A 141,800-nucleotide genomic window follows, 5' to 3' on the forward strand; every position below is an offset into this window, starting at 1 on the left:
CGAACTCAGAGATCCACCTGGCTCTGCCTCTTGAGTGCTGGGATTAAAGTCTTAAAGCCTCACGCCACCACCACCTGGCCCTAAATAGTATTATAATAAAAACCCAGAGTCAAATATTGGGGTAAATGCTGAAAGGTCTGAGGAAACGAGCCATAGCTACTTCTCACCTTGCCAACTCCTCAACTGATCCCGTTGCCATGAATCCTGAGACTGAAAACCTCTGAGTCCTCAGTCTACTTCCTGTTTCCTCATGCCTTATATGCCTTTCGCTGCACAGCCATTTCACTTCCTTCCTAGTGATGGAATTAATGACTTGTCTGTTTCCCCAATACTGGTAGCAAAAGCATGAGATCTCAAGTGCTGGGATTAAAGGTGTGTGCCACCACTACCTGGCTCTGTTGCTCTCCTAGACTGAGTCTAATGTAGTCCATGGTGGCTTTGAACTCATAGAGATCCAGATGGGTCTCTGCCTCCCGAATGCTAGGATTAAAGGTGTGTGCCACAACTGCCTGGCCTCTATGTTTAAACAAGTGGCTGTCCTTTGATTCTCAGGCAATCTTTGATACACAATATATCATGACACTCAGCTCCTCCTGCATCATGGCAGTAATGTACTAAACTCTGAACAATGAAGTGTTTTATAAGAGTTGCTGCGGGAGGCTGGAGAGATGGCTCACAGGTCAAGAGCACAGGCTGTTCTTCCAGAGGTGCTGAGTTCAATTCCCAGTAATCACTTGGTGGCTCACAACCATCTGTAATGAGATCTAGTACCCTCTTCTGGCATGCAGATAACACTGTAAACATAATAAATGATTTTTAAAAAAATTGTTATGCTCTTGGTGTCTCTTCACCCCAATAAAACTCTAAGACAACCACCATGCCCAGTTTTATGCATTGTTAAAGATTGAGCTCAGGCCTCGTGCATGCTCGCCAAGCATTCTACCACTTAATTATATCTCCAGCCCTTTGTATTCTTTTTATGTTTGTTTCAAACCACAAGCATGTTGTAGCCATCTTGACAGGAATGAACATATTCTAAAGAGACATTTGTGCCCACTCTGGGGGGGACGACCCTGGAAATGGCTGAAAGGCTAGAGAAGGCATTGTTCCTGAGTACACAGGGAAGAATTTTTACATGGCCAATGGTGTGCCTAGGCTAAGTTGACTGCCCAGAAGGAACTTGCTTAATTTAAGTGGGACTTGGCAAGTAGGTTTGATTCAAGAGAGGATGAGATTGAGGTGCTAGTTTGCCGTTTCCTATGGCTGTCATGGTGGGATACCAGAAGGAAAGGATCAAAATCAGCCCCTTATGCTATCAAGATCCTCACAGGGAACCCAGGATGCAGCATGGGGCGATCCATTTCTTTCCTGTTGGACACCAAGCCACTTCATCAGTCCTGAGGGAATTTTGGGGTCCCACCAGTCCTCATTTTCCTATTGTTGGGATAGGGGAACAGCCTTACCCACCTCACCAGACTTGATTGTACTTTCAGGGTTAATTAATGGGAAGAGATTTTCCAGCTAAGGTAGGAGCTTTCATTTCATTTACTCGATCCATGTGCCTCACTCCAGACTGGTCAGCAGTGCTTCTCCTCCTCATGCACAGTGACACAGACAGGGCCCTGCTCTCTCTCAAGTTCCAGAGGACATCAGGATCCACTACCTTGTCACCAATTCCAGAAGAATGAGGTCTCACCCCACAAGCTTTTCTCTTCAAGGTTCCCTCTTCTAATTAACTACTCAGCTAATTGTTACAGGATCACCATAGAGCTGGAGTCCAAGGATCATCAGATATACCCAGGTGGTAAGGAACAGTAACAGTTAAAAGGTATTTACGCCCCCAGACCAAAAAGGGTCTGGGCTCTGCAAAAAAACAACAAAAAACCCCAGACTTTAATATAACCATCTATTATTGTTAAATGCTCTTAACAATTGATCACCCGTGTCTCCTGGATGCTAAACTAATAAAGGAAACAGGTGCCTTAAAATAATCTGTATCTGATAGGGCTTATCTCAGGTAAAAAATAAAGACATGTTCCAATCTCTCTCTCTCTCTCTCTCTCTCTCTCATTAACACTAACCAATATAAGCAGAGTACCAAACACTACAATGGTCAGCAGCCCAAGCCTTTAATTTTTCTCATGGCTGCTTCTTAATATGTTCAAATTTTTTTTTCTAAGCTCCAGAAACCAGCTTAAATCCATCTGGACAGGTTGGATCTACTTCAGATAAGTGCCAAACCCGAATTTTCCTGGTCTTGGGACCCCCTCTATCACCCCCCAGAGGAAAAACTAAAAATAATAATTTTTTTCTAAGCTTTTCTCAGTCTCACCAGCATCCTGTCAGACACAAGCAGCCAGAGTGCCTAGCCGAGAAAGATGAACAGCTCCGAGGCAGCAGACGACAGCCCATCACCCCAGGATGCCTGTCAGAAGCCTCCTTCCTACCCCCGCCCCCAAGAGTCAGCTGACGCCCACCAAGTCAGCTGGAAGCAGTTTTTCCAGGAGAAACCATGCCCCTGTTCCTGTTCACCCACTTTTTTATAATAAGCCAAAAGTCTGGAATGGTAGGATACTGCTGCTCCTCCAGCTGCATGGACACGTGTGCAGTTTAGCAGCTAAGCAAGGGGTCTTACATCATCAATGCGCTCTGCGCGCTGCATGATTATGTGCTCATGGCGTGCTCACGCAATCAGCGCATGCATGGCGTAGCTCTGTAAGCCCACCTGTGCACATGCATGGGAATCCTTAAAAAAGCCAGACACAGACTCCTCCTCTCTGTTCTCTGTCCTCTCCTCCCCTACTGTCTCTTCTCTGTTCTCTCTCTCTCTCTGCTCTCTGGGCTTCTTCCCCAGGCCTGCTTCTTTTGTGTCCTCTCCCTCCCCCCCCCACTGCCGCCACTAATAAAGCTCTGATACTGGGCTTTGTCATGGCTTGTGACCTTTCTGCATGGTAACCGACACCATTTGTTATTTTTAAAACAGCACCTAGCCCAAATGACAAACAAAATCACCACCACCACCAAAACAGTAGCATCTGCAATTAAGGATTAAATGGGTTACTATAAAATTAACTAGGTGAAACACCTAGTAGCGGGTGGTACATTGTAAGCTCTCAAAAAAAAAAACCTACCTTATTATCAGGTGGGGGATTTATATTTCTGTTGTCATAGGTTGAGGAATCAGTTTTTAGTGCTGGAATTGAACCCCAAGGCCTCCTTCAGCTAGGCATTAATTACTCAGGCCCATCCTCTTGGAGATCCTGGAAGAGAGACCCAGGAGAGAACCCGTCCTGGCTTTGAAGTCTGGGCAATAAAGAGGCCTGTGGCTACAGTGGTGGTTGTGACAGGGAGGCTGTCCAGGCTACAGGAACAGCAGCAGCACATTCAAGGATGATACCAGTGACTGGAACAGAGGCACAACTCCACACTGTTCTCCCCAGTGACTTAGGCCAACCCAAGATTTGAAGCTTCAACACAGAAAAGAATTCTAGAACAGGCCAGCATGAAACAGAGTTGGGGTGTTTATTAAAAATAGAAAAATGCTCAGGAAAAAATATAAAATTGTGCCAGAAACCATAAATGTCAATTTCTCAATAAAGAATCACAGGGCTGAAAAAATGGCTGGGGGGGGGGGAGGGGGGGAGGCACTTGGCTCCACAGAGATCCACATGGTAGAAGCCAAGAACTTACTCCAGCCAGATGGCATTTGCCCTCCTCGTGAATACTGTGGTATAAGTGTATACATACACATATAACATGCACACACACACACACACACACACACACACACACACACACACACACACCCCTTAGTCACTGTCCTATTGCTGTGAAGAGACACCATGACCAAGGCAACTCTTATATAAGAAAGCATTTAATTGAGGGCTGGCTTGCAGTTTCAGAGGGTTAGTCCATTATCATCATGGTGGGGAGCAGAAAGATGTGGCGCTAGAGCAGTAGCTGAGAGCTTCACATCCTGATCTGCAGGCAACAGGCAGAGAGCAAGAGAGAGGCTGGGCCTGACCTGGACTTTTGAAACCTCAAAGGCCAACCCCACTTTGGCACACTTCCACCAACAAGGCCTCACCTCCTAATCTTTCTAATCCTTTCAAACAATTCCACTCCCTGGTGACTTGCATTCAATTATATGAACCTATGGGGGCCATTCCTGTTCAAACCACCACAATATATACAAATTTAAAAAGAGAACTACTTATTAAAAAACGTTTAAATGTAGATTTAAGCAAGACATCTAGAGGAAGAAACTCAGGCTAAGGTAAGACACCCAGGTGTGGTGTGGTCTTCAAAGGGAGAGCAGTCATTACATGTCTTAGCATCAGCCATATATACCATTTTTGTGGCTGTCAAGTTAATTTCAAAAGGTTGCTAAGACACCATTTTTTTTCTTCTCTTTCTGAAAAATGGGATTATAAAATGGCTCCAGAGTGACTGGGATGGAATTCTTTTTTTTTTTTTTCTTTTAAGGAAAAACATTTAGTTGAGGTGGCTTACATTTTCAGAGGTTTAGTTCATTGAGTAACATGGTGGTGTGCAGGCAGACATGGTGCTGGAGAAGGAGCTGAGAGTCCTACATGTTGACCCACAGGCAACAGGAAGTGGTCTCAGAATTGTAATCTGATAAAAAGCTCAGGAGCTGTTAGGATTGTTCAAGCGGCTAGGATGTATCTTTTCCCCGTAAGTGGGTTTTCTGGTGAGATTCTTAGCAGATTGTAGTTTTATAGCTGGGGACAGAGAAAGGCCTTAAACAAATGTTAATTGTGTTGGAATTCTAGATGTTCAGTTGGCCAGTGACTTCACCTGGACTCTTGGGTGAGGGGCTCCCTTCTCTTTCAGTGTTTCCATAATGTTCCCTGCCTTTTTTTTTTTTTTTTATCCTGAGTCATAGGAATTGGACTTGTTGGGCCTGTTGGTAGAATGTGGATAGCGGATAGGAACTGTTTTAGGCAGATTTTAGTCATGGCCACAGAACCTGCATATTAGAGGCTGCAAGGCAGTGACAATAGCTAATAAAATAGAGAATTTCACAAAGCAGGCTGTCACTACGCAGCCCAGGCTAGCCCAACTCAGAAACTATCTCTCAAACTTGGAGAAAAATAATTTATATTTGTTTGTTTGTTTGTTTTTTGAGACAGGGTCACACTATGTAGCCCTGGCTCACCTGGAACTTTCTATGCACATCAGACTGGCCTTGAACTTACTGTGACCTGCCTGCTTCTGCCTCCTGAGTGCTGGGAACAAAAGCATGTGCCACCACGCCCAGCTAAGAATTTTTGTTTTTTTTTTTTTTTGGTTTTTCGAGACAGGGTTTCTCTGTGTAGCTTTGCGCCTTTCCTGGGACTCACTTGGTAGCCCAGGCTGGCCTCGAACTCACAGAGATCCACCTGGCTCTGCCTCCCGAGTGCTGGGATTAAAGGCGTGCGCCACCACCGCCCGGCAAGAATTTTTTTTTAATGAAACAGGCTCATATGTATAATCTCACCACTGTGGAAGCTGAAGCAGGAGGATTGCTGTGTGTTCAAAGCCAGCCTGATCATGTGAGACCCTGTCTCAAAAAGCCAAAACAACAAAAGAGTTTCTGATATGACTCTGAGTTGTGCTTTGTGAAGGAGGCACAGTCCCCTGTACCGTTCATCCCCGGGCACCCAGGTAATGGGCAGTAATGACAGGGCTCATTTCCAGGCCCTGGCTGTGGGTCCAGGCAGGAGTTTTGTGGGATACTGATGTGCTTTTGGGAAGGTATGCTGCCCACCCGTCAGACACTGGCTTCCTAGGCACTGCTCATGCCCTAGGGGAAGGTCTGAGGTAGTTAATCATTGTCAGCTCTGGGCAGCAGGTCTGCTTGGAATCATGTAGGAAGAGGGCACACTCCTGTCTGGCTTCTGGTGACCCAGTTAGGGCCCTTCTGAGGGACTGAAGTCCAAGGCTGTGTGAGAACCCACCACCGACCCTGCATGAGGTCATGCATGTCCTTGCTTTAGGCCTCCGACTCCACCCCAGCTCCTGACTGCATGCCTCCCCCTCACGGTGTGCCTTGAGGGAGTGAATCCTCAAGCATCCCACTAGGGTTCAGCCTCCCACTCACGGCAGGCCACTCAGATTACTTAGTGACACTGATGTGGTCTGGGGGGAAATGCCCCTTCTGAACACAGTCCAGCAGCTTTCCTGAAAGTCTGCCTCTCTGGCCTCAGGAACTGGCCACAGTCAGCTAGTTTGTTCTACCAAGTCATGGTGCCTTGCTGATGGGACTGGATCAGACACTTCCCTAGTCTGTGGGGAGCCAAGAGAGTCCTTGTGTTGAGAAACAAGGCCCAGCACTGTGGGCCATGTTGGGCAGAGGAGTCTTCTGTTTGTCTGTGTAAGAACAACAGATCTTTAATGTGCGGATTAATCAGCCAGGGTCTTAGTCAGGGTGACTATTGCCGCGATGAAACACCATGACCAAAAGCAAGTTGGGGAGAAAAGGGTGTATTTGGCTTACACTTCCACATTCAAAGTCCATTGCTGAAAGAAGTCAGGACAGGAACTCAAACAGCGCAGAATCTGGAGGCAGGAGCTGATGCAGAGGCCACAGAGGATTGCTGCTTATTAGCTTGCTCCCCATGCCTTGCTCAGCCTGCTTTCTTATAGAACCCAGGACCACCAACCCAGGGAGGACACCACCCACAATGGGCTGGGCCTTCCACCGTCAATCGCTAAGAGAATGCCCACAGGTTTGCCTGCGGCCTGACGCACGATTCGCCTTTCCCCATACTCTCTCCCTGTGTCCCTCCCTCCCCAACCTGATCCTCCGGTTCGCACCTCCACCTGCCAGGAGTCCACTCACAAAATCTATTCTATTTCCTCTTCCCAGGGAGATCCATGCATTCCTCCTACAGCCCTCCTTGTTACCTAGCATCTCTGGGTCTATGGATTGTCCAGGGCTGTGCTACATAGCGCCCCCTGGTGGATGCGAAGCTTACAGCATCCCCAGGCAGCTAAAGTGCTTCGAGAAGGTTCTCTGAGGATAGCCTTTTTCTGGTGAGTGTGTGGATGGGACAGAAGCAAGGAGAAAACTGGAGCTAGATAGCAGCTACTCAGTAGTAAACTTTCTCTAGGCAAAGTTCAGAGTGACCACCTTGGGCCTCATGAAGTGAAAAGATGGTACTTTGGAACCTTTTCCTGCTCAGGCCTGGGCAACCTACTGCCCACGGAGACTGGTAGCTCTGAGTGCAATCCAACACAGAATTGTAAACTTACTTAAAACATTGAGTCTCTTTTTCTGTGATGGTGATTGGTAACTTGTTTGAGCAGTTCTTGTAGACAGTGGTTCTCAACCTTCCTAACGCTGCGACCCTTTACTGCAGTTCCTCATGTTGTGGTGACCCCCCAACCAGAAAATTATTTTCGTTGCTACTTCAGAATTGTAATTTTGCTACTGTTATGCATCGTAATAAATGTCCGTGTTTTCCGATGGTCTTAGACGCACCCTGTGAAAGGGTTCTTTGACACACAAGGGGTTTACGAATCACCGGTTGAGAAACACTGTTGTAGATCATTATACTGGGTTTTTTTTGTTTTTCGTTTTTTTTTTTTATAATACTCTTTTGACTTGGCTTAATTTTTGCAAACTCAACATGGATTTTAAAAGCAAAGGCAAGGCAGGAAAGATGGCTCAGGTGTGTAATTGGAGCTTTTGGGAGGTTCAGTTCGGAGGCCCGCAGTGTGTTTAATGTGAGTTCCCGGAAGCCTAAGCTATGGGCGTAGACCCTGCCTCAAACAGAGACTTTTAGGTCTCATTTCCTGAGTGTTAGCCTTGTCTATACCCAATCCTGGGCCAACTTTTCAGATAGTTTTATTTAACTTTTGAGTGAAAGACAGGCTTTCCTGAGTGGTCCAGACTGTCTTCAGCAGCAGAAACTGGAGCCTCCACCTCCTAAGTGACAAATGTGTACATCAATGGGTTGCTTGTGTGGTTTGTTTTGTTGTGGTGGCTAACTCTAACATTTTTCTTTTTTTAAAAGATTTATTTATTAATTATGTGTACAGTGTTCTGCCTGCATGTATCCCTGCAGGCCAGAAGAGGGCACCAGATCTCATGATAGATGGTTGTGAGCCACCATGTGGTTGCTGGGAATTGAACTCAGGACCTTTGGAAGAACAGCCAGTGCTCTTAACCTCTGAGCCATCTCCCCAGCCCAACTCCAACATTTTTTTTTTTTTTTTTTTTTTTGAGACAGGGTTCCTCTGTGTAGTTTTGGTGCCTGTCCTGGATCTCGCTCTGTAGACCAAGCTGGCCTCGAACTCACAGAGATCCACCGGGCTCTGCCTCCTGAGTGCTGGGATTAAAGGCGTGCACCACCACTGCCTGGCCTAACATTTTTTTTTTTTTAATGATTTGTTCTTTATCTTATGTGCATTGGTATTTTGCCTGCATGTATGTCTGTGTGGGGGATGTTGGGTCCCTTGGAACTGGAGTTACAGACAGTTGTGACCTGCCATGTGGGTGCTGGGGATTGAACCCAGGTCCTCTGGAAGAGCAGCCAGTGCTCTTAACCACTGAGCCATCTCTCCAGCTCCTGTTATAGTCTTCTGACCTAACATTTTTTTTTAAATGCTAAGAACTGAATCTATTGTCTTGCCATGCACATGTTGTAAGACTTAGCTACACCTAACATTTGCATGTCTTTTTTTTTTTTTTTTGCTTTGAGACAAACCCTGAGTGTTACCATCGCATATGAGGGTCCAGTTGCCCTTGGTGTTGAATCCTTGAGCGCTGCTTACCTGGTATATCTTTTTTCTATTTCTCCAAAATAGGATTGCAGCCCTCCAGATAAAGGGGCAGTTTCGTGTGTGTGTGTGTGTGTGTGTGTGTGTGTGTGTGTGTGTGTGTGTGTGCCCAATCGGTGCCCACAATGTTGTGTGAGCCAGGGCAGAGGTCACACAAGCCTAGGGACCCATCAGTGAGGACCTGACTCACTGTCCCAGCTGGCTTACTAGAGAGACAGCAATGGGAAGACCAAGTCCTGGAGGTGGAGTGGGGCCACAACAGGTCAGGCTGTCACTCCCCATGACTGCCACAGCCCTTTGCCACCGCCTTCCCTGTATCCTTCCTTCCCTTCAGAACTTGGGGTTCACCCCCAGCTGATGAGGGAGGGAATGAGTGACAGGCCAACTGACCAATGGGCCCCAGAGGATGGGCTGGGGTGGGGCTTCTGCTGCCATGGAGAGGAGAGAAGGCTGTCTGAGAGGAGGGTCAGAGGGAAGGAGACCTGGAGACAGAGCAAACAAAGGGGTCATGAGGAAAAGAGTGCACTGGCTTCTTGAGGCTCTGCAGAAGCTGAGCAGGGAGAAAGGGCCAGGGACAGATGGGAACCTAGGGTGTCTGGGGCAAGCATGCCTTGAATGATGTTGTTTGAAGAGTTGTCATACAGCAGTTAACGTCTCAGACCCCAGCTCTGAGTGCTGGCATCTGAGCCTTCTGGGCTACTGGGTACATGGAACCAAACCCCGAGCCTCTGAGTTTGATGAGGGACCTGGGATAGGGTTCAGGAGCCCAATGTTACCTGTCTCCTTCCTTCCTATCCATTCTGGCCTTCTCCCACAGACAGCAATGGAGGGAGAGGGTAGATACCTCAAGGATGAAGAGGGTGTCAGTGGATGTGAGGACTGTGTCATCATCAATGGGACCAGCAGTGACCAGTCCTCAGACACTAACAATGTTCCCTTGACCCACGTCTTGGAGGCAGTCTGCCCGGTGGAGAGCAGAGGTAGGTGGGCTGGGAGGAGCTGGGGTGGGATTATATTCTGACACAACAATACAGCTGCACACCTTGGCTGGGACAAAAGCTCCTCCCTGGCTCGTGAAGAAGCTATGGGGATTCTGAGCACCCTCACATGGCTCCTTAAATGGGGACTGGTCTACTCACAGGACACAGGCAACATCAAAGCTCTGTCTTGTCTCTGCCCACAGCCTCCTGCCTCTTTCTTCTCCTTGGGACTCTGAGCAAGAGCACCCAAGATGGCGGTTCCCTTACTTTGCCATTCCTGGTAGGGCTGGTCTCAGCGTGGACTGGATCGTGGGTCCTCTGGCTGTGCTAACTTTGGCATCATCATGGATGAGAGGTGCTTCCTACTGCCCCTTCCTCTGAGCACCTCCCAGAACACCTGGAATTCAGCCCCCACTGTGTGAAGCCTTTTGTGTTGTCCATTCCTGTCCTTGAGACCTGTGGTGCCATCAGAACTTTCTGTAAGGGCAAAAGTGGCCACTTTCCTTGTTCACCCCTGTAGCCACTTGACCACATAGAAATACTTGAAATGCATCCCCTGTCAGAAACTGTCCTGGTAGTTTCTTCTTTCCTTTCTTTCTTCTTTTTTATTTTTTATTTTTTCCCAGACAGGGTTTCTCTGTGTTGCTTTGGTGCCTTTCCTGGAACTCACTATGTAGCCCAGGCTGGGGGACTCACAGAGATCCGCCTGCCTCTGCCTCCTGAGTGCTGGGATTAAAGGCATGCGCCACCACCGCCCAGCTTCTTCCTTCCTTCCTTCCTTCCTTCCTTCCTTCCTTCCTTCCTTCCTTCCTTCCTTCCTTCCTTCCTTCCTTCTGTCATTCCTTCCTTTCTTTCTTTTTGTTTGCTTGATTTTTTTTTTTTTTGTGTGTGTGTTTGTTTGTTTTCGAGACAGGATTTCTTTGTGTAGTTTTGGTGCCTGTACTGAATCTTGCTCTGTAACTCACAGAGATCCACCTGGCTCTGCCTCCCGAGTTCTGGGATTAATGGCATGCACCACCACCACTGCCTGGCAGTGACTTTCTTGAAGGAACTGGATGCCTCCCTTCCATACTAGGACCCCAAATGTTACTACTTAGCTTGTAGGGAGGAAGGCATGAGCCCGTGCCCTGTCGCTTTATGGGTACACAGAGGAGACAGGGACACGGCATGGTCTCTGGTTTAGGGGAGAGACTAGAGGAGGCCTGTCAGCAAGGAGCCTGCCGCCCCTTCCTCTGAATGTGTACTTTGCTTCTGTCCTCCATAGACTGCAGAGCAAGCTCACGACCATCCAAGAGGAAGGTCTCCAGCACGATTGCAGACATTCAGGTACCGTCTCCTCCTTTCCGGGGTTCTGGGCATTTCTTTTCACTTTCAATATATGGGTATCCTGAGGCTCAAAAAATGTGAAATCTGGAGGTTAAATTAAAATCTTCACTCATTATTAAGCTAGAAAGTTTTGAGTTATTGGGTCCTTCTTGTGTGTTCTGAAATTAGTTCTTAATTTATCAATATTGTTGATAAGTTAATACAGCAAACTTCACTTATTCTAACATGGTCATACCATCTTTGGACTTTTCGTTTTGTCTTGTTTTGTTTCATGTTGAGACAGGATCTGTCTGGGTAACCCTGCTGGGCCTGGAGACCTCTGAGCAGACCAGGACTACAGTCATGTCGCCACACCTGACTTTTTGTTTCCTAGCTGAGAATCAAGTCACAGCCTCACACATGGTTTAACCTGGGACTATATCCCAGTCCTTAAATTTTGGTTTTTAAAGCCCTCTATTCTTATCTCAAAAAACAAGATACATCATAAACAAACAAAAGACCCAAACCAAAGAAACCCCCAAACATAAAATACTTAGGAATGAACCTAACCAAGAAAATGAAAGACTTCTATAATGAAAACTTAAAGACATTGAAAAAAGAAATTAAGGATGAAACTAGATGATAAAAAGACCTTCCACGGTCTTGGATTAATAGAATTAATATTATGAAAATGGCTCTACATACACAAATAATTTACAGATTTGATACCATCCTCGTCAAAGTTCTGTAACGAGTCTTTCTTTGTCCCATCAACTCCCCCAAAATGACACAGAGACTTATTAACTATGAAAGCTTGCCCTTGGCTTAGGCTTGTCCTACCAGCTCTTATAACTTAAATTAACCCATTTATTTTAATCTATGTTCTGCCTCGTGGCTCATTACCTCATCTCTGTACTGCTCATGGCACTTCCTCGAGTATGGCTGGTGACTCCGCCTTCTTCCTCCCTGAGTTCTCTCTCTCCCCGGAAGTCCCACCTAAGCTCTTCCTCACTAGCTATTGGCCATTCAGCTCTTTATTAAACTAGTCACAGTGACACATCTTCACACAGTGTAAAGGAATATTCCGCAACAAAGTTCCAATGACATTTTCCAGATAACTAGAAAAAAGCAATTAAAAACTCATATGGAAATACAAAGGATGACAAAAAACTGAATAGATCCTGAGCAGAAAGAACACTGTTGGAGGTATCACAATGCTCCACTTCAGATTAGGTCACTGAGTTATGCATGGCAGATACTGTATGAATGGACCTGGAGCTCATTAGAGCTAAATAGAGGGCCCAGAGGTAAACTCACACAGGTATGACCACCTAATTTTTTTTTTTTTGCTTTTTCGAGACAGGGTTTCTCTGTGTAGCTTTGCGCCTTTCCTGGAACTCGCTTTGGAGACCAGGCTGGCCTCGAACTCACAGAGATCCGCCTGGCTCTGCCTCCCGAGTGCTGGGATTAAAGGCGTGCGCCACCACCGCCCGGCATATGACCACCTAATTTTTAACAGATGTCAAAAACATACCCTCACAAAAGGATAACCTATTTGACAAATGGTGCTGGCAAAACTGGGTATCCAACTTATAGTCATCTGAATAAGAGTGGCCTTCATAGGGCCGGGCGGTGGCTCACGCCTTTAACCCCAGCACTCGAGAGGCAGAGCCAGGTGGATCTCTGTGAGTTTGAGGCCAGCCTGGTCTACAGAGCGAGATTCAATACAGGCACCAAAACTATTTGGAAAAGGAGAAAGCTAAGCTTAATTAGCACATCCGCCAGGCCTTCTCAAACAGATAGTGTAGCTTGAGTTTTCCTGCCTGGCCCACAGTCTGGACAAATCTCTCTCACCTGCCAGTCCCACAGCCTCTCAGACCCAACCAAGCAAACACGGAGACTTATATTGCTTACAAACTGTATGGCCGTGGCAGGCTTCTTGCTAACTGTTCTTACAACTTAAATTAATACATTTCCATTAATCTATACCTTGCCACATGGCTCGTGGCTTACCAGCATCTTCACATGCTGTTTGTCATCGTGGCAGCTGGCAGCGTCTCTCTGACTCAGCCTTCCACTTCCCAGCTTTATTCTCCTCCTTGTCCCGCCTATACTTCCTGCCTAGCCACTGGCCAATCAGTGTTTTATTTATTGACCAATCAGTAATACATTTGCCATACAGAACATCCCACAGCAAGGTAGTCTGGATGCTTAAGTCTGTTCTTAGAGAATCTGTGAGGTATCTCAGATAAGATACTTTTGTATCTTGTATACTTTATCCAGGGGATGGGCCTGGCTGGATGCTGCTGCTGCTGATAATTACAAAAAGGTCTGAAATTAGGGATCCTGGCTGCATTACTGCACAGAAGGTTATCTAAATATTCTTTAGTAGAGGGGAAATTGTGTCCAATGAATGATAGAAAAGCTACAATAGCACATGAGAAATTCATAGCAGGAAGTGGCTAATAATCAAAAGCCAATATCACCAAGACTCCTCGAGCCTTGGTCTCATCCTCTGGAAGTGTTCTTAACTCCTCCAGGTATAGCTTTGTCATAATCAGCTGAATTCCTACTTCACATATTTTTTGTGGCTTGCAGTACATATGTTTGAATACTTGGTCCCCAGATAATGGAACTGCTTGGGAAGGATTAGGAGGTGTGGCCTTATTGGAAGAAGTGTGTCACTGGGAGTGGGTTTTGAGGTTTCCAAAGCTCTTGCCACTCCCAGTGTGCTCTCTCTAGCTCCAATTTGTGGATCAAGATGTGAGCTTTCTGCTGTTCCTGCCATTATGTCTTTTTTCTGCCATCAAGGACTCTAACCCTCTGGAACCATGAGTCCAATGACATGCTTTCTTTTATAAGCTGCCCTGGTCATGGTGTCTTGTCACAGCAATAAAAAGTCTAAGACATACCTGTGGAGGAGTAAAATGAGATTCATATTTCTTACCCTGTAAAAAAATCAATTCAAAGTGGATCAAAGACCTTAATTTAAAACCTGAAATGCAGCCGGGCGGTGGTGGCGCACGCCTTTAATCCCAGCACTCGGGAGGCAGAGCCAGGCGGATCTCTGTGAGTTCGAGGCCAGCCTGGTCTCCAAAGCGAGTTCCAGGATAAGGCGCAAAGCTACACAGAGAAACCCTGTCTCGAAAAACCAAAAAAAAAAAAAAAAAAAAAAAAAACCTGAAATGCTCAAAGTGCTAGTGGGAAACATACAGAATATAGTTCAACACAGAGGTATTGGACGGGGACTTTCTGAACAGGCTTCCAGTAGCATCAGAAATAGTCCCAAGAATAAAGAGACACAGTCACATGAAGTCAAAAATTTCTGCACGGCAAGGCTGGAGAGATTGCTCAATGGTTAAGAGCACTGACTACTCTTTTAGAGAACCCAGGTTCAATTCCCAGCACCCACATGGCAGGTCACAACTGTGTGTAACTCCAGTTCCAGGGGATCCGACACCCTCACATAGACATACATGCAAGCAAAACACCAGTGCACATGAAGTAAAAATAAATGAATATAAAAAAACCTTTCAAGCACAGCAAAGGAAACAGACAGCCTACAGAATGGGAGAAAACCATTGCCACCAGATTTTAGGCAGGAGTTTGGTAACCTGAGTACATAAAGAGCTGCAAAAATTAAACCCCAAGCTAGTTATATCTAGTTTTTATTTAGAAGCTCAGCTTTGTTACTGGTAAAAAAAATTTTTTTCACATGTTTTTTTTGCACTTTTTTTTTGAGACAAGATTTCTCTGTGTAGTCTTGGCTGTCCTGAAACTCACTTTGTAGACCAGGCTGGTCTCGAACTCAGAGATCCACCAGCCTCTGCCTCCCAAGTGTTGAGATTAAAGGTACGTGCTGAGTTATAGTTCCATCATGACTTTCCCTCCTCGTTTTATCATTCTCTTGTTAGTTTTCCCCCAATTGTCAGGCATCAGGGACAGTCCAGACAAACCACAGCCATAAACATGCATCTCCACTCGGCTTCTGTTCCCCTGGAGGATGGTGGGAAGCCCCTTGAGGGGACCTAGGGGATGTCCAGGAACAATGAAAAATTAAGGCAGGTGGCACACACCTGTTACCCCAGCATTCCGGGGGCAGCCTGGACTTCGTTGTGAGACTGTCTCAAAAATAAAAGGGACACCTGAAGAGGTGGCCTGCAGGGTCAGAGGGCCGGGATTGCTATTGTTTTTCTGTGGCTAGTTAGCAGTAATAGCACTTAAATCTGAGCCTGGCACTGAAATAAATGTGCCTACACTGATCTGGTGAAAGGACTGGTCATCTAATTTGAAAGGAACGCACCAGCAAGGACACACAGTTGCCAAACGAAAAGTTAGGTTCTTAATGCCTTGACCAGGCCTCTGGGTTTTCCACTGTTCGGTGTCTGCGTTCTGTGTATGCCGGGTTTAGCCTAAGGCCAAGGACAGAGTTGCTTCTTCTTCTTTTTTTTTTTTTTTTTTTTTTTTTTTTGAGACAGGATTTCTCTGTGTAGCTTTGCATTTTTCCTGGAACTTACTTGGTAGCCCAGGCTGGCCTCGAACTCACAGAGATCCGCCTGGCTCTGCCTCCCGAGTGCTGGGATTAAAGGCGTGCGCTGCCGCCGCCGCCGCTGCCGCCGCCGCCGCCGCTGCCGCCGCCGCCGCCGCCGCCGCCACCACCACCACCACCCAGCCAGAGTTGCTCCTTGGTCCTTTTATTAACAGGTATCTGATTTGGTCAGTTGGCCTGTGTCCTTCTCACACATGTGAATGGCAAAAATCGCCAGGACCCCCTGCTAGGCAGCATTGTGTGTTTGTCCAATTCCTGCCACTTGCTGATCGCCTGGGTTTTGCCCTTCAGTCCCATTGGGGATTTGTGGGCCTGTGGTTACCGCTCATAAAATCTTTTTAGTGTTTATGCACTGAGGTAATTTATTGCCAATATTTCACAGGGACAGATTGTTTGTTTGTATTGTAATCTTGTGATTACTGTAATCACAAAATCATAATTTCTATACAGGGATGTGTAAGTGGACATTAATCAGTGCATTTGCAATTCACTTCATAAAAAGGGTAAGTGATACCTTCCTGGGAGGGGAGATGCCACAGTCATGGAGAGGTTTTTCCCAGGATGATGCTTATTCATTGTACGCTGGATGTACTGACCCCTGCGATTTCGTCAAATGGGGGAAACTCGACTATATAATTTCTGTTTGTGTGTTTGGGTTCTCCCTTAAAAAAATAAAGAGGACAATCTTACTACAGGACATAATATACGGAAAAAAGATTGTAAAATTTCCTGGTCTTGTAATACCCCCCGCATTTCCAGACAGAATCTCACTATGTAGCTCCTCTGGCTGTTCTGGAACTCACTCTATAGACTCAGCTGGCCTCTTACTCACAAAGATCCGCCTGCCTCTGCCTCCTAAGTTCTGAGATTAAAGATGTGCTCCACTATGCCCGGCTGCAGTACACTTTTTATTTTATTTATCTTATTTTATTTTTTCAGAACAGAATTTCTCTGTTATTATATATATATATATATATATTATATCTATGGGTGTTTTGCCTGCATTGTATGTCTGTGTGTCACATGCATGCAGCATCACGTGCATGCAGTACCCTCAGAGGCCAGAATAGGGCATCGGATCCTCTAGAACTGGGGTTACAGATCTTTAGGAGCCTGTAACCCTTGTGGGTGCTGGGAATTGAGTCCTCTGGAAGGGCAGTCAGTGTTCTTAACTGCTGAGTTATCTCTACATCCCACACTGTGCACTTTTTAGTGCAAGTATTTAGCACATAGTCAGGTTCAAGTCAGCAAGATACTGTAGAATGTGATGCCCCAGTCCACTAAGTTCAAAGAGGGTAAGGACATATAGCTTGTAATAATCACCACCACCACAACAATAATAAACATATCCATGTAATTCATAAAATGCAGAGTGGTTTGTTTAGATAGTTTTAAATTATTTTACCATGAATAAAGGGTTAACTATAACAAATATCTTAACAGGAATAGTTTTGTTTTTTTGTTTTTTATTTTTTTTAAACAGGGCCTCACTGCGTAGCCCTGGCTAGTGTAGAGTTTTGTGTAGACCAGGCTGGCCTTGAATGGGTAGAGAACCTCTGGTCTCTGCTTCCTGAACACTGGGATTAAAGGTGTGTGCCAGGAGAGACAGGGATATTCTCATTGGTAGACCATGGCTCTGCCTCCCAGAGCTTTGTAAGTTTTTGCCGTTGCCCCGGGTGACAGCGCTGTTGAACTCTTTCGGCTGCTCTTTCTCAGATCGTGACACTTCCTTTTGAACTGTTCTGGAGGTCTGCTCAGTGTCCTCTCTGTTCACTAAGGTTTGGCTTTCTTTCACGTGCCCTTCGTTGTTGTTTTTTTTAAGCATTTCAACGTCGTTCGCCTCTTCCTTAGCTGTGTTGCTTGTGTGACTTGGCTACACTGGAAAGCTGTCTCCCTTTCACAGGACCTGACAGGAGACGGAGATGAAGGTAGAGACGGTGAGGTGGAGGTCAGCAGCGGCTCTGGCACTCCAGTGATGCCCAAACTCTTCTGGGAGGCGGCCAGGACACCCTCTAAGTCCCCAGCAGTAAGTTCCCTCTTGCCGAGCCCAGGCACTTCCCACCACTCATAGACCGGCATAGAAAACGAGGCGTAGGTGGTTCAGCAAGTCTTTGCCCATGCCTGTGTTTAAATCTATATTAAACCAACCGGACCGTGTTGGCGCACACCTTTAATCCCAGCACTCGGGAGGCAGAGGCAGGCAGATCCCTGTGAATTTTGAGGCCAGTCTGGTCTTCAGAGTGAGTTCCAGGACAGCCAGGGCTACACAGAGTAACCCTGTCTTGAAAAACCAAAAAGAAGAAAAAAAAACTGTATTAAATCTTTAAAAAGTGTGTGCCTGTGCTCAGAGGCCAGAAGAGGGCGTGGGGTCTCCTGGAGATGGAGTTGCAGGCAGTGTAAGCCACATGAGGAGGGTGCCTGGAACTGAACTCAAGTCCCCTGAAAGAGCAGTAAAGACTTCAACTTTGGAGCTTTCATTCCAGCCCCTAAATCTTTCTGTTAACTAGCTCCAGCTCTGTTTCGTTAAAAACAACAAACAAACAAATATAACTACAGGACAAGGTCTGCCTCTTTCTCCTGGGTGTTAGGCAAGCTCCTAAGCCTGTGACTTTACTCTTTGCCTGGCCTTGTTGGAATTACATTGAATTCCCATGGCCCAGTTCTGCCCCCCCCACCCCGCCCCTTGCAGCTGAGCTGAAAGCCACTGGCGTCTACTCTGCATGTCTCTTGTGTCTTTTCCTGCTGTCTTGAGGCAACTCCAGCAGGTCCAGAACATCCTCCTTCTGTTTCCTGATGCACAGGAGCCAGTTCCCCAGAGACCCTGCCCTCTCTGAGCTCAGCTTCAGAGCCTCTGGTCATTACCTGCCCTTGCACTCACATCCTTATTCTGTTTCTGCCTTGGAGTCAATGGCAGCCAGCTCTCGTTCTTATAAAACAAAAGGGTCCTGGTTTGTTTCTTCACTCTTGCTTGCATGGGATTTAATGGAGGGAGGCTGTTCATATGCACCCCCAGATGCTTTGGTTTGCTGGGACTCAACCTTTTCTTTCTGTCTACAGTCCCTGAGTTGGCAAGCTACCACTTCAGCAAGCATGTCATGGCTGTCGCCTGTCAGTCCTTACCCCACCATTGACCTCACAGAGGAAGAAGTGATACCCCAGAGCATCAGTACCCCATTGGTTGACTTGAGTCAGGACAGCTATCAGGAGGGCATGGATACCACACAGGTGGATGTGGAAAGCAGAGATGGAGATAACACCACGTATCAGGTACCACTGAGAAGGGATTCTGCCTGTCTTAGCTAGGGTTTCTATTGCTGTGAATAGATGCCATGGCAACGCTTATAAAGGAAACCATTTAATTGGGGTGGCTTACAGTTTTAGAGGTTTAATCTGTTATTATCATGGCGGGACATGGCATGCAGGCAGACATGATGCTGGAAAAGGAGCTGAGAGTTCTACATCTTGATCCATAGGCAACAGGACGTGAACTGTGACACGGGGTATAGCTTGAGCCCACCCGCACAGCGACACACTTCCTCCAACAGGGCCACACCCACTCCAACAAAGTCACACCTCCTAATAGTGCACTGCCTATGAGCTTATGGGGGTCAATTACATTCAAACTGCTATATTCCACTACAATATCATAATACAAAACGCATTAGTCTAACTTCAAAAGTCCCCATAGTTTATAACAGTCTCAAACTTATTTTAAAGTCTAAAGTTCAGTGTCTCTCCTGAGATTCATGAAATCTCTTAACTGTAATCCCCTGTAAAATCAAAATCAAAAAGCAGATCACGTACTTTTAACATATAATGGCACAGGATATACATTGCCGTTCCAAAACATAGGGAAGGGAGCACAGTGAGGAAACACTGGACCAAAGCAAGACCGAAAACCAGCTGGGCAATCTCCAGACTCTGCATCTCCATGTCTGATGTGAAAATGCTCTTCAGATCTCCAGCTCCTTTCAGCTTTGTTGACTGCAGCACACTTCCCTCTCATGGACTGGTTCCACTCTCTGTTAGCAGCTTTCCTTGACAGGCTTCCCACGACTCTGGAATCTCCAGCCACTTGGGGTCTCCAAGTCAATCCAGGCTTCAATTTCACAACTTCACACAATGGCCTCTCTAGGCCTCCCTTCAGGAACACCCCTGACACCTGTCTGGGCTCAGTGACTTTCTTTAGTCACAGAGGAAGATTCCATAATCCCTTCCTTTTTTTTAATTATTAAGAAATTTTCTATTCATTTTACATATCAACCACAGATCCCCCTCTCCTCCCTCCTCCAGCCCCCCAGCCTTTTCCCCCAACCCACCTCCCATTCCCATCTCCTCCAAGGCAAGGTCTCCCATGGAGAGTCAGCAGAGCCTGGTACATTCAGTTGAGGAAGGTCCAAGCCCCTCCTCCCTGTACCAAGGCTGTGCAAGGTGTCCCACCATAGGCACTGGGCTCCAAAAAGTCCCTTCATGCACTAGGGATGGATCCCAATCCCACTGCCTAGGGGCCCCCTAAACAGTTCAAGCTAAACAACTGTCTCATCTATCCAGAGGACCTAGTCCAGTACCATGGGAGCTCCACAGCTATTGGTCCACAGTTCATGTGTTTCCACTACCATAACCCATTTATTGTATCCTTGACTCTAAAGCCAGAACCACGTGACTGAAGCTGCCAAGTTCTGCTGCTTGCTGGGTCTGGAACATGTCATTCAAGTACATCTTCTTACCAGTTTCCTGTTTTCAGTGGTTTCCTTCACTACCTAAACTTGGTTGTTATGAAATGCTAAGTTTAAAAGTGTGCACTACTACACCCAGATCTCAACTTTTCTTTAATTCATTTTCTTTTTTTTTTTTCCTTTCTGGTTTTTGAGACAGGGTTTCTCTGTGTAGTTTTGGTGCCTGTCCTGGATCTTGCTCAGTAGACCAGGTTGGCCTCAGACTTACAGACATCTGCCTGGCTCTGCTTTCTGAGTGCTGGGATTAAAGGCGTGTGCCACTGCCACCCAGCCTTTAATTCCTTTTCACAAGTTGGGAACTTAGCTGGGTAGGATCTTGCCCTGAGGTCACCACTCCCTTTGTTCCATTTCTTTTTTTTTTTTTAAAGATTTATTTATTTATTATGTATACAGCATGTATGACTGCAGGCCAGAAGAGGGCACCAGATCTCATCACAAGTGGTTGTGAGCCACCATGTGGTTGCTGGGAATTGAACTCAGGACCTCTGGAAGAGCAGTCAGTGCTCTTAACCTCTGAGCCATCTCTCCAGCCCCCTTGTTCCATTTCTTAATCTGTTTGTCTCCTTGAACACAGGACATGGCTCCATTCCACTTCCTGGTTCTCCTTTCCTCCTCAAATCATACATTTTGTATTTTTCCTAGCTCAGTTTTTTTCCTTTTCATTATATACCTTCATTAGAGTTAATGCTAATAACCATATGACAGAGTCTATATTATGCTGTTTTGAGATTTCCTCTGCCAATAGAATTAATCCAAATATCTTCACTTTAGCCTCAGACAGATTCTTCAGACAAGGACAAAAAGCAACCACATTCTTCACCCAAATATCTCAAGAATGATCTCTAGGCAACATACTAAAATTCTTCCCCTCTGAAACCTCTTGAGCTAGCCTCCCATAGTTCAAATCTTCCATGCTCCTATCAGTATGGCCCATTAAGCAGTGCTTAAAGCATTCCACCATGTTCCTAACCCAAAGTACCAAAGTCCAAATTCCTCTAAACAAAAACATGGTCAGGCCTTTCACAGCAATACCCCAGTCCCTGGTACCAACTTCTGTCTTAGAGTTTCTATTGCTGTGAAGAGACACCATGACCATTATCATCATGGTGGGACATGGCATACAGGCAGACATGATGCTGGAAAAAGAGCTGAGAGTTTTACGTCATGATTCACAGGTAACAGGAAGTGAACTGTGACACTGGAGTAGCCTGAGCATAGGAGATCTCAAAGCCCACACCCACAGTGACACACTTCCTCCAATAAGGCCACACACACTCCAACAAAGTCACACCTCCTAATAGTGCCACTGCCTGTGAGCTTATGGGGGCCAATTACATTCAAACTACCACACTGCTTTAAGCCTCTGAATATAGGGAAGAGATAACAATTGTATAGTGATCAACCATTATGATTGTTGTCATTTTTTTTTTTTTGAGACAGGATTTCTTTGTGTAACAGCCCTGGTTGTCCTGGAACTCTTTATAGACCAGGCTGGCCTCAAACTCACAGAGATCCACCTGCTTTTGCCTCCTAAGTACTGGGATTAAGGGCGTGCAACATCATGCCCAGCGATTGTTGTCATTTTTATCGTACATTACAATTCTGAGTATTTTCCAAATGCAACATGGCCCTTCCTTTGCCCGTTCTGTTCCTGGACATCAACATGAACAGTGTCTCTCCCGCCCACCCCCCCCATGTGTATGTGCATAGTGTGTGCATGTGCAGGTCGAAGCCAGAGGTCGACATCAGATGTTTTCCTCATCACGTCTCCACCTGTTATTGTTGTGTTTGTGTGAATGCGAGAGCGCAGGTTGTGTATACCACAGTGCGTGTAGAAGGCAGAGGACAGTCTCCGGTCCTTGGCTCCCACTGTGCTTTGAGACATGGTCTCTTGCTGTTTACCACTTTATGAGACAGGCATTAGCCCCCAGGCTTCAAAGGATTCTCCTGTCTCCACCTCTCTCATGTTCTAGGCATGCTAGATAACAGAAATGCATTATTGCATGCAACTTTAAATGGGTTCTGAATTCTGGTGCTCACACTTGCATGGCAAGTGCTTCATCCAATGAGCCCTCTACCTTACTTTATTTTATTTTTATTGCATGCAGAGTTTAATGCAATTTAAATTTCCTTTTATGTATGTGGATGTTTTGCCTGCATGTATGTGTGTGTACCGTGTACATGCCAGGTGTCCTTAGAAGTCAAAAGAGGGTGTTAGATCCCTTAGAACTGGAGTTACAGACAGTTATGAGTCACTGTGTGGGTGCTCGGAATTGACCCTGGGTCTTCTGGAAGAACAGCCTGTGCTCTTAACCACTGAGAAATCTCTCCAGCCTTCTCCACCTTATTTTTGAGACAATGTCTCTCACTGGCTCAGGGCTCACCAATTGGGCTATATTGGTTGGCCAGGAAGCTCCAGGGATCCTTCAGTCTCCTCTTTCCCAGTGCTGGGATTGCACCCACGTGCCAACACGACCAGCTTTTGATGTGGGTGCTGGGGATCCATGGTAAGTACTTCACTAATGGAACTATTGCCTCGGCCTCATGGACACTATTTTCTGAATGTTGTTTTCTTTTTCGCATATAGAATAAAGTACATTCTGTTCCTGTGCCGACATGTATCCTGGCTTTTGCCACCTAAGCACTAGGGTGGGTTCACTTTCAAGCATCCATCATGCATCCAGGGTCTGGAGCATCATTGAATTAACCAATTGAGCTTGTATGTATGCATCGCTGCGTGGTACCTTCCTGCACACGGGTATCTCCTGGTGGAAGTCTTTTCTATGTGTGCCACTTCACACTCCTTTGTACTGCAGCTTTGTGATTTTGTTGGCTTTTGTTTTGTTTTGAGACAGGGTCTCACTATATAGGTATCCTCCCTAACTGACCTGGAACTCACTATGTAAACCAGGCTGGCCTCGAACTCACAGAGGTCCACCAGTCTCTGCCTCCTGAGTGTTGGAATTAAAAGCCCAGTTTTGGTTTGTTTGAATGAAGTAGTGTGGGAATTAGCAAAAGATGTAACATAGATTTAGGCAGACTTTTGTGGAATGGGAGACTTAGGACAAGGACCTTACACCCTCAAGAATGGGCACGGACTTCTTGAGAGTCACTCTAGCTGTGCTTTCACAATTTTTTAAAAAGATTTTATTTATTAATTATGTATACAGTGTTCTGTCTGCACGTGTCCTTGCAGGCCTGAAGAAGGCACCAGATCTCATTGCAGGTGGTTGTGAGCCACCATGTGGTTGCTGGGAATTGAACTCAGGACCTCTGAAAGAGCAGTCGGTGCTCTTAACCTCTGAGCCATCTCTCCAGCCCCGCTTTCACAGTTTTTAACATAATGTTATTATTTGAGAATTTCAAGGTACATGTAATGTATTTTGATCATATTCACCCTCTACTCCTCCCCTTCTTCCAGATCATCCTACCCTCACCACCTGCTCCCAACCTTTTTTTTTTTTTTTTTTTTTTTTTTTTTTTTTAACTAATCCACTTAATCCAACTTCTGCTGCCCATATACTCCTGGATGTGGGCCCATCCACAGGAGTGTGGTGGTTTGGGTTTGGTTTTGGTTTTTTTGAGACAGGGTTTCTCTGTGTAACAGTCCTGGCTGCCCTGGAACTCACTTTGTAGACCAGGCTGGCCTTGAACTCACACTCCTACAGAAAGCTGACTCTTCCTCCCCAAGAAACTGTCAACTGTCAGTGGTTCTCAGGTAGGGGTGGTGGCTCGAGAGCCTCTCCTTCCTCCATTTGCGAAGGTTGACTGCTTGCTCTTGTGCAGTCTTGTGGAGACAGAGCTGCTGTGAGTTCATGAGTGCAGTGAGACTCTCATGTCCCGAAGACACTGTTTCGCTGCAGTCCTTCCCAGAGTGTTACCATCTTTCCTCCCCCTCTTCCATATGTGGGAAAAGAGAGATGGCTTCTCCTGGTGGCCTGCCATGGTGGTGTCCTGGAAACCACCTCCCAGCACCAGGCCATGCTAGGCATGCAATGGGGATGGTGGTTTAGTGATGGCAAGTTTTCTGAGGTGAGCTCGGGGTAAGGCAGATTTGGGGGTTCACAGACCTGAGGGCTGGCTTCCCTACTGGGGTTGCTCTGAAGACAGTTTTCTGCCAATGGATGCAGTGAACTTTGATGCTGAGTCTGGACAAAGACTTCCGGAGTTACTTCCCTTAAACTGACTCTTGGTGGCATGTGGGATCAGAGACAAGTCTACTCTTGAGAAGGGTAAAGGGTTAGAAAGTTCTGGATTCAGAGCCCCATGGATTTAAATTCATTTTTTTGGCAATTGCTTCTTTGGGGTCAGAGTCACCATTACAGGCCCTGATAGCACAGGAACAGCCAGGCACACACCCATGCATTTAGAAAGAAGCCTGGGAGAGACAAGAGGGATAGGTCCTGTCCCTTAGTGTCGTTTAGTCCTCATGGAGGGCAGGAGGCCATGGCTGGGTAGGAGTGAGGCAGACTCTATCAGCAAGCCACTCCACCAGACCCCAGTTTGGATCTTATAGCTGTTGCACAAATGGTCTGAGAGCTACACAGATTTTGAATTGAAGGATGTAGATAGAATGGTTTTCCTATAATGGTCTCCTGGGAATGTTACTCAGTGCTGGATCAACTCACAACATAAGAGACAGGGACACAGGGAATGGGGCAGGATGAAAGCACATGGGAAACTATTAAAAACATTCCTGGGGGGGGGTGTCTGGGGGGTGGAGAGATGGCTCAGAGGTTAAGCGCATTGGCTGCTCTTCCAGAGGTCCTGAGTTCAATTCCCAGCAACCACATGGTGGCTCACAACCATCTATCATGAGATCTGGTGCCCTCTTCTGGTCTACAGGTGTACATGCAGGCAGAACACTGTGTAATAATAAAATAAATCCTAAAAAAAAAAAAGAAAAAAGAAAAAAGAAAAAAAGAACATTGCTGGGAGGGGGTGGGGGGAGGCTGGAGAGATGATTCAGCTGTCAGTTAAGAGCACTTGATGCTCTTCCAGAGGTTTAGTCCAGAACCCACATTGGGCAGCTCAAAAACCTCCTGCAACTCTAGTTCCAGTTTATCTGGTAACACCCTCTTCTACCTTTCTTTTTTCTTTTCGGTTTTTCGAGACAGGGTTTCTCTGTGCAGCTTTGCGCCTTTCCTGGATCTTGCTCTGTAGCCCAGGCTGGCCTCGAACTCACAGAGATCCACCTGGCTCTGCCTCCCGAGTGCTGGGATTAAAGGCATGCACCACCACCGCCCGGCCCTCTTCTGGCTTTTGAATACACTAGCACACATGTGACACACGTTCATGTGGACAAATACACATAAACAGTTATAAGCCCTTTTAAAAAGAACATTGCTAGGGTTCAGCCTCCATTTGAGGTTCTGATTTTCTATGAGTTACTTTCCCTTGGGATCATTTCCACGCATAAAATTTCCCAAGAGAGGGAAAAAAAAAGGTTAACAAATCTATGAGAAACTTCATGCAGTTGTGCCGTGTGACCAGCAGAGGGCGGAAAAGGATAAGTGTCCTGGGCCTATGCTGGCCACGGAAGCATCACACTCTGGGATATGTGCACAATGACTTGTTTGGCATAGACGAGGGATGCTTGCTGTATCCAGTGAGATGTAACATGCTCATTTCTAGACAGGGTCAGATGGCAATAAAGTGCAGTATGGTGAGAGGGAACTATGGAATAGGATTACAGTGTGCTGTGGTCCAGAGCCTACCTGGTATCCACTGTGTTCTGCTCATGTCAGCTAGAGTACCTGGCACTTCCTTGTCACCGATGGTGGCCACACCACAGAGTTGAGGCTCTGAGCATAACATGGGGCTGAGTGTGAAAGCAAGCATTGCATTCTGGGACATCCCATATATCCGACAGCTGTGATAAACAGCCCGAAACACCTGCTTTATCTTCCCCTCACCAGGAATGCCACCCCACAATTCTTTCTGCATTGTCTGGGGACTTGGCACATGCAACTGGCCATTCATGATCAAGACTTACAATCATTGTGAACCGTAAGAGCTCATTCTGTGCCAAGCATGTTCTCTGAACCTCTGTTCATGATGGGAACTCACTGAATGAGAATCTGGAGACTCAATAACTGTCCTCACACCCAGGAAGGGCAAAGAGCCTGCACAAAATACATTTAAGCCAATTTCAGGACTGAGTCTTGTGTCTGTACCAGTGACACTGACTGTGCATACATGTGTGCACACATACACCATGTGAACATGGATGTATCTTATGTGTGCATTCTGAGCTTCATTCTTTCTCCCATTTGGAGCATCATGTGTTCTTGTCTCAGGTTCCATGATATGTGCTATCTACTGCCCTTCCCTTTTGGTATTGGTATCTGTGAATCATCCCAGGAACAGGCTCTGGGTGAATATATACACCCAGCGTGTCCACTTGCTCACTGTGGTGCGGGTAGATATTGGTGATGTCTTTCTCTCCCAGGTCTCTGCTGACAAACTGGTGGCCCTTGGCCCTGGGTTGTTTAGCCAGCATTTTAACCTGGCCACCTTCAATTAGCTGCTTTTTGTTTTATATTTTAATTTTAGTTTTAATTTTTTTAGTTTTTTGAGACAGGGTTTCTCTGTGTAGCCCTGGCTGTCCTAAAACTCGCTCTGTAGACCAGGCTGGCCTTGAACTCAGAGAGATCCACCTGCCTCTGCCTCCCGAGTGCTGGGATTAAAGGCGTGTGCCACCACCGCCTGGCTATAAACTGGTTCCTTATAGGAAGGCCATATACCACACTCTGGAGGTAACACAGGTATAGGAATGAGATCTTGACCTTAAGGGCTGGGAGGAAGGGAGAGCCACTAAATGTTAGCTCATGCCGTTGTGTGGCCAAGGTTGGCTTGGAGAAGACAGGGATACCATGGAGATGGTGAATGCCAAAGACAGAGGGCCTGATTGAGAAAGGAGTTTGAGATGTTCTAAGGTCACTGGAGAGTTTCTGGTACTGCCAGCTGGACTGGGAATGGTGACGGCTGTCTGGTGGGTGTTTCATGTGGAGAATGATCTGGATAGCTGTGCTTTTGGTTTCAAATAAACGAGTTTATTAAGTGAGTAGCAAGCAAAAGTAAAAGAACAAATAGCAAGCAGCAGCTAGACACAGCAGCTAGACAGAAAAACGCCAACCTATCAGGGGCTCATACTCTCCAGCTGGAGTAGCCCAACTGGGAGAGCAAGCAGAAGAAATGTCATCAAATCACCAAAGAAATGCCTCCGGAATTCCTGCTGACAGCATCAAGAAGCCAGACTTCTTGATCAAGAGAAACTCTCATCTTTATGGACGAGCTTCTGCCCCGTCATCCCACCGGCAGCCATCTTTACTGCACAGGATAAACCATGTAACCTCTGTGGGAAACAGTTTTACTTCTAGCCGCTCTCAAGGTGTGAGGTTTTTAATGCCTCGGCTGTTTGCTGTTCTCCTTTGTCCCTGTCACAGTGTTAGGGGCCCAGCTTGCCCAGGGCAGGGAGTTTGGGAAGACACTTGAAATCAATATGTTTGAGTCTGAGACAAGGGAGGGCCTTTCACTTCCGGAGCCAGCTCTCAGTGAGCTTAAGCAGCACGTGACCATGGACCAGTGTAACGTATGTCACAGGGGAAATAGTGATACTTCGGAATAGGCTGCCCCAGAGACGGGTGAGCTTTCTTTCTTCAAGCAGGGTCCTTCAAGGCCTAGAGGAGGCAGCCTGTTTGCCTCCTCTCCTGGTTTGTAGACACTGTATCTCCTCTCAGTCATTAGGCTCCCTACCACTTCCCTCCAACCCCTACCAGCCTGCCCTACTTGGCCAAGTGCCTAATTAGGCATGTAAATTGGCATTGGCCTTAAAGTGAAGAATGTGTGACTACATCCAGATCTTCTTAGGGAAGACACAGCAAGAAGTCTGCTGTCTTAGACAAGCTACAGGAGGGTAAGGTAAAACTGCCAGAAGCTCCTGTGTATTAAGTAACAAAGCTGAGTTGAAACCCTCCTTTGGGAGAGAGCTGACCACTCCCTGATTCTACAGGGGACAGCTCGTATGTGGTGCCTGCCCCTATAGTCTATTGTTTCCTTACCAGTCTCTCAAAAGCAGGCCCCTGTCACATAACAAAGCCAAGGACAGCTGTCCAGCTCTGAAAGACACCAGTGTTTGGGGAATACAGGCCCCAGCAGGAGGAATCCCTGGGTTCACCCTGGCACATACCTCATTCGCCTGCTCCCATTCATGGACAGACTTTGCCTTTATTTGTGTCTTGGCAGAGAGCCAGGGTGCGAGCTGGCAAGACCTTCCCCAGCAGCCCGGGAGACTCACTGGAGGACCAGCTGAAGCCCGTGCTGGAATGGGCCCATGGCGTCGAGGGCCTCAAACCAAACAACAAGCAACCAGGTGGGATGGATGGTACAGACAGCAGGAACTTAGAACCCAGGAGACACGGTATTCCCTTACCATCTTTGAAGGTTCTGTTTTCTTTGCTCTGTCTTGCGATTTCTTGGCATCTACGGTGCTCACTGGAGAAGAATCAAGTCTCCTAAGCTGAGCTGAGTCACTGACCCTCACATATGACCCCCAGGCTAACCATGGGTGCACATCCGGCCTCCTATAATCTTAGGACTCCCGCCTCCCCTTTTATGTCTTAATATTAATGGCATATATGTGCATCAGCAAATGTCACTTTGCCATCACAGGCTCCTTGCGTTTCTGTTTTCTGAGACAACAGTCTCACTACGTAGTCCTGTCTGGTCTCAGGCTAGGATTGGAATCATGTGTTACCTCATCTGGCTTCTTGTGTCTTTTGATGGGGATCTAATTTTCTTTCTTTGTATGTGTGAATGGGGAAGAGTCAGATTCAACCATGTCCACTGTGATTCAATAGATCAAATAAAACTAAAAAGAAATATTATTGAATGGGAGCCACAGAATGTAATTTACTCATTTTCTAGTAGTTTTATGCTAATATTTTAAAAAACTTAGCATTTCAACATTTAATCTATATAAAAGATTGAGATATTTCACTTTTCTCTAGTACTGTCCTAAGAAAATGATGTCTTTAGGTAAAAGTTAAACTGAAATTGATTAATGAACACATACTAATGTCCTAAATTGACTAAGTAGATTCCAGGGTACAATTCAGTCCAAATTAACCAAATCAGTAGCATCACTGGACAATTTGGACTTGACCCTCAGTGTGAAATCTTGTCCCTCCTGACATTTCAAATACTTAGTAGAGGCGGTGATGGTGGACACCTTTAATCCTAGCACTCAGAAGGCAGAGGCAGGTGGATCTCTCTGAGTTCAAGGCCAGCCTGGTCTACAGAGTAAGTTCCAGGACAGCCAGGGCTACACAGAGAAACCCTGTCTTGAAAAAACAAAACAAAACAAAACAAAACAAAACAAAACAAAACAAAACAAAACAACAACAAAATACTCAGTAGCTCTATGCTCCCACTGGGCATTGTCCTGGGTATCACTGTAGGAACCTCAGAGTTGCAGCCATGGTCCAGCATGTGCTCTGGGCAGGCTCTAGGAGGATGGATTCTCTTACACATTCAGATGTGTAAACCCCATGAACACGAGTCTGTCCTGCTTCCCGGGTGAGAGGAGCTTTGAATTGGCTTCTGCTCTGGTTCCCCTCTGGGGTTGTCTACACCCATCACTGTCCTCTGCTCTAGATGCAGCTGGATCCCAGACAAAGCATGGTCTTGTCCTAGGCCTGCCTTGTCTCTTAGACCTTCAGTCACATCCGTCTGCTTCCCCTCCAGAGAACAAAGGTCGAAGACGCACAACCAATGACTCTGCCGCTTCTGAGTACTGTCCCACACCCAAGCGCCTCAAGACAAACAGCTATGGAGGGAAAGACCGAGGGGAGGATGACGAGAGCCGAGGTGATTTGGGTGCTGGAAGGTCTGGCCATGCATGGTGCAGGACCAGGAGCAGCAGGTCCTCTGTGGGGTACAGAGGTGCACGGCTGCGTGGGAAAGGAGAGACTTCCCACCTCCTCTCACACCTGTCCCTCTCTCCTCAACAGAATGGATGGCTTCTGACATCACCAACAACAAGGGCAATCTGGAAGGTACTGTCGTCTCCTGGCCCTCCCTTCGGGGGTGCCCCAGGCCTGCCTTAGCCTGGCTTTGACCATCTGCATGGGTTTAATCCAGAGCCCTGTGTATTGACCTAGATCAGGACCATTTCTGTTTCTTCTGTATTCGTTGCTACATTTTTTTTGATCAAGTGGTGTGATTTGCTTTCATTCTTAACTGGATCAGATGCAGCCACTGACCAGGGTGACTGGAGTGGGGGAGGAATGGAAGCTGTGGCACTTTAGCCAATACCTGAAAACTCCAGATCAATGGAACCTTGAACTTTCCATTCAGTAAGCACAGCTAACTTTTAGGTTAAAATAAGACACATTTTGTTATTGGCTCCTCTTTGAGCTAACTCTAGTATCCTTTCCCCAACTGGGTATTGCACTGGGATTCACAAATCTTCCAAGAACAGACCTAATGGAGTTTGAATATGTGATGGACTCTTCATTCAAATTCTTGGTCTAATGTGCCTTAATTTTCAAATATTTATCAAGTAGTTACTCATTATTGGGTTAGAAAACAGCCCTGGATCCGTGGTACCCTGGAAAATCTGCATTTTTTTTTTTTTTTTTTTTTTTGTGTGTGTGTGTGTGTGTGTGTGGTTTTTCAAGATAGGGTTTCACTGTGTAGCCCTGGCTATCCTGGAACTCACTTTGTAGACCAGGCTGGCTTTGAACTCATGAAGATCTGCCTACCTCTACCTCCTGAGTGCTGGTATTAAGGGCATGCACGACCACCACCCATCTAATTTTACAAACATTTGGCCCATGGTCCTCCGTGCATCCCAAGAGTCATCCACCATTTGACCCTTTCCACCAGTGGAACAGTATTGGCCATTTAAAGGTTTTGTCCTCTTGCATAGTGAATCAATTAAGAGCCAAGGCAGAGTGGCCTCCTGGTTAAAAAAACAGAAAACCAAAAACCAAGGTCTGGAATGGCAATCTGTGCTGTGTTTACAGGACATGGTTGCAGGCAGGTTCTGTATCTGCCACCAAGCCAGTCAGAATCACTACCAGTGCCTCAATGTCTGAGATTTAATGTTTATCAAAGATGGAGATGCCAAACCCAGAACAACATTCAGTCTCTTGTCTTTCTGCCTGGCCAGTCCTTGGCTTCCCTTGTGCTTCCTCTTGTTAGTTTGAACTTGTCTTTCCGGGACTATGAAGTGGGGATGGCACTTTAAACGTTGTTGGGTCTGTGGCCAACCACCTCGAACACACCATATCTCATCTGAAATGCGGCTGAAATGACTTAAGCAGTGGATGTGGTACAGAGTCCTCACACAGTGCTGGCTTAGGCAGGGGTTCAGAACTGTCCTGCATAACATCCTTCATCAGCAGATGTTAGGCCCTTGATTTCCCTAACTCTGACACCTGTCTTTCTCTTAGACCGCTGTTTGTCCTGCGGTAGGAAGAACCCTGTGTCCTTCCACCCCCTCTTTGAGGGTGGGCTCTGTCAGAGTTGCCGGGTGAGTCTTCCTGCCCTTTCCTCCTGTCACATCCTTGCCCGTCCAGGCCCCCAGCCCTGTTCCTGCTCCAGGCATGAGTGAACAGCTTCCCAGGGCACATCCCCCCACTTCCTGTTTGGGGGACAGGTGCTGCAGCAGAGAAGGCCCTCCAATCACATGTACTGTCACTGAAGAGCATGCCAGGTCACCAGCTAGGGCCCCAGCCAGCTTGCTAGCCAGGCCTGGCTGAGGTCAGGTCTGTGGTCTCACGTGCTTCTCTCTGGTGGTCAGGATCGCTTCCTGGAGCTCTTCTACATGTATGACGAGGATGGCTATCAGTCCTACTGCACCGTGTGCTGCGAGGGCCGTGAGCTGCTTCTGTGTAGCAACACGAGCTGCTGTAGGTGAGTGTCGTTCTGGGGGGGCCGGACAAGAGGACCTCAGATCCCTGGTGTACCTCACAGTTCCTGCAGTCTGTAGGCAGCTACAATCAAACAGAAAATGAGCACCCAGTGGATAGTCTCTGGAATCTGGTGCTCACGGGCATGAACATGAACTGCATTGACGCATAGTGCTGGACTCGGGTCAGTGTGCCTGTGAGGTCAACCCTGTGAGGTTTCTGTTGAAAGGCTCTAGATCTGAAGGGAGTGTGAAGGATCCATATTCAAGAAGGGGTTTGTTAGCCAGGTGGTGATGGCGCAAGCCTTTAATCCCAGCACTCGGGAGTCAGAGCAAGATGGATCTCTGTGAGTTCAAGGCCAACTTGGTCTACAGAGGGAGCTCCAGGACAGGCAACAAAACTACACAGAGAAACCTTGTCTTGAAAAACCAAAGAAAAAGGAGGGGAGGCTTGTTATCCTATATCTCAAAACACATGGAGGCAGGAGGCTGAGCATCAGGCAGGAGATCTAACTGGGCCTGCATGACAAATGTCTGGTAACCTTGATGCCCATTCTCTCTGGATACTCTGGTACAGGTGCTTCTGTGTGGAGTGTCTGGAGGTGCTGGTGGGTACAGGGACAGCTGAGGATGCCAAGCTGAAGGAACCCTGGAGCTGCTATATGTGCCTCCCACAGCGCTGCCATGGGGTCCTCAGGCGCAGGAAGGATTGGAACATGCGCCTGCAAGACTTCTTCACTACTGATCCTGACCTCGAAGAATTTGTAAGCCATGGCCGACAGTTCTCTCTTCCAGTGCCTTCTGAGGAGGGAACAAGACGGAATGTTCGGAGCCTGTGGGTGACAAGAGCAGCTGCTCCCACATTGTAGGAGTTGATCTTCTGTTCTTAGAGGCCTTGGCAGTTACTGGTCAAGCTCCTTATCTGGCTCTGTGTGTCTGTAGGAGGCGGCTGTCCCTCCTATCTAAGGACAGGATGGCCAGCCTGTGGCAAATGCTTTCTTCCCGGTTCCCATCAAAGCATCTGGGCACAGGAGGATGGATGGACACGCTGAGGCATCACTCTCTTTGCTTATCTGGCAGGAGCCGCCCAAGTTGTACCCAGCAATTCCTGCAGCCAGGAGGAGGCCCATTAGAGTCCTGTCCCTGTTTGATGGAATTGCGACAGGTGAGTCTGAGGCAATGAAAGAAGCTTCTAGGCGGGCTGAAGGTGTCTGTCCTGTGACAGTTGAGGACAGTCGTAGCCCGGATGTCATGTGTACCCATTCTTGCTGCACTCCATGGCCTTTGTGCCTTCTCACACCACTCTTCATATGTGACTGTAAGCATGCATTTGCCCCGCAGACACTTGTGGAGATCAGCGAACAACGTCTCTCCCATGTGGGTTACCCAGATACCAGGCTTGGTGGCAAGTCCCTCTCCCTGGCCCCACTGGCCCTTTGTAAAGGGACATGTATCTCATTTTACTTGTTTTCCCTCTGTTCAAGCATCTGGAAGTTTCCTGGCCGCCCATGCGAATGTTATGATAATGAGGCAAAGCCCCTCAGTCTGGGCTCCTTTCTAGTTTTTCCTGTTTGTATGCACGCAGGAATCAGTCAGCATGCGCAGCACTCTCAGGTCTGCTGTGGCTCATGCAGGGTGCTTGCTCCCCTTTTAAAAGGACATACTTCTTAGCTCTTTGCATTTTAACTTTGATTCTTAAACTTTTCCTTCTGTGTACATAAATATATTCGTGATCAGTTAGGTAACAACTACCTTCCTCAATCCTGGTTCCTTTCCATTTTGTGAGATGTCCCATACATGGAAGGAGTGAGCATAGCCACTTTGGGCGATGCTGTGAGGTCCTCTGGAGTCAACACAGCTACTCTGAAGTGACAGTGATGGAGTGAGGGGATGGATCTTCATTCCCCTTGTCCTCACATTTCTATTTGATCCCTCACAGGGTACTTGGTGCTCAAAGAGCTGGGTATCAAAGTGGAAAAGTACGTCGCCTCCGAAGTTTGTTCAGAGTCCATCGCTGTGGGAACTGTTAAGCATGAAGGCCAAATCAAATACGTGGATGACATCAGGAACATCACAAAGGGAGACGTGAGGGTGGCTTTTTTTCCTTGTTCTTCTGTGTCCTGGACCTTGGTCTCATGGTGTTCTATCTCTTTCCCTCAGGCCTAGGGTTGTGGGTAGAAGAGAACTAGAGACATTTCAGAAAAAGTGACAGAATAGGAATATTTCAGGACTTCTAGTGGAACGTGAGCATTGATGGAGGCTCCATGGTCTGGAACTGGAGTTGCTGACCGAGCAAGTTTCTAGGACTGACTTTTCTTAGCAACTTCTCTAATAATCTAAGCTTTCTTTATTTTTAAATTAAAAACAATTTATCATCATCACCACCACCACCCCCACCACCACCATCATAATCATCATCATCATCAGTGTGTGCGTGCATGTACATGGATGAAGGTGACAGTACCGTGGCACATATATGGAGATGAGAGGACAACTTTGTGGAGTCAGTCCTCTCCTTCCACATTTACATAGGTTTTTGGGATCACACTCAGGTTGCCAGGCTCACATGGCAGGTACCTATACACCTCCAAGCCATCTCGCCTGCCCCAGAATCAAGGATTCCCTCCTCCCTCCGGCTCATCCCAGCATTTTGTGTTTTCTCTTAGGTTGATGAGTGGGGCCCATTCGACTTGGTGATTGGTGGAAGCCCTTGCAATGACCTCTCCTGTGTGAATCCTGTCAGGAAAGGCCTGTTTGGTGAGCAGCCATTTGTTTTGGCTCACAGAGATCCTACCATATCTGAGTGCTGGTCCACGTGGGGTGGCCGGGGAAGAAGCTGTTGGCTTCTGTTCATTCTTGTTTAGCACTGGTCCTTAAGTACTGCCTTTGCAAATCCTCAGCCCCCAGAGAAAGGTGTTAGTGAATGGTGTCCTGCTGCTCCCTGTGTCCTTGCCTGGTCATTCCGGGGGACTAACGGGGTTGGCATGTGAGGGCACTGGCTTCATTGATGGGGCTTATCAAGATTCCCTTGGTCTCAGGGAATGTGGGGGCTTGCATTGAAGCTTTTGATCAAACCCTGTTCTCGGATGTTCTTTATGGATATAGAGGGCACCGGCCGACTCTTCTTCGAGTTTTACCGGTTGCTGAATTACTCACGTCCTGGGGAGTGTGACAACCGTCCGTTCTTCTGGATGTTTGAGAATGTGGTGGCCATGGAGGTTGGTGACAAGAGGGACATCTCACGATTCCTGGAGGTGAGTGGCCTGAGTGTCAAGACAACTTGGGTCAGGGAGACCACGTTGGCATTAAGGCTACTGAGTGTTGACAGGTGGGAATGATTCCCCAGTTTGTGGCTAAATCTGGGGAGGAAAGACACTGCCCACTTTTGAGTGGAGACATTTATCCCTGACGTGACCCTGCCTGTGCAAGGCACTGGCGATGACACCAGCTCCACTTCCACTTTAGTCAGTTCCTGCTTCCGTTTTCTTCTGGAAATGGTAGCTTCAGGAGTTACAGAGAAGTTAAATATCCACCACTTGCGTTACAGCAAACACTGTATGTAGCAAGCTGCTTTCCTTAGCTGAGGAGGAAGATTCCACAACCCTTCTCTTGTATTTTTGACTCTAAAACCAGAACCGTGTGAACCAAGTTCAGCTGCTGGGTAGGGCTGGAATTTGGGCCCTTTTCAATTAACATCCGCATCAGTTTTCTGTTGTCGAGGGTCTCCTTCACTGTTTAAGCTTTTCTTTAATTCCTCTTCACAAGCTGAAAACAAAGTTGGGCGGGGTCTTGCCTTTCCCTGAGGTCACCACTCCTTTTACTCCATTTAGCATTAGACTTTTAAAAAAACTTTTTATCTCCGTGAACACTGGACTTAGCTCCATTACGCTTCCTGGTGCTTCCTTTCTCCTCAAAGTGTACACTTTGTATTTCTCTTTATCCAGCTTGGTCCTTTTCATTATAGATCTGCATAAGAGTGATTACTGATAACCATACTACACAGTTATCCTGAAACTCTTCAATTTAGCCTCAGGCAGCTTTTTAGGATAAAAGCAGAAAGCAGCCACCCTCTCTGCCAAAGTATCACCAGAATGGTCTCTAGGCCACTTACTAATATTCTTCTCCTCTGAAACTTCTTGAGCTGGGTCCACATTGCTCTCAGCATTACTATCCATGTTCCTACTAGTATGCCCCACTTTTTTTTTTTTTTTTTTTTTGGTTTTTCGAGACAGGGTTTCTCTGTGTAGCTTTGCACCTTTCCTGGGACTCACTTGGTAGCCCAGGCTGGCCTTGAACTCACAGAGATCCGCCTGGCTCTGCCTCCCCAGTGCTGGGATTAAAGGCATGCGCCACCACTGCCCGGCTGTATGCCCCACTTTTAAGCTTCAGTGATCAACTGCTTTTCTGCTCAAAGTCCCAAAGTTCACATTCTGCCAATAGACAGCATGGTCAGGTCTCTCACAGCACTAACCCAACTCCCGGTACCAACTTTTGTCCTGGCCACTGTTCTTTTGCTGTGAACATCCATCGGCTCTGCTCCAGCCAGCCTCTGGGTGGGAACTGGTCTGTCTCCTTTCCTCTTGTTGTGTAGCTAGGAAAGCCTTGTCACCCGACAGGTCAGACCTGGGCTGACTGACAGCTGAGTCTTGAGGTGTCCCCAGCAGCTCCCCTTCTCTTGCTGCAGTGCAACCCAGTGATGATCGATGCCATCAAGGTTTCTGCCGCTCACAGGGCCCGATACTTCTGGGGCAACCTCCCTGGGATGAACAGGTAAGAACCCTGAGCGGGACGGGTAACAGACAGCCAAGTTATATACAAGTCTGACTGGCATCCTAACCTTCTAGAAAGTTTTAGAGCTTTAGGATGCTCTGGATGAGTGGAGCACTGGGCAGGACTCCTGGGGCAGCTGCCTTGCGCTAGCTGCAGGGCTGGTGGGCGTTTCTCAAGGTCCCCATGAGGACTGAGAACCGGGAAGCCTCCCTGTTCTTCCTGCTGTGCTGTCTTCCACTGCAAATGTTGAGTGTCAGAGACGCCATTCCTTCTGCCCCTGAGATGAAGTGGGCCTTGGCCTAGGTGACTGGTGACCAACCAGGGGGGAGAGCTGAGTGTCAAACAGTAGCACAGATGCTGGCTCCTTCTGGTTCCCTCAGTCAGGGACATTTCCACCCTTAAAAGAAACTGCTTTTGAGATTATAATTTAATTGTAACATTCCTCCCCCCAAGTCCTTCCTTATACTCCTCCCTGCTCCTTCAAATTCATGGCCTTTCACTTTATGAATTGTTATTGCATGCAAATATGTACTTGTATATACATATATATTCCTAAATATAACCTGTTACGTCCATATAATGTTATTTGCATGTACGTTTTCAGGGCTGACTATTTGGCACTAGACCATCATTTGGTGTGATCTTCCCTGGGGAAGGCCACCTTTCCCGTTCCCAGCTTTCCTCAGTTGCTATAGCTCTCTGTGTAGGGCTGAGGCCTCGTAGGGCTTTTCTTCGTCCACTTTGGCATGCTCGTTGGTGTCGTCCTTACTCATCTCACATTTGTGTAGCCGTACCCAGTGTTTGGTCTCAGGATTAGACACAAAGCAAGCAGTTTTGCAGACGCCTCCTTATATCATCCTTTGTGATTTCAAGAACAGCTTGCTAACTAAGATGCGCAATGTGACCGCAGTGACCATCCCGTATATGCAAATGAGTTAAGCTGTGAAACACTTTCAGAAAGGTGTGTTAGAAGCATAAACTTTGGGAGTCTGGCAGAGTGTGGACAGAAGTCAGAGGGTCCTGGAACAGTTTGGAGATTTCTCTTAGATATTGTGACATTTTTTAATTCAAATTTTTAATATTGTTTTTACCCCTTGGATATTCAATATTTATTCAGCTAACCATCTAATCAGAAGGTACCATGTTTTTGTTTGGAATCACATGGGCTGATTTATTCAACATTCAAGCTCTCCCTGCCAAGCACTGTATTGCTACCAATTCAATGGGGGGCACAGCGATGTCAGTGGCTCTTGTCGAGTAAACAGATTAGTGGGAGGGGTAGAGAACACAGTGAGTAACTGTATGTTCATGGTTGGGGAGACGGCATTGGAAAGTAGGGTAGGGAAAGAGAGAGGCCTCATCCATCAGAACTAAAGGAATGGAGCCAATCCAGGCAGAAAGGAGGGCTCTGGGATAGAAGGTGGGCAGGTACCCCCAGACCAGCTTGTAGATCAGTATTCTTAGGTCAAGAGTGACTGGAAAAGAGAGATGCAAGTATCTCTGACTGGATCCTGCAGGCCTGGTACATGGTGCCACTTAGTTGTACATGGGCATAGGGTATTACAAGAGATTAATTGTAGTGAATTTAAGCGATTAAGGGGTACTGTGTCTAGTAGAAGGAAAAGAGAAAGAGCAGAGACGAGGACACTGGTGAGGTGGTACATTGCAGAAGGAGTTGAGATGGCCAACTGTTACGCTGTGTCCCAGAAGGTGCCATCCGGTGAGAAAGGAAATGAGGTTGGTGGCAGTGACCTCTGGAGTTTATAGGATGATGGGCTGTTGTAACTGAGCACTGATGGGTGACAGAGTGGGTGCATGAGGCGTCAGATGGGCTGAGGCCTGAATCATCTGGTTTGTGAAGATCTTTTCACGATATAGCCCTGGCTGGCCTGGGACTCCTTATGTAGACCATGGCTGGCCTTGACCTCACAAAGATCCTTCTGCCTCTGCCTCCTTAGGGCTGGGATTAAAGGTGTGCGCCACCATGCTCAGTGTTTGTATGAATCTTAATCTTTGAATCTATATAATGCCGAGCTTTCCATGTCCCTTTTCTCCTGGCCCCTCACCTTACTTAGGTCCATGGAGGATATAAAAGGAGAAAGGGAGCCAGTGAGATGGCTCAGTGGATAAAGGAGCTTGCTGTACAAGCCTGATGGCTTGATCCCCGGAACTCCTGTAAAGGTGGAAGGAGAGAACTGACTTGACCAAGTTGTCCTCTGACCTCCAAACATGCACTGTGGCATGAATGTCCACATACATCAAACACACATGTACACATTAGTAATAGATTTTTAAAAGAAGAATTAGGGCTGGCTTTGGACAGCCGAAAGGTGTGGTCAAGGGAAATTCTTGGCGTGATTCCTCAGCCCCTCTGCGGCACTCTCTCTTTCTTTCCTTCTGAGGTCCCTAACTGGGGCCATGACAGTGTTGATGGCTCCCGCATGCAGATGGTTCGAGGACACCTGCTTCCAGCTCTTGCCTTCTCAGCTTGCTTGTCTCTGTATTTTGCAAAACAGGTTGCCAGAGAGAAAGTAAAAAGTTTGAGTGTCCTTCCTTGCGAGGATGGCACCCACTTAAAGCCTCTTGAGCTTCATTTTTAAAGTGTGGGATACTCATATGAAGGTGACTCACCAACATCTAGACCAGTGGTTCTCAACCTTCCTAATGCTGTGACCCTTTAAGTTCCTCATGTTGTGGTGACCCCCAACCATAGTTATTTTTGTTGCTACTTCATAACTGTAACTTTGCTACTGCTACGAATTGTAATGTAAATATCTGTGTTTTCCGATGGTCTTAGGTGACCCCCGTGAAAGGGCTGTCCACCCCTAGAGGGATCAAGATCTACAGGTTGAGAACTGCTGATCTAGACCAAGTTCCTCTATCACATTTTCCTGGTCTGCACAGATCCCACTGTAGTGCTCCTGTCCCTCTGTGGGAGCCTCACTTTGCCCAATACTAACATCTAAAGTTCAGAGAAACACTACCTCTGGGCCCTGGGCTGTACTCTTCAGGGACTAGTGGACTCTTGGTCTTACCACACAGAATTGTCAGTTTTCATCCTGTGGCTGAACATGGTCACTGCCAGAGTACACTTGGGCAAAGCAGATTCTCTCCTCACCTGACTTGTAAAGTCTCTAGTGTAGACCTCCAGGGCAGAGACTGGAGAGTAATGGGTTTTGGCTGTTCCCAGGCCCGTGATAGCTTCAAAGAATGATAAGCTCGAGCTGCAGGACTGCTTGGAGTTCAGTAGGACAGCAAAGGTAAGATGCTGAGTGGTCTATGCTGCACCTTCTGGAAAACTGACCTTGGCTCTATCCACGTGGCTCCTGCTCACTCCCTCACAGATTCCTGGTGCTGGGCCTCTTTCCTCTCCCCACAGAATTGTTCTGTGTCTTCTTCAAGTACAGAGTAGGAGATGTTCTTGGTGAATAATCTCAGTAAGAAAATGCAAGCGGGCTCTGTAGTGGTTAATGCTGGAGGTCCAGAGGCTGTGCTGCAGGTGATCTCTGCAGTAAGGAGCAGTGGCCGATGCTGTGAAGTCAGATGCACAGGAAGGCCTCGGAGTGCCTACTCCTCCATATCTGTGAAAAGCGAAGGCCTGTTGCCCAAGCTCTGGTTGGACATTCTGAGTCTGGGTGGTTTTTGCTCTTAATGACCCTTTTGATCAGTAACTGGTGTCTTGGCCCCCATGTGCTCCTTCATGGTCACTTTTGGCTAAAATTTATGTGGCATTTGTGAGAAGCAGAAAAAAAATCTCTTTAAGTAAGTCTCGTCTCTTTGTCCTCTCTCTGTGTATGCCTGTCCCTGTCACCTCTAATTCATGCCTTCCATCCTCTGCCCTCTGGATTCTTCTGAGGCTGACTCCACATAGAAGCCTTCTGTGCTCACCCCAAAATGTTTTTCCCCCTTCCAGTTAAAGAAAGTACAGACAATAACCACCAAGTCGAACTCCATCAGACAGGGGAAAAACCAGCTTTTCCCTGTAGTCATGAATGGCAAGGACGATGTTTTGTGGTGTACTGAGCTCGAAAGGTGAGTGTGTTAGTTACTCTTCTATTGCTGTGATAGGACACTAGGACCAAGGACGTTTATAAAACGAAGAGTTTATTTGTGCTTACAGTTCCAGAGGAGTAAGAGTCCATTATGTCAGGGAAGTAGGAAGCATGGCAGCAGGCACGGTGGTTCCAATGGCCAGCTGAGAACTCACGTCTTGAACAGCAAGCATGAAAGCAGAGAGAGAGAGAGAGAGAGAGAGAGAGAGAGAGAACTAGAAATGGTGGAATCTTTAGACTCGCAAAGGTCTCCCCTAGTGGCACACTTACTACCGCAAGGCCGCATCTTCTTCTTCTTCTTCTTCTTCTTTTTTTTTTTTTTGGTTTTTTGAGACAGGGTTTCTCTGTGTAGCTTTGCGCCTTTCCTGGATCTCGCTCTGTAGCCCAGGCTGGCCTCAAACTCACAGAGATCCGGCTCTGCCTCCCGAGTGCTGGGATTAAAGGTGTGCGCCACCACCGCTGGGCAGGTCTCATCTTCTAACCCCACCCAAAAAGCATTGCCAACCGCAGACTGTATTCAAATATCTGAGACTACACGGTGTTTATCACTCTACTCACCACAGTGAACAAGGCTGCACTGGGAGAGGGAATCTGTGGGGACAGAGGCAGGAGGGAGAGTGTGGAATCAGAGTCAGTAGCACACATAGCCCTCACTCCGTAGCTTTAGTTGCTGTGGTTCCTCCAGGTCCCACTGGCCCTAAGCAGTGGGGTCTGCATGATAATCATTTTTCAGAACTAGCCCTTCTTTTCCCACAGAAACGGCGACACTGTGGCGATGAGAAATCTCAGGCATGAGGTTCGTAGATGGCGCTGCCTCTGTCACCTGCGCTGCCCTGACATTTCCCTGTCCCAACTTTCTGGGTTTTTAGGAAAATGGGAAACCCCTCAGCTCTTTCAGCCACACTCCTCATGGGGCACCTGGTTTCTCCTTGGTCACAGTCTGTCTTTAACCTCTAATGCTTTATTGGGCTACGTTGTCCCTTGTCACGTGGAGATCTGACTCTTGGATTTCAAGTCTTTCTTTCTTTCTTTCTTTCTTTCTTTCTTTCTTTCTTTCTTTCTTTTTTTTTTTTATGTCGCAGCTCTATTCTGAAGACTTTCGTATTGAATATTTTCATCACAAACCCCAGTTCTGATTTTATTTTTTCTTTGACAAATAGTTTTAATAAAAATGTAACCTCTTTTTAGGGGCAAGGCAAAGCTCACTCTGTAGCTAGCATACTCTGTAGCCAGCCTGGAACTCAGTATGTAGCCTAGGTTGCAACACAAACTCATGGCCGTCAGGTTGCCTCAGTCTCCCAAGGGCTGCACTATAGGCATGAGCCACCATACACAGCCTAGAAAGTTCATTTCTGGGCTGGTGAGAGGGATCAGCAGGTAAAGGCGCTTGACCCGAGAAAGTTGTCCTCTGCCCAAACACATATACACATGCATATACATGAACTAAGTAAATCCAAATAATTGAAAAATAGTAATTTCTCATTCGTAGAAGAACTGTAGACAACATTGCTCGGTCTATCTGTGAAAAGAACCTTCTGGGAATCCTGGCAAGGTGTTCAGAGTTGTGATTCAGAGGCCTGGTGCAGAAGGATGACACAATGGAAATGTCAAAGCAAAGGAAACCACGCTGGAGATAGTCTTTGGCTCATTGGTGCTGTTTCTAGAACTGGGTTATAAGAATTTATTTCTTTAAAATGTTATTATTATTGGTGTTTTGCCTGTATATTTGTCTGTGCCTGGACAAATGCTGTAGGCAGACTCTGAATTCTTCTTTTTTAAATTTCTTCTTTTAAATTTTATTTTGTGTGCATTGGTGTTTTGCCTGTGTGTATGTCTGTGTGAGGATCCCCTGGAACTGGAGTTACAGACAGTTGTGAGCTGCCATGTAGGTGCTGGGAATTGAACCCGGGTCCTCTGGAAGAGCAGTCAGTGCTCTCAACCGCTAAGCCATCTCTCCAGATTCTGAATTCTAAATTGTACTCAACTGAACTGGGGTTGAAACATCTGCTCTGCTGTTTTGGGAGTGACTTTGTCCCCCCCCCCCCCCCCCCCCCCTGGTTTTTGAGACAGGGTTTCCCTGTGTAGTTTTGGTGCCTGTCCTGGATCTTGCTCTGTAGACCAGGCTGGCCTCGAATTCACAGAGATCCTCTTGCCTCTGCCTGGGATTAAAGGCGTGCTCCACCACCGCCCAGCTACTTTCTTCCTTCTTAAAGAGACTGTGGGGCTGAGGAGATAGCTCCATCACTACAGTGCTTGTCAGGCAAGCGTGGGGACTTGAGTTCAAGCCAAGTGTGGCAGGCGGAGCAAGGGGATCCCTGGCGCTTGCTGACCGTCCAGCCTAGTTGAATCTGTAAGTTCCGAGAGAGCCGGTCTCAAAAAAAAAAGTGAATGCCTGGCCCCTGGAGAGTAACACCTGAGGACTGAGGATAGCCTCTGGCCACAGACATGTGCACACATACATCTCTCCACCCCAGGAAACTGCTAAACTTCTCTCATTGCGTTCTGAAGTCAAATACAAGTGTGCGGACTGACTGGCAATCGTGGATTAATTCACACTAGGCACTTAAGAATGGTCCCTGTGCAGCACATGCGGACCAGAAGCATAGTCCCAGCGCGAGGGACACGAGACAGCACAGTGCCCTGTGACTCAGCTATCAGCTGTCAGCAAGTGTTCTGAGGAACCAGTGGAACTGGTAGTCTAGAAGGTTCCTTTGAGCCCAATAGTCCTGACGGAAGGCGTGGGGAAGTGTAATTGTGGGCAGAGACGGTGGCAGCCGGCTAGCTTTCCTCAGCCTGGACTTCCAGAACACAGCTGTTCTTGGTGTGCCGGGGACATGGGCCCTTCTAACCTTCTGTCTTTTCTCTCTGTGCTCGCCCAGGATCTTCGGCTTTCCTGCGCACTACACTGACGTGTCCAACATGGGCCGCGGCGCCCGCCAGAAGCTGCTGGGAAGGTCCTGGAGTGTGCCAGTCATCAGACACCTCTTTGCCCCCTTGAAGGACTACTTTGCATGTGAATAGTTCTACCCAGGACAGGGGAGCTCTGGGGTCTTGGGGCTAATGCCAGCTGTTCGGAGTCATACTGATCCTCGAAGCACCCCAGCTCTGACCTTCCTTAGCTCGCCTCTGTGGGGTCTCACTATATACTCAGTTCTCTTCTGCTCAGTGGTAGCAGAGCCTCCTGGCCCTACAGGGGAACCTACTTGTGCACAGCTCAGATCTGGCATCTTACAGTGGCCCAACATGGTTCTCATGTTTTCCCAGTTTAAAACTTTACAACCAAGCCGGGCAGTGGTGGCACATGCCTTTACTCCCAGCGCTCATGAGGCAGAGGCAGACGGATCTCTCTGAGTTTGAGGCCAGCCTGGTCTACAGAGCAAGTTCCAGGACAGCCAAGGCTACCCAGAGAAACTCTGTACTGAAAACCCCAAACCATACCCCCAAAACCAGAGTCATGTGACAACATGGGAGAAACTGTGCTTTGTTTCAACAGTTTTTCCTGACAAATGACTGATGAATAGTTTACCCTTTCGTTTAATTAAAATCAATATTTCTCATCTGTACTTTGTTCTTTTGTGGAAATGTGTCATCCATTCATCAAGCACAGGGATGCCTAGGGTCTGCAGGGGCTCATGGAACCTGAGACCTCCTGCAGTGCCCTCAGAACACTGCGTCAAAATCCCCTGGGAGCATCTCACGGTCCTTGCTGCGAGCCCCATTGACAGTCTCCGCTTCATTTGTGGCTGCTCCAGGGCTAGAAAGGCCTATTTAAGCCTTAAATTCCAGTTTATTTTCTGTTGCTCTGACTTGCTGGGCCTAGTGGCACACCTTCAATTCCAGCACAGGGGAAGCAGAGGCAGGTGGATCTCTAGGAGTTCGGGACAGCTAGGTCTACATATCAAGTTCCAGGCTAGTCAGGGCTACACAGTGGTACCCTGTCTGAAACAAAACATCTCCTCCCCCCAAAGAAAACAAAACCTCATATTCTGACCCAAAGCAACTCAGTCTTTATTTGTCTTACATTTCTAGATCACAGACCCTCATGGAGAGACGTCAGAACTCAAGCAGGAAGTGAAGCAAAACCATGGAGAAATGCTGCTTACTGGCCCACTCCCTGGTTTACTTAGCTAGCTTTCTCATATAGCACAGGCCCACTTGCCTATGAATGGCGCTGCCCATAGTGGGCTGGGCCCTCCCATATCAGTTATCAATCAAGATAATCTTCCACAGACATTGTCACAGGCCAATCTGATCTGGGCATTCCTTGAATTGAGACTCCCCTTTTCCAGGTGACTCTAGGTTGAGTCAAGTTGACAATACAAACTAACTAGGACATTTGGCAAAGGCTTGATTGTGACACTCATCTCCAGACTTCTTAGGAAGCTGATCAGATGATACCCATGCAGAAGAACATGAGCCCTGATTTCTACTGTTCCTCACAACTTCCATGGGAGTCTGCTGAACCTCATTTCCCAGTTGTCCAGTTGACATGGTGCAGCTACCTTTAGTGACCAGGATGGCTGGGAATGGCTTTTGTGATTCTAACAAGCTTTTTAAGTTTTGAATTTCATCTATCATTAGTAATTAGCATGCATGTGTGTTTAGCACAGCATGTGTGTGGAGGTCACAGGACAACCTTGTGGAATGGGTTCTCCCTGGGCATCAAACTCAAATCATCAGGCTTGTGCAGTAGGTACCCTCCCCCACTGACCGACCCATCTCACCGGCACTTAACATAATCTTTCATCTAGACTGGTTTAGAGTGAGTTGGATGCCCAGACTAACATCTTATTTATTGACCATTTAAAGCTGTACTTGTTTCCTCACACTCAAAACTGCAATCGCCTCTGATGGCTCCTCCTTAGTTTGGCTGGAGCCAGCTAGTGACCAAGGTGTGTCCAACACCTGGAGCCCATCATGACATGTTCCAGCCTTTAGTCAAGAAGCAGGGGCCAAGGAGAGCCTACTTCAGTTACCGGCATGTGGGACAGAGGGTAAGATGCTCACGGGGTGCATGTGGCCCTGGGTTAACCTCACACTGATCCCTCTCTGCTTCACGGTGTGCCACGGTCAGGGTCTCAGAGGGTCTGGCCCAGGGTTAACTCGTACAGATAGGGTGAGAAGAAGCTTTGCAATCGGAAGGCTGGAAAACCACATAGGTTATTAGAAAGTTGCCTCCCGCTAGAGCATCCCTGCTGAGGTTTGCCATGGCGACACAACTTGCCATTAGCAAAAGACTGGGCCTGTGTACTCTACTCTCCGAGGACTGGAGACCCGAGGGACGGCTGCTGCCCAATTAAGCCATCTTGTGTACAGCACTGCACCAAATGCCAGGACAAGATGAAGCAGAATAAACAGCTCCCTCCTCAGAACCTCAAGAGAAGAAACCGACGGGCCCTCCAGGTGAGGGGCTCTAGGGTGTCCCGGCCTGCTTATGGGGTGGCTGGTGGAGGCCTCGAGGGGGGGGCAGTGGTAATCTGTAACTTTTCTCAGGGTAGGCTAGGCTTGAATGTGAGTGACCCAGGCTGTGTGGCTGTGGAGGAGTATGAACACAGTGGGACAATGGTTGGAGTTGGCATCCCATGTAGGTCTCTCGGAGCGCTCTCGTGGGTTTGTGTCTGGGGTCTGACACACTGCTGTATTGCCTCAAGCAGATGCCTTGAGTTCCAGAGCTTTTAATTTCACATTTCACAGGCGAGAATAATACATCCTACATACTTTATAGGTTGGTGAATTCCATGGGCGAGATCTGGAGAAAATACTTTGCTTCATGCCTTTTAGGCAACAAGCCTTACACTTGTAATAGACGGCATTAAGAAAACGAAAGCCATCCATCATCTTGATGTTAGTGGCAGTGAAGACGGTGGTAATGAGAGCAACAGGCAATGATTATGAATCATGAAGTCCTTAAAAAGGATGGGACAGTATGGCCCAGATGGGCAGCAGCTGCCCACTGGCAACAGCAGCATCTGGTACTGTGTCCCTCATCATCCTTCACCGTTTGAGGTCTTAGTGTTGTTAGGGAAGCAGCAAGGTGGCTGTTGGTGAGAGGCAGGGATCTTGTCTGAGTTTCAGGACCTGGCCCCGGGTCGGTCCCATGGCCGTGTGGCAGTGGGAGGGTGAGCACAAGGCACATGGCCCTCCCATCCTCCCATCCCTCTTGTTTTCTAGCTAAGTAATTAAGTGTCTGCACTGGGATGTTCTTGGTTCCTTATTCCTCTCTGGAGCTAGATTATCTGGGTTCCCATATTGGCGGCCCATTCCATGTGAGTTTGGGTGTTTTGGTATCCTCTTTGGGTCTCTCCGCACCCCGGCTATGAACTCTCAGCCTCACAGGGCTGGTATGTGGCTCAAATGATTGAGTGTTCTGGAAGCATGGCTGAGAAATGCTATTTCCTGCAGTTGAGCCCTCCTAGCAACTTCTGGGAGGCCTGACCACTGCAGCTGTGGGGGCAGAGAACTGGGAGAGGCCACTTCACAGGGACACACAGCTATCAGGCTGAGGGTAGCAAGCAGAAGCCTGACCCCTGCGGCCAGTCTGTCTTTGCTCCTCGATCCTGCCGGCATCTTGTTTTGCTTTGCTTCGGTGGAACTTAAAATTCCCCGCAGCCGTCGGCACTTGTACGGTTTGTTGCCTTCACGCTACCTTCCCACCTTCCCACCTTCCCCTGCCCTCCTTCCCACCTTCCCACTTTCCCACCTTCCCCTGTCCTCCTTCCCACCTTCCCCTACCCTCCTTCCCACCTTCCCACCTTCCCCTGCCCACCTTCCCACCTTCCCCTGCCCACCTTCCCACTTTCCCACCTTCCCCTGCCCTCCTTCCCACCTTCCCTCCTTCCCGCCTTCCCCTGTCCTCCTTCCCACCTTCCCTCCTTCCCACCTTCCCCTGCCCTCCTTCCCACCTTCCCTCCTTCCCACCTTCCCACCTTCCCCTGCCCACCTTCCCACCTTACCTCCTTCCCACCTTCCCCTGCCCACCTTCCCACCTTACCTCCTTCCCACCTTCCCCTGCCCTCCTTCCCACCTTACCTCCTTCCCACCTTCCCCTGCCCTCCTTCCCACCTTACCTCCTTCCCACCTTCCCCTGCCCTCCTTCCCACCTTACCTCCTTCCCACCTTCCCCTGCCCTCCTTCCCGCCTTCCCCTGCCCTCCTTCCCACCTTACCTCCTTCCCACCTTCCCCTGCCCTCCTTCCCGCCTTCCCCTGCCCTCCTTTCCACCTTCCCACCTTCCCCTGCCCTCCTTCCCACCTTCCCACCTTCCCCTGCCCACCTTCCCACCTTCCCACCTTCCCCTGCCCTCCTTCCCACCTTCCCACCTCCCCCTGCCCTCCTTCCCACCTTCCCCTGCCCTCCTTCCCGCCTTCCCACCTCCCCCTGCCCTCCTTCCTCACCTTCTATCTTGCTTCCTCCCTTTCCTCTTCTCCTGTCAGAATTTATTGAATTAAACCCCCCCCCAAAAAACCAACTTAGAACTAAGTTTTTATATGTATGAGTGTGTGTGTGTGTGTGTGTGTGTGTGTGTGTGTGTGTGTGTGTGACAGTCTACGTGTGGAGGTCAGAAGACACTTGTGGGAGTCAGTTCTCTCCATCTAGGTTGTGGGTCCTGTCTCTGTCTCCCCAGTGCTGGGGTTATAGGTCATGCCCAGCTTCTATGTGCATGCTGGGATCTGAACTCGGGCCCCCGTGGAGCCATGTCCCCAGCCCCTGTTTTTCATTGGGTGTGGGTCTTGAAGTCTGTGCACATGGTACATCACGATAGCCTGTAACCTTGGCACTGGGGAGGCAGAGGCAGGGATATTTGCACAAGATGGAAGACAGCATGGTCTACAGACTGAGTTCCTGCCTGGGTCACACAGTGGGACTCGGACTCCAGAAGCAGCAACAGGAGCAAAAGTGTTGTGGTGTGTGTGTGTGTCTGTGTGTGTGTGTCTGTGGTATGTGTGTGTGTGTGTCTGTGGTGTGTGTGTGTCTGTGGTATGTGTGTGTGTCTGTGGTGTGTGTGTGTGTGTGTGTCTGTGGTATGTGTGTCTGTGTCTGTGGTATGTGTGTGTGTGTGTGTCTGTGTCTGTGGTGTGTGTGTGTGTTTGTGGTATGTGTGTGTGTGTGTGTGTGTGTCTGTGGTGTGTGTGTGTGTCTGTGGTGTGTGTGTGTGTCTGTGGTGTGTGTGTGTGTTTGTGGTATGTGTGTGTGTGTGTGTGTGTCTGTGGTGTGTGTGTGTGTCTGTGGTGTGTGTGTGTGTCTGTGGTGTGTGTCTGTGTGTCTGTGGTGTGTCTGTGTCTGCGGTATGTGTGTGTGTGTGCTGAGACAGAGTGGCATGTATCCCAGACTGGCCTTGAACTTGTGATTCTCTTCCTTTCAGCCCCAAGTGCTGGGATTAGAGGCTGGGGCCACCATACCCCGTTTCTCAAACTGTTTCTCTGACAGGATGAAATTCTCTTTTCCATTTATTTTCTGATCAAAACGTACTGAGATGGAGATGAGCTTGGTGTATTAGTTATTTTTCTTGTCATTGTGAGCAAGTCCACCAGGCATGTCAGGAGAACATGGTGACAGGCCTCTCTGTGGAGCTGTGAGTGTGTGGCAGTGTGTTTACATCCCAGGGGAAGAGGAAGTTGAGAAAGGGGAATGCCAGCACTCAGCTGGTTCCTTCCTGTCTGTCTTTTCTGTCCAGACCAGGACCCCAGCCCATGGGAAGGTCCTCACAATGCTCAGCAGGGGGCTTCCTTCCTCAGTTAAACCCCTTGGAAAATGTCCTGCCCTCACAGCCATGCCCAGACTCTTCTAGCTGACTCTAAATATAATCAAAATTGTCACTAAAGATTAATGGGCCACAAGCTCCTCTCTCTTCTCTGTGGGAGTTGTCATGGCATGAAGGTGAGTTTTATTTCAGAAAGTCTGATTCAGGCACCAAGACTCCCTGTGTTTCTAGAGCTGAGTACTTCACTCCTGAATTAGAAGCACCCCGGCCACACCCCAGTAAAGAGGGTATTGCTGTGTAGCCCAGGCTGGCATAGAACTCAGCCTCCCAAGTGCTAGGATTCCAGGTGTGCACCACCACACCCATCTCAAAGCACCTTGTCCATTGATCTCATCCCCACATGAATGTCCTCACATCCCAAGCACAATGGCCTGTAAAGAGTGAAATGATGAAGCTGCACAATTTGATAACTGACGCGAAGTGAAAGAACTCAGACCTTACTGACACTTAGTAAGCAATTACTATGTGCTTGGTGCTAAGGACTTTATACAGGGTTGGGTAAAGCACTTGCTGCCCATGCAGGAGGACAAGAGTTTGGATCCTCAGCATACACACACACACACACACACACACACACACACACACACACACACACACACACACAAAAAGCCCAGTGGGCACTGTGGTCCATTTGTAATCTCAGCACATGGAAAGCAGAGATGGGGATCACCAGAGCAAGCTGGCTGGTTAGACTAGAGAATTGGTGAGCTCTGGGTTCAAGTGAGAGACCCTGTTTTAGTATATGAGGTGAAGAGTGATAGAGGAAGACACTGGATGTCAACCCTGGGCCTTCATGACCAGTAGATACACCTTCATGCACACTGGCACACATTCAAACATGCATGTATACACACATATACATATGCATAAAAATATATATGTAAAAGAAGAAAAAACTTTATATAGGTCTATTTTCTCCCAGGGGTGTGTGGTGCTGGAGCTGTACATGTTAGACAGCTACTGTACTGTTAAGCTATGACCCTGGCCAGTACATATCTCATTTAATTCCAATTCCTAGCAGAGGCGGGGTTTAAATCCAGATCTACTAGCTTTGCTACTTAGGATATGTTTTCATATATAAAATGGCATTACCAATGTTTCCCCAAAGTGTTTACAAGTATTTTCGATGGACTATTGTTATTGATGCTTCATTATAATTTTAAGAGAGTCTCACATAGCTTGGGTTGTACTTAACCTGGTCCTCCTGACCTCCTAAATTCTGGTATTAAACCATGCTCTGCTATTTCCTCTTGCTGGTATTTCCCTATATTAGCCCTTTAATAATGGTAATAGCACATCTTTTGGGACCAATGTCAACTCTGGGATGTTTTCCCATGCTGCAAAGTGAAGTCAAGTCTCTTGCGATATGCTTGGAGTTCTGCCTACCATGGAACCTATCGGTGTGCAGGCTGGGAATACAGCCGGTAGAGTGCTCACCTAGAATGCCCAAAGGCCTGTGTTTGATCCTCAGCATCACAGAAAATGAGTGTGGTGGTTTACAACTGTAATCCCAGCACTCAGAAGGTGGAGGCAGAAGGATCATCAGTAAGTCATCTACTGCTACTTTGTCAGATTTCTAGCCATTCTTAGAAAAATTCCCTGGGATTCAGAAATTGAAACTAGGCCCAGACTTTCAGGGAGCCAGTGCACACAATGCAAGTGCCTTGCTATACACACACTGCCTTTGCCTAGCCCTCCATCTAATCTGTTGTCAGACCAAGATTCGAGTCACTCATGTGTCCACTCTGCCTCTTTTGCCACAGTAGAAACTTTAGGAAGTCAGAGGCTACGTTTGCTTTTAGCTCACCATCAAATGCCTAGGGCCTGTTTGGTCAGAGAAAATAAAGGCTTGCAGTCAGGCTTGGTAGCACAGGCTGGTAATCCCAGCATTGGGAAAGTAGCAACAGGAGGGTCAGGAGTTCAAGGTTATCCTCAGCTACATAGGAAGTTGGAGACTAGTCTGGGCTCTATTAGACCCTTCTCAAAAAAAAAAAATGTGAAGTATATAAATAAGTGGTATTGAGATAAAGAAACCATTCTGAGATCTAGATCTGTGTTGATATATTGTGTATCCTAATAAACTTATCTGGGGATCAGAGGACAGAGTCAGCCACTAGATTAGACATAGAGGCCAGACAGTGGTGGCACACATCCTTAATTCTATCACTCAAGAGGCAAAGATCTGTCTGGATCTCTGTGAGTTCAAGGCCACACTGGGAACAAAGTCAGGCAGTGGTGGCACACGCCTTTAATCCCAGCACTTGAGATCTCACACCTTTGCTTGGGAAGCACACACGCCTTTAATCCCAGGAAGTGACATGGCAGGGTGGAGAACAGTACATAAGGCATGAGGAGACAGGAACTAAAGAACAGTTCAACTGAGACCCTCAGGGGTGAGGACTCAGAGGCTTTCAGTCTGAGGAGTCGTGGAAACAGGATCGATCGGCTGATGAGTTGGCGAGGCCAGGTGACTGTGGCTTGTTCTGTTTCTCTGATCTTCCAGCTTTCACCCCAATATCTGGCTCTGGTTTTATTTATCTATTTATTTTATTAATAAGACCATTTAGCAATTCGTGTTACATAGCTCCAACTCTGTGGTTCTGGACAAGCCAACTGGCTTCTCTGAGCCTGCTTCCTCTGCTGTGAAGTGGTATAGTTCATCCTTTCACGAAACATACAGGACTGAGACACAGTCTGGAACTAGAATAGGAAAGCTTCACCGCGGGAAGGCAGAAGATAAAGGCAGGAAGGGCAAGGAGACTTCCTCAGAAGTGCTAAGAATAATAAACTGCATGATGTTGCAGGTGCTCCTGTGAGGTGACTTAAGTTTTTTTATTAAGGTGCTGTGCTGGATAGTTTTATGTCAACTTGCCAGGAGCTAAAGTCATCTGAGAGGAGGGAACCTCAACTGAGAAAATGCCTTCATAAGATCGGCCTGTATGCAAGCTTGTAGGGCATTTTCTTAATTAGTCATTGATGGGGGAGGGCCGACCCCGTTGTGGGTGGGGCCAGTGATGGGTTGGTGGTCCCGGGTTCTATAAGAAAGCAGGCTGAGCAAGTCATGGGGAGCAAGCCAGTAAGCAGAACCCCTTGATGGCCTCTGCATCAGCTCCTGCTGCCTCTAGTTTACGTTCCTGACTTCCTTCCATGATGAACAGTGTTATGGAAGTGTAAGTCAAATAAACAGGTTCTTCCCTAATTGCTTTTGGTCATGTTTCATCACAGTGATAGTAATACTAACTAAGACAGGTGTCTAAGTCTCCCTGTGGCATAGCACTATGACTGGCCTCGAACTCACAGAGATTCACTTGTCTCTATTTACTGAGTCCTGGGATTAAAGGTTTACACCACCACATCAGGCTAATCCATCTTTTTTATTATTTTTTTTACATTTACTCGTGTGCGCAGTGTGTGTGTGTGTGTGTGTGTGTGTGTGTGTGTGTGTGTGTGTGTGTGTAGGCGTGCAAGAGCCACCACACGTGTGTGGAAGTCAGAGGACAACTTCTATCAGTGGGTCCTGGGGATCGAACTCATGCCAGGTTTGGGGGCATGTACCTGCTGAACCATTTCGATGGCCCTTTTTCTTTTAGTTTTGAGACCAGATCTCGCTGTGTAGCTCCGGATGGCCAGTTACTATGTAGACCAGGCTGGCCTTGAATTTGCAGCGATTCTCTTTCCTGTCCAAGTCTGCGGGAGTGGCCCATCACTCCCGGGTTCTTCTTTGTTTTTTTGTTTTGTTTTTTTCTGAGACAGGGTCTCATGTATCCCAGGCTGAACTCACAGAGGGTCTGGAATGATGACAAGTTGCTGGAATGACAGGTGTGCTCCACCCCAGCCGGTTTTCTGCGGTGTTGGGGACTGAACCCAAGGATTCATGCAGGCTAGGCGAGCATCAATCCAGCTTCATCCGAGCCCATTCAATGACCCTGCCTTGGTCGAACCAAACAGAGACCCGATACGTGCCACCGGACCCCGCCTCCTAAGAGGACTCACAACTCATTGGCCACAACCGACCACGTGCCCGACAGGCTTGCTCCCCGCCCCCGGGCACCCCCCCCCCCCGCTGTCGATCAAGGGCTCGGCCCCGCCTCCGGCGCGCGGGCCGGTCCGTCTCTATAAAAGGCCGGGCGGGCGCTGACGAGCCCGTGCGTCGCCGCGTCACGGCGGGGTGCGTGTGAAGTCATTGCGCGCGGGCGGGCGGGGTCCGACGGTTTGAACGAGACGAAGACGGAACCGGAGCCGGGCGCGCGATCAGTGGACGCGGGTTCCCCGAGAGCCGGTGAGGCGGCTGGCGGGCCCGGGCGGCGGCCGCGGCCGGGAACTCACGGGAGGCGGCCCTCCCTCGTGAGCGCTGCGGCGCCGCGCGGGCGCTGCGGGGGGGAAGGGCGGAGCCGTGACCCGGCGCGCGGCCTGGGCCGGGGGGGGGGCGCGCGCTCCGTTGTCCCGGGGGCGGGGCGTGGGCCGGAAGTGGGGGGCCACTTAGTGGCGACCGGCGAGGTCCTGGCTGTGCGGCTGAGCCCGGAGGGTGTGCGCGAGGGGTGAGGTGGGGACCCTCGGTGTAGGAGGCGTCGTTGCATAATGGGTGGGGAGTTGGTCTGCGGTGTTTGGACCCCAGAGTGCGACCTGAGGCAGACGCTTCAGCCTCCCTGTGTCTCGGTTTCCTCATCTGTAAAATGGGGACAGTAGGGTTAAGCATAGAAAGGTCTCAGCGCGGTGCCTGGCAAATGTAAGGCCGTCAGCCGGGGTTTGTTGAGTGCCTCGTGGATGCCAGGCCCCGTTTCCATCAGGGAGTAGACAGGCAAAGACATGCTTTCTAGGAGTCTGCTTTGTGGGCAGAGAGCTAGGAAGCAAGAAAATGAATACATGGCCAAGATAATTTCTGTAATTACTGTAAAAGGGTGATACTAGCACTGCAGGGCGCAGCCTGACCTCTGCCCCTTGGAGATGAGGATCTGGAGGCAGGCCCATTGAGGGAAGTTAAGCGAGGCCTGATGTCTGCCCGTGGTGGGATGGATGTCTTGAAGAGCATTAATCAAGATAGCTCTTTAATGGGCACTTGCTGTGTGCAGTGCCCATTAGAGCTTGATTTCGCATTGTGTCATTGAATAGTCACATTGTCTCGAGGATATGTTATCTTCGTTTTCTTTCTTTCTTTCCCCTCTGATGTATTTTGTTCATTGTATTTTCTTGGTGGTGCTGGGCGTTGACTCCAGTTCCCCCACGCTCCCATCGGGCAAGCACGGGGTCACTGAGCTGCTCTCTGCTTGTCGACATTTGCAGAGGCAAATCTGAGACTTTAGGTAGTGAAATGACTTGCTTTATGTTGCCCAGCAGGTAACTCAGTCCAGATTCATAGACTCCGTGTTACCCCTTCTCCCCCATCTAGAAAGGGTATTTTAACAGACATGCCTCTTGGGTCAAAGTGTCAGCACACGGATGCTTGGGAGGAGGTGTGGTTTTCTGTTAGGGTGTTCACTCGGATTCTTAATCCTTATCACAGCTTTGTACAGAAAGTAGGGTCTTCCCATTTTACAGGTAAGCCATTTCTGAGGAAAAGAGAAGTGTTTCATTCAGGGTCACATAGTTTTTTGTTTTTTAGTGCCACCTCCCTCTTGCCTTTCCATAGGACTGGGGATGGTCCTTGGAGAGGAATATGATGTAATTCAGCCTGTGCTGAATTGGAGTGAATTGAGGAGCCAGGTGAGGTGGCACATGCCTGTAGTCCTTGTATTTGGGAGGTAGAAGCAGGAGAATGAGGAATTCAAGGTCATCCAGCTTCAGAGCTAGATCATGAGCTACTGTGTGAAAGAGCAGGATAGAATGAGTTAGGGAGACTCCCAGGGGAGTCACTGAAGGAAGGGAGATACTTGAGTGTGTGGAAAGGATAGTTTTCATTTTGGTTATACCTAGCTCAGAGAGCCCTAAAAGGGTGGGGTGTGTTGTGCTCAGGGGTCTTAAACCAAGGCTAAGCATCGGACGTTTTTGTACTTTTTTGGAGACAAGATCTTAACTCTGTAGGCCTGGCTGGCCTAGAATGCACTGTGTGGCCCACTGGTCCTGAACTTGGAGTGATGTCTCTGCCTCAGCTTTTTGAGTGCTAGGTTTATAGGCATGGGCCCTCACTTCTGGCTCAGACATCAGACGTTCTTACCAGAAAGAGTGAGAGAGAGAGTCTCTGTTTTGACTGCCTGGAAGAGCCAATTAATTGGTTGAGTGAGTGGATGTTTATTGCACATCCACAGGGTGCCTAATCCCATGTATTTAGTGGCCACAGAGTTTGTGGAGCACATGGGACCTGGTATTAATGTACTGCTAATGAAAGAGTTTGAAATTACATGATCGTGAAGGGCCATTAACCTTTTCTGAGCTGGGGTGTGGTCAAGGAAACACATGTGGCTTTACCAGCTGCTTTCATTTTATGGTAGCTTGAGACACACAATACCCAATGTATACATGTATACCCAAGATAGATTGTAAGTGCTCAGCCTGGGATCATGTCATTTTGTTTGGATGGCTCTCACTGATACTTGATAATAGTGTTCTGCACACAGTATGCATTTTACTTGTTCAGGGATTTTTAAGCAGGAGAGAAATACCTCATGTGATTTGTGATTCAGGAAAATTCTTTCTGGCTGCCGTGTAGGAACAGATTGAGACAGACTAATTTGAGGGCTTGCAGGGGATCTTGAGAGGTGTTGGCAGCAGATATCAGGCACAGTTTTCAGCACCAAAGATAGCTTAAAAGAGAGGCGGTCCCTCCCCGGACCCCACTTCTTCCTGTGACTTAAGTTTGATATAATGCCAGCTATGTTATGTTCCTTATTTCATACCTCTCTGAGATCCTTTTCAGATGGTCGTGTTAATTTAGAGTTGCGGTACACTGACTTCAGTAACTTGCCCAAAGTCACATGGCTAATGGGATGGACTCATGTTCAAACCCAGGCTCTCCAGTTGCCTCCTGGCCTACATCTGGTCTGGGAAGCTCAAGAATGGAGGAATAATGACAATTTTAGTGTGATACTTAAGTCCCAGGGGTTTGAATGAAGTGCTCTGGAAGCAGGAGGGAGGATTTCCCTGTGGAATGAGGCGCTACACCGCTGTCTTCTTGCTACCTCTGTCAGCTGCTTTTAGGGAGGGTAGAGAGTGTTGGTAGTTAGCTTTCTGAAGAGAGTTTCTGTAGACACTCTTTCCTCCTCCACAGTCTGAAACACGTCACATTTACCTAGCACTCACTCTGTTCAAGGCACTGTGTGAAAGGTGGGGTTTTGGGGGTGGGGGAGAGGGCAGGGATATGGGGCATAGACTGCCAAGTCATCTGTGTCTGTAGGCCTAGTCACCACTGCTCATAAGTCCCTCTCCTAGTCACTGCGGGAGGAGAAGGATCCCCGTCTTTGGTTCTCACACTAGAGCGTGTGACTCAAGGCTTACAGCAGCTCCGTGCAGGAGATGAGTGTGGGAAGAGCCCCTCACACACTAGTTACTAGGTGGAGGGAGTGAAGTGCCCAGGAGAGCTAAGGGGGGGAGGGGGGGGTCTCAAGGTTGTTGTAAATTGCTGTGAATTCCATCCCTCATTCCAGTGGCAAGGCCCATCTCAGGGAATTAGGACAATTCTAAGTGTCATGGGTCACTATAAAACCTACTGTTTGGGCTAGTAAGATGGCTCAGCAGGTAAAGGTGCCTGCCACCAAGCCTGACCAGCTGAATTTGAGCTCTTGGAACCACATGGTAGAAAGAGAGAACTAAGGAAGTTTTGCACACAAAAACACACAGTAAAAAAATACGAAGAATAGCAATTATTGAATGGGTATTTATAGAGTATGGCACCCACATTTACTAGTGCTTTAAATGAGATTTATAGTTGAATGTAATGATGGGTGCATGTAGTCCCAACTGCTCCCAAGCCTGAGGCAAGAGGATAACATAAGCCTAGAAGTTTGAGGCTTGCCTGTGCAACATGGCAATAAAAAGGTTATTTTCGAAGTCTGTCTGAAAGGTGAGGGGTAGCATTTTCTGAGAAATGGGAAAATGGGGCTGGGCAGGCTTGGCTGTAAATATTCAGGGCCTCCTTTTCTTCCCCCTGGAATGAAGAGAGTGAAGAGGGCCTTAACAGGATTGTCAGCTCAGCAACAAGTGTCTTCGAGAGACCTCATACTTTGTTGGAGTTCAGGCACTCCCTAGTCCCCAGGGAGTGCAGCAGAGAAGAGTAGGGGCCAGGGCCTTTGAGAGTGGTCACTTGACCTCACCTCTGTACAGTACCTAGGTTATTGGAAACTGTGAAAGTAGATAGGGATTGCTAGGGATTGGCCAAGGCCTTGGTGCAAAGCAGTGCCCTCAGTCCTGTGTGTGTGTGTGTTGTTGTTGATGAGGACTCAAAGGTCTTCCTTTGTAGCCTGCACTGGCCTGGAACTCGAGCTTGTCCTGCCTCAGCCTCCTGAGTACAGGTATGGTGCTATCACACCCACCTGTGTTTCCTATTTTCTTTGGTGCTGATGATTGAGCGCAGGTGTCATGCATGCAGGACACGTGTTCTATTACTCTGAACTACCCCACAGCCCTTGGACTAGTGTTTTTGAACAGAATGTTCTTGTTTGTGTAGCAGCCTCCCTTCATAAAGTACGTGCTAATCTCTTAGTGCCTTTTGTGGCTTGTAATTGTGTATCAGTCTTATTAACATAGGGCCTAAGTTTTAGACTGTCTAGTTGGGGCATTTATTTCAGGTCATTTATGCATGGAACTCTGACTTATGACTGGAGTCTTAGTGTCTGGTCTCACCTCTTAGGGAAGAAGGCTGGGCTTAAAATTGAGTATTTGTAGAGATTTGTTCTGGGTGACCTGGGAACTGCTTGCCCTCACTTTCATGCTCACCGTAACAGGAGCCTTCTCTCTTTGATTGCATGTTGTAGAAGATGGCAGTGAATGTGTATTCGACGTCAGTCACCAGTGATAACCTAAGTCGACATGACATGCTGGCTTGGATCAATGAATCTCTGCAGTTGAATCTGACAAAGATAGAACAGTTGTGTTCAGGTAAGAGGATCCACTAGCCACCCCCTCCCCTTCTTTTTTTTGGCTTTTTAAGACAATGTTTCCCTGAATAGCCTTGGCTGTTCTGGAACTCTAGACCAGGCTGTCCTGCCTCGCCTCTTAAGTCCTAGGATTAAAGATTACGCCACCATACCTGGCTCACTAGGCCACCTTTTAAGAGCAACTTTAGGGTTTGCACAGACCTCTGTGTAGAGCCACAAAGAGATATAGTTTCTTTCTTTTAGCCATCCATGCTGAGTACTGGGAGGTGTGGCTCAGTTGATAATGTACTTGGCTAGCATTCACAGAGCACTGAGTTTGGTTGCCAAAGAGTGTGTGAGTATGAATGTCTGTGTCTGTGTGGAGATCAAGACATCAGTGTCTTGTCCGTTGCTCTCCACCTTAATTGCCTTGATACGGGTCTGTCACTGAACTGGAGGACCGGAGGTGGAAGCTAGCTGTTTTGGCTAGGCTTTCAGTCCAGGGTAGGCTGCTTGGTGAGGTCTTGAGATCTGCCCGCCTGTCCTCCAGTGCTGGAGTTCTAGGCATGCACACCATGCCTGACTCTTTTTTTTTGTTTGCTTGTTTTGTTTTTTTCAAGACAGGGTTTCTCTGTGTAGCTTTGGAGCCTTTCCTGGAACTCACTTTTTAGACCAGGCTGGCCTTGAACTCACTGAGATCCTGTCCTCCCTGCCCACCCCCCCATACACAAACTAATATATATATATATATATATATATATATATGTATGTATGTATGTGTATTGGTGTTTTGTCTGCGTGTATGTCTGTGTGAGGATCCCCTGTAACTGGAGTTACAGACAGTTGTGAGCTGCTGTAGCACGAATCTTAAAAGGTCTTATTAATAAAATCTAACCTGAAGCCAGGTATTGGGGTGAATGCTGGAAGATCAGAGAAGCAGAATAAGCCACAGCCACCTCACCTTGCCACTTCCTCAGCTGATCCTGTTTCCTCAGATTGGAAGCCTCTGAGTCCTCATCCAGAATGAATCTCAGCTGAACTGTGCTGCTCAAAGCCTAAAAGCTTAATCAGCCTAGTTCCTGGTTTTCATGCCTTATATACCTTTCTGCTTTCTGCCATCACTTCCTGGGAATAAAGGCGTGAGTCACCATGCCTGGCTATTTCCAGTGTGGCTTTGAACTCACAGAGATCTGCATGGATCTCTTCCTCCAGAAGGCTAGGATTAAAGGTGTGAATGCCACCATTTTCTGGCCTCTATGTCTGTCTAGTGGCTGTTCTGTTCTCTGACCCCAGAATAAATTTATTAGGGTGCACGATATATTGGGGAACACAATATCACCACAAGCTGCCATGTGGGTGCTGGGAATTGAACTCAGGTTCTCTGGAAGAGCAGTCAGTGCTCTTAACTGCTGACCCATCTCTTCAGCCCCCATGCCTGACTCTTACCATGAGTGTTGGGGATTCAAACTTAGATAGTCTTCATTGTGCTTGGAGAGCAAGTGCTCTTACCCACTGAGCCATGTCCTCAGCCTTGCATGTCAGGGCTATAAAACTGGATCTTCCACAGTTAGCAGATGAAGTCAAGAATATATATACCAGAGCTGGGTGTGAGGGAGGGTACATGTTTTTAATCCTAGCATTTGGGAGGCAGAGGCAGGCAGATCTGAGTTCGAGGCCAGTCTAGTCTATATAGCTTACATAGCAAGTACTGGGTCAGCTAAGGCTATGTGGTGAAACCCTTTCTCAAAAGCACCTCCGCCCCCTAAACAGACAGACAGACACACAGACAGAGAGAGAGAGAGAATGATTGATTGGATATTTTCCGCTCTAACTACTGAAATTCTGGTTTCAGTGGATGTGGATGTAATACAGTGGAAAAGCACTTGGATAGCATGCCCAAGTCTGGGTTCAGTCTCCGGCACTGGGGGGAAAGTCTTATTAATGACCCAGAATCAGAACCCTGCTTCTTCTAGTGAATAACTTTTTTTGGTACTAGTGATTAAACCCAGGACTTAACACATGCTGTGCAAGTGCATGAGCATGAGTCCCAGCCCCTTTTTAATTTTGAGACAGTATCTTCTTGAATGGCTCAGTCTGGCTTTAACTCACCGTGGAGCCTAGAATTTATGATCCTTCTATCTCAGCTTCCTAAGAAGCCAGGATTACAGACAGCCTGGACAACCAGGCTCAGCTATGTAAACATTTCTCAAACATCTCAAATAACTCAGTGTTTTTCCAAGAGGAAGGTACAGGTACTTCCGATTTCAGATGGGAAAGATGGCTTAGAGAATTTGAGTAATGAATCTAGGCATATAGAGCCAAGAGTGCAATACGGCTTTGAACTTTTTTCCAAATCAAGAACCTGTATTCTTCAGTCCCTCCACCCTATTTGCACTGGACTTTTTCTTAACTGACTGTTGCCATGTGGGTTGATTTAAAGAGACTGCCATTCCTTAGCTGCTTCCTGTGGTGCTCAGCTTTTGTACTTCCCTTTTTTTGAGCAGGGAGGGGCTCTTACTCCTGGTTTCATTGGTTTGCTTCCTGTGCTCTGTGAGGTCCAATCTGTTTTACAGGTGTTCGGAGGGAGGCGGTATATGAGGAATACAGTAACTCGTGGTTCCCAAGAACGAATGGCCTTTTCTAACCTTGTTTTGTTATAAAGTAGGTTGCCTCAGAATGGTGCTGCTGACCTCTAGCTCCTATTCATTTTCTCAGCTTTTTTTGCTGTGCCACAGTTTGTTGAAGGCTTTTTAAAGCACTTGTTTGCCTCGTGCTGTGAGTAATGAGTAATGTGGGGGTGAGGTCATCTTCGTTTTCATTGGAGACTGCTTGCTCACTAGAAGTTTTTCCCTGTTTCTTTCTGTCTATAAATGCAGTCCAAAATATTTCTCACTTAGTTAGAAGATGCATTTCTTCCTGTGTAGATAAGTTGTGCACGTCCCGATCTGGCCTCAGGCTTCTCTTCTTTAGACTGGGAGCTGTCGTGGACGTGTCATGGCATGAAGAGGCCTTAGTCTGCTCTGAGCCATGTGACCTTGGATGAGTTCTTTGATGGTCTTCTTGTACTGTTTCTTCAGCTGTGAACTGGGGCAGTCGTCCTGGCTCACCAGCGTGGCTGTTGTCAGGGTCCCTGTAATATTATTATCTGTCAGACCCTGGTGGTGAGTAGAGATCTCTTCATTTTAAAGATGAGGAGATTGCCCATGGGGCATAGCTTAGACATTGCAGAGCCGGGGTTTGAACCTAGTTTGTATGTGTGTGTGTGTGTGTCACATGTACATAGATGCCCGTGAAAGTTTGGAGGACATTTGGAACCGTGGAGCCAGAGTTACAGATGCTGTGAGCTGCCTGATGGGGTTCTGGGAAATGAGTCTACTGAAAGAGCAGCCAGTGCTCTTGATTACTGTGCCCCCACCTACCATTTTTTTAAGACCAAGTTTTATTCTGTAGCCAAGGGCAGTTGGTTTCTAACTTGTAGTCCCCACCCTACCATTTTTTGAGATGAAGTTTTATTCTATAGCCAAGGTGGTCTCTAACTTGTGGTCATTCTCCTGCCTCTACTTCTCACATGTTGGGATTACCTGTATAGTATTACTAAGGGATTGATTACACATGGCATGTGTTACATTTTTACAGAGGCATTTGGAAGAGAATTGTGTATAATTAGTTATAGTGACACTCTTTTACCATAAACTCTGTGAAGTATTTCAGTTTTTCTGTCTTCTGCCACTTATCCCAGATAAGGTGTTTTTCCTTAGTAGAAAGTGTTGAGTATAAGACATTTAACTGATGTGTTAGTCAATTCTGTACATTGCTTGTTGTCCTCTTGAAAGCTGCGTGGGATGACTCTTGGAGTATGTCGGTGGTTGCACCATGTTTCATATTGGCCTTTTGAAGGCAGCTCTCACTTGTAGCCCAACACCACACTGGATAAGCTGCAGACTATTCCTGAAGAGCTGTGGGGGCGGTGCTTCAGCACTGGGTCTGATTCTTCCTTATGAACTTCTAATAAGCAGTGGATCAAAAAGACCAGACATTTCCACCAAGCACAGTCTTTAGGAGGTAAGGATAGATTTTTCTCTAGCAGTACAAAGCTGGGGGTCCTTCCCTGGTAACGTGCTGCTGGCTGTGAAGTGACTGAGTGTTGTCAGAACCCTTAGCTCTTACCCGCTCACAGAGTAAGGAGCCCTTGCTTGATTCTACTCTCCAAGTGAGAACTTTGGTGACACTGGCAGGCTGATTGAAGAGGCTTCCTGTGTTCTGTCAGGGATCAACTTTGGAGTGCTAGCCAGTCAGGTCTGTCGTAGATACTCTCAGAGAAGGAGTGTCTTCACACACAGTGATTTTGACAGCAAGCTTGCTTTTGTCCAGAAGGAGCCAGGAGTTGCTTTTTACCGCCCTTTGTCTGGTGGGCAGTACTATTAATTTCTTTGCATCAATCTTCTGTTGGTGGATTGGCTGTGTAGTTTGTTTCCAGATTCTTGCCCCTCAGACTGTTAACAGTGAGTAACATACAAGCAAGTCAAATGCTGGTTATACAGTTCTGTTTACTGCTTTAAAAATCAAAATAGTATTTTCCCTGGTTAAAATACTTTGAGCTTGAATTTTAAGGTTTGTATTAATGACTCTTCAGCCCTCTCTGCAGATTTTATTCATCATCTAAGATGATCAAGTTGCAGGTGCTCTTTGAAGCCTAAACACTCTCATGTTTAGTAGTCATGTGTGTTTTGTGTATGTTAACACTAAAGCACTGGAGTTACTTATTTTGTGTGTGCTGTATGGGTGTCGAGGGGTCTAGTGTGCCATGGTGTACATGTGGAGGTCAGAGGACAGGTCTTGAGTTGATTCTCTTCTACCTTGTTGAGGCAGGGATTCCTCTTTTTCTGCCATTCTGTGTACTCCAGGCTGGGCCCACAGCTTCCAGGCAATTCCCTGGGGCCCCTTCCTGTCTGCTCTAGGATGCAGGGATTACAGATTATATTTTATCTGACCTTTTCTGGGTTTGGCCTGGCCTTGAACTCCTGATGCACCTCTTTTAGCTTCCCGAGTTTTGGGATTACAATTGTGTACCATTGGCTAGGATTTTCATTAGACTTTCCCAGAGTGCCCTGAACTGAAGCAGGGTGAACATCAGTACACTTGAGATAAGAAATTGTCTGGTATTGGGCTGTGTCTTGGCCTTGTATTTTGTGGTCTCTGTTCCCAAACAGAGTCTCAGAGTGGAGCTGTGACAGCCAGTGGACACCCTGACACTGCCTTAGTCTCCTCCCATTAGTTCACACTGTCAAGCTAGAGGCTGAGTGGACTTGTCTTGCTGAGATTGTTGGGCTATCTTGAAGCTCTGCTTGGGTTGTCGACCTTTGCCCTAGTCTCAGTCAGGCAGAGACTGGAAAGGACACCCCCTTTTACCTTGATATTTTTTTTTATTTTTATTTTCTTCTAGCTGAGGCATGTATGAGAAGGATAGGAGGATTGGGCATGGTAGTACTCAATTTGAGAATAGCGTTGGAGAGTTGCAGGAAGGAGGGTTTATTGAGAGGTTCAGACCAGCCTGGGCTATGTAGCAAGATCCTGTCTCTGCAACAACCAACCAACCAACCAACCAAACAAAACCCCCCGGATCCTCGTACACAGCTGGGAAGCTGTCTGCTGTTGGGCTCTATCCCCAACTCTTTTAGTGGGACCTTAATTTTTTTTCTTTCCTTTTTCTAAAAAAAAATATATATTAACACTATTTTGGTCAATGAGATTGTAGCCACATGGTATACTCCCCTTCTAGAAAATGCTGCTTTTCTCAACTGTATGGTGTCCTTTTGGCTTCTTTTTTTTTTTTTTTTTTTTTTTTTTTTTTGTCTGTCAGAGCTGAGGACCGAACCCAGGGCCTTGTGCTTGCTAGGCAAGCGCTCTACCACTGAGCTAAATCCTCAACCCCCCTTTTGGCTTCTAATGTGAACAGCCATGCATGGGAATCAGGTGCTCAATGTGATGCTAAGGTTGGTCTCTGGTCTCTATGGTATTTATTGGGCCACATATTTTGGTCCTTTGTTTTTAAGTTTCTTTTTGTGTGTGTGTGTTGAGGCTTGAACTCAGAGTCCTTGTACTTGGCAAGTGCACTATCACTGAACTACATCTCCAACTCCCATGTTTATTTTTTAAAAATTATAGTATTTCTAAGGATTCTTTTGAGTTCTAAAATAAAAACTAATGATTCTTTGAGCAGACTTACTAAGAGGCAGGTGACTTTGGCTGCTAAGTGGTTAGTTGGTCGGTCAGTATATTTGTTTACTATTTAGCTCTAAGAAAAAAATATTGTGCACGTGTGGTGAGTGGCTTTAATCCCAGCACTTAAGAGGCAGAAGCAGGCATTCAAGGTGTGTTCAAGGTCAGCCTGGTCTACATAGTAAGACTCCGCTTCAAAACAAAACAAAAACTGTGTGTATGATGTATGTATGTGGACATGCATGTGCCATGATGGCATGGTGGAAACCAGAGAACAACTTTGCGGAATTGGTTCTCTCTCTGTTTACCTGGGTTCCAGGGCTCGAACTCAGATCACCAGAGTAGCACCTTTAGGTACGGAGCCATTCACCGAGTCAGTCTGCCTGCCCCAGCTTCCTGCCCTCAGTGCTGAGCTACAGGTCTGCGCCACTGCACCCAGGACAGGAGTGAGTCTGTATCTTTGTGAAGATTTAGAAAATGTGGTGCCTCTTTTTTTCTTGTTCCTTTTCTGGGCATTCATTTTTCTTTCTAGTGGTTGTTTATGACAATTTCTAACAAGAGTTAAGACATCCAGCTTGGTAGTGGTGGTGCACACCTTTAGTCCCAGCACTTGGGAGGCAGAGGCAGGTGGATCTCTGTGAAAACGAGGCCAGCCAGTGCTACACAGAGAAACCCTGTCTCGAAAAACTAAAAAACAAAGAGTTAGATTTTCATAGCAACCTTCGTTTTCTTCCTGTTTTCCAAATTGAAAGTATGTTAGAGAATTTGTCAGATAAAACCAGCTTTGAGTTAGCACTCCGTATTGAGGCAGTGGGATTGCTATGAGTTCATGCCAGCCTGGGCTCTCCAGTAAGTTTCAGGTCTCCCAGAGCTACATATTTCTAAAACCAAACATAGGACCCCTTGTTATTTTTTAATAGATTAAAAAAATTACTATGTATATGAGTGTTTTACATGCATGCATGTCTGTACACTACATGTGCACCAGGTACCTTGGCACCAGAAGAGGGCATTAGATTCCCTGGAAAATGGCGTTACAGACAATTGTGAGCTGCTGTGTGGGTGTAGGGAATCAAACCCAGGTTCTCTGCAGGAGACAGGTTTTTTTTGAGACAGGGTTTCTCTGTGTAGCTTTGCGCCTTTCCTGGAACTCACTCTGTAGACCAGGCTGGCCTTGAACTCAAAGAGATCCACCTGGCTCTGCCTTCCGAGTGCTGCAATTAAAGGCGTGCGCCACCACTGCCCAGCTTCTCCGAGCCCTTTGTTAATAGATTTTTATAAATTGATTTTGCATTAATATAAAAATCTTCTGTCCTCCAAAGTATTTGTTTCTGTTACTTTAAATTATGTGTGTGTTTGTGCACATGTGTTTCTGTTACTTTAAATTATGTGTGTGTGTTTGTGCACATAAAAAAAAAAAAAAAAAAAAAAAAAAAAAAAAAAAAAATTATGTGTGTGTGTTTGTGCACATGTGTTTCTGTTACTTTAAATTGTGTGTGTGTGTTTGTGCACATGTGTTTCTGTTACTTTAAATTATGTGTGTGTGTTTGTGCACATGTGTTTCTGTTACTTTAAATTGTGTGTGTGTGTTTGTGCACATGTGTTTCTGTTACTTTAAATTATGTGTGTGTGTTTTGCACATGTGTTTCTGTTACTTTAAATTATGTGTGTGTGTTTGTGCACATATGTGCTGTTGCCCACAGAGGTGTGAGATTTTCCTGGAGCTGAAGTCACAGGTGATTGAGAGCCACCAGATGTGGCTGTTGGAAACTAAACTGGGGTCCACTGCAAGAGCTGTGTATGTTCTTAACCATTGAACTGTCTTTGTAGCCCTATCTTTTTGGTTGTCTGTGGTCCACTGTACAAATTGTAAAAATGGTATCTGGGGCCTGGGAATGTAAAGCACTTGGTTAGTATACGTTAAGCCCTGGGTTTCCCCCTGAGCTCCACACAGATAATAGGGTGCATTTTCTCATGCTTAAAAATCTCAGCACTCAGAAGTGGAGGCAGGAGGATCAGAAATTCCAGGTTATCTTTGCTCCTTTGAGTTTGAGCCTATTCTAGGCCACATGAAACCTATCTTTAACAGATTGTATTTGGGTTAAGTAGATGTGGATGACCATGCTTTTTTGCTAGTAACATTTAGAGTGGGCCAGCACTCAGGAGGCAGAGGCAGGCAGATCTCTTTGAGTCGAAAGCCAGCCTGGTCTACATTGGGAATTTCAGGCCAACCAAGGCTACATAGTGAGATTCTGTCTGGGGGGAAAACATGGCATTTAGTTACCCAGTTTATTGAATTTTTCTTTTGTGTTACTGTTGATTCAGGGGCTGCATATTGTCAGTTTATGGACATGCTCTTCCCTGGCTCCATTGCTCTGAAGAAAGTGAAATTCCAAGCTAAGCTAGAACATGAGTACATCCAGAACTTCAAAATACTCCAAGCAGGTTTCAAGAGAATGGGTGTTGACAAAGTAAGTGATTCTTATTCCTTTGCTTAGGTTTCTTTCTTGTATTTAAAATTTTTATTTAAGTTTTAGATATCTTTAACAAAATGATTTTGTGTGTGAGTGTGTGTGTGTGTGTTTGTACATGCACATGCAAAAGGACACCTGTGGGGGCGGAATCAGGTCATCAGGCTTGGCAGCATGTGTCTTTACCCATGGAGCCATCCCTCTGCTCCCCACCCTGTGTTTTTTTTGAGACAGAGTTTCTCTGTATAGTTTGGTGCCTGTCCTGGATCTCTTTCTGTAGACCAGGCTGACCTCAAACTCACAGAGATCTGCCTGGCTCTGCCTCCCAAGTGCTGGGATTAAAGGCGTGCACCACCACCGCCCAGCTTTTTTTTTTTGGAGACAGGGTCTTTCTATATAGTCTTGGCTGTACTGGAATTCACTGTAGACCAGGCTGGTCTCAAATTCACAGAGATCTGTCTGCCTCTTTCTCTCAAGTACTGGGATTAAAGGCCACCACACCTGGCCTTGCTGGCTCTTTTAAAATTTATTTTTTTGGCCAGGCGGTGGTGAAAATCTTGCCTAGCTATTGGCCATTAGCTTTTTGTCAAACCAATCTGAGTGACATTTCTTCACAGTGTACAAAAAGATTATTCCACAACACGTACTAGTAGTGTTTTGTTTTTTTAAGTATTTTTAAATCTCTACTAGTCTGAGGCCTAACTATATTAATTTCTAGATTTACTTCTTTTTTTTTTTTTTTGGTTTGTTTTTTGAAAGGGTTTTTCTGTAACAGCCCTAGCTGTCCTGGAACTAGCTCTGTAGACCAGAGATCACAGAGATCTGCCTGCCTCTGCCTCCTGAGTGCTGGGATTAAAGGCAAGCACTACCACCCTGCATTTTGACTTGTTTTTTACCCACTCACCCTTTCTTCCTTCCTTCCTTCCCTCCCTCCCTTTCTCCCTTTCTCCCCTCCCTTTCTAGATAGAGTCTTACTATGTAGCCTAGGCTGACCTCAAGTTTGACATGCTCCTGTCTCAGCTCCTAGAGTGTTCACAGATGTGTGCCACTGCATCCAGTCAGGGTATTTCTCTTTATGGTACAGTGAACCGTCTGCTGCCTTTCAGTGTGTCTTGATGTGTGGCTATGACTTAGCTCCCCTGTGGTGCTGAGGATGCAGCACAAGGCCTTGGGCAGCCAGGCAGGCACTGAACCATCCCTGGTCCCTTTTCCTTTTTGTTCGGCTTTCTTCTCCCTTCTGTGGAGTGACTAAGGGTTGGTACTGTATTGAAGGCAACTGATCTTGGCAGTAAGATCTCTAAAACATTTCCTCATTTTGGCAAAACTTGGGTTGTTCTGATGAGTGGGTAGGTTTGATGCAAAGCCTCTGCTTTGGTCTAAACGGTCTTGATCTTTCTCTGCAGATAATTCCTGTGGATAAATTAGTAAAAGGAAAATTTCAGGACAATTTTGAATTTGTTCAGTGGTTTAAGAAGTTTTTTGATGCCAATTATGATGGAAAAGAGTATGACCCTGTAGCCGCCAGACAAGGTCAAGAAACTGCAGTGGCTCCTTCTCTTGTGGCTCCAGCTCTGAGTAAACCGAAGAAACCTCTCAGCTCCGGCAGTGCAGGTAAACAGCCATTAGCCTGGTTCCACTAACTCCACTCATTCAACATTGGGCAGAGGTGCTCCACATAGAACTATGCTGTAGTCCTGAGTCAGGAGTAGCCATAGGCCTGCCCTGTGCTTTTGACAGGGACATGGGTTCTGCATGTGGCAGATACGCGCCTGTGCTCTGCAGCTCCACGGGACCCTCTTTTCCGTGCCCCCAGGTCTTCTTTCTAAACTGGGAAGTTCACACTTGCACTGGCCTGGATGAGCTACTGTATACTGCGTTACCTAAGGGCTGTTTTGTTGGATGTAATAGAATTACTTATGCTAGCTCACATAAGAGAGCTTTAGTTAAATGGGACATTAGGGCATTTTATGAAGACCCAAGAGGGTAAGTTACAGTTAGGTCTGAAGTTCAGGACCTCAAGAGCTTTCTAGATCTCAGGGATTCTTCTAGGCTGGCTGCATCATCATGCCGTCAGTCTGGGCCAGCCTTCTCTGCCTATTATGGCTTGCTTTGCTGCTAGCTGGGTTTAGGAGGGAGGGGGAAGTGGATGGTAGAGAGCATCTTAAAAATGGGCTTCTTTGGTTTCCCAGGATGTTTTTTTTTTGGTAGTATATTCATAGACTATGTACATACGTTCTGGGCCACCACTCCCTGCTAAAGATGGAGGTCTTTTTTTTTTTTTTGAGATGGGCCTCTGGCCCAGGCTGACCTTGAACTCACTGTAGCCAAGGATGACTTTAAACTTTGTTCCTCCTGCTCCACCTATTGGAATTTTGTTTGAATAACTTTATTGAGAAAGAATTCACACACCATACAATTTACCTTCCTAAAATGTTCAACCTAAAAAAAAATTAAAAATTCTTTATGTGTATGGGTGTTTTGTTTGCATGTATGTGTGTATTACATATATGCCTGGTGCCTTCAGAGGTCAGAAGAGGGTGTTGGATTCCCTGGAACTGGAATTATAGATGGTTGTGAGCCACCATGTGAGAGTTGGGAATTGAACCAGGCTCGCTGGAAGAGCAGCAAGTGCTCTTAACTTCTGAACCATCTCTCCAGCTCCTCAGTGTGTGTGTGTAGGTTCATGCATGTATTCATGTATGTATGTATGTGCAGTGCATTTGGAGATCAAGGACAACTTTGGATATTCCTCAGGTACCATTCACCTGCTTTTTGAGATATCTCATTGGCCTGGAACTTGGTTAATAGGCTAAGCTTCCTTGCTAGGGAGCACTAGGGATCTGTCTGCCCAGCCTCTCCATCACTGGGATTACAAGCCTGTATTGTTACATGGATTCTGGGAATACAACGCAGGTCTTGAGGCTTCTAAGGCAAGCGTTTTACTGACTGAAAGCCAGCAAAGCTTAGAAAAGCCCTCACCTTTTTTTTTGGTGTGTGTGATTTTTTTTTTTTTTTTTTTTTTAAACCATGTCTTACTATGTAGCTCTGGCTATTCTGGTATTCACTATGTAGACCAGACTGGCTTCTGCCTCCCAAATGCTGGCATTAAAGGTGTACACGTTTGCCCCAGGCAACTTTTTTTTTTTTAAATCAAAGAATTTTATAACTATTATTGCCACAGACAATTTAAGGACATTTTGATCACCTAAAAAGAAACCTGTTTGTGCTCAATATCAGTCACTGTTCATTTCCTCCACTTTTTTTCCCTTTCCCAGCTCTAGATACTCACTTACCTGTTTTCTGTCTATGGCTTCACGTATTTTGGACACTTTTCTATAAACGAAACCATGGGATATGTGCCATCTTGTGTCTGGCTTCCTTTACTTAGCACAATAATTTTAAAGTTCATCTGTGCTGTAGTATTTATTGACTTTTTAAGACTGTCACACTGTGTAATTCTGGTTTGTCTAGAATTTACTATGTAGACCAGGCTTGCCTCAAACTCACAGAGACTTGTCTGCCTGTCTCCCAAAAGCTTGGATTAAAGGTATGTGTCACCACACCCAGCTGGTACTTCTCTTTTTGTATCTCTCTCCTCCCCGCCTGGTCTCACACATGCTAGGGAAGCTGTGTGCCTCTGAACCATATCAGCCCCCTACATCCATACCTTTTTTTTTAAATTTTGAGACAGGCTCTTACAAAATTGCCCAGTTGGTCCTTGAACTTGTGATATTCTTGTTTTATTCTCCCAAGCAGTCTGGCTTAGTACTTGATTATTTTTATTGCAGTATAATATTCCATTGTGTGGAATATCTCATTTGTCTGTTGGTGGTCACTTGAGTTGTTGCTGGAGTTTGACTGTTAGGAGTAATACTGCTGTGAAGTTCATGTGTAGTTTCTGTGTGGAATACATTTTTATTTCTCTTGGATGTATACCCAAGAGTGTATTTTGAAGCTGAATTCCTGGACTGCATGAAAGTGTTTATAGAACTGCCTGTTTTCCAGAGCAGCTGGCCACTGCCATACCATCGGCCATCTACTGGCAGTGGTGTAGGAGGGTTCTGATTGCCCTCAGAACGGTGTACTTCATAGTCCTTAGCTGTTGAGAATGGCGACTGCATAGGTAATCTTGGACGTAGCATATTTCAGATGACTTGTAGTAAACATTTAGTGTTCAGAATAAGCAGGTACCGAAGAGTGCCTGCCATCCAGAGGAAATGCCTGTGGTTGGATGAAAGGTCTGTGATATAGACTTTGGGGTGCTGGGAAGATAGGATATTTCTAAGCCTGGCATGATGTCTGTTTTACAGAATGATTGCTAGATGAATAGCTGAAGTGAGAAGTGTTGCATTTATCTTGAAGCAGCCCATTCTTAGTTATGCTAACTTGCAGGTTCTTTGCTGTCACTGCTTTGTCTGCCTTTTGCTTTTAAACACTGAGAGATCTGTAAATCTTAGTCACTGAGGTTCTTTTTCTCTCCTGACCCCGTAGACATCTAAAAGGTGAGCTCTGAAGTTACAGTGGGAAAGGCAGGCTCTACTCCTAGGCTTTGTGAGCTCCTTCCCTTACCTAATCCCGTGAGTCTGAGGCGATAAGTTAGAGGGAGCTAGTTTTCCAGATGGAGCAGAGAGTACTCCAGTGCCAGCTGGGATTGTGATCTGTTCTTGATACAAGGTTTGCCTTTGATCCATGAAACTGCCTGCTTGTGGGTTAAGGTCCATCATTGTATGTACCAGTGTGATTATACCTCTTAGCTGACAGTTCACTGCAACAGAGTTAAGATCTCATTGGAGGACTATCCCCAGCATGAAGGAGCTTGCTAAAATTGCTACTTAAGTCTACTGCCAGGATAAGAACCACTTTGTGTTAGGGATGTTGTACTGTTTTATCTGGGCTCTCTAATATCAGTTCCCTTCATTGACTTGTGGAAAGCAGTTGATCACAGACTTCTTGCTTTTTGTGTGTTTCTGTTTTTGAAATTTCTCCTAATATGGTTAGTCTTCTCTCAGCTCCGCAGAGACCCATTGCAACACAGAGAACTACTGCAGCTCCTAAGGCTGGCCCGGGGATGGTGCGAAAGAATCCTGGTGTGGGCAATGGGGACGACGAAGCAGCTGAATTGATGCAGCAGGTATGCTCCTCTTGTGTTGTTGACATTGTCATTGTGGGTTTCTTGCTTCTCTCATGAGGGCAGGGCTTCTCTGCTTGCCTGATCAGTCCTCTTGATGTGTGAGCTTTTGGCTGCAGAGTGGAACAGGGTTCAGGCTTCCCTAGTACCACAGAAACTTATGTGTATCTGGAAATCAACTTTAAAAAAAATTATTTTTTTTCGTGTGTGTGTGTGTGTGTGTGTGTGTGTGTGTGTGTGTGTGTGTGTGTGTGTGTGTCTATGTGTCTATGTGTCTGATGTGTGTACAGAAGCCAGAAGAGGTCAGTGGATCCCCTAGTGCTGGAGTTATAGGCAGTTATGATCCACAGTGTGGATCATAGTCAGTCTTGAGCCTCATTGGAATGTCCTCGGATTCTCTGGGATTAAGAGAGTGAAAGATAACAAAGAGATCCTTTCTGTAGATTGAGAATAGAAGGGCTAGGAAAGGCCTGTTGCTCTTCTGGTTCTGTTCTTCACAGTTAAGTGACTGGAGGTAGATCAGAAAAACAAACTGGGGACTGTTGATCCTCTTTGTATTAATCCTACCCTTGTTCGTTGCTTTTGGGTGATTATTTTGACTCAGGTACCTACTAGGCACTGTTACTGTGAAATACAGAGTTGTGGAGGAAAACTTCAGAGGAGGCGGTTGCAGGAAAAAAAATACAAGAGAGTGATCAGCTGAGGCCACCTGGCTGGCAGGTTGACCCTGCATTCTGCAGGTACAGACAGTTTTCTTCGTGATGAGCACAGGAGTAACTGAGACCAGCTCTGCCACCGTTTCACTGACGCTTATCAGTTAGCCTCTCTGGACTAAATACTTCATGTGTGAATTGGGGGCTAATTCTTTGTGGGTGGTTTTTTTTGTTGTTCATTTTTTTCTTTTGAGGCAGGATCTTACTATGCAGACTAGGCTGGCCTTGAACTTGTGGCCATGCTGCAACCTCTGCTTCCCAAATGCTGAGATTACAGATGTGTATCACTATGCCTGGATGTGAGCTAACACTCGCTCACAGTAATTCAGGTGTCTGGAATGGTCTTTGGTATAGACTCCATTGGGATAAGTGATAGTGGACAAAAGATAGTTCTGATTATTGTTCTTATAGTCTGGATAGAATGGAGTAGATGCTGCAGTGTTCTTTAAACGTTCACATGAATTAGAGCTTTTTGGCTTGTGTAAGAAATAAATGCATCAGAAAAAGGAAACTTCTGGTTTTTAACCTATGGGTCATGACCCCTCTCAACAACCTCTGTCTTCAAAAATATTTACATTGTGATTCCTAACAGTAGCAAAATTACAGTTACGGAGTATTGTAATGAAAATAAATTTATGGTTGGAGGTCACCACAACATAAAGAACTGTATTAAAGGGTCACAGCATTAGGGAGGTTGAGAACCACTGTTTTAGAAGAAGCAGTTGCTTCAGGGAAAAGTGCAAGGGCGTAAACATTGGTCAGAAATACAGAATTACCTAATGTTTTTATAGTTGCTCATGCCACGCACTAAATACTTTTGTAAGGTTTTACAGATGAACACAGTATAGTAAGGATTTACTTACGGCTTCATAGTGTAGGTTTGGTACTGAATGGGAAATTGAGGAGGTACACTGAGGTTTTTTGCTTGCATCCTGCAATGGAGATTGGTATTTATTATCATTGTTCTGGGAAAATTGATGGTAAACATAGGAGAGAATTTTAAAATAGGTTTCAGTAGTTGAGATTGGGTAGGCTGTGGTTTTGAAGAGAAGACTTGGAGCTCTGGATAGTTGTGGACCTCTGTTGACTGTCGGGGTTCAGGAGGCTGACTTTCTACTAGCCAGTTTCTTCTTTGACCTTGGAAAGTGAGAATCAGACACTCATACCCAGCTGTCTGTACTTGCCACAGAAACACTTTGGCCTGATACCTTTTTTTTTTTTTTTTTTTTAAATCCCTTTTGTTTTTTGCTAGAATTTCATGTAGTCCTGACTTGCCTGGACCTTACCTTCTAAGTGCTGGGTTTACAGGTGTGAACCAATGTACCTGGCTCTTGACATGAATAAGCTTTAAAAAAAGTTAATAGGAGAACTTTATGCTCCCCTCAGGTTGCCAAAGTCTAAACCCTAGTCTGTTCGATGTTCTGTCTGGCCTCCCTGAAAGCATTTGACTTTTTAGCCCTTGATAAATGGAGAAATGGAGCCAGATAGGTTGGTTAGGCTGAGAACAGCGCTGCATTCTATGCCAATTACCTTGTAGTACTTACTCATCCTTGGTTGATAGGCAGGTCGTTGTGGACACAATTACTTAAAAAAGCGTCTTTAGAATGTCTTATGTGTGGCCTAAGTTGTCTTGGCGGGACTAACCATCCTCTTCCCTGACTCCTAAGTTCCGGATTACAGGTGTGTGTCACACTGTCAGGATTTGTACTTAAAAAAAGCCGTGTGGATACGTGTGTGCCTGCGTGAGTTTCTGTGCACTAGCAGCGTTCAGGAGCTCCTGGAGGAGGAGGCCAGAGGTGGTGCATGCTCTTCCCTGGAACTGGAGTTGTTACAGGTTGTTGTGAGTCACCATGTGGGTTCTAGGAGCTAAGCCCATGTCCTTTTCAGGAGCAGTAAGTGAACCATCTCTCCAGATCCAAATTACAAGATTTATTATTATTATTATTAGAGACAGGGTCTCAGTATATAGCTCTGGATGTCCTGGAACTCACTCTGTGGACCAGGCTGGCCTTGAATTTACAGAGATCCGCCTACTGGGACTAAAGGTGTGCACCACCACTGCCTGGCTAAGATTTGTTTCTTAATTTCTCCCCTCCCCTCCCCTCCCCTCCCCTCCCCTCCCCCCCCCCTCCCCTCCCCTCCTCTCCCCCCCTCTCCTCTCCTCTCCCCCCCTCTCCTCTCCCCCCTTCTCCTCTCCTCTCCTCCCCTCCCCTCCCCTCCCCTCCTTTCCTCTCCTCTCTCCTCCTTTCCTCTCCTCTCCCCCCCTCCCCTCCCCTCCCCCTCCCCCCTCCCCTCCTCCCTCCCCCTCCCCTCCCCTCCCCTCCCCTCCCCTCTGTTCATTCATTCGTTCTTTTTTTTTTTTTTTTTTTTTTTTTTAAGACAGGGTTTCTCTGTGTAATTTTGGTGCCTGTCCTGGATCTAGACCAGGCTGGCCTAGAACTCACAGAGATCTTGCTAAGCTAGGTTGTGGGTTCTACTCCCATCTCAGTCAGTCTGAAGTTTTCCATTGATCTCATTTCAGGGAAAAGCTCCTTAATAGTTTAAGGTACAGTTTTGTCTTGTCTTGTCTTTTTTTTTTTTTTTTTTTCTTGAGACAGGGTTTCTCTGTTTAGTTTTGGTATCTGTCCTAGATCTTGCTCTGTAGACCAGGCTGGCCTCGAACTCAGAGATCTACCTGGCTCTGCCTCCCGAGTGCTGGGATCAAAGGCGTGCGACACCACAGCCTGGCTTTTTTTTTTTTTTTTTTTTTTTTGAGAAAAGGTTTATCTGTGTAGCCCTGGCTGTCCTAGAACTCACTAAGTAGACCAGGCTAGTCTCAAATTCACAGAGGTCAGCCTGCCTCTGCCTCCTGAATGCTGGGATTCAAGGCATATGGCACCATGCCTGACTCTAAGGTGTAGTCTTATAGTCTTCTCTTTCTTGGCAACTCATAGTCTAGGTTGCTGTGAACTAGTATATATTTTTTATCTGAGGCTGAAGAAAATTAACATTAAACTGAACTGGATTTTTGCTTATGTTTTATTTTGATCAAAGACCACGTCATTTTTGGGTTTGATATTTTATTGGTACACCAATGCTCACTGTTTTCAATATTTTGTGCAGGTCAAAGTATTGAAGCTTACTGTTGAAGACTTGGAGAAAGAGAGAGACTTCTACTTCGGAAAGCTAAGGAACATTGAATTGATTTGCCAAGAGAACGAGGGGGAAAATGACCCTGTACTGCAGAGGATTGTAGATATTCTTTATGCCACAGATGTACGTGTTCACCTGGAGGTGTTCTGTTTCCATTCTGCCACTAAGAAAAAATTTAGCATTGTTGATTTCAGCTCACTTTGTGCTGGTGCCTGTGTTCCAGTGTAGGGTTCACCAGAAAAATTCATCTTTGATTTCCTGGAAGTTAGCCAAAGAGCATCTTGCCTAGCTAGCTTCAGCCCTTGAAGTCCCTGTGTCTTTGTTTAAGGAAGCAGTAGACTAGAGAAGAGGCTGGCTTGTCCAGTGCCTGTAGTTTATAGGCCTCGCACCCTTGCAGCTCAACCACTCCAGTGGAGGTGTTGTTGCCATTATCAGGACCCAGGCAGTCCTTGGTCCTTCCCGTTTGCGCCCACCCATAGCTGCCAGGGTGTGTGTGCCTTTGCTCCTCCCTCCCAGAGCTTGCCTGGCTGGCTCCCTTTGTGATTGTCTTTGGAGCCATCTTTATTTATTACATAGCCTTTAGTCGTGACATACTCATTCATTAGAGAAGACTGCTTTTCTTCCTCCTGGGTTTAGGATCTGATACCTGGCTGTGTCCACTGCTTCTCAGTATTTGTGATTGCACACACCTCACAAGGTCTGTGTAATACTACACAAATATAAACTAGTAGTTTTCTAAACATACTGTTAGAATTTTTTGGAGGATTAAGACAGATGACTGAAAAGCTGCTGATTTTTGCAATAAATCCTTAAAATTCGCATCATGTTTAGAAATGAAAAAGATGATGAAGATCTAAGAGTCTTTGGTCTTTTAGTGAAAGTACATCTTAACTACTTTAAGCTATAGAGATTTAGTTACTAAGAAAAATCAAGATGTGTTTTTACGGTAGAGCAGTGTGGCCATTCTGTGCTGTACGGACGTGCAGTGTGCCCTGTAATGAGCAGGGGAGGCGCCATGAGTCTGCCCTGCTCTTTGCTTCCCAGCTCTCATTGACCCTGGGCCAGTCCTGTCCTGCTGTCGCAGGACTTTGGTTCAACACTGGTGTTGAGTGTGACAGATGCGTGAAGGCAGCACTAGAACGGCAGAATACTAGACTTTCTGGTTTTGAGATAGCCCAGGCTGACCTTGAGTTTAGCAGTCTTCCTGCTTCAGCCTCTTGAAGTGCTAGAATTACAGGTGTGAGCCACCACACCCAGTTAGGATACTGAACTTGATAGTCAACTTCAGGTTTTTTGTTTTTGATCAAGGGTTTCATAACCTAGGTTGGAATTGAACTCACTATGTGGCTAAGGATGGCCTTGAACTCCTGTTTGTGCATCCTGAATTTTGGGATTACATGTGCATGCTACTCTGCCCGCTTAAATGTCATTTATTTATTATTTATTTATTTATTTATTTATTTTTTAATTTTTATTTTATGTGCATTGGTATTTTGCCATGGGTGTCAGGTCCCCTGGAACTGGAGTTACACACAGTTGGGAGTGGCCATGTGGGTGCTGGGAGTTGAACCCAGGTCCTCTGGAAGAGCAATCAGTGCTCTTAACTGCTGAGCCATCTCTCCAGCCCCTAAATGTCATTTTTTTTTAAAAAAAATGTTTTTGTTTTGTTTTGTAGCTGGGGATTGAATCCAGTTTTGTCTTGTGTGTAGTTAAGTGCTCTGCCAGGAATTTTTTGAGGCAGGGTCTTATTCTACCTGGGGCTGCCCTGGAACTCGGGTCTCTAGCCACAGACTGGCCTCAGCCTCATGGCCATCCTCCTACCTTAGCCTACTGAGGGCTGGTATTACAGGTGTGAACCACTATTCCTGGAGTTAGAGTTAAGGACTTTTTTTTTTGTTTGTTTGTTTTTTGGTTTTTTTGAGACAGGGTTTCTCTGTGTAGCTTTGGAGCCTGTCCTGGAACTTACTCTGTAGCCCAGTCCGGCCTCAAACTCACAGAGATCCTCCTGCCTCTGCCTCCCGAGTGCTGGAATTAAAGGCGTGTGCCACCACCGCCTGGCGAGTTAAGTACTTTTGAGGGAATGCATATTTTAAATATACATTGAGGCACATAAATATTTATTACTTAATGCTTTGAAGATAAATTTGTGTGTAGCTTTTGACATTAAGAAATAGTGCTAGCCAGTCCGTGGGGGCGCACACCTTTAATCCCAGCACTCGGGAGGCAGAGCCAGGTGAATCTCTGTGAGTTCAAGGCCAGCCTGGTCTACAGAGCGAGATCCAGGACTGGCACCAAAACTACACAGAGAAACCTTGTCTGAAAAAAAAAAGAAAAAAGGAAGAAGAAGAAATGGTGCTGTTGTTGGGTGTGGTGGACACACATTTAAACTTAGAACTTAGGAGGCAGAGACAGGGCAATTTGAATTTGAAGCCAGCCTGGTTTATGTTTAAACAAGCTCCAGGCTAGACAAGGCTACATAGGGGAGACCTTATATCAAAAATCAAAACAAACAAAAAAGAAATGATGCTATTGTCTAAAAAAAATAATAGTGGTCACCTGGTCTATGTGCTTGATTGCCAGGTATGTGTGAGACAGGAAGAACTGCCTACATGGAGAGGCTTATTAAATTGTGAATCAGTGAGCAGAGGGAGGAACTGGCACTAACTGTTGAGTAATAGCTTTCCCCCACTTTCATTTCCCGTTTCAGGAAGGCTTTGTGATACCTGATGAAGGGGGCCCACAGGAGGAACAAGAAGAGTATTAAGCAGCCTGGACCAGCAGAGCAACATCCGACTTCTTCACTCCAAATCATGTGCTTAACTGTTAAATACTCCCTTTTATTATTCTTAGAGGATTCACTGGTTTCTTTTCATAAGCAAAAAGTACCTCTTCTTCAAAGTGCACTTTGCAGAAGTCTCTTTCCGATGAGTTTGAGTTAGGAGCTGTTGCCTTGTAGCAGAGCAGTATTAACATCTAGTTGGTTCACCAGGGGAACAGAGAGGCCAACCATGGGGCCCTTCATGTGGATGCTGGTCACACTGACTGATGGAGAAGGGGGTTTTGTGATACATTGAGGTGATAACCTCAGAGAAATGTAAAGACTGAAACGAATTTTAAGCTAATGTGAAATTCTGGCAGAGAACGTTTTAATAAATAAATGCCTTAAGAGTATTTAAAATATGCTTCCATATTTCAAAATATAAAATATAACATGACAGGAGATTTTGTGTGTCCGATGTTGTGTCTGGGAAGGAAGGGCCAGACTTTAGACCCTTTGGAACCTGCTGTCACAGGCCTTTCAAGGCCTCTTGAATCTCACAGATGTAGTCTTTGGCCCAGAAGGAAGGTTTGAAAAGTTGTTGTGTAAAGCCATTTGGTATCATTGACTGGTTACATCCCTGCTATAAAAGCAAGCAGCATGGTAGCTTGGGTAGATAGAGGGTGTCTTGGCCCTGCAGTGCCTGAGACAGAGCTCAGTCTTCACTGGGCTTTCCCCTGAGGACTTTTCAAACAGTCCTCCAAGTTCCTGTGTATTGTGTTTCTGGGACTTGCCCACATCTCTGGGATTTGAATGGGCGCTGAGTCCCATTGTACTGTCTTTTAAGTTTACATTTAACACGTTCTCTTCTCTGCTCCCCTTGACCTCTGGGGACTCCTCTGGCTCCTTAAGTTTGCTGCTGAGTGTTGTAAATACAGCAGGCTGGTGATCGTGCTGCAAGTTCTTTCTGGACCTCTGGCAAAGGAGTGATCAGTGAAGGCCAGTGTCACCTTGGGCTCTGTGAGGCTGGGGTGTTCGGTGTCTGCTGTCCACAGCTCTCCTTGTCACCTGAATACTTTGCCAGTGCACTAATCTTTTTGGAGATAAAATTCTCTAGTGTGTTACTAAATGTTAAAATGTTTTTTTTTTTTATTTTTTAGAATATACAGTACCATGACTGAAATATTAATATTTAAAATACTTCATTCCTTAATTCTCCCTCATTTGCTTTGCCCACAGCCTATTCAGTTTCTTTGTTTGGCAGAATTCTGCAAAATGTATGTTACCCACTACTGAGATTGTTCAGCCCCTGATGTGTTTGTATTAATTTGTTTCTGGTGGTAGCTTGTCTTATGCTGTGTGTAGAAAACAGGTATTTTATGACAGATTGTTATGTAGTGCATGCTCTGTGTGGAATTCAGAGGAAAATCCAGATTTAGTGATTAACAATGCCAAAAAAAAAAAAAAAAATGCAAGTAACTAGCCATTGTTCAAACGACAGTGGTGCTATTTCTCCTTTGTGGCCTTTTAGACTTCTGTTGCCCCCAAATTCCATTTTATTGGGAACCCATTTTTCCACCTGGTCTTTCTTGACAGGGTTTTTTTCTACTTTAAACAGTTTTTAAATAAAATTCTGTATTTCAAGAGTGTCCTGTCTTCTGAAATGTGTCTTGCCTTGGGTGTAAGCTTCTAATTTTAGGGATAAGATAGCCATACATCAGTTAGGGTCAGGGTCTTCAACTGATTTCAGACATAAGGCTGAGAAGTGAGCCCTTTTTTTTTTAATTTTTAGTTTTTTTCATATAATATATTTTGATCATATTCACTCCTTACTCCTGCTAACTACTCCCAAATCTATCTCCACCTCCCCAGATTCCTGCTTTCTTAAATAGAACTAATCTTTTCAAATCCCTCACTTTCTTCAAAGCCATCTGGCTCTCCCCTTCCTCTGCCCTTCTTTTCCTCCCTCTCCCCCTCTCCCCCTCTCCCCCTCTCCCCCTCCCCCCTCCCCCCCTCTCCTTTTTTTTTTTTTTTTTTTTTTTGAGACAGGGCTTTACTGTTATTGTCCTGACTGGCCTCACACTTAACGTCATCCTCCTTCCTTGGCTTCCTGAATGCTGGATTGTGTGTGTGCCACCATGCCTGCTTTAAAATGTTTATTTCGAAGTTTCTGTCCCTCTCTCTTTCATTCACATTATATTTCTCAGTCCCCTGCTGTTTTAAATTCCTGTTAGCCTGAGAAAGTTTTCCTCACAGAAGCATAAAGCTTTCCCTGGCTGCTTAAGGCTGTTTTCAGAAATGCATCTGGACACTGTTTGGCAGATGAGTCGAGATAATTGTTTCATTTTTCCTGAAAATGCATTTTCAAAGGCAGCACAGTCTCAAACTAGAAAATACAGTTATTGCCCCATTCCTGTTTTGTAAAGTCTTAATACCTTTAAAGATGAGTTTAAAAGGTGACCTGCCCTTGGTTTTTTCTTCTTGAAATAATGTTAAATAGAGGGGAGGGAAATTCATCTGATCTTGAGAGTACCTACCTTAATGGCTGCTCTGGGAGCAGAACTTGGTGATTTTCATAACGTTTATACTCAGCTGCTTTCCCTGGAAGTTAATGGCACGATTCCATCCAGGAAACAGTCCCATTTTGGGAAGAATTTGGCACTGTCTGTGTCTGTCATCTCTAAGAAGGCACCTGCAGGGACATGTGTTGGGTGCTGTCAGCTGAGAAGTTACTAGGTAAGAAGTGAAGTGGAGACTATCCATTGACCTGGCTGAGCCATATAAAGCCTCAATGTGACTAATTCATGTTAAGGCAATGGTGCAGTGAGTTTGAATATGCTGCTTGGCAAGGTCTATGGTACATAGAGGAATGGAGTACTGTAGATAGATTGGGGTTCAGGATTTGTTCCTTAGGCTAAATTGATTGCTTCCCAATCTCTTGGGAGCTTGTTGGTGTAGAACATTTGGGAATTCATCCCCAGAAGTTCTTTGAGTTGGGAGACTATGAGTCTGCATTTTAACATGCCCCTCAGGTGGCTTAGATGTGGGCCTTGCCTAGAGGTAGCATCAGGTCTTAATGTTTCAGTGAGAACAGCAGATATGAGGGTTCTAATCCACCTTTTGTTCTTTTGCCTGCAAAGCAGAGGCACTGTTGTTGGCCAGAGGGCCTCCCTCGCTGCAATTTGGGATCAGAGGAAGCTAACAGGCCAGTGCAGGAGCTGCAGGGTTGGAAAGCTCTCCAGAGATGTTATTTCATGGCCGGAAGTTGTTTATAGATTAGAAAAAATTTAGAATGGGATTTTGTGCCCTGAGAATTCAGGAACATGGCTTTGGGTATTTTGAAAAATGGGTGTTGAGTTCTCTTAGTGGCTCTTTCTCAGCGTGGTGGTGGTGGTGACGTCAAGCTCCTTTTGTCTTTAGGCCGGTTTTCATCCTGTTCTCCCCACTAAACACATTTCATGTTTCATGTAAAGGAGGAATTAGTGACTCTCAGTTCACTGGTTTTAAAAAAAACCATCTCCCAGCACTCGGGAGGCAGAGCCAGGCGGATCTCTGTGAGTTCGAGGCCAGCCTGGGCTACCAAGTGAGTTCCAGGAAAGGCGCAAAACTACACAGAGAAACCCTGTCTCGAAAAACCAAAAAAAAAAAAAAAAAAAAAAAAAAAAACCATCAATGATTCCAGGATTGTTCTCTAGGATGTACGGTGAGGACAGACAAAGCAGCTTTCTTTTGCTGTAAGCATGGGACTCCTCAGGGAAGCTTTTCTTTAAAGGTTATGCCGTGAGCATGAGTTAGTGTGAAGAGCTCGTTGGGTGATTTTCCCATAACTCAATGGTTTGCTTAGTTCACAAATCAGGCCATGGGCTCTAAGCCTGACCAGCCTGGCCAGGTTAGCTTGCTAGTGTGTGAGTGACCCAACTCTTACTGTAGTCAGCAGGGAAGAGTGAAAGGAATTGCTTCCAACCAAGCTAAATGTTAGCTTGTGACCAGTCCATGAATCACTGGTTATCTTCTGTCCTGTCACTTGCTGTGTCATGTCATACTTTTGAATTCTCATAATTTATGTGTTGTTGCTTGTTTTTACTCTTCTGGCTCTTTTGGGGGGCCCTCCACCCAGCTCCCAAATAAATACACACAGAGGCTTATTTTTTCTTATAAATGCCTGGCTTTAGCTTGCCTTTTCTAGCCAGCTTTCCTTAAATTATCCCGTCTACCTTTTGCCTCTGGGCTTTTACCTTTCTCTTACTTCTGTATATCTTACTTTCACTCTTATTCCATGGATGGCTGGGTGGCTGGGTGGCTGGGTGGCTGGCCTCCTGTGTCCTCCTCTCTTTGTTCTTCCTTTCCCTCTTTTTCTCCTATTTATTCTCTCTGCCTACCAGCCTGTCCTTTCTCCTGCCTAGCTATTGGGTGTTCGGCTCTTTATTAGACCAGTCAGGTGTTTTAGACAGGCAAAGTAACCCAGCTTCACAGTGTTAAACAAAGGCAACATAAAAGAATGCAACACATCTTTGCATCATTAAGCAAATGTTTCACAGCATAAACAGATGTAATACATTTTAATACTCCACAACATTTATAAAATTTCAAAACTGAACAAGGTGATATTTATGTGCCTTTATTATGTTTACTACCACTTTTCATAGTGTTTGAATCATGGTATGTCTCAAAGACAAAGAAGGGTTCTGTGCTTTCACTGACCATAGCTAGAACCCCTGACCTATATGAATTTAGCAGGTTGCTGCCTAGTTGCAGTTTGTGAATGTCAGTCTTTTCCCTCCTTGTAGTTTAGGGGCTTTCTGTTGATCTGTTGGCTGATAGCTTCATTAATTTGGTCGTCCAGGTGAGTGGTCTAGCCTTAGAGTCAGTCCTATTTCTAGTCTCCTGAATTCAGAGCCTTGAGTGTTTCTGTTGTTTTGAGGCGGGGTCTCATGTATTCCAGACTGGCCTTGAGTCCACTGTGTAGTCTAGGGTGACTTCGAACTTTGGGTCCTCCACCTCCTGAATGCTGGGATTATAGGCATGCACTGCCATGCCCAGTATATGCAGTGTCAAATCCAGGGGCTTGCTCCATGCTAGGCAAACATTCCACCAGCCAGACTATATATTTAGTCTCAGGAGTGCTGTTTCACTTTGAAATTTTAAACTACTTTTGAGGATGGTAACCTGTGTGTTCCTTTTACAGGCAGGCAGAAATCCATAGTTTGTGTCACTTTACACCTCAATAATTTTATTTTATTTTTGATAGAGTTTCACCATGTGGCTGGCCCTGGCTGACCTGGAACTTGGTATGTAGACTAGGCTGGCCTTGAGCTCACAGAGATCCACTTGTCTCTGCCTTCCAAGTGCTGGGATTACAGGTGTGCACCACCATGCCTGGCTTGCGTATAAAAAAAACCAAACAAACCCAAAAAACCCCAACAAAAACAAAAACAACAACAACAGAAAATTTGGCACGTTACACAGAACTGAAAGATCGAGTTTTGACATTTTAGAGTCCACAGTGAGGGGAGAGCATTGGTGTTGACTAATGTCAGCGAGGAAGTGCCTGCTCTGAGGGTCTGTGTCTGCTGTGGTTCATGCCTGCCTGAGTGCTCTACTGCATCTCTTTCAGTGGACTTTTTGGTTGGTGAACCTGCTTTACCATAGGACTCCCTGGCATTTCCCGTGGTTCCCTGAAGAAGGAGGCTCTCTGGGCCAGTGCTTGTCCTATGGATTGCTTTATATTCACATTTTTGTCCTGGCTCTTGGTGCTGTTACTGCCCTCCGAGAGTCAATTTTATCAATAAAAGTCTCAAACTGGGTGAAAAAGGCTGTGTGTTTTTGGTTTATGGGTTAGATTCTAACGTTCCCTTCATTTTCTTTGTGTGGAATTTCCTCAGTTTCCTGCTTATAAATTTGGCCAGCTGATTACGGTCAGGTAGACTCGGATCTCTGCCAAGAGGTTGCAAAGGATGTGAGTGTTGAAAACTGATAGCTATCTGCCATCAAGTTTACCTTGGAGATCGAATTGGATCAGGGTGAATGTCCTCTGAAAATTGGACACCTTGGCCTTAAGAGTAATTTGCTTGACTCCGGGGGCTGAATGGGAACCAGAAGCATCTTTTCATTTCTGGGACAAATACCTTTAGCCTTGAGTCATCTGCCCTACAACTGCATGCCAACCAACTACAATGTATCCTGTCAGTTACTCCCTTCCTGTGCTATCATGCTCCCTGCTTCTCCATCTGTACCCTCCTTCCTCTCCCCTCAACAGTCTTTTCTCAACAGAACTCCTGGGTGTGTTAAAAGCAGTGGGTATGACTTGGGATCTTACTTGCTCTCAGATTCTAAATAGAAATTGAATTGCCTGTTTCCTCCTTCCCTCTGGACTTCAAGTTCCTCTTGGTTCCACCTTCATTTTTCCTGTGTCCTTTTCTCTTTGGTTCTGCAGATTAAATGCAAAGCGGCATGCATGCTAGGCAAGTGCTTTCCACTGAGCTGTGCCTCCAACCCTTGGCCATTCCTTTTGAGTGGTCTCTGTTGCCGCCATTGAACAAAATCTTTAATCTCACTTGGTGCTGTGCCTCAGTTCATGACCACACATTTATGCTCTCTCTTCTAATTAAAGACATAGATCTTTTTTTCTAACAAAATAAAATGTAATAAAACAAAAACCATCATATCAAAGTTGGTTAAGATGAATCAACAGAAAAATAAAAGAGTTCCAAGAGCAGGGACAAGAACCAGAGATCTACTTGTTCACATATCCAGTAAAAGTGTCAGTTCTATAAAAGTACTAAACCGAGAGCTATAGTGTATATGCAGGGGACCTGGTGCAGACCGGTGTAGGCACCGGTGAGCACTTGCTGCTCAGTCTCTGAGTTTCTAAGAGCTTCGCTCAATTGTTTTAGAGGGCCTTGTTCTGGTGTCCTCCATCCCTCCTGTCTTTCCTACTCCTGTCTCTTCTTCTGCGGGGTTCCCTGAGCTCTGAGGGAAGGGATTTGACAGACACATCTCATTTCAAGCTGTGTGTTCCAAAGTCTCTGTAATGGCTGGCTTTGGGTCTTGGTATTCATGTCCATCTGCTGCAGGAGGAAGCCTCTCTGATGTTGACTGAATAAGACATTGATCTATGAGCATAGCAGAATATCTTTAGGAGTCATTCCATACTGCCCCTCAAATGCCCTTCAATTCTAGATGTCTCTCCCCTCATTCCCTCCCTCAATCCCATCTCCCCTCCGCCTTCCCACCTGATTGTCCCATTCTCACCCCTCCCCTTCCATCCCACCCATAAAATCTATTTCCTCCTCCCAGGGAGATCACGTGTCCACCTAGTCCCCTTCTTATTCCTATCCTCTCTGGGTCTATGGATTATAGCTTGGTTATAAGTTATTTAATGGCTAATATCTAGATATAATTGAATACATACTATATTTATCTTTCTGGGTCTAAGTTACCTCACTCAGGATGTTTTTTTCTAGTTCCATTCATTTGCCTGCAATTTCATGATGTCATTTCTTTAAGAGCTGAGTAATACTCCATTGTGTAAATGTACCATATTTTCTTTGTTCATTCTTCTGTTGAGAGTTATATAGGTCATTTCCAATTTCTGGCTATTATGAATAGGGAAGCAGTGAATAAGGTTGAGCAGGTTACCTTGTGGCTGGATGAAGTATCCTTTGGGTATATGTCCAAGAGTAATATAGCTGGATCTTGAGGTAGCTCGATTCCCATCTTTCTGAGGATCTGTCATACTGATTTTCATAGTGGCTGTATAAGTTTGCACTTCCACTAGCAATGGAGGAGTGTTTCCCTTGCTCCACATCCTTGCTAGCATGAACTGTCACTTAGACATATATCTCTTATAAAATTTAGTTTTGAGGGGTTGGGGAATGACTTAGATGCTAAATGTTGTCTTGCATGCAACATGCAGATTCTAAGTTTGATCCTTAGACCCCACATTAAAAAAAAAAAAGCCAAGCATGATGACATATACTTATAATCTCAGTGCTGGGGAAGTAGAGACAGGTTCCTGGGCTTGCTGCCTACTTGGTGATGTCCCAATTATTTATTTATTTATTTATTTTCAGCTGAGGATCGAACCTAGGGCCTTGTGCTTGCTAGGCAAGCGCTCTACCACTGAGCTAAATCCATATATATATATATATATATATATATATATATATTTTTTTTTTTTTTTCCGAGACAGGGTTTCCTCTGTGTAGCTTTGCGCCTTTCCTGGAACTCACTTTGGAAACTAGGCTGGCCTCGAACTCACAGAGATCCTCCTGGCTCTGCCTCCCAAGTGCTGGGATTAAAGGCGTGTGCCACCACCGCCCGGCCTTGGTGATGTCTAGTTCAGTGAGAAACCCTGTCTCACTGGGGATGGCATCTGAGGAATGACACCCAAAGTTTTCCTCTGGCCTCCACAGGCATGCACGCACACCTGGTGGGACCTCACACCAGTGCATACTAAGCACATATCCACATACCAATACATACACACACACTAGCTGGAAGAATAGTATGGTGAACTCCCTTTTGCCCAGATTGTGACCATCACCCTGATCTGCTTTGCTTGTATTTGTCGAGCCATTTGAGAACAAGCTAAGGACCTCGTGTCTCTTTACCTTGAAAGTATTTAAGTATGTGTGTTTCCTAAGCAATACATATTCTTAAAAGACTAGGAAACAAGCTGGGTGGTGGTGGCGCATGCCTTTAATCCCAGCACTTGGGAGGCAGAGGCAGGCAGATCTCTGTGAGTTCGAGGCCAGCCTGGTCTACAGAGCGAGTTCCAGCTCAGGCTCCAAAGCTACACAGAGAAACACTCTCTCTCGGGGGAAAAAAAAGACTAGAAAACAAATGCAATCAATAGTTATATAGAACCCTTATTCCGATTTCACCTACTGTTGGGTCCTAGAGTATTTTACTTTTCCAGTCTGGGATCCAATGTAAAATCCTATATTGCTTCTAGTTGTCGGGTTCCTTGAACCATCTTCAGACTACAATAGTTTCTTAGCTGCTCTGTTTTACATGGCAGACCTCTCTCTCTCTCTCTCTCTCTCTCTCTCTCTCTCTCTCTCTCTCTCTCTCCATGCAAGGACGTGTGTGCTTGTATGTGTGTATGAATGTGCACGCATACACACAGGTGCCTGTACATGTATGAGTGTGGATGTGTACACCTGTGGAGGCCAAAGGTCAATGTTGGTTGTCTTTTATCTCTCTCCACCTTAGGTTTTGAGACAGGTTCTCACTGAACCCAGAGCTCTCTGTTTCAGTTACACTGGCTGGCTAGCCAGCCCCCAGGACCCTCTTGTCTCTGCTGACCCCTGGCTCTGGGGTTATCTTCATGTGCTTCAGTGCCTGTCTTTGGCATGGGGAGCTTTTACGTGGGCTGAGCTCAAGTCCTCAATCTTGAACGGCAAGACTTGACCACTGAGCCATTTCCCTTCTGCTTTTTGCTTTTTGTAGGTTTTCTACATAGCTCAGGCTGTCCTGGAGCTGGCTATGTTGCTCATGCTGGCTTTAAAATCCCAAATCCTTCGGCTTCAGCCTCTCAAGTGCTGGACTACAGGCATGTACACTGACATTGGAGTACACAGACATTGTTGAGTGAGTACAACCCGGTTAGAATGTGTCTTGCAATCCGGGCTTGCCGTTTTTCTCACATTTTGGTTTAGATTATACATGGCCCTATCATCACATCAAGAGATGCACCAAGAGATGCCATTTACCTTCATCATTACTGGTGCTGTTTTCTTTTTTGAAACATGGTCTCATGTAGCTCAGGCAGGCCTTTATCTGACGATGACCTTGAGCTTATTATCCTGCTACCTCTTTACCTCTTGAATGCTGAGATTACAGACATCACACACTTAGTCACTGTTCTATTGCTGTGAAGAGACCACCACGACCAAGGCAACTTATAAGAGAAAGCATTTAATTGGGGGCTTTCTGACAGTTTTTTTTGGGGGGGAGACATAGAGATAGACAGACTGAAAGACTGGGGCTTGGTGTGGTAGTTTTGAAACCTCAAAGCCCACCCCCTGTGACACGCCTCTTCTAACAAGGCCACACCTCCTAATCCTTCCTAAATAGTCTACCAACTAGGAACCAAACATTGAAATATATGAGCCTACGGGGGCCATTCTCACTCAAACCACCAAGTCTGGGGACTGAACCTGTTGGTTTCATATGTGCTAGGTAGGTACCGAATTTCATTTCCATTCCCTAGAGATTAGCTAAGACTTTAGGATGACACAAAGCTTGACATTTGTGAGCATACACATGCTTGCCAGCCTCATGCAAGTGTGATGATCCACGTGCTTTTGAGTGCAGACTTTTTGTAGAACTTTTGTTTCTTGGTAGGAGTCTCCAATCCCTGTTAGCCGTTGACTCCTGGGAATCCAAATTGACACCTTAGCTTGTGAGTATGCCCTTGTCCCTAAAAGGGGTCCAAACTTTGTCTCCATTCTGACAAGGTCCTCTTGTCTGGGGAGAAAACCTGCCATTCCCCACCCTCACACTCACAATTTGTATAATATTCTGTTAAATTTAGGCAGAAAGGGCCTGCCCTGGGACCAGAGCTTTAGGGAATCCTACTTTGTCCCTTCTCTGTCTGTGTCCTGCTTGACAAGTGAGGATTCCAGAAGCTAAGGAGCCATGGCCACCCAGAGCCAACTCCCTATCCCATTCTCTGAGCACTAGGACTCAATGCCAACCACGCTGCCCATGCTGTATAAATCCTAAAGATTGCTGTGAGCCTTTTTTTTTTTAAATTAATGATGGGTGTGGTGGTGCATATATGAAGTTCCAACACCTTGGAGATGGAGGCAAGAGGATCAGGAGTTCAAGTCATATATGGCCACCTTTGGCCATATAAGGAGTTCAAAGTCACCTGGGTTACATGAGATCTTGATTTAGAAAACTAAAACCAAGTAAACAAAAAACCCAGATCTAATGGTCCACTTCTGTTACTGGCGGGGCTCCTAGAAGGCACCTGCATTTGCTTCCAGACAGTGTTAGGTAGAAACAGGACAGTCCTTATCCTTGAGCTCTGACTCTGGTGGACACCAGTGTGCACATTTCAGTGGTGTTCTGTGGCTTCACAGAGAAGGAAGATGAGCGAGTCGGAGTAGATATTGAAGCCCAGCCAGCTCTTGGCCTCTGACCTTGGGTGAATCTGGCAACCTGCTGATGGGAGTGATGGAACCCAGCAAAGTGCTAGCACTGAAGAGATCTCTGGCCAACCAAAGGGGATCAAAAATAAGGGCCCTGCCAAGACCTGGAAAACCACCTCAGCTCCAGGGAGAAGACCAAACTGAAAGAGTTAGGAGTAACCATCTCGCTAGAGTCCTGGGCTAAGGAGCAGAGAGATCCGTCTAGGGCTGCCTGACCCTGGCCCCGCCTCCCATAGCCTCCCATAGCCCCGCCCCTCCCATCTACTCCCACCCACCAGCGGCAGGGCTCAGCTGCGTGCCCCCCGCGTGGGGAGGAAACAGTTTTCCTCCAACTTCAATCCCAGCGCCTTTCTTAGTCACGCGCACATTTGCCCGCCTTCCCAGACAAGGTTAACGTCTGTCTCGTCTCACATAGCCTCAGCCTGTGCCTCCTGAGCCCCTCCCTTGGGAGACATTGTCTCTGGACTCTTGATCTGGGAGCCAGCCCCCTTCGCTACTGCTCTGCTCTTTTCCCTTCTCGCAGAGCAGCTTGGGAGTGCGCCCCGTCCCTAAAAGAGGTCTAATAAACCTCATCTCCATTCTCACAAAGTCCTTTTGTCTGAATTAGCAGCAGCAGGCATGGCCAGTGCAGATAATGCTTAGACCCCAGGATGTCCCCGGCCAAACTGTCACCAGATGGAGCTTTCGGGCACTTCCACCCCATCTTACCTAGTGCCTTAAACTAAATTGGGCGAATCCCGGGGGGGGGGGGGGGTACAGGAAGTAGGACAGGGATTGGGGCTCCTCCGTCTTGCCTTCACTGGGGATCTGGAACCCAGTGCAGTGACAGATCCCGACAGACATTACCCACCACCCTATTTCCCAGGACAGCTACCCAAGGCATGCTGGGGCACTCTCCTATCTCTGCTGCGCTGTTTCCCTTCATCCAGTGGGAGCTAGCCTGGCCCCTTCTCCTTCACCTCCCCAAATTCGTGACGTCCTCCCCCCCTCCCCTTTTGCTCACAAACTACTTCTGGACATTTGTGTTGTTTTTCCTTCAGTGTTCATGCTTAGACACCAGCCACTCTACTGCTGCCAGTACCAAATACTCATTCTCTACCATCTGGTTCTGTCAGCATTCGCCTCCCCAAGGTACTTTGTGGGGAAGCGGGGCTCCGTGCAGTGGGAGGGAGGGCAGATGATGATGACCAAGGGTGTAGGGGCCACTTTCTCCCTTTTGTTCTGTTAGGAGGAGGCAGTTGTTTGTCCTAGCCTGAAAAAAATCATTTCCTCTCTCTCTGTCCCTGTGTGTGTGTGTGTGTGTGTGTGTGTGTGTGTGTGTTAGAGGAATGAGCCTCACCCCCACTATCTCATCTGCCACAAATAATTGCCATTAAACTTAAGGCATATTTTCCTAGGCTTTTTTTATTTTTTAAAAATTTATTTTTATTTTACGTCTATGAGTGTTTTATCTGCATCCATGTCTGTGCACCATGTGTGTGCAGTGTCCAAGGAGTCAGAGGATGGCATTAGATCCTTTAGAATTGTAGTTGCAGACAGTTGTGAGTTGCCATGTTGGATACTAGGAATTGAACTTGGGTCCTCTGCAGGAGCAGTCAGGGCTTTTACCTGCTGAGCCATCTCTCCAGCCCTACTAGGCCTTTTTTTTTTAATGCATGCATCAACACACACATTCATACATTTAACAGAAATGTACTTATAAATAAATACACTTTTGCAGGTATTTTTTTCTCTCTCCCAGTACCACATCCTAGTTGTCTTTTGTGTTTTTCTTTTCCATCCCCTGAATGTATCTATGCTTTAAGCTTATCAGTCCCCCAATCTCCAGATATAGGAGTTTATTTCTAGCTGAGTGGTTCATACACCCTTCCCCCTCCCCCCGCCCTGCTCCTTTTTCTGGAGAAGCTTCTGCTATTTTCCTTGGTTACCCTGGTTCTTGGCTTCTAGCCCTCCCCCTTGTCTCTTCTCTGCCCCTGGTCCTCCCTTGTGGGCTGTCAAGACATCACTGGAGAGAGAGAGGACCTTCTTGGCCAGTCTTCAGTTTTCCTCCCCATTGCCTTCCCTCTTGTGCTGAGAACCTTCCCCGCTGCCCTTCATCCCTGGAATTCAGTCTCTTAAGCCAGATACGCGTGAGCTTGCATTCTCTTGTTTTTCTCCTCACTATTTTCTTCCAAACTTTTCTCTCTCTCCCTGATGCCCCCTATGAACCCTATGGTCCAGTCCCCTGGGTACAGCAGTCTCTTCTTTCCTAGCTGGCTATTCTGAGGATGCCCCCGCCCCCACTCTCCTCAGGGCTGGGGACCCTGCTGGTCTGGTGCCCCAATATCTTAGCCTAGCACTGACCTCTCATTGGAAACATGCCCTTGACGTGGAAGAGTGATGAGCCATGTGCTCTCACCTGATCTCACTGGAGAAGGTCCTGGCCCCACTGGAAGGTTTTGGAGGGTGTATGTAGTGGAAGGTCATGTCTTTGACTTCAGATGTGTGTCTACCTCTGCATCTCCTTCTCCTCAGTTGAATTGTTCTTGGGACAAGCACATGGCTGGCTAAGCCCCTTCAAATTCTACAGATCCTGTATTTAAGCTAGGAGTAAAGTAACCTGAGAAACCTCATGGCTTCAGCAGATCAGCTCCTTTCCAACAAATCAGGAAGCCTCTACCATAAACTTAGGTAAGGTCTGCTGGGGAAAGGGCATGCTCATGGAATACTTACTACAAGACACTAGGAGTGTCTTGAACAAGGGGCAGCCGTCATCTCCTTTGGCCTTTTCCACTTCTTGCACAACTAGGGCTAGGTCAGTTCTGCAGACTTGTTTTAAAGCAACTGTGATTATCCATTTTAGGTCAGCACTAAAGTCTTCTGATACGTTAGGAGAGAACCCTCAGCATCAAAAGGTAAGAAAGCAACAGAGTGAACAAAGGGAGAGGAGATTTGGGAGCCACACAAAGTGTCACTTGTCAGCATACAAATCCGCTGGCTTCCAAAATGTCACCAGCATACAAGTCCACTGGCTTCCAAAATGTCACCAGCATACGAGTCCACTGGCTTCCAAAATGTCGCCAGCATACGAGTCCACTGGCTTCTGCATCAGGCTTGTAAACTCAGATAGTTATAGGGACAAGTTATAACATATGTGAGCCTAACAAGTAGGCTCCTCTTCCCTCCCTTCCTCTCCTCCCCACCCCCCCAGGACTTGGAGTAAGCTAGGCAAGTGTAACACTGACCTATATCCCCAGCTCTATGGTTTGGTTTGGTTTTATTTTTGAGATAGTGTCTCACTAAGTATCTCTGGCTGGCCTGGAACTCACTCTGTAGACCAGGCTGGCCTCAAACTCATAGAGATCTGCCTGCCTCTGCCTTCAGAATGCTGGGATTGATTAAAGGTACACACAGCTATGCCTAGCTCTATTTTTTTTTTTAATTTTTATGTACTTATTATTATTTGAGACAGGGTTTCATTATGAAGCCCAGGCTGGCCTCCTGTCTGTGGCAGTCCTGCCCCAGCATTCCGGGTGCTGCCTGGGATTGCAGCTGTGTGCTTTCATAGTCCACACATATAGCTTGGCTTCTTCTTTGCGAGCACAGCATGGGCCAAATGCCACACACATGAGGGTATCAATTTACAGTCTGTTCATGGCCTATACTTAATTTTTGTCTAGCAAAGTGGCAATAATGGTGGGGTGGATTGTGTTAGTTATCATCAAGCCAGATATATATATCACATTATCTGTTTAGTGCTGGGACCAGGAAATATAGAGATAATTACGATTAAGTTAGCTAAATACACCTTCTTCTTCTTCTTCTTCTTCTTCTTCTTCTTCTTCTTCTTCTTCTTCTTCTTCTTCTTCTTCTTCTCTTCTTCTTTTGGTTTTTCGAGACAGGGTTTCTCTGTGTAGCTTTGGGCCTTTCCTGGAACTCACTCTGTAGACCAGGCTGGCCTCGAACTCACAGAGATCCACTTGCCTCTGCCTCCTGAGTGCTGGGATTAAAGGTGTGTGCCACCACTGCCCGGCGCCCTCATCTTCTTAAATCTCCTTCCGAGATATGTGACAGGAACCATCATTTATTGTAAAGCCATTTTCCTAGGGCTTCATGTGGCTTCATGTGTCATTTAGGTCTTCAGGACCCTGCAGGCTGGGTGCTGTGGGTTTCTATTTCTCAGGTGAAGACATCAGTGGCTCAGAGAGATGATGAGAAATGCCCAAGATAAAATAGCTTGTAAGTGGGAGAGCCAGATGTAATTGTAACCCAGATCTTAGGACTCTGCAGCCACATGCTTCCTTTCATGCCTGCTGTCTACATGTATAGATGGAGACACACCAGAGTGGTAGAGATGATCAGAGCTGGGGGAATGTTAGGGGTGGCAGTGGTGGCTCCCACTGAATGTTAAGAAAAAGCTCCTTGGAGAAAATGCTCTTAGAGGGGGGTTAAGCTGTGGGGTAGGTGGGCAGTGCTGTACATTGCACACAAGCTGAGAAGTGGAATACATGCTTTGTTGGACTGGTGGGGTGCAGTTGGTGTGCCGGGGACGTGGTGTGTGCCTCCAAAGGAGGAAACTTGTTAAAGCTGGATTGTGAAGGGCTCTGAATGCCATGCTTTAGGAATGGCAAGTGGAGGCAGCAGCCATGGAGTAGGTCAGAGCTGGGTAAAGTCATGACCATATTTGCCTCCTAGGAAGATGACTGGTATCAGGGTTGAGAGACGGACTGGAAAGGAAGGTCAGACCCTGGTCTTGGGGAGGAGGTCACCGTGCTTGTGCCTGCCATTAAAGGCAGCCAGGGTTTGGGGAGGGACAGGGACTGGGGGACAGATGTCGAGAAAAATGAACGAGAGGAGGAGGAGTAGGAAGGCACAAGAGGAGAGGGAGGGGCGTAGGCAGTACGGCGTCCCCGAGGGCCTTGGGCGCATGGAAAGAGGGTCATCCGTTTGGCTTGTGGAGGCAGGAGTCTCGGCTTTGTTCCCTGTGCCTGTGCTCAGTAAGCGTGTGGAGGTGGTGAGGGAATTTGTGGACGTTCGTAGGAGTCCAAGCGTGTTTGTCCCTTTGGTGGGACTGACGTCCATTAGAGTTCTAAGCTGGGGGTGGGGGTGGGGGCGTGGCATACTCCTGTAGTCCTAGCACTTGGGGGGATGTCAAAGCGAGCTACGTGCTGAGACCCTGTCTCAAACAAAACAAACAAAAAGTTAAAAAAGAAACAAAAACAAATACAAAAAAAAGGAGCCCGTGTCCTCTAACCTTGCTAACGCAAACATGACATATGTAGGAGAACAATGTTTACTTCTTCATCATCACAAGAAAGACTCTAGACTTTTCTTTGCCTTCATAGGATTAAAATATGTAAGAAAGAGTAAGGAGCTGGGCGTCGGTGGCACATGCCTTTAATCCCAGTACTCAGGAGGCAGAAGCAGGTGGATGTCTGTGAGTTCGAAGGGCGAGATCGGAGAAACCCTGTCTCAAAAAAAAAAGAAAAAGAAAAAAAAAAGAAAGAAAGAGTAAGGAAGCCTTACTGCTTTCATCAATGAGCAACATTCACAGAGATTCACCTTGTCAATAAGAGGTGCCAACAAACATTTGTCTCAGAGAACTGTCTTAGTGCCTAGTTCTTGTGGTCATATTTGTCTCAGATACCTCTTGCAGATGGTTTCCAGGACAAGGAGACTTCTGACTACGTGGCACTGACAAGCACTCTTAGCCAGAACAGCGACCTCCATCAAAGGACTCAGCAGTTTACTGAGGTGCACCTGGCCAGACTCCAGAAGTTGTTTGAGAAGGAGACAGATGAGACTGGAGGTACAGCCATACTGTGACTCCTGCCCAGGACCTGGTATCTGGGGTGTGTAGAGGGCTCAGACCTGGTCAGCATTTTTATGTCTGGTGTCCAGTATAGCTCTGGCTAAGTAGTGCAAGGCTATTGAAGGCTCTTTGGGATCTAAGAGGTTTTTAAAATCCCGCTAGCCCAGATACCCAAGTCTATGCTGCTGCATTTTGGTGTTTCCCTCTAAGCATTTCAGTCTGTGGTTTGCTATCAGTTGCTATATGACAGCAGCCCCATGGTCTTAGTGGCTTAACCCAACTTGTGCTCATGATCTCATAGTTTCCATGGGTCTGGAGCAAGGACAGGGCTGAGCTGCCTTCCTGCTCAGGACCCCAAAAAGCTGCAGTTCTGTAGTCAACTGGGCTGTGGTGTGTTGTAGAATGTTATTTTAAGGTGTGTTACTTTTATTTATGTTGCATTTGTTTAACTCTGTGAAGCTGTGTTACTAAAATAACTCATGGTCTAATAAAGAACTGAATGGCTAGTAGCAAGGCAGGAGAAAGGATAGGCAGGGCTGGCAGACAGAGAGAATAAATAGAGGAAGAAATTTGAGAGGAAGGAAGAAGTAGCCAGAGAAGGAGGAGGACATCAGGGGCCAGCCACCCAGCTACACAGCCAGCCACGGAGTAAGAGTGAAAGTAAGATTACAGAAATAAGAAAAGGAAAAAGCCCAGAGGCAAAAGGTAGATGGGATAATTTTAAGTTAAGAAAAGCTGGCAAGAAATAAGCCAAGCTAAGGCAGGGCATTTATAACTAATAATAAGACTCCGGGTATAACTTATTTGGGAGCTGGGTGGTGGGCCCCCCAAAAGAGTAAAGAAAAAAATTAACTACAATGGTGTCTCATCTGGGGTTGGACTTGGGAAGTACTTACATCTAAGCTCATATATGTTGTTCCAGAACTCAGATCCTTGCAGCTGTGGTATGGCGGCCTTTCATTTCTTTCTGACTGTTGCAAGGAGGTTGCCTTTAGCTCCCAGAAACTACCCCACAGTGCCCGGCCATGTGAGATTCTCCAACATGGTAGCTGGCAAGGCTTCAGCCGAAGGTAGAGCAACACTCACAGGTGTCACAATCTAAAAGCATGTGAAGGGCCTCAGGAGGGTGTGAACACAAGGCCCACCCATCCTGGGGGCCTCTGTAACTATCTCTAATCTTACTCTTCAGATACTAATGTGAAGTAGAAAATATTCTGAGCTGAGGAAGCATTTCACACCTGACCGACCAAACACTAGTTTAGCCTTCCTTACCTAGATCCTAGATCCTAGATGTATTCAGAACACATACTTAGCCTCAGGTTGGGTAAAATCAGCTAACACAATGCACATTTTTTTTTTCAAGACAGGGTTTCTCTGTGTAGCTTTGCACCTTTCCTGGAACTTACTCTGTAGACCAGGCTGGCCTCGAACTCACAGAGATCCGCCTGGCTCTGCCTCCCGAGCGCTGGGATTAAAGGCGTGTGCCACCACTGCTCGGCAATGCACATTTTTAAATAAAGTGTGAGATATCTCATGAAAGCATGAAATAGCAATTAAATGGGTTTGCATTTACACCACTGTAAAGTGGAAGAGCCCTAAGCTGGGGATTGTGTGTGTTATTATAGACCCTTCTTCACATTATTTTAATATCTGAGGGACGTGGTATGGTGCCCTGGAGCCTCCTAGGCAAGGCTTACTAATGGATCCAAGTGTTCTGTGACTGGAGCCATCTCTCTGATTGGCTTATTTACATTCCGTGGGCTATAAAGGGTGTCTTGGGGGATACCCTCTGCATACCAGACCTTTCTCCTTCTGGCAACCTGATTTCTGCCCTTTGGAATGATACTCCTGAAAGTCAAATAGGAGTAAAGGCATCTTCAGAGCTGACTGTGGATACTAGTGCTGGGCCCACTTACTTTCCTGTTCATTTGAGTTTCACAGCCACATATGCTGTTTGGAGAGATAGATAGATAGATAGATAGATAGATAGATAGATAGATAGATCGATCGAGCACATATGGAGGCTGGAAGTTGACATTAGAATATCTTCTTCTATTGCTTTTCACCTTATTTGAGACACAGTCTCTCCACCAGATCTGAGGCTTGTTGTTTTGGCACAGCTGGTGGACAGCCAGCCCCCAGGATCCAGCAGTCTTTGCCCCACCCAGGACTGGGGTTACAGACATATGCTGCCGTGTCTGGCTTTGCATGTAGACTCCTGGGATTGAACTCATATACTCATACTTGCAAGTGCTTCACCCCTGAACTGACTTCCCAGCCTGAGCTTTTTTATTTTTAAACATCTGGCCATGCTGTTAGTTTGGGGGAAGGAAAATTCCCTCCACATTGATGGAAGGTTAGGAAATCAGGCTGGTTTTTCTCTTTGGACACCTTCAGCAAGGCTCTTGAGAACATGGATGGCGTGCCATTTCCTAGGCACCTGGATGCCAGCCCTGGTGGCGGGATGAGCAAGGTCACATCAGTACTTTCTGTTTACCACGTGTCCTCCAAGCCAGGGAGTTCTTGCAGTGTGGGAGGCCCATGGCTCTGAAGAGACCCCCCTTCTTTCTCCTGAGGATTTGCAAGTGCAGAGGCAGTTCTGCTTTACCTGTTTCCCTGCAGTGCTCATAAACTGCCATTGTCACCATCCTAGCCCAGACAGACCATGGGGCACTACTTGCAATATGTAAGCACTTGGCCCCAGCTTTGCATACTTAAGATGGGCATCTCTTCAAGCAAGCACACATTGCTTAGGCTTTTGTTTGACGGTCAGTCCAATGACAGGGACAATGGCTGCAGCAGCACTGGGCTGTTGCTTATGAATAGGGCAGGGTGGTGTGAAGACCATGAGCTCTGGGGCCAGATGCTGAGGTTCCTGTCTGTCACTACCAACCTACTGGTCACTTCTCAGTGTCACAGAAACACTCAGGCACTAGTGTTTGTGGAGTGCCCAGAACCACGTGACAGAGGGCTCTTGGGTACTTCTAGAGGTCATGGCAGAGTGGGAGACAGTGCATGTGTCAGACAGCTAAGAATGCCAGGCAGTGGGGATGGCAGCCTCCTCAGATGGTCCTTAGGAAGAAAGGCATCCTTGCAGAAAGAATGGCCTGAAATGCAGGGAGGGCCATCCAGGCTGTGAAAGGCCCTGTGGTGGGCATAGAGAGGTGCTTATGGCTGGAGCAGAGTCTGGAGGACGTGCTGGAAGATATTCTTGTTGAATGGAGCCAGATACTGTGTGGCCTTCAAGCCTTGACAAGGGTTCCAGTATTTGAAGGGATTTTAGAAGTGATTTTTGAAGGCAATAATTACATTAAAAAAATTAGGGCCAATTGACACCTTTGCAAACTTGAACCCAGCTCAGGGAGAAAGTATTTCATGCTTGTCTAGCCTTCCTCCTTTCTTCACCATCTACCCCTCTAGGCAGAGTGTGTTGTTATTATTATGTCTTTCTGAAACAGGATCTCATGTAGCCCAGGCTGGCCTTGAACTTGCTGTGTAGCCCAGGCTACCCCGCCCCATGCTGGAATTACAGGCATACACCACCATAGCTGACTAAAAGTTTTTGTTTTTATAAATTGCTTTTAAAAGATGTATTGAAAAAAAAAAAAGATGTATTGAATGTACTGTGGAACAGCTCAGTGGTAGAGCACTTGCCGACGTGTGTGAGGCCCTAGGTTGGGACCCACAGCACAGAACTGCTCTGTATCTCTCTCCCAGTGTGGCTGTTTATACCTCTCTCCCCGGCAGAGGTTGTTGCTTATCACCTGCACCAGAGGTTACTGCCTTTGGTCTGTGGAGAGTTGTTGCTATAGTCTGTATTCCTTAATCAGAAGTGGGACCTGGTTTTGGAGAACCTCAGGCCACCCTCCCTCCTGCTGTGTGGCAGGTGTTCACGAGGAATGACTGAGTGTGGGCCGGTGAGATAATTGGGTGATTGCAGAAGCATTAGGAATCAGCCAGCCCATGCTAAGGTGGATGCTGGGGCCTTGAGGGAAGGGTAAACCGGGCCAAGCTCATGACTGTTGTGAGGGGAAGAGGAGGGGAATGCCTTCTAAGGCACCACACCTCTGGCTGGAGTTCTCCCATCTGCCTCCCTTGAAGGGGTCCAACTGACAATTACAGGCAGGTAGCAGAGAGAGTGTCTGGAGCAGTGCCTGCGGCCTGCGGCCTGTGTGGGCCAAGCGACTTTTGACTAAGCACAGCTGTTTTTCCCTTGAAGCCGTGAACAAGAAGGCTTTCATCGGGATCATGAAGAAGATGATAAACATGTCGGAGGAGATGCTGGAGGTTCTGTTCTTGAAGGTGGACTCAGACTGCAATGGCTATGTCTCCTGGGTAAGGAAGGTGCCCTGCTGCCACAGGAAGCTAGGATAGGCTAGAAGCTGGACCCCTCAGTGGAGCAAGCAGAGGCTTGATGATGGGAAGCAGCGAGTATCAGAAAGTCCAAATGGACTCGGGTACCAGTTGGGGCACTTGCTAGGCGGGGGAAAGTTTGGTGCCTCTGAGGCGTCTCCCTTGAGACTTCTGTGAGGTGGGCTCATTGGCTCCCATATTGAGACCTTCTCATCATGCATTCACACCTGAGGTACAGCTAGCTTGCCTGTACTTCAGAGTCATTCCCTCCCAACGTAGGGGATCTTCATCCGTACCATGCTGGTATTATGGCTCTTTTTTGTCACTCAGGGACAGGCAAGCCCATGGCTGTTGGATCCGAAACTGTCAGGTCTTCGTAGTGTAGTAATGACGTTGACTTTAAAGATGCAACAGTGGACAGTACACATGGCATTAAGCCTACAGAGATGTGCAGAGCCTTGCCGGAGATGACGATGAGGCACCATGCTCAGCACTTGGTGCAGTCCTCTGTTGAAATCTCACAGGATACAGAAGGGTAGACGCTAGGAAACTTGAGGCTCAGAGCCATTAGAAACTGGGTTTCAGTGTCCCAGAGCTGGCTACCAGCAGAGCCCATGTTCAGACCTGAGGAGTGTACCTCAAAGGTCTGCGGGGTAACTGCCTATGAACCCCTCCTCATGGTTTGGGGATAATGTTCCCAGCATTCTCTGTCTATCTACATGATGATTCTTGCCACCTCTTCTTTTGTGTGGTGCTAAGGGTTGAACTCAGGGCCTTGTGCATGCTAGGCAAGCATTCTACCACTGAGTTCATCCTCCTTTCCCCTTCCTCTATCCCTTCTTTCCTCCCTCCCTTTCTCATTGAGATGGGTTCTCTGTTGTTCACATTGGTTTTGAACTCTTGGGCTCAGGTGATCCTTCTGTGTCAGCCTTCTGAGTAGCTGGGACTAAGAGGTGTCACCATCTCTGGTTCCTATTTCTTATTATAGCTTCATATGTTTGGATCTGGGCCATGTTTTAGTGAGGCCGGTCACTGGAACCCAGAGTTGCAGATATTTGTAGGGTAGGTGTACCCATACAGCTGTGGACCCTTCCTACTGTTAACTTGGTCATGGACTTGGACAAATTAGACATAGTACCTCAATTGGATTATCCTCTGTGTGAAGCAGAGGTGACCAAAAGCTTTCCATGGGCAGCCAGGTGGTGTGACTGTGCCGAGGGGTGCTCAGTGTTAGGCACCATGCCCGTCACATTTGAGATTCAAGCTCAGCCCTGTTGCTTGGCTACTTTGCTGGTGAATTCTCAAAGGACAGCTGTAGCTAGAGTTTTCCTGCCTGGCCCACAGTCAGGATAAATCTCTGCCACCCGCCAGTCCTACAACCGCTCAGACCTGACCAAGTAAACACAGAGACTTATATTGGTTTCAAACTGTATGGCCGTGGCAGGCTTCTTGCTAACTGTTCTTACAGCTTAAATTAATCCATTTCTACTAATCTATACCTTGCCACGTGGCTTGTGGCTTACCGGTACTTCACATGCGGCTTGTCATCATGGCGGCTGGCAGTGTCTCTCTGACTCAGCCTTCCACTTCCCAGCTCTATTCTCCTCCTTGTCCCGCCTATACTTCCTGCCTGGCCACGGGCCAATCAGTGATTTATTTATTGACCAATCAGCAACACATTTGACATACAGACCATCCCACAGCAGACAGCCTTCAGAGCCACTTGGAGGGGGCTGTAGAGAGACGAGGGAAGATACTGTATGCCAGGCTTGGGTCCCTAAAGGCAAACATTAAGACCACTGCCAATGCCTTCTTTCCCTTGCTTTGTCTTTCTGAGACAGCAAAAGTATGTGGATTATATGATGCGCGAGTTCCAGGGCAAGGAGGAGATGAGGAAGAGCCAGTACCGCCTGCGCTTCCACCTCCCCATGACCGTCATCTCCCTGTAAGAGCCTCTTCCCTGCAGCTGGGGTATGATGGAAAAGTTCTGGCACCAATCCTGCAGGGAGCCCCCTCCTCAGTCCATGAGTCAGTCACTCTGCTGGCCCAACCAAGGTGCTGGGTGGCCTCTTCTCCTTTCAGCTTGTCCTTCACAGTCTGGAGGTGGTCATGATGACAAAGGTAGGTGGCTTGTCCCCTTTTCACAGACGAGGAAGCCAAGGCTCCGAGAGGCCAGCCTGATGGCTTGCCCAGGCTGACAGCCAGAAAGTGATGGGGCTGTTCTACGTTCTGTTCCCCACTTTTCCTGCACACTGCAGTCTCTTGTTTCTCTGTACGGCTAGTGCTGAGCGGGTCTGGCAGTTTCACCCTCAGAGGCACAGATGGCTTAGCTATGTGCAGCTGGGATTCTCCTGTGAGGTGACAGACAGGAAGCTGGCCAAGCTGTGGAGGCCTTGCAAGGCCTTGCTTGACCCTCAGGAGAGGGTGGTGGTTAGAACTTAGTGGCCCTGGCTTGGCTCTGCCCGACCTGCTGCTCACTCGGCTTGTGGCCCCTCCCACATGGTGTTCCCTGGAGGTTGGCCTTGGAGGGATTCTGTAGCAGATGACCCACAAGAGAAGATCACACAGACTTATTTAATACACGTTTTACATGTTCATGGGAACCTTCCTAGGGAAGCGAAAGTGCTAGAAGCTATAAGTACCAAGTGTTTGAGGAAGAGTGGGAAGTTAGGGGGAAATTGCTTATTTGATATTTGAGATGGTCCTCATGTATCCCAGTCTGGCCTCCAACTCGACATGTAGCTCAAACTTTTGATCCCCCTACCTCTGCTTCCTGAGGGCTTGGATTATAGGTATGCATCCAGTTTCATGTAGTGCTGGGGAGGAAATCCAGGGCTTCATGCATACTAGCTGAGCACTCCTTCAACTGATCTAAATCCCCAGTGCCTCAGGTCTGTGTAATAACCAGAGGAGACTTAGCCAGCCTGTCTATCCCCATTCCTCTCTGTGTTCGTGGCTTTTCAGAAGTAAGGTTGTAGCTGTGAGTGGTGGGGCATACCTGTAATCCCAGGACTCAGGTGGTAGAGGCAGGAGGAGCCTAAGTTCAGGGTCCCCTTCAGCTACATGATGAGTTGGAGATCAGCCTAGTATACAGGACACCCTGTTTCAGGGGAAAAAAATGATAAGATTGCTTCCATCTGGGATCTTATGAAGGAAACAAACTGCTTCTCCAATACCTTCAGCTGAAAATATTCAATATTCCATGCTTTGGAATGGCGTGTCTCAAATTTCATCAACCTCTTCCTTTCCATGCTGTGGCCCTGTCTCTCCTATCGGTGTTTCTCCCTCTAGCACCCTAAGGACAAGGGGTAGTTTCTTGGCTTGCAGTGGTTCTCAACCTTCCTAATATTGTGACCCTTTAATATAATTCCTCATGTTGGGGTGCCCCCCAACCATAATTTATTTATTTATTTATTTTGGTTATTCGAGACAGGGTTTCTCTGTGTAGCTTTGCGCCTTTCCTGGATCTCACTTTGTAGCCCAGGCTGGCCTCGAACTCCCGAGTGCTGGGATTAAGGTGTGCGCCACCACTGCCTGCATAAAATTATTTTTGTTGTTACTTCATAACTGTAATTTTGCCACTGTTATGAATCATAATATAAATATCTGATACGCAGGATATCTGATATGTGACCCCTCTGAAAGGATCATTTGACCCCTAGAGGAGCCGCAACCCACAGGTTGGGAACCACTGGCTTAGTGCATGGCCCCTCTGCCACCAGGGCTCTTGAGTTGGGCTGCCTTTGGACCCTTTTTCCTTTCCTGGAGCCACCCTGGGTTGGAGCACCAGCAGCCAGGGTTGTGTGGACAGGGTGCTAGCTCCTGTGGAGCACAGTTTGGTGAGCCCCATTTGTGATCTGGTGAGAGTAGGCTGTAGGTGGGCCTGTCCTCAGAGAGCCACACCCAGGCAGGCTGTGGAAGAGCAAGATCTAGAGGTTGTCTTTGCCTCAGGCAGCCTGGAGCTTTAGTTGAGAGGGCAGTTTAATGGAGATCATAGAAGAGTAGCTTGTAAAAAAAAATATGGTTGTGAGTTAATTGAGGAGTAGCCAATTAAATATGAATAATGAGAGATTTTATAGCTGTAATTTTGTCATGAACACTTGGCTTGGTCTTTCTGTTTCTTCAGATCTCAAGAATGTTTAAAATCTGGGACACAAAATTCTCAGGAAGTTTTTCCCTTATTTGCTCTAATTTATTTCCACAACTTACAATCCCAGAGGAATCTCCAATCTGATGGAGAAAGTAACCAGAATAGCCAAGCAATGTTTAGTTAATTTTATGAGAGGGTGACTCTTAAAAGTCGGCTCACCATTACTGAGTCTGGGCTGAGCACACACCCAACGCACCACCCTCTTTGATCCCTTCACTTTCCAGAAAGGGAGAGGTGCAGTCACTATATTGATGAGGAAATGGACCTCCCCAAGATGCTATTCCCAGGGCTGTGTTAGCTTCAGGCCTCATGTCTCTATTCCCGACAGTCTTTGGTCCCGATAGAAAGGTCAGAGTTGAAGTGATGGAGAGAGAGACAGCTGGGAATATTGGTCACCTTCAGTACTGAGAAGTAAGCTGATGGCAGGAGGCAGGGAGACCTACAGCAAGCTAGACACATGTGCCCAGCTCCTCTGTGGAACTGCATGTGGATTCCCCCTAAGCCTCAGGTCAGCTCATACCTGCTTTCAAGCTTTGGGAAAGGCTCTGGAGGAGGGATGAAAGCATTCGACTTTAAGTTCTATCTCTTCTGGGACTGGGTGGGATGCAGCTCCCTGTAAGTGTGTAATCTGTCTCAACCTACCACGATCCAAGATGGGTAGATGACATGGGGGAGTGTGAGCCTTAACAGCCAGAGAGCTGGCTTGGTTGACACTGGAGCAGGAAAGCAGCCACTGGCAGGGAGCATGGAGGCTTGCTGGGAAGGCTGTGGGGTTGGAGCCTGCAGGGCCAGGCCTGCCCAGGAACTGTCTGCTGTGCTCGGTGTCCTGGCCCTGAGGAGTCGGGTGCACCGGGCCCAACTCCTTGATACCCCTTGATCGACTTTTTTCTTGTTCTACTTTCCTCTTCCTTCTCCTTTAACCATTGAGAGCAATGGTTAAAAAGTGTCATTTCTCAGGTTTCTGTCACAAGCTATACCCTGCTCACCGTCTGTGGGCCATTTTTTTCCTATGAAAAAAGCTCTGAAGATATTCACTCTCTATTTCTGCTCTCCCACTACAAACTGAGGGACCTGCCTGGCTATTTCCAGAGATCAGCTTTGGACTCCATCGCATACTGTTTTATAGTTGGTTATTTTTCTGGATGGAACCCAGGGCCTCACGTATACTAGGCAAACACTCTACCACTGAATCACACACCCTATCCTCCATTGGGGTTCATTGTCTTGTGGCCTTTGTTGGTTCAGTTGAAGCCCACTTGGAGAAGGGGCAGAGTCCCATGTTCCCTGGAACTACCTACAGCTTCTTGGTGTGTGTATGTGTGCACACATGCACACTTATGTAGCTGTCCCCACTGACCCTCTGTCCTGCCTCTTCTTTGGCTTGTGGTTCATGCAGATACTTTCTTTCAGAGTTGTATGCTTGCTTCTTACCGTTTGTAGGCACCATGGGAGCGAGGTTGTGAAAGTGGCATTTTTAACCCAACGGTTCAAAAAGATGGGGTTTTTCCTGACTGTCACCAAAGACGGGGTCCTGCAGTTCTGGTCCGAGACTTTCTTAATGATGAACTCCTTTCGGGTGAGTGGGACGCTCATGGGGTTGGTGGAGAGCCTCTGTTGTGGCACCATGAGTGGTCTTGTCCTTGGCACTTATTATCTGAACAGCCTGGCCTTGAAGCCACAGGGCTTGGGTCAAGGTTCTGATTTAATTATAGAATCTCACACTTGTCATCTACTAAGCAGAACACTGCTTGGAAGTCTACTAGACACCTCCAAAGCAGTTTGTCCAGGGAGTGTGTCACTGGAGTCCCCATCTCAGTGAGCGTTATCCTCCAGCCTCTGTGCCAGTGCTCAGCATTCTCTCCTTGCTCTGTCATATCCACACTGTCCCTAAGTCCTGATGATTGAAACCTTTGTCTGGTCCAGGCAGAAAATCATGGTATTTGGGCTCTGGGTCCAACTACCAGGATTAGAGTCCCAGGTAGACCACCCAACAGGTGTGGGATGCTACCTGAAATGTCTTTGATTCCTTGTATGCCCAAGTAGGCTTGGAGTAGTAGCCCCTCTCAGGGTTGAGGGGGCACTTAATGGTATGGGTCATGCTTGAGCAGGTCAAGGCATTCAGCAAGTACAGATGAATATAAGCCAACATCATCATGGGCTTTCTACTATTGGCTCATGGCCTAGTGTAGTAAGGAATGACACATTCAGGTAAGTCTGCTGTGCACTTGATGCTGCCAGGCTAGTGGAGGATCCTGCAGCAAACGAGGAAAGGCCTGCCCTCCAGGGCTCCCCAGCAAGGCTTGTGGAGAACACTGTTGACAGTGTGAAGGGTTTCCCACCTGCGTTTCACACACAGTGCTTTACACTTGCAGCAGGGGTCAGCCCTTGTGGGAGGAGAGACCTAGATGGGGCTAGGGTACCTAAAGGTTTCCTGACTCTTCTGGGGGCCTGTGTGTGTGTGTGTGTGTGTGTGTGTGTGTGTGTGTGTGTCCACATCTGCATTCCTGTGGTTTCTGGTATACTCTGCCTTCCCTTTCTCCACATGTGTGTGGAAGTAGGTATTGGTAGCCCGATCTCTTCAAGTATGATGAGAAGCCATGAGTGACCTGACTGCTATATGGTCACCTATATGGCCCCTCAGGAGCCAGAGCTCAGGAGGCTGAAGAGACAGAGAAAGCCTTCCTGGGAAATCTTGAGAGTTCTGGAGATTCTTTCTTAAGGAGCTGATTTGGGTTAGATTGTGAGCCTCTCAGGATCATTGGCCAAGACCCACTGGGGGCTCACTGTTATGCAAGTGGGAAGTTTTGGAGGTGGGCCTGGCCTTAAGTCACTGGGATCATGAAGATGGGTGACTGTTAGGCCCATATTACAGATGAGGGCATACCTGGAGGAGTTTAGCCAAGGCTCTGTTTTTAGTGCTCACATGAGGCATGCCAGGACTGTGTTTGCTCCGGGGCCTTGTGTGGCAGAAAATGTCCCTGTGCCTCTGTACTCTGGTAGCAACCTTCTGTGACCTGAGTCTCTGTTCTTCTTCTGCCAGCTTGCCCAGCCCCAGCCGACCTGCCACCAGCAGATGTGGGTTGTCGACATGGTATGTCTGCACAACATGAACCTCATCGCGGTTGCCTCGACTGAGCAGAAGATAGGTGAGTCCCTGGGACTCTCCAGGCCTTCTAGTGAGTGGTGGATTTGCACTTGGGACAGACCTGATGGCTGAGCAAGCATGAGCATGGAGGGGAGCCCTCTGGGAATGTTGGGTCATGAGGGCCTGCCGAGTGCTGTGTGCTGTAAGAGGCAGTGTTGGTCAATTGTGTCAGTGACTGCTTTGTAGGCAGATGTGCTCAGTGAATACTGAATGTCTACGAGTATTGAACAGTTCAACTTGTAAACCACAGCCCATGCCAGTCTCTCCAGCTTGATTCCACCCTCGTGTCCTGCTGCCTCTAGCCCAGGCCATCTTCGGCTGTCACTGGGATAACACTGAAGCCTCCTTTTGCTTAGCACATTTCCTCTGAAGGTCCCTGTAGTAGTTACAAACGGGCTTTTAAAATGTCTCCCTGCAGAAAACCTTCACACCTGCTCTCCCCACAAAGCACAGATTGGGGGAGGATCCTTAGTGTGGCCCATGAGGTGAGGAAGGTCTGGCCTCTCTCTGCTGCCCACAGATTTCCTTGGATCAGACCCTCCTCCTGTTGTGCTAAGGATGCTGGAACCTTCTCTTGTTGTCTCTGATGGGCACTGTGGGTCAATTTGCATGCTCTACCTTATCTCCCACACCTCTCCCCACCCCAGAGCATCTACCTTTCCTTTGATTCATCACAGTGTTATTTCCTCCAGAGATCTTTCCTTGACCACCTAGTCCAAGTCAGACGCCTCTCAAAAGCACCGCACAGGATAGCCCTCTTCCTTTCAAGCCCTTCAGAGTGTGATCATATATTTGTCAGTGAGAGTCGTTGGTGTCTGCCTTCTCCTCTGTCCTGGAGCTCGGGCAGTGGGGACTGCATCTGCTTCACTCACATCTCAGTGCTTGGTGCCACCAAGAGGCTTAGTGGCGCTGGGAAGGGTGGATAAAGGGTCTGACTGATCATGTGTCCCAGATCATTAAGGAGAATGTGTCCCCACAGCCCATGGTGCAGAACTAAATAGGAGGCCGGAGAGCAGCTGTTCTGAAACAGCCAGTGCCCAGGTTTCAGCCCTGGTCCTGCCACTCAGTAGGGGTGTGACTTGGAGCAGCAGCTTAACCTTTGAGGGCCTTAGTCTACCCAGAGGAAGAACAGGGTCAGTGCTCTGTATCTCCAGGGTGAGTGTGGGTTAGTGACTGGATGTGTGAGGTGCTTGGCATATGTTAGCCAGTGCTGTCCTTATCAAGAGGACAGACTGTGACACTACCAGAGAAGCAAGGGCTTGAGCAGTTAGGAGCTGGCTGCTACCCATGATTCCTAGTGGCTTTCCCTTCACCCTCAGCCCCGAGAGCCTGGCCCCATCTCCTCATGCTATCAAGCGCTGATGACTGAACAGATGTGGTCTGCTCAGAGCACTTGGTCAAGGCCAGAGGCAGGGGTGAAAGGCCACCAGCATGAACCTTGACCAAGTGGCTCGGCCCAGCTAGCCCTGCTCTGGGATGACTGGGCCTGTAGAAGCAGACACTTGAGGGCCTGTCCTTAGCCTCGTTAGACTGACTGATTTGAGGCCAGGGCTGCCAGAAGGAGCCAGGATTCCTAGGGGGCAGGGTTTTAGTCAGTGTCAGCTGGTGTCAGAGCTCCATGGAAGGCTTTTGGGCAGGATGAAAATAATGTTTCTGGCAGGCTGGTTCCAGACAGTGAGGAACGGGTGAACCTGCACAAAGCCACCCTACAATCTGTTTTTCATATGCACCTGCATGTTGTGAGCTCACTTGGTCTCTGATTTGCTTGGGCTTCCCAGCTCTAGCCCTGATGAGGGGTGGTGAGTGGTGGAGAGCAGATCTCTCTGTTTCTGTCTGCTCTCAACACCTACAGGGACACACACATGGATGGACTATCGGAAGCCACAGAGGCCAGAAGTTTCCTGCTACCCATATTACCCAGGGTTCGGGACGTGTCCCTTCATTTGTGCATCACAGCCATAGTCACTCAGCAAAGTAGAGCCCTGGGTGCTCTATTAGGTGCTGCGAACCCCACAAGTGCCATGTAGAATATCTCTCTGCCCTCACACAGCTCTCAGGCCAGGCCAGGCCAGGCAGTTCCTGCAGTCAAACAAAACAGAAGTGAATTTGAGGCAAAGATAAAGGTGGTGAGGGAGACTGGCAGGCAGCCATCCAGGTGGGAGAGTGCTGGTGGGCCTAGCTGAAGAGAAGGAAGCCTTTCTAAGAAGGGGTCACACAGCTCATCTGGAAGGGTTCTGGGGCTATTCAAGGTGGGCAAAGCAGGGAGTGGCAGGTCCCAGAAGTATCTGAGGTTGATGCATCTACAGAGGCAAAAAGCTGGCATGCTTAGAGCCTAGTGGCTGGTCAGGGGCCACAGGCCAGACAGGGGGAGAGGTGTTCTTCCAGGGATAGAAGATACATTGGGCTGTGGAGGTTCTGATCCTACAAGACTTCATAGGCTGAGGTCTGCACTTGGCTTTTGCTCTGGCTGCAGTGGGGGTCACAGGGTAGTCTGCAGCTGGATCTAAGCCTTGTGAGTGACTGTGCTTGGATCTGCTGCTCTTGGTTGCTGTTTTGGGTCCAGGTGGGCTCCAGGACCAGAGAGGTGGCAGGGAGTGCTGGGAGGCTGATTGCTGCCACCAGATACCTCCGAAGCCTGAGCTATGGCTCTCGGCCCTGCATGTCCCCCTCTTCTCCCTCTCCCAGAGTTCTTTGATGTCAGTAACCACAAATGTGTCCGGGCCTTCACCTTTGTTGACCTGGATAGCTGTGTCATGGCCATGGACTATTGGTAAGTCTCACAGGTGATGGGACAGGGTCTTGGCAGCTACTGCCTCCCTGGGGAGGGGGATGGGACCCCAGAGAGGCACCTCGGAGAGCTGGTTCTGAGTTCATTGCCACATTGCCCCTCGCTGCTTCTCTCCTGGGTCTTGCACAGTCACCCCACTCTTAGAGTCGTCCTCCCTCCCTCTCTCCCTCCCTCCCTCCCTCCCTCCTTTCTTACCCCATCAGCCACCAAGTGCTAGCAGAGGCTTGCCCTGCTGCCCTGAGGTCTCTGGGGAGAGAGAGTGGTTGAAACAGAACCTGAAGTTTGGTTCAGTGATGACAGGGATATGCTGGGCAGCTGGCCAGAGGCCCAGAGCAAGGCTGGAAGTCTGTTGGAACTGTCCTTGTCCGTAAGGTGGGCAGGGCCTCGGGGCAGTAGGGCAGAAGGCTCCACAGTGAAGGGTTAATAACCTAACAGCCTCAAGCAACCCCACGCAGGAAGATTTGGCACACCGATAATAGCAGCGGGCAGTTAGAAGGAGGGAGGCCAGTGGCAAGGGGTCAACATGTCATTAGGACCTCCCAGGAGGACTCCTGGCAAGGATGCCAGTGTGATAAGGACTCCTTTATGAGCTTGGGAAAGCAGAAAATAGGTCTGTAGACAAAAATCTTCCTACCCCGAAGTTCCCTTTTTTGGCCTATAAGACCCCGAGTTGTTGATGCTCTGGCGTGTAGCCCCCTCTCTCATGGCGGAGAGGCCACCTTTTGTTGTGCTGATTAAAGGCAGCCCCTTCTGTAGAGGTCAGTCTCCTCTTTATTTTTCCATCACCTCCTTCAATCCCAGTCTGACACGTAGCCCGCTCTGTCTTCATCTTTCCCCAGGTCCGACTATCGCAAAGGTGTGTTCTGCTATGGGGACACCAAGGGCAACGTCGTCATCTTTGTGTCTGACAATGTGGCTGGTGGACTCTTCAATCCACACGTCCTTCCCCGGACCGCCAAATGGGGTAGCTAAAAGACACGGGGACGGGCAGAGGCCCGGGGAGTGGGTAGATGTGGATGCTGAGTTGAGTACGTTTCTGAGGCATCCTTACTTGCCTGTCTCTTCACGCTGAGTCTCTGGAGAGGAGGTTCCTTGGAGTTCAGAGGGTGCCCTGCCTCTGAAGGGAAGGGAATAGTGCGGTGGTGACAGGAGAAGGCTAGAGGATCTGAGCTGAGGGACAGCCTTTTGAGGTGAGGACTTTTGCAGGTGAAGACTGAAGGCTGCAGCTCTCCCTCAGCCCAGGGAGAGCGAAGCGCTGGGCTGTCACCCTGGGGTGTGTCACCTGTCCTCTGAGGTTCAGGACAGTGACTCTTCTCTCTGATGGCTGTGAGGGCTTCTGCTCTTCCTGGTTTTGAGCTATCTCTGAGTGGGTGAGAGTAGACTGGCAAGGTGGGCTGTGGTGGAGCCTGGAGGACCACCCGGCTTGGCAGCAGCGCGAACCAACACACCCGGCATCAGTTAGCAGCTGTATCCTCACCTCTTGGTGCATCACCTCCCTTCATTTTCCACCCACTATGGCTGAGTGACTGGTAGCTGCCCATTAAGAGGTTTAGTGAGCCGGGCAGTGGTGGTGCACGCCTTTAATCCCAGCACTCGGGAGGCAGAGCCAGGCGGATCTCTCTGAGTTCGAGGCCAGCCTGGGCTACAGAGTGAGTTCCAGGAAAGGTGCAAAGCTACACAGAGAAACCCTGTCTCGGAAAAAAAAAAAGAAAAAAACAAAACAAAAAAGAGGGCTGGAGAGATGGCTCAGAGGTTAAGAGCACTGACTGTTCTTCCAGAGGTCCTGAGTTCAATTCCCAGCAACCACATGGTGGCTCACAACCACCTAATGAGATCTGGCTCCCTCTTCTGGTCATACATGCTGTATACATAATAAATAAATAAATCTTTTTAAAAAAAAAAGAGGTTTAGTGAGCTGAAGCTACTCATACACGCCCTGAGGCTGGGGAGTGGCGACTGAGATCTGAAGCCAAACTGCCTGTCCAGAGTCTCCAATTCTCACTACTTGCTGGGATGTGCCCTGAACTGACTCAGGAAGTCATTTGGAGCTTCTTTGACAAAGGGTGCAAGGTCAACAGAGGCCACGGGCCTGGGGCTTCCTGGGAGACTCACTGGGCCTGGATCAGCTCCAGGATGGAGTGAGCCTTAGGTGTGGTGCTGGGCCTCTACCCGCCCTAGGAGCCTGGACCCTGGGGCCCTGCCTGCAGGGAAACTGACCTCCTTCCCATCCAGGATGACAGAGCAGCCCTTGCTGGGACTTCTAGCTAAGGAGGTCTCCAAGGGTTCCCAGGCTTTGGCAAGAACCCCTGCTAAGTCGGCTTGTTGGTGTTCTGGAAGGGAAGAAACAAGTACTAGTGTCCTGTTTTTTTTTTTTTTTTGTGTGTGTGTGTGTGTCTGTGTGTGTCTGTGTGTCTCTGTGTGTTTGTAAGGGTTCAAGGAAACCCTGAAGGAGACCCCAGACTCAAATAATATGTTAAAGCAAAGAGCGTTTTTTTAATGCGGGGGTCATTCACCTGTACAAAATGGTGACGACCCTGAGAGGCGCGTGCAGGCTCCTTTTAAGCACAGCTAAGGGGAGGTGCAGGGACAGTGAGGTCATCTCATACATAGTTGGTTAAGCAAGCAGCAGTTACGTTAGTATGCTGTTAATTGGTTGAAGTTTAGTCTGATAATTTTTGGACACGTTTGCACAAGCTTGGGCAAGTCAGGGCGTGACTCAGAAGGTGGCTGCTGGGTTTGTCCTTGAGACACTGTGGGACTGACTTAGGTCCTGTGTTTGTTCTCTCCCTCGGCCCTGAATGTGAGGGTCTTGTAGATAAATGGCCCTTTGATGGAAAGGAAAGGACACCTGTTTGCCCTGCTCAGAGAACTGGAGCCGAAATTCAGTTGTGAGGGTGGGGGAGTTTCACCCCGTGTGTGTGTGTGTGTGTGTGTGTGTGTGTGTACATGTGTGTGTGCTGGGGATCGAACCCAGCGCCTTGAATGTGTCAGGCAAGCTTTGGAGCGCTGAGCTACACTTCTAGCTAGCACTCTACTTCGTCATTGTCCCCTCAGCCCCCGGTGGCTGCCTTGTCCTGGTCATGTTTGTGTCGTGGTGGTCTCTGTGATGAGTGGCGAATGGAAGAACAAGGCAGGGGACTAACGGGGGTGAGTCCTTCTGGGCCACCCACTAAACTGAAGGCTGGGAACAAGTACGAAGGTATGGTGAGATGGACAAAGCTAAGAAGTAGGTACCTAGTTCTGGGCGCCCTGACGCGGGTGGCTTAGCCTTTCTGTGCCTCAGTCTCCTTATTCAAACGGGAGCAGGGGCAGTCATGCTTAGTGTTTGGCTCTGCTATAGGATGCCTGGAGTGAGTGAGTGTTAGGTACATAGAAGTGCCGGAGGCCGTGTCTCTCTAGTGGGAAAGAGGGGCACTAGACATTGTTAGGCTGGCAGCTTCCCCGTTACCAGCCACAAGCAACATCCCATCTGGCTCAGGACTTCTTTTGCATGTGTGTGTTCGTGTATATGTGTGTACATGTGTTTTCTGGATGCTTATGCATGTATGTGCACGTGTGTGTGGAGGCCAGAGCCCAACGGCAGGCATCATTCCTCAAGAACTGTCCACCTTGTGTTTGGAGACAGGGTCTCTTAGTAGGACCTGGGGCTCACCAAGCTCCAGGAATCCTCCTGTCTCTGCCTCTCCAGCTCTGGGAACAAATGTGCTTTTCACAGGTTCTGGGGATTGAAGTAGGATTCTCCTCCTTGTGTAGCAAGTACTTTACAGACTGAGTTATCTCCCCAACCGGGGGTCTTTTTTTTCTTTTTTTGGGTGGGTGGGTGGGGGAAGCTTCCTCTTACCCCTGTACAGACTTCACCACTATCCACCCCCTCCAGTGTTTTTCCTCCATGATTCCTGGGAGTTGCTTTCAGACCTAAAGCTAAACTGAGCAGCATTTCTGACCTACTTCCTTGAACAGCTCCTGACCCTACAAGCTTCGCCTGGCACCACTGACTCATCCATCTGTATCCGTGTGCTCTCCCTGGGGGTTCGTCAGCTGCTACCTAGGTAGTTTTACAAGGGCAGGGCACTTGGTGTGGGCAGTGCCTGGCATGTAGGAGTTGCTTGCTCATAAAGCACGCATGCACCCTGTACTTCCCGGGACTTTTGCTTTCTGGCCGAGGGGCCATGTATCCTGAGGCATGATATGATGGCAAGTCACCAGTGCATCACTTTTAAAAGTGAATACAGCCTGAAGTCTCCATTCATTCTCTGGAATGCGCTAATGGGGAGCCACCTTGTTCGGACGGCAGCACTCGGGAGTGTGTAGACCCTGGAGCTGGTCACTGTTGCACTCTGGGCTTGCAGAGCCGTGCTGGGCAGCAGGGAAACAGTTGGAAGCATTGCCAAGCTCATGAAGTCACAGGCGGCTCCAATGAGCGGCTGACTGGTTGGCGTTCTGGGAAGCATGGATGCACATCAGTGAAAATGTCTAAGCTGCTAGAGGAGAGGTTGTTAATGTGGACTCTGAATGTTTTCTGTCAGATTTCTGGACCAATGTTTCTTTGCGAAGACTCTTAAATGAGAAGTCCCCTCTGTATAGAAGCTTCCGAATGAAGGTAAGTGTGGCTTTCCTTAGCCTGTAATTATCCACATATGTGCCCTGCTCAAAAATAAATGCCTGAAATGGATTTGCCCTCTAGGCTCAGCCTCAGCTCTTAGGGGCTTGGCCTCTAAGGACAGAGTGCAGGAAGCTGTTGTGTCCCATCTGCACATCTCTAGGACACAGGTGTGTCCCAGGGCTAACCCTGTCTTTCTCACTGCCTTCTTGGCTTCCCTGATGCAGTGAAAAATCATCTTCGTTCTGGACAGCCACTGGCTTCCTCTTTGGCTTCCACACTCCCTCTCTCCATGACGCGCTTGCTCAATTCGGCAACCAGAGGAAGTCTGCTTTAGAATATAGTCATGTCACCCCAGCAGCTTCTCATCATACTTGAAGCAATCTCAAGTCTTTGACTTGAGTATCAAACACAAGCTAATCAAACCTCTGGCTTACTCTGTGGTTAGCACTCTAATCCCCTAACCGGAGTCAGAGTCTCATGTATTCAAGGCTAGCCCTGAACTTTCTATGTAGCCAAGGGTGACTTTGAGTTTCTGATCTTCTTATCTTCACCTTCCAAGGGCGGGTATTATGGGCATGCGCTATCACATATGTGCTGGGGACTGAACCCAGGCACACATTCTCCCAACTGAGCTACCTCCCCATCTCCTGCTCTTCTCGACTTTCTTCTTGTTTGTTGCTGAGACAGGCTCCCTTGATTACCCTAGAACTCCCCAAGCCCCTTTTTACCACAGGGCCTTGGCACATGCTGTTCCTCCATGTTGAATCCCTCCATGTTGCAGAGGTCTTCTGCTTGGTTCATCCATCACCCCCTCCTTCAGGTCCTGAGTAGCTGGCGCCAAATGCCCTGCTGCCGCCGCCGCTGCTGTTAGCTCTGTCCCAACTTTGAATTACCTGTCTATTGCTCTTGTCTTACTGTCCTCACGACAGTGACAGCTCCTCAAGGACAGGGACTTTGTGGGTTGTGCTCTTTGTTCAGTCTCCTGTTCCCGACAACAGTGCCCGGGGCCCAGTGACTCCTGGGACATTTGAGGAACAAATGAACGAATGAGGTTCTCAGGGCAGATCTGAGTTGGACACACTTTAGGAACAGGCATTAGGCCTCATAGGAAGCAGTACTCACACTACCCACCCTCCCCTCTTCTTTTTCTTTTTGATACTGGGTTCAAGGTTGCTGTCCTTAAACACCTGACTCTCCCACTTCCATCTCCCAAGTGCTGGGATTGCCACACGCACCACCCCGCTTGGCTCCTTCCCCTCTTCTCAGCTGTGGTTATCTCATCAATGAAGTTTGCTCCGTAGTTACTCAGCATCCCAGGCCTCATTCAGTGCCTTGGCTTAGATACCATTGTTGTGATAGCTATTAGAGGAAATGGAGACATAAGGCCCAGCCCAGGGGCTTGCACATCTAAGGTGGCGCTGAATGAATGTTTGATAGTCGGGTCTGTGTGTCCCATCCCTGTTCTTCATTCTTCCCTCATCACTTTCCTTGTCCCAGGGAGGGAAATCTCCAGACTGGGAGCCAAGCACAGATACCAGCCAGGTCCGGAGGACGTGTTAGTTTGCTCTCTGTTGCTGTGATAAAACACTGAGCTGCCGGGCGGTGGTGGCGCACGCCTTTAATCCCAGCACTCGGGAGGCAGAGCCAGGCGGATCTCTGTGAGTTCGAGGCCAGCCTGGACTACCAAGTGAGTTCCAGGAAAGGCGCAAAGCTACACAGAGAAACCCTGTCTCGAAAAACCAAAAAAAAAAAAAAAAAAAAAAAAAAACACTGAGCAAAAGCAGCTTGGGGATGAGAGGGTTTCTTTGGTTTACACATCCCCATCACAGACCATCATTGAGGGAAGTTAGGGTAGGAACTCAAGCAGGAGCTGAGACAGGGACCGTGGCAGGGTACGGCTTGCTCAGCTTGCTTTCTTACATAGCCTGGGACCACCTCCCCAGGGCTGACACCACCCACAGTGGGCTGGACCCTCTCACATCAATCATTAATCAAGAAAATGACCCGTAGACATACTACAGGCCAGTCTGATGGAGGCAATTCTTCAGTTAGGCTCCTTCTTCCCAAGTGACTCTAGGTTGTGTCAAGTTGACAAAATCTTGCCAGTCAGAGGCTGGCCAGCCTGCCTTTCCGGCCCTCTGGGAGCTATCTCCCTGTTGCTATAGTCCTAGCAGCGTGTGCATTTTGCCCCTCCGGATCCTGGAAGCTACTGCGTCTGACAAACACAGAGGGTGGTAGTGGGCCCAGAAAAGCAGGCTCTTTGTAGTAGAGGCAGCCAGTAGAAGACAGACTAGGGCCTAGACACCCTCAATTCCACCCTTTCTCCCTGCTTGGAGGAATGACATTATAACGAGCCCAGGCCTTTGGCTTCTAAATCCAAGAGACTCTTAGGACACAAGGAATCCAGATGCTGGTAGGTTTGGTGTGTTTAAACAGTTTTTGAGACAGGAATGGGCCAGACACCCTGGTCATGGGACCTGGATAGGACTATGGGCCACCTCACTTTGCCCAAGCTGTGGTCACTAAGGCAAGGGCCTTAGATTTTGTAACTCCAGTCGCATCCAGCATTGGCCCTGGCTAAGACCCAGGTGTGGGATATGGAACTCGATTGTCCCTGGGAGGTCTCCTGCTATGGCCATTCTCTCTCCCAGAATCTCCACCCCAACTGGTGTCATCAGGTCAAGTTCATCCCGCAGCTGAATTTGGTGGTCTCGTGTTCAGCCATTGAGAAGTCCTCGCTGGTGCTGATAATCCTGCCAGTCAAAGACCCTGAGAAACCCAGGTAAGGGGTACCTGACAAAGGGAGGGGACAGCAGATGTGCCCTGGATAGGTCTGGCTTTCCTCTGCCACATGCAGATAGCCCTGGTGAGAGAGGATGCACCTCTGAGTTGGTGCATCAGCAGCAGGGCACTGACCTGAGGCTTGTGCTGGGTCCCGGGAAGCAGCTTGTATCCCATAGGCTGACAATGGATATAGGACCTAGCACATGGCTCTGGATTCTGTTTAATCATCATTCTGGAATGTCTACCAGTTGCAAAAGGGTATCTCTCTGTCTCTGTCTGTCTGTCTATCTCTCCCTCTGTCTTTCTCTCTCTGTCTCTGTCTGCCTGTGTGTGTGTGTGTGTGGTCTGGGGGTTGGGGGTGGAATGCATGCCTTAGTGCACATGTGGATGTCAGAGGGTAACCTCTGGTGTTGGTCCTCATCTCCCACTGCTTGAGACAGGGCATCTTTTTGTTGACCACTGTGCATACCTGACTGGCTGGCCTGTGAGTTCTGGAAGGTTCTCCTGGTTTGGCATCATAGCTTGTTGTAGAAAGATGGGATTACAGATGTGCACTACAAATGCCCAACTTTCCATGGTGTCTGGGAATTCTTTTCTTTTCTTTCTTTTTTTTTTTTTTTTGAGACAGGGTTTCCCTGTGTAGTTTTGGTGCCTGTCCTGGATCTCACGCTATAGACCAGGCTGGCCTCGAACTCACAGAGATCCGTCTGGCTCTGTCTCCCGACTGCTGGGATTAAAGGCATGCCCCACCACTGCCCAGCGGTGTCTGGGAATTCAAACTCAGGTCCTCACGCTTGTGTGGCAGGTACTCTACCCACAGCTCCACTTGCCCAGCCCCAGTAGACCTGCTCTACTGACCAATGTATTCAAAACAAACAACGCAACACAAATCAGCCCCAGCCTATGTTAGGGAGGCAGACAAAAGGCATGTCTTGTCTTCTCTCTCTCTTTTGTGAAGGGGACAGTGGGGCAGGGTCTCACATAACCCAAGCTGGTCTTGAACTGATCCTCCTGCCTCCACCCTGCAAGGGCTAGGATTACTGGCCTGTACCGCTGGCTGGGCTCAAAATACATTTGTAAATGAAGTAGTGAAAGTGAGTGGTTTCACCCTGGGTTGAAACCTCCATTTCCTTACCCGTGAAGGGTGAAGCCAGTGCCGACCTCAGGCTTTAGGGATTCCTTGAGCAGAGAATGTTCTGGTGGCATGTGTTAAACCACACAGTGAAAACAAATGACAAAACCCATCAACTGCAGAACACGTTAATTAGGTGTCAAAAGGCGCCTCTTCTCTTCCTACGATAGGCCCTGATGCAGAAATAGGACAACCCCCACGAGCGCGGGCACTCCATCTCTGAGACAGTTCCGACATGTTTTGTTTCCTTCAACCTAGACTTTTTTATTTTATTGCATTTGATGGCAGGAGGAGGCCAGAGCGCCACCTCACCGTGGCCCCTGGTGGCTGGTTCTGATGCCTTCCCCTTCTTACCTGTCTTGTCTTCCATTGAAGGTCCACAGGCCCAGAGTTCAGACACACCCCTACCCCAGGCCCTCTGCTTCTTTCTGCTTGTTGTCTTCCTTCCTTCCTTCCTTCCTTCCTTCCTTCCTTCCTTCCTTCCTTCTTTCCTTTCTCTCTCTCCCTGTTTTTTTTTTTTTTAAATTTATTTATTTAAAGACAGTCTTGCTGTGTAGCTCAGGCTGGCCTTGAACTTGCCATCTTCCTGCTTCCATCACCCTAGCACTGTGATTATGAGCCACCATATTTGGCTTTCTTGTTTTGCCAGGGGACCGGTCTTGTGCTTGCTAAGCAAGCACTCCATCACTGAGCCAAAGCCCGAGCTCTCTCTTGTTTCCTTTCTTCCTTCACTCTTTTCTTCCTTCCTTCCTTCCTTCCTTCCTCCCTCCCCCCCCCATTCTCTCTTTATTTTTATTTGATTTTGAGACAGGGTCTCACTATGTAACCCTGGCTGGTCTGGAACTCACTATGTAGACCAGGCTAGCCTCTAACTAACAGAGATCTGCCCACCTCCTAAGTACTGGGATTAAAGGCATCATGCATCATCATTCTCTGCCTCTCATTTTCTTAGTTAACATTTTTATTTTGAAACATCTCAAATATATACATAAGAACATAAAAACCCACAATTTCTTATTATCACCTGGACACTAGTCTGAGTTAATATTTCCCAAGTACCTTGGAATGCCTTGCTCTAATTCTTTGGAATCAGGTATAAGCAAAGTGCAGATAGTTTTGAGCAGAGCGATGGTGGGGTCTAAGGACCGGGAGAGGTGGGGTCACCAGGGAGGAAGCTATCACAATAGTTTAGGCTATGCATGTTGATGACTTGGAGGTGGCCAAGGACGGAGGTGGAGAAGTTGGAATATTCAATTTGGGGACATGTATACACATACCTTCTTCTGTCTTGGTGCAGTACCACCTCAGGCCAGGAGGTGGCACTGTTGGCTGCCTGCTGGTCTCTGGCATCTGATGCCTTCTGGGCGAGTAACTACTATAGGTGAGACTTGAAATGCCAAACCTGATTCTTGCAGAGTCAGCCTCAGCCTCTCAGGGCCCCGAGGATCCAGCTTCACTGTAGTTGGTCTTACCTGACCTCTTCAGGTGACTGAGGTCAGGAGCGGAGCTGGCGGAGGATCAGGGATTGGGGCTATAGGAGCTGGTGTGGAGTGTGTAACTGACCCACCCTGGCTCCCCTCCTTTTTCTTTTCTTATTTCTTCCATCAGCTCCTACCTGAAGTCATTGTCACTGCTCACTAGGTCCCCTCTGACTTCTGCCCCTATACACAACCATCTGCAGGTCTCATCCCTCTGGGGTCCTGCATGAATCCTTCATAGCCCAGTCCCCCACTGCCTTGCCTCTGACTACTTCTGCCAACCCTATAACCTTGCACTAGCTGCTCCCTGAGTCTGAAGCCCCGTCCCTCTCTGCATGCTCCCCTTGGCCATTTCTAATTCCCCTACAGATTTCTGCCTCCCATCACCCTTCTCAGAGAGGCTGTCTAAAATGAGTCACCCAGTTTCCCTCTGCCAAGTCATCCCATTGCGTCCCCCGCAGACTTCTCATAGCTGGTCACTGTCCCTCCTGTCTCTGTTCATTTCCTTGCTCCTATGCTTTGCTCCAGGAGACAAGATCTGTAAGGCAGGGAGCACAGTGACCCCTGAGTCCTGGCAGGGAACAGGAGCCAGCAGATGTCTGTTGCATAGGTGAATGAGTCAGTCTGAAGTAATTCCTTCTATCCTCCTGACGACTGCTGTTCCAGAACACGTCTCTGCACCTAAAGGTGTAGATGGAGGCATCTGTTTTTTTTTTTTTAAAACATATATTTATTATAGGGATGGTGGCATACACTACCGTACTCATGTGAAGCTCAGAGGACAGCTTGTGAAAGTTGGTTCTCTCCTGTCATGGTGTGGGTCCCAGGAGTTGAACCCTGTCATCAGGTTTGGCAACAAGTGCCTTTACTGACTAAGCCTTCTTACTGGCCCACCTCTCTGGCTTGCCAGTGGGTGGGATATGCATGCTTTGATGTGCTCTTGGAAATCTGAAGCAAGGCTGGAGGTTAAGAAACAGCTGGGAGACTGATGATATGGAAGCTAAGGGGCCCTAGACTAGACATGATACGGTGTGAAGGCGATAAGGAAGAGTCAGCCTGGCTATCGTCTCAGGAAGCTTCTAGACAGGCAGTTCAGTGGCCTGTGTAGGGGGCCTGACAGCCCTGTGGTCCTGTCGGGGTCTCTCTGACCTTTGAGCCCTGCCTCGCCTCTCCTCCTCCTCTTCTTCCTCCTCTTTTCCTGTTCCTGGATGTCTTGAGCCATTTCCTGTTGTACCCACCAGGGCAGAGTTCTCATCCCTCTGTAGGTCCCTGACTGTGCACCCATAGGTCAGCTCTTGATCTTACTGTTCTCATGGCATCATGCCACTCTTGAGGATTGCACATGGGGTCCCGGTGACCTGTGAGATGACATCCAGCACAGAGTGAGGGCACAGCACCAGTGGCCCTGAGCTGCTTTTTTTTTTATAATTTATTTAAATTTTTTTTATTTGTGTCTTGGCTTGGAGGATACCTGCCTGAGGGTGGTAGGTGCGAAATCATGTTAAGCTTGTTTTTGGAACAATGCAAAATGCTTTACGAATACAAAGACTTGCTCACGTTTGGATTTTTTTTTCTTCCTAAAGGGTGGGTGTCTCCCCATGAGCTACTGATTTGGGCACCTGCTACTTCACTGGGCTATGCTTGGTGCTGAGTGAGCACTGGGCAGGTCTGAGGCGTCTCTCCTTCCTGGGTAGAGAGATACTGACCCCTCCCCACCAAGCTCCGAGCTCCTCCAGTCCCAAAGCCCAGGCTGCTGCTCTTAGTCCTGCGTCTTTCCCCCCTTGATTTTCTGCTCTAGGTTATCATCATTGAATTTAAGAAAAGGAATTCTTTGCTTTGACTACTGTCCGGACAGGAACTTCCTGGGTGAGTAATCTCTCATTCCCCAGAAACAGAGTTGGACTGGGGGGCTGCAGCAGCCTGGGGATGACCAGAGCCTAGGACATGGCTTCTTCCACTGCTGATCTGCATCACTGGGAGGTGGGGTGTGACTCAGGCTGTCATACATGGACACAGAGAGGAAAGGCAAGAGGGACAGTGACAAGTCCCAGTGACCTTCCCCATCTGCCAACTCTGGCTGGAGTCTGAGGCCTGGCCCTAGAAGGAGGTCCCAGTGTAGGCCCTGGTAGCTGATACTCATTTCTTGACTCCAGCAACTGGTGGCTATGACCCCCACATCCGCCTGTGGAATCCTCTGGTCTCAAAAAAGCCTGTGTGGCTGATGAAGGGACATCAGACGTCAGTGACTCACCTTCTTGTGAACAGCCAGAACACCAGCATCCTGATCAGCATCTCCAGGGACAAGGTGTCGTCCTTGTGGAACATACCTTTGTCCCCCATCCCTCTAGCTCTGTTCCCCAGGAAAAGACACTGACCCTGGGGTGCTGATGTAGCTCAGCCTGTATTGGGAGGAGTCTGAGGCACAGAGGTAACCTTCCTGCCTGTGGTCTCACACTTTACCAAAGGCCCACAGGGAGGTGCCCTAGTCATTGTATAGGTGGCCACAAACCTCAGCAGCCTCTGGGGAGGGCAGAGCCCATCTCTGAGCAGAGTAGAGCTGGCCTGGAGTTGGGGAGCAAGAGAAGGTCTGGGGGAGGGTGCGGGCCACCTGCTGTCTTTGCCTTTAGCTTGCTGAGCTTAGAAGTCCAGGCAGGACAGAGGGGCTTAGGAAAGCTGAGGAAGGAGGCTGTGTTCCCTCTCACTCACTGAGAACATGCTTTATCTGGCCATTAGTTTAGCCTCTCTGGGTGGGGCTGTGACAGACAGCGTGTACGTTATACATGGGTGACCTTGCTCGCTGGGGCATCCCCAGGGCCTAGGGTGCTGGCTGCTGGTGCAGACCCTCCTGCCTCTTGCCTGTTCCCGACAGAACATTCGTGTGTGGGACCTGCAAGACTATGTGTGCCTCCAGTCCTTCTGCGGGAAGCTCTTCACCCTGGGCAACTGCCCCATAACCAGCGCCTACTTCCACAGAGACTGCACCCTCATCTGTAGCACCTACAACGTGAGTGCTCTCCTGGGAACAGGCGCAGCTGACAGGGTCTGTGTCCTGTGCTGGCCTGGCTCTGGAGTCTGTGTAGCTCTGGTGTTGAGCTTCCTCGAGAGCAGGTTCTGGACCCTAGCCCATCCTTTCCTCCACCCCTACTGCCCCTGCTCCCTCCCCACTCATGCACTCTTCAGACTCTCCTGTCATCCCTCCATGCTCCTTTGACCCCATCCGTTGTGATCACCAACTCCAGGAAGAAAACTGTCAGGAGGAGTGCCTGTGAGCTATGACTTGCCTGGTGCCCATGGGTCTGCCCTGACCTTGAGGATGGCAGGAGGGGAGGACTGACTAGAGCATGGTGAGACCCGGTCCCACGTGGGAACCCAGTGGCAGACAAGTGGCAGGAGCGTCTGTCTAGAGAGCTTCACTGAAGCCATGTACCCACTGTTGGCAGGACCACCCGGCCAAGGGACATAGATGTCTTTCTGTGCACATGGCTGGCTATCTCCTTTGCAGCAGGTTTATGGAGAGAGAGAAAGAGAAGAGAAAAGTGCTTACATCTCTGATGGGTGCCGGACTTGCTGTCAGTATTGTTAAAATTAAACAGACCTTTGAAATTCATTTTCAATCTTCCTGGGCATTAGTGTAGACTCTCTGGGTGGGACCATGACAGCATTTACCCCCTAGCTTTGTTGGGATGTGAGAGTATATTACTAAGGTAAGGTTAATTCATATGAAAGTGTTGGATTCTGCGGGTTCATGAGCACAGGGAGCACTGACCTTGAGGTTGGACTGGTCACAGAAGGCTTCCTGAAGGTGTTTTTGGACTTGGAAGTCACAATCTGTGCCTCAAGTCAGGTCCGTGATGAGCCAATTAAAAGAGCCAAATTAAAGCTGGGTGGTGATGGCACACACCTTTGATCCCAACACTCGGGAGGCAGAGGCAGATGGGTCTCTGAGTTTGAGGCCAGCCTGGTCTACAGAGTGGGTTCCAGGACAGCCAGGGCTACATAGAGAAACCCTGTCTTAAAAAACAAAAACAAGCCGGGCGATGGTGGCACACGCCTTTAATCCCAGCACTCGGGAGGCAGAGGCAGGCAGATCTCTGTGAGTTCGAGGCCAGCCTGGTCTACAGAATAAGATCCAGGAAAGGCGCAAAGCTACACAGAGAAACCCTGTCTCAAAAAACGGGAAAAAAAAACCACCAAAAACAAAAACAAAAACAAAAACAAATAAGCAAAAAGCCAAATTGATAGTGAAAATCAGAAAAAGGAGATTGATTCAGTATGGTCACATTGGGAAGAGGTGTAAAGAGATCCAACAAACCCCCCAGGTCCATTTTTGGGGTCCTGAAGTGAGATTCAATTTTAAATAGAGAGCCAAGGGTATGTATATCTAAACAGTCCCAGGCAGATTGGCCATTGGCCCATTACTGTCTGGCTTCAGTACTTTCCTGTAAGATGGTCCGATGTACAATCATGTGAAATATCTTTCCGGGAGAGAAGTCATCTTTATCTATTTTGACACCCCCGCCCCCAGCACCCTTTCCTTTTCACAGCATGAGATCCTGAGGAAATTCCCATTTCTCTGGGGCCACTGTTTCAACAGTCTCATAGTCAGATTGGAAGACACAAGTGTGTCTTTAGAATAGCTTCATGTCTGCCAGACTGGTTACAAAAGAAACACCTGAGTGAGGCTTTAGCTCCTTAGAAGGTGAGAGGACCATGGACTTGGGTCTCAGGGGGATTATTGGAACATGAGGGACTGGGAGTCCCAGTCCTGGAAATTGGGCCTTGGAGTAGGATAAGAGAAGAAATGGAATTCTGGATTTCTGAGGAACCTCATAGGGGTACAGGATATCTTGATGTTGGAGGTTTCTCTTCAAGGCCTTAGTCACAGAGGGCAGAGCCCATCTGACTGCTCAGCTGTCTGCCCCTCCCCTGCCCACAGATTGGGATCCTCAGAGGGTACTTGGAATCCCAGGGGCCCATGAAAACAGGGAAGTTGACGACTCACAGCACAGCCCTGTGTGCGGTCCTCTACAGCAAGATCTTCAAGCAGGTGAGTGGGCAGGGCTGGCCTCAGCACCTGGGAGGAGCGCCGGTGATATCATCAGGACTCAGGTGTCTCCACATGCCCGAGTCTGCATTCACATAACAGTCAGCTCATGTGGCACTCTGGAAATCATTAGTGCTTTGGTTATAGCCCTGGTGTAGACATGAAGTGGTCTTGCAGAGCGGTTGTCATGGGGTCTGACGGAGCTCCCCATCTGGTCACTGGATTGTGGACCCTCTGAGTATCCTGCCTTGGCTGTCACTTAGGTCAGTGCTGTGCAGGCAGTTCTCTTAGCATGGAAACAGATGCTGGTGCGGGTGTCCCTCAAGGTTCCCACCCTATGAGCTACCCCAGAGTACCACTTTGTGGAAGCTGCACTCTGTATTGCATGGGAAAGGCACCACAGCCAGTGCCCTATGGTGCCGAGGAGATACCTCACTGTGCAGGACAGCTGGGCACACACAATGCGCATAAGGAACATGAACAGAAAGGGCTGCAGGCTTCTGCCCACTCCCAGTGGCATCTCTTGTCTGGCCTGGGCTGTGGACAGGGTGACTATCTGTGCCAGAGTGCCCTTTGGCCAGAGCTCTCCTCCAATTCTGGCTCTTAGTACCACTGTCTCAGTCTCTAGCTGCCTTCGGGCTCTTCGGGGCTGCGGAACAGCTTTTGTTAGGTTTGTAAACACACCCAACTCTTCCCAGTGGGAATGCCAGTGCCAGTCTAAAGTAGCTTCACAGGTGACTGCCTTGGAACAGGACGAAGGGAGTGAATGCCCAGCCATCTTTTGTCCTCAGTGCTTCTCTGTGGAGAGTCCAGGAACCTTCCCCGCTTGGCCTTTTGCTCCCATTTTGGTCCTGACTAGAGGTGCTTTGGCAAGTGTCTTCTCTATACCATTGATTCTCTTCTCTGGAGAGAGTGATGAGTGAGTTGATGCAAACCACGAAGCAAATATGACTAATGGTCTGGGAACATGGATTCAGGTTCCCCCAAATTACGTATTCTGATGTTGAAGCGGTTACGTGAGCTTTCGTAGACACGGGAGAAACAAAAGCCACGCACTGGGGCGTTTTCTCAATACATGGGTGAGAAGACGGTAAAGCAGGAGAAACTTGGCTGTCAGGTGTCACCTGACGTCATTCTCAGCTTTAGGGTCTGGGAAAGCTGGTGGTCTGCTAAGCTAACACAGTTTAAAGGTGTTCCCTCAGAGTCAAAGAGGTGTCAGGTCAGACAGGAGGTGGGTTAAGAGGGATCTAAATATAGCCCAGGATCATTTGGGTCCTAGCTCTGTAACATTCTAACCCTCCATAGTCAGGAAGTTCTAACCAGTGGATCAGTGTTGCGCGATCTTTAATATAGGTGTGGCTTTCCTCCTCTTCCGGGAACTTGAGTCCCCAAGTGCTATTTTTGAATTAATGAGAGCATTATGAAATTGATTCATTTAAAAAGAGTAGTATCTTTAATATAGGTGTGGCTTTCCTCCTCTTCCGGGAACTTGAGTCCCCAAGTGCTATTTTTGAATTAATGAGAGCATTATGAAATTGATTCATTTAAAAAGAGTAGTAGCTACAGTTTTTTTTTTTTTTTGACACAGAGCCCAGGAAGGTCTGTTTTCAGGCATTACCTATGCTGTGCAGGTTGCCAGGGTGAAGGTGGGGGTGTGGAAGGGAGGGGCCCCATGGCATACTTAGGACTGCCCTGCAGTGAGTTGGGGCACCTGTGTGCTCCACTTACAGGTGGTGAGTGGCTGCCTACGGGGCACAGTGAGTGTGTGGGACATCACCACGGGCAAGAAGAGGATGGAGTTCTCTGTGTCTGGCACCTCGCAAAGTGAGCTGACTGCCATGTCCCTGGACGAGTCAGAGCGCTGTCTACTCACGGGCTTGCGTGATGGCAAAATGCAGATGTGGAATTACAACACTGGGGAGTGCCTGATAACCTTTCCCACCCAGGAGCAATCGGAGGTCAGTGGGGTCCATTAGCTGGAGCCAGCAGGTTCCTGGGAACCCTAGAATATAGTTTTCTGTGTGTCTAAGAGGTTGTGCGCACACACACACACACACACACACACACACACACACACACACACAGAGAGAGAGAGAGAGAGGGAGGGGGGGTTGAGTACTGGTCTAGATTTCTCAGCAGTTATTGGACCGTAGCCAGGCCATGTGTTGCCCAGTGTCTCTTCTGTAAAATGAACATGGGTACCCACATCATCTGCCTCTTTCAGATACACCAGGTTTGATGTTCTCTAGCTCTCTCCAGTTAGGTAATTAGCAGGCACTCTGAAAGCTTGATGGTGGCATTGACTCTGGGAATTCTCACCTTCATTGAGTTTTGACTTTTGCTTGGTGCATTTAGGAAAGAAAGCACCAGGGGCCCAAAGGCATGCTCTCTGAGGAGTCTAGTGCTCTGTTTTCTTTATCTCCAACAGATTAGTGGAATTGTCCACATGAACAAATCATACTACATGACAGGGTGGAGTAAGAGAATCACCAGTTTCACGTGAGCAGCAAGTGTGAGTGGGAGGCTTGGGCTGCTGGGTGTCTCCCCTCATTTTGAGCTCTCCTCATTCCAAGCTTTCCCAGCAGCTGCAATAGCAAGGAGGGCATCCATGGTGACTGTCAGCCATGGCCCCACCCGTGCGTCTCCCCATCTATTCACTTAGCATGTAGTGAGGTGCCTTCTGCTGGTGATGGCTGTGGCACAAGTCTCTATCCCCCTGCAGCTTCGCATTCCATGGAGGAATTATTTCAGTCTCTTAGAAAAAGATGCCATTGACTGGTCACTTACAAGGCACAGGGATTTATTTCCTACAGTCCCAGAGGCAGGGTAGGCTAAGCCCAAGGTGCTAGCAAGTTTGGTTTCTGGTGAAGCCCTGCTTCCTGGTTCCTAGAAAGCTCTTTCCTTTCTATGAACTTACCTGACAGAAGGGTGGAGGGCTATAATCCCACTGACGAGGGCTCCACCCACATGACCTCACCACCTTCCAAAGGCTTGATCTCCTAAAATGCTCGTACTGGTCCCTGGGGTGGCTGAATTACACAACCTCAGAGCTAACACCTTTCCCAAGAAACAGAGGAAGGAGGGACAAGGCCACCAACTAGTGGTGGGAGCGGAAGGTGGCGCTGAAGGTATCATTTGGTTAATGTAAACTAAAATGTCTAAGTCCAAAGTATCATCTAAATACTTAAGTCAGGTGTGGATGAGACCCAGTGTACCACTTATACTGAGGCAAATTCTCTCTTGGCTCTAAACATGTGACATGGACTTGTTATGTACTTCCAAAGTCCAACAGTGAGATGGGTACAGGACAGATGAGTGGAGTCAGGAGGGAAAGAATGAGCAGAAGATCCCAAATGAGTTTGAAACTCATTGGAACAAGTTTCACATCTATCATTCAGTCATCTGTCTGTCTGTCTGTCTGGTATGTGTGCCATGGCGTATAGGCAGAGGTCAGAGTATAACTTATGGGAGTCAGTTTGTTTCTTCTTCTTCTTCTTCTTCTTCTTCTTCTTCTTCTTCTTCTTCTTCTTCTTCTTCTTCTTCTTCTTCTTCTTCTTCTTTTTTTGATTTTTTCGAGACAGGGTTTCTCTGTGTAGCTTTGCGCCTTTCCTGGAACTTGCTTTGTAGACCAGGCTGGCCTCGAACTCACAGAGATCTGTCTGGCTCTGCCTCCCAGGTGTTGGGATTAAAGGCGTGTGCCACCACTGCCTGGCAGTTTGTTACTTCTACCATGAGGGTTCCAGGGACTAAACTCAGGTCATCGTGATTGGCAGCAGGCACCTTTATCTGTTGAGTCATCTTAAGACACAGAAATAATCCTCTTTCTTGGTGCTCTGCCTCCAAGGCTCCTGAGATGGAGCTCCTGTTTTGTCGGAGCTGAATATGCAAACCTCTAGATAACCTGCTTCCATGGCTTTGGCATGCTGTGCCCTCATGGTGGCTCTGGATCCAGGCCATGCTGCCATGAATGTTCTGTTCCCTGCATGGGTCCTGTGGCTGTCTGGGCCTGCAGCTCTGGACTCATTGCTCTGCCCGCTAGAATCTAGCCAAGCTTTCCTATCTCTGTTGGTATAGCTTGTATCATACTTTTGCCCTCAGGAACTATGTCTGGCATGGCTAAAGAACATGATACCAGAGTGTGAGATGAGAGCCTATGAAGTCTGGTGTTGAGAGCAAGGGGTGCTGAGGTCTAACTTGTACTGGTGGCCTCTTTTCTGAAACCCGTTGGCAACAGGAAGGACAGTTCAAATACCTGAATTGCTCCGAGAGTCATTCTTCCATTGTCTTAAGACATAGCACACAGCTTCTGTCAAGTGGCTGACCCACAATATTCTCACAGTCTGGACCACACCCTGAAAGGCTTATCTTTCCTTCCAGTAGATAAGGGCTGAGAAGAGGAGGGCTCAAATCTTAAGTTCTGTCCCCCATTCCTTTTTGGTACTATGGTCTGAACCACAGCCTCATATGTGCTAGGTTAATACTCTGTCATTGAGCAGCAACCCCCGAGTTTCTTCCCCTTTGCTCAACAATTCTGGTTTAAAATTATTTTTCTTTTCTAGAATTTTACTATGAACAGGGGATAACTGTCTACACCTTCAAATATCCTTCTTAGAAATTTCCTCAAATAAAACCCAGTCTCATGGCTTGCAAGCTCTATTTGCCATAAAGCACTAGAATGTGAACATAGTCCAGCCAAATTCTTTGGCACTTTGTACCCAGGATGGCTTTGCCTCCAGTTTCCAGTAGCATGCTCCTTATTTCTACTTGAGATATCATAATGGTCATTATCATCCATATTGTTACCAGCAACTTAGGATCGCTTAGGTCATCTTTAAATAGATGGGACTGGGAGGTAACTCAGTGGTAGAGTGCATGTTGAGTCAGGGTGCCATCTCCAGCACTAGAGGAACAATTCTCTCTCTCTCTCTCTCTCTCTCTCTCTCTCTCTCTCTCTCTCTCTCTCCTTCCCTCCTATAGCACAGGCTGGCCTTGAGCTTCCTATGTAGATGACTTTGGAATTCTGATCCTCTTGCCTTCACCTTTCTAGTGGTGGGATTACAACCACCACCACCACCACCGTGTCCAGTTTGTTCAGTGCTTGGGACCAAACCCAGGGCTTCACACATGCTAGGTGAGTGCTCTATCAATTGAGCTACACCCCCAGCATGGCTTTCTCTATAACTCTCCCCTTTTCTATGCCCTCATCCGAACCACCTAAGCCCACACTGGAACCATTCTCAGTGGCCCAGACATGGTGTTGTAGGCTTTTCCTGGAGTGTGCTTTAGAATTCTTCCAACCTCTCCTCATCTGCCAACTCCAAAGTGCATTTTTTTTAGTTATCTCTTAGAGCAGCACCTCATTCTCTGTGTAGTTTCTACCTTAGTCACATAGGCTGCCACAGCATAATACCGCAGAATTTATTTCTTGCATTTATAAAGGCTGAAAGGTCCTTGGCCAAAGCATTGTGGAGTCTTGTGGGGGCCTTTTCCTCATTGATAAAGGGTCATCATCTTGCTGTAGTTTCTGTGATGGAAAGGGTGGAGGGTCTCTTTGATCTCTTTATCATACCATTAATGAGGCTTCTGTCTTCTTGACCAGATGTCCTCCCCAAGGTCCATTCCCCACTTGAGGATTAGATTCTAACATAGGAATTTTGAGTACACACAAACACTCAGTCTCTATTCAATAATGAGATATTTTGATTTATAAAGTATATTGACTACTGTGGGGAAAGAGCAAGCTTCCTGTGGAGGAGCAGAATCCTTAGTTAGTGTTGGGGAGTGGTCAAGAACAGCTTAGCCAAGGAGGCCCAGGGCAAGATATGAGCTGGAGGGGTATCAGGGAAGCACTTGGGATGGGACACACATTCTAGGAGGAAGAACCAACATGTACAAGGTCCCTTCTGTTACAGGAGGCCTGGTCACAGCTATCACTTCCCCTTGTTTAAACCTGAACCTTTATGCAGGGGATGAATTAAGACTCATCATTTGTAAACCCCAAGAGCAGAGCCCTTATGTTTGATGCATAATGGGTGCTTAGGAAATGAGGTCAGTGGGGGTTTTAAACAAGCTCCTAGACCCCCAAGACAGTGCTGCTCTGAGTTGGCCTCTGAATCCTAAAGGCTATGATTTCCCCAAAAAGAGCATTGCAGCCTGTGAGCCCTTGACTCTTCTGCCTCTGGCCATGTGCACAGGTTCCAAAAGACCAAGCTGGTATTCTCCTGCCTCTGGCCATGTGCACAGGTTCCAAAAGACCACGCTGGAACTCTCCTACTACCACTGGCATACCTACCACACAGAGGACATCCTGAGCATGGCCAAGTATCAGAACCAGTTCATTGGGACTTCTTCCTACAATGGGGACATCCTCCTCTGGAATGTCAGCATGCTGAAGCCCATCTTGAATTTCAATGCCTCCCAGAGCCCCTTGCCTTTACAGCCGAAGAAGGTACGGTGCTCTGCACTTTTCTTGTTTCCCAGGCGCCTCTCACTCCCATCACAGTCTCCATTCACTTTTGTCTGGGCTATAGGCCAGAATCAGGGATGGCAGAGAGAGCAACCTGGAAGCAGAGGGAGAGATGGAGACTTATACTGGGGTGGGGTGTGTAAGTAAATTTGTTGCAACTCTGTGGGTTTGGTCCCAGGTTTAGCACCAAAATGTGAGTTTTGCAACTCTGAGGAAAGGTGTCCGGACTACCTGGGGAGTCAGGCAACACCTTGAGCTGCTTAGGACAGGTCTGGCGGCTGGAACTGCAAAGAGGTAGCCTAATCCTGGAGGGCGAGGTATCCCAGACACCTCAAGCTGCTCAGGACAGCTCTGCTCTGGAGGTGTCCCAGACACCTGGAGCTGCTTAGAACTGCTCTAATGGCTGGAGCTGCAAAGAAGCAGCCCAATCCTGGAAGGGAAATTTTCTGACTGCTCAGGAGAGTCAGGCCTGGAACTGCTTCAGCAGGGAAGGGTATCGTGACTGTTTGGGAGAGTCAGACTATACCTGATGGGGATGGTCTCCCCGCAGGATATAACACTCCTGCTCCTCTCCTGGAGAGCTGCTACAGCTAAGCTTTGCTCAGCCCCCACTTAAGGGGGCTTTCTAGGAGAGCTCTGCTTCTCTAGCCTAAAAAATTGCAGAAATGTAGCAGTCTTCTCTGGCTCAGGAGAAAAGTGTTACTTTTCAGCTCTTTCAGCTCCTCCTTGCTCTGTCCACTGAGGGATGTTTCAGCAAGGATCTTCTCTATGCCAGTGAATGAAGATCTTTACACCCAGAACTATTTTGAGAAAGAGATTTATTTGGGAAGGAGGAGTCCAGGAGAGTAGCTGCCTCTATCAGGGTGGAGAGAACAGCCTACAACTGACCAGGCAGGGTGGTTTATATAGGATGTCTTGGGGGTGGAGTCAACTAGTGATTGGTTAGTTTTTTTTCTGCCCAGGGATTGGCCAGTTTTGTGGGCTAAGGACAGAGATAGCCCTGATTTCAGGGCCAAATTGTGTTTCTTTCACTGGCCTTTCTTGGCTTTTTGACACTAATTCTAAATTTGACACTAATTTCTTTCACTGACTCTGATTCTAGGGACCAAGAGTGTTATTTTGGTACTAGTTTCAGAGTTAGGGCATGTTTCCTTGGTTCATTTCTCTGGCTCAGGTCCCAAACCCAGGCTGTGTTTCTTTCCCTGGTCCTGGGCCCCAGGGCCAGGATTCTTCTGTCCTGCTCTGTGATTGGTTGGTTTCACAAGTCAGTTGGTCAGGGGCAGAGATGGCTCTGATTTGAGTCAAACTATGTTTCTTTCACTGGCCTTATCTGAGTCATCTTTCCCTAGTTCTGGGCTCCAGGGTCAGGGTGAGTTTCTTTAGCCAGCCCCTTTTCCCTACAGGGTAGCTAGGATAGTGGATGGTATCTCCTTTGAGCATCTTCATGTGACAGAAAACAGAGGCATGAAGAGGTTAGACACCTTTCTTAGGGCATACAACCAAGAAGGGGTAGATCTAGACCATGACAGTCGGACTCCAGGGCCTGGTGGTGCTACACTGTCCTTTTCAATGGATTACTTCCTCCTTGAAGATGTCCCACTGTTAGCTTTTCACTGCTCTAACCAAATACCTGACAGAAGCAACTTAAAACGGGAAGACGTACCTTGGCTCACAGTTTTGGAGATTCTAAGCCTGCCATGGCAGGAGGGCCAGGTCAGCCAGAGTAGCCCATATCAGGGTGACTAGGAAGCAGAGAAAGGGAGAGCAGAGAAATAGGCTTTCTCTTTTGTTCCAACTGGGCCCACATTCAGGGTGGGTCTTTCTTCCTTGAGAACACCTTCACAGACACAACTAGACAGATACAGCTTTTACTCTTCTAGGCACTTCCCAATCCCAACAGGTTGGCAGTAGGTCCTGCCCACAACTTCACCATTTGAGCAATAATGTCATACAAGGTTCTCCAGGCTCATGGCAGGGATGTAGGAAACATGCAGTCTCTAAATTGCTACATAGAGCTGGATTGCTAGAGGTCACCTCCTCAAGTGGGTAGAGGTCACTTCTTTGTAGGTGTGCTGATGGGTGGAAGCTCCTGCAGAGCTCAGGGACTCTACTAGGTACTACATACTCCAAAATAGCTCAAAGTTTTATCTGTTTTGTACTGTGGGCTTGCCCAAGATTGAAAGTGTCTAAGTAAATATTCGGAAACCACTGTCCATTTTTTCAAATGGGGAGACCGAGTTCCTCTCAGGAGCTGTATCCTGCCTAGGGTATTAGTAGTAGGCCCAGGGGTAGGTTTATAAGCTTTGGTCTGAGAACTCTCAAGGCATAAGGTTTCTGAGAAGCAATGCTGGGTTCCCTGGAGGGCTGGTGACTTGGGCACTGGGCTGGGGAGGGTCTGAGTGTCCCACTTGTGGAGCGGTTTCTGGAGTTGCCCTCTCTCTCTCTGCACAGGTGAAAGATGCACAGGAATGTGTAGCCAGAGCCCAAGTCTCCTCAGGTAAAAGTGAGCAGAAGTGGGCACACAAGCCTTCCAGAAAGTTAACCAGCTTTTCTGGGAGTCGGAGGTTGATGTCAGCTCCCCCAGTGATGAAACACCGGAGAGACACGGATGAAGAGAGGCAGCTATCTGAGCAGGTAGGAGTGAGAGACCATCCCTCCTGCACCAGTTGTCCTGCTCACATTGTTTTTTTTTTTTTTTTTTTGTGTGTGTATGTGGTGGGGGACAGAATCCTTTTTTTTTCTTTCTTTCTTTTTTTTTTTTTTTGAGACTGTTCTCTGGGTAACAGTCCTGGCTGCCTTGGAACTTGCTTTGTAGACCAGGCTGACCTCAAACTCACAGAGATCTGCCTGCCTCTGCTTCTCAAGTGCTGGGTTTAAAGGTGTGCGCCCCAACTACCTGCTGCCTCTCTGTTTTGATTGCACTGTAGCTAACTCACTCAAGTCTTGGAATAGTCCTTTCCTAGTGCACCTCCAGACCATGTCTGAGAGTTGAAAGCTTATGAATAGAACCGATAGGAAACAAAGTTCTAGAAGCCTAAATTGGATGTTAGAGCATGGGATATAGCTTCAGTTTTTAAGATGGAGCCTCCTGGCCCCAGCCCTGGCCCTGGCCCAGGAGTGAGCTGTTCAGGGCATCAAGTGCCACCTCTCCAAAGCCTAAGCTGCAAATGCAGAAGGGCAAGATGCAGTAAGATGGTCTTCACCTCCAAGCCCTGAAGGCCCAGGATTTGACAGCTCTTGTTTTTAGGATGTGGGAAGGGAGCAAGGTCCGAAGGAGGGTAGCTGACCTTGGGCTTGTAGGTATAATGACAGCACCCCAATACTGAGTACAGGATATTCTCAGAGTGCAGGGGCAGAGGGGTGGAGGAAGTAATCCAGTTGCTTCTGCAGCTGAGTTCTAGATTTCTGAGACCTGAGACTTGAGTGAGAGGCCCCAGTGTTTCCCAATTCCCAGGCGTGGGGCAACATTGGCCAGCTCAGCCCCAGACATGGGGCAATGTAGGCCAGCTTGAGCAGGGTCTACTGAGATGATGTTCTGCTGTGAGATTTCAGCTTCCAGCCCTGAGGTACGATGTGCTGTGAGGTGCTTATACATCATGGCACTGTGAGATTCAGGCACTTTAGGCTTCTGTGAGATGAATATACTTAAGTGTAAGACACTGGGCCATCTTTGACTGATCAGTTTAGGCCTTTGCACTCTAGTCTTTAGAAGAATGGTTCTTAGGCCCTTTTAGCCTCACTTCTAGGACAAAAGAAGGGTCTACCCTAAAGGCAACTCAAGTCTCTGCCCTACAGAGCAAAATGGCTAGTCACAAAATAGAAACCTCTCAGTCTCAGAGTGTTCTAAGGCCCAACCAGATACCCCACTGGCCTTTTTTCAGGTTGGGGTCCCTATCACTGCTTTTTTATTCCCTATCCCTGATCTCTGTGGTCTGTAGGAGAGGGAATGCCATGTGGTTACCAAGCGGCCATTTTTTTTTTTTATTTTTAGAAACCTTGGAGTTCTCACAAACCCAGATTGTCTAACATGCCCCTCAATAAATCATCGTTTCACAAAGATTCTCAAAAGAAAAAGGAGGAATTCTGGAGGAAGATGCTGCTGCAGTCGAGGTTTTCAGTGGAGAAGGTGAGCTGTGCTCAGTGGGGGAGTGGGCAACTGGGCTGGGCAGGGGTGGGTGTGCCATGGGCCTGGTGAATTTGAATTCCAGAGCAGTTTGCTAGAGCCTGGGCAGGGGTGGGGCTGGGAGAGAAGTGGCTTTTCTAGAACCCATGGTTGGAAGTCTCTCTTTGGCTGGGATGGTGTTTTGTAGTGTGTAGCAGAATTTCATTTTTGAAAAGCACCAACCAGTGTCCAAATCATGTCACAGAGACTTCTTAGTTATGAAGGCCCAGCCTAGCTTACTAGCTTAGGCTTGTTTCTGGCTAGCTCTCTTTAACTTAACTTAACCTGTTTCTCTTAATCTTCCTTTTGCTTTGGGGCTTTTTACCTTTCTCTCTCTCTCTCTCTCTCTCTCTCTCTCTCTCTCTCTCTCTCCCTCTCCCCTTTGTCTGTCTGTCCGTCTGTCTGTCTTACTGTCCTGCTTCCTCCAGTGGCTGGCTGGCTGGTGTCTGCCTGGCTTCTTGATCTGGTTTTGTCCTCTCTTTCCCTTGTTCTCTCCTCCTCCTTCTTTATTGTCCAGATTTCTCCTCCTACTTATTCTCTCTGCCCACCAGCCCTACCTATCCTTTCTCTGTCTGGCTATTGGCCATTCAGCTCTTTATTAGACTAATCAGGTGCCTTAGGCAGGCAAGGTGAAACAGCAACACATCTTTACAGAATTAAAGAAATGCAGCACAAACAAATGTAACACATCTTTACATCGTTAACAAAGGCAGCAGAAACAAATGTAACACATCTTTACATCATTAACAAAGGCAGCAGAAACAAGTGTAATACATCTTTACACAGTTAAAGTAATATTCTGCAACATAAACAAATGTAACACATCTTTACATAGTTAAATATTCTACAACAATAGTGGGGTGCAAGTTGGGTTGGTTAATCTCTGCTCATTTCTTCCTCCTGTCCCCTCTCTGGCCTGGACCTCTCACAATGATACTCTTCCAGTTTCTGAAGACCCACATCTGGCTGTGATGTGGAACCGTAAGCTGGAATTAACCCTTTCCTCCTCAAGTTGCTTTTGGTCATAGTGGTTTTTTTGTTTGTTTGTTTGTTTTCTTTTGTTTTTTTTCCGAGACAGGGTTTCTCTGTGTAGCTTTGCGCCTTTCCTGGATCTCCCTCTCTAGACCAGGCTGGCCTCAAACTCACAAAGATCCACCTGCCTCTGCCTCCGAGTGCTGGGATTAGAGGTGTGCGCCACCACCGCCCGACTGGTCATAGTGTTTTATCACAGCAACAGAGATCCTAATTCAGACACCTATGTACGAAGCTGGCATTGAACTCATATAGCAGAGGATGACCTTGAACTTCAGATCCCCCTGCTTCTATCTCTCAAGTGCTGGGATTAAAGGTTTTTGCCACCACTTGGCTTATGCAGTGCTGAGGATCAAACCTAGGGTTTCAGGGTTTCAGGCGTGCTTGGTAGGCACTTTGCCAACTGAACTACATTCCTAGTCCTAGACCATTAACCTTTTAAAAATTTAATATAATTTAATTTTTATTACTGTGTATATGCTTGTCTGCATGTTTATATGTGCACATGCATACAGGTGCCCACAGAGGCCAGACTCGTGTCCTGGATCCCCTGAGAATTGAGTTTTAGTGGTTTCGAGCTGTCCTGGCTTATTCTGCAAGGGCCATAGGAAGACCTTTAGCCTCTTGTGCTTGGAAACTTGTTGGAGTACTGAACTGAGGGAGCCTGGGATTACAATGTCAACCCAGCAGTTCCTCTACAATGAAAGGGGGCTATGTTTGGGGTTCGAGGGGCCAGAGCCAGATTACAACAGGCATCATGTTGGTTATCCATGCCTCTTAATCACATGCATCATGCCTGGTCCTGCCCAAAGCCAGCCTCTTAACTGTACACACCCTCACTGCCAGCTGCACATCTAGTCCTGTGCCCTAGCTTGCTCACAGTGGTTGGCCTGTTGTCACAGGCCTGAGCACTCTCCCTTCTGGCTATTCTCCTGCCACGGTGCTGGCAGTGAGGTAGGGGAAGGAGGCCTCAGTTTTTCCCCAATTCAGAAGTGAGACACCTTCGTGGTGTGGATGATGTTGAGTCCTGTCTGACATCCTTTTACAGCCTCCATGGTCACCCACATCCACGTGCGTGCCATACACATATAAATACATACAGCCTCCATGGTCACCCACATCCACGTGCGTGCCATCCACATATAAATACATACAGCCTCCATGGTCACCCACATCCACGTGCGTGCCATCCACATATAAATACATACAGCCTCCATGGTCACCCACATCCACGTGCGTGCCATCCACATATAAATACATACAGCCTCCATGGTCACCCACATCCACGTGCGTGCCATACACATATAAATACATACAGCCTCCATGGTCACCACCCACATCCACGTGCATGCCATACACATATAAATACATACAGCCTCCATGGTCACCCACATCCACGTGCATGCCATACACATATAAATACATACAGCCTCCATGGTCACCCACATCCACGTGCATGCCATCCACATATAAATACATACAGCCTCCATGGTCACCCACATCCACGTGCATGCCATACACATATAAATACATACAGCCTCCATGGTCACCCACATCCATGTGCGTGCCATACACATATAAATACATACAGCCTCCATGGTCACCCACATCCACGTGCATGCCATCCACATATAAATACATACAGCCTCCATGGTCACCCACATCCACGTGCGTGCCATACACATATAAATACATACAGCCTCCATGGTCACCCACATCCATGTGCATGCCATACACATATAAATACATACAGCCTCCATGGTCACCCACATCCATGTGCATGCCATACACATATAAATACATACAGCCTCCATGGTCATCACCCACATCCACGTGCATGCCATACACATATAAATACATACAGCCTCCATGGTCACCCACATCCACGTGCGTGCCATCCACATATAAATACATACAGCCTCCATGGTCACCCACATCCACGTGCATGCCATACACATATAAATACATACAGCCTCCATGGTCACCCACATCCACGTGCATGCCATCCACATATAAATACATACAGCCTCCATGGTCACCCACATCCACGTGCATGCCATCCACATATAAATACATACAGCCTCCATGGTCACCCACATCCACGTGCGTGCCATCCACATATAAATACATACAGCCTCCATGGTCACCCACATCCACGTGCGTGCCATACACATATAAATACATACAGCCTCCATGGTCACCCACATCCATGTGCGTGCCATCCACATATAAATACATACAGCCTCCATGGTCGTCACCCACATCCATGTGCGTGCCATACACATATAAATACATACAGCCTCCATGGTCACCCACATCCACGTGCGTGCCATCCACATATAAATACATACAGCCTCCATGGTCACCCACATCCACGTGCATGCCATCCACATATAAATACATACAGCCTCCATGGTCGTCACCCACATCCACGTGCATGCCATACACATATAAATACATACAGCCTCCCTGGTCGTCACCCACATCCACGTGCATGCCATACACATATAAATACATACAGCCTCCATGGTCACCCACATCCACGTGCATGCCATACACATATAAATACATACAGCCTCCATGGTCACCCACATCCATGTGCGTGCCATACACATATAAATACATACAGCCTCCATGGTCGTCACCCACATCCATGTGCGTGCCATACACATATAAATACATACAGCCTCCATGGTCACCCACATCCACGTGCATGCCATCCACATATAAATACATACATACATAAAAATAAATCTTTAAAAAACATCCTATAAAAACATAGCACGGGCATGCTGAATTTCCTTTCTTTGAAGTTCTCTCCTATGCCTGTATGCTGTATGTACACAAAGATGTGGTTTTTGTCTTGAAAGCCAAACTAAGAGTTTGAAATTGTAGTTCAGTATTTTTTTTAAATATAGCAGTATCCGGTGGATAACATTTTCTGTCAGAACTCACATCTTTATCTACTTCATTCATTCTTTTTACTAGTTTTGTGTAGGGACTATCTAGGTTTTTATTTTGTTTTGTTTCTGCCTGAAACTTAATATAATTTGAGAGTCATCTTTTAAGGAAAGTAACACACCAGGTCTGGCAGGGGGAGTAGAGAGAGTGGGAGAGAATAGTGGATATAGCAAGATAGCAAGAGATGGAAAATAGAGCATCGTGAGAGAGGAAGAGAGTAAGAGAGAGGAAGTAAGAGTAACAGGTAGGTAGAGAATAGTGAGAATAGCCAGGTTATAGGAAGGACGAGTATCTGGGGGAGGGGAGCCTGTGAACTGGAGGGATTTTTAGGGTAGAGGGGGGCACGAGAAAGGCTAGGATGCTGGCATGGACTTTGAAATGTGTAACAGGTACTTGTGATACGGAGGGAGTCTGGAGGCAACATGGGCTTTGAAACACTGATAAGTGCCCCAGGTAGCCAGCCAGATGTCCCTTCTACCAGAAGTAAGGGAAATGACTCCTTTTAGCAGATGGAAACTGGCTTCACAATTTCCTGAGGAATGCTGGCTTTTATCTAACCTCCAGAAATCCTCCTATAGTTCAGTTTGAGCTCATTTTTGTATGTTTGGACTGCCTGTGAGACCCATCATTCCAGCCTTGTTGATGATAAGGTACAGCACAGTCTCTTCTATAACTGCTTCTCAGCTGGGAAGGTCATTGTGGTGGGACAGGAAGGCTGGAATGTGGGTTCAAAGTCTGGGAGGGGGTAGGAGCTAGAGGCCCAAGGGAGACCAAGGAATAGTCTTGGAGTCAGCCCCTGGAGTGTGGGAGCCTGTTTTCAGGTTCCCTGTGGCTTTACCCAGCAGGTCTGCACATAGAGAGGATGATTGGACCACGGGCCTGAGTGCAGGTGTCTGAGATGGTCTGCACTTGGCTGTGCTGGGGGGAGGTCTTTTGCTCTACCCCCTTGGCATTTCTATAAATGCCTTAGGGCAGAGACGGTCAGGGCTTGTTGGAATAGGTTTCAGGCCCTCTCGAGGCTATCCTTTATTGTCTGTTTATCTCCACAACCTAAATCCTTCTATCTAACATTTCCTGCTGCTCGCACTCAAGAAAGCTCTGGGGAACTGTGGAGTTGGTGGGTAAACGCTCTGCACTGGAGGCCACAGTTTGCAAGCCAGTTCTCTTTCACATCAGCTTCCAGCAAGTTCAGGACTTTACAGTTCTGCAGGACCACTTGGGGGTAGTGAGGTGTAGGGCATTTGGGAGCAGTTTGCAGGGTTGCAGTTGATTCCTAGATGGTGTCTGTCAGCTGTGTGGAAACCTGCTGGGGCAGATATAGACGAGGGACAGAAGGTAAAGTTAAGGAGCTTAGGGGAAAATATCGTGGATGTACACTTGAAAATCCCAGGCCTGTGGTCCCGGTAGTTGGAGGGGTTTCGAAGAGGTCCCAAGACCGGGGAAAGGAAAGAGGCCACCCTCAGGGAG

The 141,800-nt window shown here is 47.5% G+C and overlaps 3 protein-coding genes and 1 non-coding gene across 5 annotated transcripts in view; all 4 read left to right on the plus strand.

Annotated features, from left to right (window-relative positions):
* The first annotated feature begins 9,610 nt into the window (after positions 1–9,610).
* On the plus strand, positions 9,611–44,591 carry LOC128101159 (DNA (cytosine-5)-methyltransferase 3B-like). The gene is given in 21 exon segments (XM_052724013.1): positions 9,611–9,767; positions 11,032–11,093; positions 17,525–17,647; positions 18,679–18,888; positions 23,387–23,420; positions 24,263–24,316; positions 24,319–24,389; positions 26,809–26,878; positions 27,072–27,115; positions 28,605–28,731; positions 30,105–30,227; positions 30,371–30,415; positions 31,817–31,896; positions 32,167–32,279; positions 32,852–33,038; positions 33,355–33,439; positions 34,214–34,359; positions 34,941–35,031; positions 35,380–35,528; positions 36,959–37,044; positions 43,976–44,591. Coding segments are annotated over 21 exon segments (2,199 nt in total). The 3' UTR covers positions 44,118–44,591.
* On the plus strand, positions 16,132–16,288 carry LOC128102787 (U1 spliceosomal RNA). The gene has a single exon (XR_008215543.1). It is a non-coding gene; the product is annotated as a U1 spliceosomal RNA (small nuclear RNA).
* Positions 44,592–54,003: 9,412 nt separating the features above from the next.
* On the plus strand, positions 54,004–80,931 carry Mapre1 (microtubule associated protein RP/EB family member 1). 2 transcript variants are annotated; one of them, XM_052724857.1, is made up of 7 exons: positions 54,004–54,135; positions 58,760–58,883; positions 67,406–67,551; positions 68,955–69,162; positions 72,561–72,682; positions 76,495–76,647; positions 79,232–80,931. In XM_052724857.1, the coding sequence occupies exons 2-7, from the start codon at positions 58,763–58,765 to the stop codon at positions 79,286–79,288; spliced, it is 807 nt and encodes a 268-aa protein (XP_052580817.1). In that variant the 5' UTR covers positions 54,004–54,135; positions 58,760–58,762; the 3' UTR covers positions 79,289–80,931. The 2 variants fall into 2 exon arrangements, with proteins under 2 accessions (XP_052580817.1, XP_052580818.1); XM_052724858.1 differs by lacking the exon at positions 54,004–54,135 and adding an exon at positions 54,306–54,394.
* A 14,323-nt stretch (positions 80,932–95,254) lies between these two features.
* The window catches only part of Efcab8 (EF-hand calcium binding domain 8), a 73,946-nt gene continuing 27,400 nt past the window's right edge, over positions 95,255–141,800 (plus strand). The window contains exons 1-19 of the mRNA XM_052723714.1: positions 95,255–95,488; positions 96,043–96,232; positions 100,455–100,570; positions 102,430–102,533; positions 106,179–106,314; positions 107,779–107,884; positions 110,569–110,653; positions 111,511–111,635; positions 115,198–115,271; positions 117,926–118,056; positions 122,467–122,534; positions 122,822–122,973; positions 123,538–123,672; positions 125,605–125,715; positions 127,443–127,670; positions 128,141–128,211; positions 131,956–132,160; positions 134,630–134,812; positions 136,170–136,304. Coding sequence (XP_052579674.1) covers positions 95,255–95,488; positions 96,043–96,232; positions 100,455–100,570; positions 102,430–102,533; positions 106,179–106,314; positions 107,779–107,884; positions 110,569–110,653; positions 111,511–111,635; positions 115,198–115,271; positions 117,926–118,056; positions 122,467–122,534; positions 122,822–122,973; positions 123,538–123,672; positions 125,605–125,715; positions 127,443–127,670; positions 128,141–128,211; positions 131,956–132,160; positions 134,630–134,812; positions 136,170–136,304 — 2,589 coding nt within the window. The remainder of the gene's footprint in view (positions 95,489–96,042; positions 96,233–100,454; positions 100,571–102,429; positions 102,534–106,178; positions 106,315–107,778; positions 107,885–110,568; positions 110,654–111,510; positions 111,636–115,197; positions 115,272–117,925; positions 118,057–122,466; positions 122,535–122,821; positions 122,974–123,537; positions 123,673–125,604; positions 125,716–127,442; positions 127,671–128,140; positions 128,212–131,955; positions 132,161–134,629; positions 134,813–136,169; positions 136,305–141,800) is intronic.

The sequence above is a fragment of the Peromyscus californicus genome, unplaced genomic scaffold, assembly GCF_007827085.1.
Source record: "Peromyscus californicus insignis strain IS unplaced genomic scaffold, ASM782708v3 Scaffold_7__1_contigs__length_154581171, whole genome shotgun sequence".
NCBI lineage: Eukaryota > Metazoa > Chordata > Mammalia > Rodentia > Cricetidae > Peromyscus > Peromyscus californicus.

Excerpts from the sequence above, each read along its gene's own strand:
- Mapre1 (XM_052724857.1), top strand. The coding sequence starts at position 58,763 with ATGGCAGTGAATGTGTATTCGACGTCAGTCACCAGTGATAACCTAAGT. Across the intron at positions 72,683-76,494 it reads CAGCTGAATTGATGCAGCAG|GTCAAAGTATTGAAGCTTAC; the intron begins GTATGCTCCTCT and ends TATTTTGTGCAG. Across the intron at positions 76,648-79,231 it reads ATATTCTTTATGCCACAGAT|GAAGGCTTTGTGATACCTGA; the intron begins GTACGTGTTCAC and ends TTCCCGTTTCAG.